The sequence below is a fragment of the Schistocerca gregaria genome, unplaced genomic scaffold (genome assembly GCF_023897955.1).
Source record: "Schistocerca gregaria isolate iqSchGreg1 unplaced genomic scaffold, iqSchGreg1.2 ptg000797l, whole genome shotgun sequence".
Classification (NCBI taxonomy): Eukaryota; Metazoa; Arthropoda; class Insecta; order Orthoptera; family Acrididae; genus Schistocerca; species Schistocerca gregaria.
In genome coordinates, this window is record NW_026062165.1 from 117,804 (window position 1) to 261,982 (window position 144,179).

Genomic DNA, 144,179 nt, shown 5'->3' on the forward strand with positions numbered 1-144,179 from the left:
GCCCATTCTGCCATTGCCACTTCTCTGCTGACAAAGCAGTACCATCTGCCATGTAGGGTCCACCTCTTGGTAGGTCTAGTGGTAAATTCTGCATTATATAAGGCTGTCCAGGTACTTTGATCACATAATATATTGATAATTCTCATTTGTGTGATTTCTGTAACCCTTAGTCATTCAAACACATTCAGACAAATTAGAATCCACAAATTACAATATATTTTACAACAGTGATGTTCGTGAATATTGAGAGGTTCAATCTAGGGCAGGTAGATACTGACTTACAAAAACTGGGAGTTTGCATATATAACAGTGGAGTGATGCAAGTGGAGATAGGTGTGGCACATAGTCAGGGGAATGGGTGGAAGATGGGGGGACAGAATTACATACTATAGAAATGAAGAGGAGAAAAATGCAGGTGATAATCAGCCAAGAGATGGGAAGTGGACATGCCTGTAGCTCGAGATTGGAATACTGGAAGTCTAGGGGGGAGGCTTTGTCCAACAGTGTGGCTCCAATGACTGATGATTTGAGTAGAAAAATGGAGGATTTTAATTTGAAAAATGAACGTTTATGTACAGTCTATTAGGGTAGTAACTGAAATGAAATATTAGAGTGTCAACCTAGTTCATAACTAGCTATAGCTGATGAATTCAACAATGCCAAATGAAATACTTGGAACTAACATTTTCAGAGTTTCTATTAACCATTCTGTGAACAATTTAACATGAGGGTCCTGCCAACATGTTTGTTTTAGAGTCCCCACAACTGTCTGCAAGTCCAATTTTTGTGTGGTTCTGTGATGTGTTGTTGAGTTTTCATACTATTTGAACACAGAGGCTGACAGTTGGCACTAGAAATATATATTTCTCCTTTATTGGTACAGAAGTGAGTACAGTAAGTTTTGTAAAAGGAGTTCCAATCCTTTTCTTTCTAGAGGGTGGCAAAATAAGTGAAGATATTATATTACATCATTTGCTACATATATAGTCTTAACATGCATAAACACTGGTGCCTTATTCTTGCAGAGAACTGATATCACTATCTCATAACTAGTGTGTACATAAAAATTTACATTTTGATCATTTCTTTACATTCAAAACTCTGTTTCTATATTTATAATAACTACCACAGCTAACACTACGTGTCTGTGGTTGGACATGCATGGCATTGCAGTAATAGTCTATAAAACCCAACCTTGCTAATTAACCTGTGTATCTATTAATGAAAACCATGTGGAAATCCTGACTGTAGCTTTATATTAGCCCTCACAAATGGGCCAGCCATTGTGGATGAGCAATTCTAGGCACTTCAGTCTGGAACCGTGTGACTGCTGCTCTTGCAGGTTCAAATCCTGCCTGGGGCATGGATATGGGTGATACCCTTAGATTAGTTAGGTTTAAGTTGTTCTAAGTCCTAGGGCACTTATGACCTCAGATGTTGAGCCCCATAGTTCTCAGTCATTTGAACCTCACAAATGTACGGATACTGTTCACTGATGTACTATTTTTGTTCCGTCTTATGAGATGGTGTACTGGAGACAATGGTATTGTTTCTTTTATTATGTCTTGGATGTTTTGAAAGTTCATTGGAAATCGCTTGAGACTTGACAATCCTTTATGGAGCACTCTTTTGAATCAGTGGTGAGGGAGAGTTGTGAAGAATCCAGTCAGCAGAAATAAGATTTCTGAGATGTAATTTATGATACATGAGGGCTGTTAACCTCTGAAATGAAGATGTTGGGAGTAAATAGTATAGTGGTAACAACTGAATTACATGATAAATGTGTTGACACATGAGGAGAGAATGGCAGATAATAAGTATTCAAAGGTATTGTACATACTGTATGAATTCTTGTTCTCTTGCTGTATCTTGGGTGCCACTCCCTTTGCTCATAAAATTTTTCCCGTTAATTCTTTCACTAAAGTCTGTTCCCAGACCAATCTGTTTGTCTTTCTGCCTCACCTCTTTATAGGGAGTCTAACAGGGAACTCCCTTGTCCCACCTGCCAACCACTCTCATTGTCCTATGAACCACCTATTGTGGATAATACATGCACAAGAAGAGAAATGTGTCCAAGTAGCCTTGGACATGAGAACTTCATTGCAACACAGAAGGTACATGATAACACTGAGCAAGTGAACCTGCTTCCTAGTGAAAGTAATGTAAAAATAATCTTGATATGCTGTAGGGTTGTCACTAATATGATGATCATTCTTGAAGGTGCATGTTGAGAACCATAAGTTGCACTGGTAGTGTCGCAGGTACCAGTGTTGTGTGTTGCACTCGAAGGAAAAGTTGTGACTATAACAGCAGTGACTGGCACACGACAGAGGCAAGATAAAACAAGTAATACTGAAGCAAAGAATCACAGAACATGAGAAAAAAAGTGAAAAGTCATGTGCAACCTAAAGGGAACAGAAGCAATTGTTTTTTGAACATGGAGCAAAAGCCTGCAAACACTGTTTGGAAGCACATGAACAAAGATAGGAAGGCTACCTGATAGAACACAACACACTGGGAATAAGTTCCCAGTGACAAAAGTAATTAAAAATATACAAGAAGGGAGATTTTACTGAGTACCCAAAAAGAAGAGACCTTCATTGCAACACAGATTATACATGTTACCATGCAGCAAATGAAACACAGCACTACAGATTAGATTGTTGATGTTGAGTCTGGAACTTGGACTGCGTGGTGAGCTGCTGTGCAGTGACCCATAAAGGCTGACCAGTGGAGGAATACTGGAAAGTTGTCTAGTGTCACACGGCTCATGGATGGGAACTATGCAGCAGCCATCACAGGCAAGATGAGATGCACGGAGTTTGGGTTCCAGGCCTCTTAATATGGCAGCAACAGACAGCCCTGGGTAGTGTCGTATAAAACTGGATTTCAAGGCAGTGGCCAGATGCTACACTACCCACTGCCACATCATTCTTATTGTGTCTCCTACTCAACCCAGTTAACATATCCATCAGGTTTTCTTCCTGCCTCACCTCTACAATGAATCCAGGTGAGTAATACCCCACCCCATCTGCCATGCATTCTCCTGGCTAAATGTACCCATCTGTATACAAAGAAAGGAGTGTTACAATGTACGTGTTTGATGTGGCAGTGTTACTGCATGAACAGCAAAAATGTAATAAGTGACAAAAGTACTTCCTGTAATGTTGTGTGAGGTATACCTGAGAAAAATTCATGATAGTTGCTAGGAGGAAAACCTCACCCATAATTTCCAACTAAGTGCTCTCTTTGAGTAATATGGGATTAATATAGTGTGGGTATATTCCTGCAGTGAGTGAGGTTGTGTATACAGTCATACACAGCATTTGTAACTGTAAAACTTGCCACAGTTAGTTAACTATGTAACATAATATTGTATGTTTTAATAAGTAGATTACTACTGGATTTACAATTTTAAAACTTAATAAACAAATACGTGAAATGTTGGCAATAAATGTTTATTTGCCCCTGACAGTCTTTAGATAACTGGCCTACAACTGGAGTAAAGTTCTGGTTTTCTGGCTCTTGGTTAATAATGTTGATTCTCATACATAATCGAGCAGATTAGATGCTCAGTTGTTCACTGATGAGTAGGGATTCCAAAAGATTGAAATAATTGATTCTGTTCTTTTTCATTTCATGTTGAAACAATCTTAGGTTCTCATTTAGTTGTTTTAATTTTGCAGATAAAATGTTTGTTATATTAACTCAAAATTTCTTTTTTTTGTCAATCAGGATCTATTGAGGACAACGGCCCACCTCCTGCCGCTGACACCCCTGAGACTGGCAGTGCAAGTGTGAGTTTCAGCAGTAGCAAGAAAGTTACATTTTGTAGTGTATCGTTAACCCCACATTCCTTCCTGGCCTCTTTCCAAGGTGCTAACCAGTTTAATCAGCCCAGGGTTTCAGCCATTACATTACTTCCTCCTGTGTGCTGCCCTGCACACTTCCAACTTACTTGATAAAATAAACTCCTCTCTACACAACCTGTTTACCACAACTTCATTCTCATTATGTCCGCACCCCAGTTGGTTTCCTGACCCCACAACCTTTGCAACTTCTTCTGCACTGGTAACTGAAATGTTACCTTGAGTCCAAATTCTCTGTCAAACAATCCAAAATGTTTATCAAAGAATACTCACATACTAACTCTTCATTTAGAAGAGAATCACTCCTTAATAACTAAATGCTGCATGTGGGTTAGCAGGTAGTATACAGATCCCTAATGACAGTCAACTTCATCTTCATTCTCCTAATGTAATGGCAGTTCTCATAGTGCTCACAGATCTAAGGGCACGGCATATCAATGAACCAGAATGAGGTGGCATGCAATAAACGACTCAAATTGGCCAATACAGTGAAGCGTGATAAAGCAGCTATTGTTTTCCCACCCTGCAGAAATGCTTCATTCACGTGCGCCAGATTTCATGCACAAGAGAGAGAACTTCTAAAGCATATAAAATGTAAATCCTTCATTTGAACTAAAAAATAACTTTATGGTAGCCACCATCATCCATACATAATGTAGACATTGTGTAATACATAATGTTACCAAAGTAATAGGTCATATCACAGTTAGTATTCATTAAACATGCCAATTACCACTTAGAGCTGTCAAAAATATTTATGTGTATTGCAATTACACATCCAAGTACCTTTCTAAAATGATAGAAGAGCCATTCCTCTTGCTACAGTTGTGGCCGTATGAACTTCCTAAAATCTTCTTAACGTACTTCACTGGTTTTTAAATCTATATCACATAAACCTCATAGATAGGTCTCATTGTCTCTGGATATCAAGAGTTTCATACACACATTGATTAGTGATTCAATAAAACTGACTTCATGTTCTTAAGCTCATGTATCACAGCTTGTGCAGTGTAATGTAAAAGTAACTGTGTAGCTATTTCTGCTGTTTGGGATTTACTTCAAGTTATATTCAGATAGGTCTCTGGTAAATGAAACAGAATCAGATGATGATCCTTTTGACAATCCTCCATATCTTGTACTGACTTCTTTATGCTGACAGGTGTACCACCAGCAATGACTCTTATGATCAACACAATTGCTGTATGTCATACAAATTTCACTATATAGTGTCTGCCACATTGATTCACAATGATTCACATTTATTTTTGAGGAAAGCACAGACTCTTCAGATGACAGGGAGCTACTGGGACTCAGACTGGCTTCAGATTTTGTTCTTACAGACTGATCAACCTTTCCTTTCAGGAGCTGTGAAATAATATCTTGCTAGGATACATATAGTTGTAATGCCACCATTGCTTGCTGCAATGTTAAGCAGTGCATGAAGTTCACTTGGACATGCCCTTTCCATTGATGGGAGTGTTAAGTTTCTTCACATGTGTCGATAGTTACTTGACGGTTACTGTATCTGTTCCAAACCATATTAAAGGCCACATTAAAATAAGTGCTAGTCTGTAGAAGCTCAGCAGTTACATTGTGAGCTGCACATATTACATAGGTAAGCAAATGATAATACTTAGCAGTGCCCTGTAATTCATCATTATTTACAAGAAGACCCAAAAATCTCATAAAAATGCCTGAACTGTATTGCATCATCATTAAATGCAGCTCTGTGATGGGCAACTTGATGGAATTTTGTGATGCACTAAAGTCATATCCACCATCTAACAAAACGTTGTCACATGCATTTGTGTTCCTTTTTGCCTCCTTCACTTACTGCATTTTTATGTTTTCTCCTTTCATCAATTAAATTCACTATTTCTTCTGTTACCCAAGGTTTTCTACTAGCCCTAATGTTTTCACCTATTTGATCCTTTGCTGCCTTCACTACTTCATCTCTCAAAGCTACCCATTCTTCTTTTACTGTATTTCTTACCCCCATTCCTGTCAATTGTTCACTTATTCTCTCTCTGAAACTCTGTACAAGCCCTGATTTAGTCAGTTTATCCAGGTCCCATCTCCTTAAATTCCCACCTTTTTGCAGTTTCTTCAATTTTAAACTACAGTTCATAACCAATAGATTGTGGTCAGTCCACATCTGCCCTTGGAAAAGTCTTAAAATTTAAAACCTGGTTCCTAAATCTCTGTCTTACCATTATATAATCTATCTGAAACCTGTCAGTATCTCCAGGCTTCTTCCATGCATACAACCTTCTTTTATTTTTCTTGAACCAAGTGTTAGCTATGATGTATTTGTGCTCTGTGCAAAATTCTACCAGGTGGCTTCCTCTTTCATTTCTTAGCCGCAATCCATATTCACCTACTAAGGTTCCTTCTCTCCATTTTCCTACTACTGAATTTCAGTCACCCACGACTATTAAATTTTCATCTCCCTTCACTACCTGAATAATTTCTTTTATTTCATCATACATTTCTTCAATTTCTTCGTCATCTGCAGAGCTAGTTGGCATATAAACCTGTACTACTGTTGTAGGCCTGGGCTTCATGTCTATCTTGGCCACAATAATGCATTCACTATGCCGTTGGTAGTAGCTTACCCTCACTGCTATTTTTTTATTCTTTATTAAACCTCCTGCTGCATTACCCCTATTTGATCTTGTATTTAAAACCCTGTATTCACCTGACCAAAAGTCTTGTTCCTCCTGCCACCAAACTTCACTAATTCCTACTATATATAACTTTAACCTATCCATTTCCCTTTTTAGATTTGCTAACCTACCTGCTCAATTAAGTGATCAGACATTCCACCCTCCGATCCGTAGAACGCCAGTTTCCTTTCTACTGATAATGACATCCTCCTGACTAGTCCCCGCCCGGAGATCCAAATGGGGGACTATTTTACCTCCAGAATATTGTACCCAAGAGCACACCATCATCATTTAACCATACCATAAAGCTGCATGCCCTCAGGAAAATTATATGTATTAAAATTTCAGTTTCAAGTACAGCCCAGAGCTCAGTATCCTGGAAGCACGAGTGATAAATGAAAGGTCACCGGTTGTATTGAATATTCTGCTAGCATGTTTTTGATGGCACTAGTAATACATTTCAGCTGTGATTTGTCTCTGACACCCATTTTGAAGTAATAATGGATTAGAGTGCTACATTTGACCAGTCTCAGAGAATGTGACTTTCTTTTAGATATCTGAAATAATTTGAAGTGTATCTGTTATGTATGGCTCAAATGCTCATTTCTTTGTTATTAAATTGGCAAAATTGTTAGTGATGTGAAGATAGTGAGTAACTGATTGAAGAAAAGTAGGTCTCTAACAAGACCCCAGTGGTTCCTTTTTTCGTACATTTTTTGTTGTAATAAGAAGAGCTACATTTCATTTACTGAGGATCTCATGATACTGTGCTCTGCCATAATTAAATATTGATGTGTGAATGCTGGCACCTGTGAAAACCCTTTTGATTAGCAGGTTATTATAAGTAGAAATTATGAATTAAATTTATGTTAAACCTAAATTAAAGATTATTTGCTCCTCCTCTTGGGAAGAATTCATAGGTGATCATAAGAAAGCCAAATAGCATGAGTAGTGAGTACAAGAATTTTTAGGGAGGGCACTAGATGGGATCGTAGGTGGAATGAGTGTGATAACTGCTGAATTCTGAATACTTCAAAGTACTTTGTGCAAGCACAGTCAAAGTTTAAACTGTGAATGCAAAATGGGTAGACCCACCATATAATCTTCGGCTGCAGAACTCATCTTTTCGGCAGATTGTTTAGCTTTTGCTAATAACTTTTAAATACCCTTCAATACATAAATAAGCTGGCTTGCAGGACATGGTTGAGAATGTTTCTTACACTGATACTGCAAAACGTTGGCCCATGTTGCAAATTAAGTGGATTTCTGGGTAAACCCTAAAATACATGTAGTGTGGAAAAGGTGGATTGCCACAAGACTCTTTTTAACAGACAAGTAGAGTTTAGCCTATTGCCTGTGATCATGTTGAGAATCTAACAATAGTCAAATGTGGAAATGCTGTAATCAAAAGTATCCCACCCATGATTCTGTTCAGAAGAAAGATGTGTGAAGATGAAATACATTAAAATTTATGTGACGACACTTCTTTGGAAATAACAGAAATGGCTCACTAACAGCCAGTATCCGTGCAAAACCTTCCTCACCGTTGACACAACTAAATCACATCTGGATGGCTAGTATTTTTTCTGCTGCTTCAGAAAACAACAAAATATTCTATTGCCTACAAAGGAATTAAAAGTGAAGGTATTTCACTTGATAATAGAGCTTTGAAAACATTTGAATATTTTGGGATGTTGCTGACCTAATTACTGGACTAAACTGGAAGAGTTAGAACTGTCTCAGATGTGATATTTGTTACGTGCCTGGCTGAGAGAAATGACACAAGTGAGGCTGACTACTGTTTCTTTGAAACAGGAATCTTTGCTTCCAGTCCTTAAGGGATTCACAAGTCTAGATTTGCACCTTCAGTGTTCACTGAGCATGCTATTGAAACGACTTTCAGGTGTGATGCATCTAGCTTATCATGTGATGATTCAGCAATTGACAGTTCCCCCCAAGTTATTCATCTAATCTAGAGGCATTTATCAGGAACGTTCAGGGATCACAACCAAAGAATGACAGACAAACATCCTCACTGTGTAATACAAGTATTGTAGAATTTCTCGGTATTTTATCTACTAGACAACTACAGCAAAAACAAAAGAAAAAGAAGACTACTTCAGCACAGTGCTCAGAACACAGAGGACAAAATTATTTTGAAGTGATTATTACTAGTAAAATGAACATCAACAAACTCGTGGTTCACAGCAAAACCCAAAATAGGTGCCAAGCACAGAAGCAAAACTCCTCAACCTAATGAGAGAAACTGCTTGAAACACTAACCAGGACCAAATTGTACCCAAGGGAGATAAGCACCAAATTTCAAGATTTATTGTTTTATATTCTGAAAATACGGAAACTTCATTTGTGCTAGCCGGCTGAAGTGGCCGAGAAATTCTAGGCGCTATAGTCCAGAATCGCACGACAGCTACGGTCGCAGGTTCGAATCCTGCCTCGGGCTTGGATGTGTGTGATCTCCTAATGTTAGTTAGGTTTAAGTAGTTCTATGTTCTAGGTGACTGATGACCTCAGAAGTTAGGTCCCATAGTGCTCAGAGCCATTTGTCCTGATTATGTGGATGACCTGTAAAATTAAGTTGAACATTCCATTATCAACTTAACCTGAAAGTTTCGTTTGTTTTGTTTGCTTCATTATTTTTTTCTGAAAGTTTTAACTGAATTTTGTATTCATTAAATAAGGGCCACTTGATGAGTAACTCTTAGCCATTTACATCAGAAAAACTATGAAATTCGTAATCTACCATTTTTACCCATCTTAGAGAAATAAGTTGACTGTCTAGTACCATAGGATTGCCATGAATTTCTAAATTTAAGATTCAGGATGTACTGGCATCATGTTCCTTACTTCATAATGCCATCAGTTACAGAAAAGATTGATTGCTGCTCATTATAAACATGACATGTGGCCTACAGCAAAGTGGAGCACCCTGCACAACATGGAGATAAACATAACATGCCCAATTTCAGTGGTTGCTTCACTACCCAGGCCCTCTGCATTGTCTCATACACCACCAGCTTTTCTGAACTGTGAAGATTGGCATTATCCCAAAACTACTGTCGCCACATCATCTGCCAAACAGTCCCCTGCCATCCTCCCCCCACTCTCCTACCACCTCCTCCTCGAGCCACATCCCTGCATCCCCACTGTGCACAGCTCTCCGAAAGTGCACCAACAAGTCCCTTCTACTTTTCTGTGCTCCTCTCCTTTGTGCTCAGTTTCATTTTCCCCTCCACTTCCTCCCTCACAGTCTCCTGATGCTACATCAGATAGCCTTGTCAGCCACCTCCAGTCCCCGCACAAGTCACCAGATTGCACTGTTTCCCCCTCTTCCACCCGTGCTGGGCTGAACCTCTCCCTGCCCTGCTCCACTATTTATCGTTCCTCCTGTTCGACGTACCTCTGGCCTGAGCAGCCAGAGATAGTGTGTGTGTGTACGTGAAATGATTTAATAAGATCCTGCTATGGTGGTCACTGAAGACCCAACAATCCACGAACCGTGGACCGTGCCTAGCCGAGGTGGCTTAGATGATATAGGAATACATATATCTGTACCATATGTACCATCACAACATGGGTGTATCTCTGGAGATGTTAGACTAACCTGAAGTTCTCGAAGAATGAAGCTTCCTTTTCAGTAGTGGCAACTGCCTGTAAGACTTGTTTGTTCTGGTAACATATGCTAATACGGCCTCGATGTGCTGGTCCCACGAACAGCTGAAATCGTGGGGAAACTACAGCCATTCCTTTTTCTTGTGGCTGTGTAGCTCTACTGTGTAACTTAATCCATTAGCACCAAATTAATTTTTAGTTAACATATATTTTGTGTTTTTGGATAACAGTGCTTTGTAAAAAGGCAACAGTACCACTTTTTATCATGCACTGCATTGGTATTGTGGTTGTGGGAGGAGGGGCAGAACTAAGAGTAGAATACAAGTGGTTAGCTTTGAGAAGTGAAATAATGAAGGCAGCAGAGAGTCACATAGGTGAAAACAAGACTATGATGAAAGGAGAATGCATTAAAATGAAGCAGGTGAAATGAATAGAAATTTGTGGAAAATATTCACAAAAAGTGGAAAATGGCTATGCATGGCCAAAGGAGTGTGCATAATTATGGTAATGACAGAGACCTCCAGTAGTAAAATTAGAAATGTTGGGAGAAAAGAGGAGCACCTGAAAGAACATAGAGTTCTGATGGCAAGCGAGTAATAAGCAAAGAAGAGAAAGCTGGAAGGTTGGACGAAAAGAGAGGGTTATGTTATGGGGAGAGAGGGAAGCAGGTGAACATGAGATGAGGGATATGATGGTGCTAGAAGAGTCTGACAAAGCACTTAAAGACCTAAGTGGAAACAAAGTTCCTGGAGTAGATGACAGTCAATGCAAATTATTGAGACACATAGGAGAGCCAGCTACGTCAAAATTATTTCAAAAATTCCAATTCGAAGAAAGTTGTGTGCTCACACATGTGAATAATACTGAGCCGTTACTCTGCCACAGTTAGAAAGTAAGTCCATTATTATGTGCAGAAGAATCAAAAGCTGGCAGAACATTATCTCTGAGAAGGTTAGTTTTGGTTCTGGATAAATGTCAGTGCTGACCTTAGAACTTAACCAAGAAAGTGCCTTGAAGAAAAGCAAATCGACACTTTTATCATTTATCGATTTAGTGATAGCTTGGAAAAAAAATGTGGATTGGACTCGACTCTTTGAAATTTTGAATGTGGCATGCATAAAATACATTGAGCAAAAATTGATTTGCAATTTGGGAAACATACCATGGTTACAAGAGGACACAAAAAGGGACATTATACATCATAAGAGAGGGAGACAGGACTATAGCCTATCCTGAATGTCATTCAGTATACATCTACAGTTACACTAAATGCAAAAATGTGTAGTGCATGATAGAAGGTACTTTCCACTGTATCAGTTGTAGGGTTTTTTTCTTATTCTGTATGTGTATAGATCTTGTAAAGAATGATTGCTTAAATTCGGTGCATTTATTTGAACTAGTCTAACTTCGTCTTCATGATTCCTGTGGAAGTGGTATGTAAGGGGCTGTAACATTTTAAAAGGGTTTTTCTGGCCCTTCTAGGATGGACCACAATTTTTTTTTTTATGCAGTTTCTTTCGTGCACTGATTTCATTTCTGTTATTCTAGCAATGAACTGCATTATGCTGCCTGCTTCACCTCTGATGGGTTCTGTTTCATATCCATGAAAATGGTTACACCCAGGTGACCAGAAGAGTTGACAGATCACCACTTTGTCATTGATATATAGAATACCCTGCTTCTCCTGTTGGTTTTGTGCACAATTTTGAATTACCGAACATTCAAAATATGTTCCAAATGTTTCACCATTTTGAAAAAATTTCAGGGTATGACTATTTGTGCAGCTTCTTTCAGACTGTACTTAACTAAAAACAAATTCATGATCAGAGGTTATTAATATTAACAGCTGAAAGTTCATTAGGATACAACATTAACAGCAAATTTGTTAACATTCTTTCCTGGGACACACCTGAAGTTAGTTTCACATCTGTCAGTGACTCTCACCTGAGCTAACTTGGTGTGTCCTACCTGCCATAAAATCCCAGTACAGTTGTAAATTTTGCTCAGTTCCTCCCATGTTCATGCTTCGATATTAATTAAGCTTAGATGTGTTATCAAGTCAAACACCTTTCAGAAAATCCCAAATTCTGCACCTACCTGACTTTCTTGAGCCTTGGCTTTCAGTATCTTGATAGAGTAAATTGTGAGTCTGGTTTCATATGATTACTGTTTTTGGAATCTGTGCTGATTTTCATAAAGGAGATAATTCTGTTAGAAATACTTAATAATTATGTAAGTCACAACATGTTATAAGATTACGACAAATGAATTTACATTGAGGAAATTGTGAAGGAAACAAACCAGAAATTTGGAAAGGAAATTAAAGTTAAGAGGAAAGAAACAAGAAAATAAAAAAATAAAAATGGTGGATTGCACATGACACAGTTATTGTGTCAGAGATGGCACAGGACTTAAAGAAGCTGTTCAAGGGAATATATAGGTTCTTGAAAAAGAGATTGAGAGTTGAATATCAACAAAAGTTAAACAAGAGAAATGAGGTGATGTTGGGTGAATCAGATTGGAAAAAATATACTAAAAGTACTAGATTTGTTTAACTATTTTGACAGAAAAAAAATGACCATAGTAGAGAGGATATAAAATGCAGACTGGCAATTGCAAGGTAAGCATTTGTGAAAAAAATGGAATGTCTTCACAGCTGGTGTCAGCTTAGCTGTTAGGGACATTTGTGAAGGTACTATTCTGAAGTGAATGGAAATGTGGGTGATAAGCAGTTAAGACAAGAAGTGATCAGAAGTTTGTTAAATGTGGTCCTACATAAGCATGCTAAAAATTAGATGGATAGGACGAATAACAAATGAAGTACTGAATTGAATTGAATAAATGAAACTTGTGGTATAATTTGACTAAAAGAAGGGGTCAGTTGATAGGAAACATTGTGGGACATCAAAGGATTGTCAGATGGAAGTGAAGTGTGAGGGGATAAAAGTTACAGAGGGAGTCCAAGGCTTCGATGCAGTAAGCAGGTTCCACTGCTGTAGGTTTTGGAAGTTTCACAAAGATGAGGAGGAGTGCACTGGATAGAACATCACAGATAACTACATCAAACCAATCTTCAGACTAATGACAATAAGTGATTGCATATTTCATGTGTTGCCCTTTTGAGAGCTAGATGTGCTCCCATCACAATCTCTCTGTCTACAATACTGTTTTATTTTACATCTATTATTCAGTAGTCATTTTTCTATCAAAGTTTCCTTACAGTGTTCATCCTATCATTAACTGTTAAAAGATTTCAAGTACAAATATCTTGAACTGAAAAGAAAGTGTGTAAAAAAAAAAAAAAAACGGTGACATACATGTTGTGTGTTATGACAGTTTACACGACATCAAAAAGTAGCAAAGATGTATTCACTGTGTAACCGTGGCTATTTCAGGTAAAAAGATTCACAATTGCAGTGGCGTAGCATGGATTTAAAGGTTGGGGAGGCCTTACAGTTATTATAGGGAGACAAAATAGTACAGTAAACAATAATTTAAAGAAAAGAAACAAAATGCTTCAATTAAAACAACAAAAACTACTACTACTCTTACTACTACTACTCTTACTACTACTACTACTACTACTACTGCTACCACTACCACCACCACCACCACCACCACCACCACCACCACTGATGATGATGATGATGATGATGATGATGATGATGATGATGACATTCGGGTGTTGGACATTGAATTTCTTAAATAATTCATCACTCATTTAAGAGTACTCGTGCTTCTTTCTATGCTTGCTATAATTGTGGGTAGGGTCAAAACTAAAAGCAGGAACTTCATGGTTTCTTCATACACAGAGTTTAAATCATTGTTGACAATGTACTTTCAGAGAATTCTTGGAGGTAAGTGTTCTTTCTCAGCAGCGTATATGTTACACAGCTCATGCTCAAGTTGTTCTTGTTAGTAAAAAGGATACTGTTCTAATAACTGAAGCAGTTTCAATTTTGGAAATTCTTTTTCATAGTTAGGGAAACACTTTTCATTCAGAAGTTCAACAAACTGAATTTGCGATAAAGTCTTTAAATCTTCTTACCATCTGAACAATATGCAAATCCATTATCTCGTAAGTTAATGCCATGAGAGGTGTCTTTTGACAGTCACAGGATGATAAGATGCCATTCAAACACAAGCTGCATTTAATGCATTCATGAACGAATGTTTCTGTTCTTAATTGTCATAAGTTTCTCACAACAGTTCTTATTTCATTGTGGGAAGCAATTATGCTGACAGATTTTGACTGATGAACATTAAAGAGATGATCTACATCAACAAAGCACCCTTGGTAGAAGCAAAGCAAGTAGACAAACGTAGGATCATTCATTCGTCATTTCTTTCCAGCAGCACAGCTCAAAGATTTTGGGTCCCATTGACAGTCTGTATCATCAATTATATAATTAAAAGTACCATATAACTCTGAGAAATGAATAGATATTGTTGAAACTGCCCTGGAATGAAAGTTCCAGCGATTGTTGCTCATGTATGGCAGTTTAAATCCTTTCTCAGTTAGCAATACAGTTCATTTTGATGATTTGCTGAAGAAGTGTGGAATTTAGTACTAACAAACATGTGTATTTGTCATATGATTTTGGAGGTACCAAATTCAGGTGATGTGTGTAACAATGAATAAACAGTGCATGGAGTCAGAACTACTTACCAATTGTTGTAGTCACCTTCCTCTGCCCTCCATTACTGATGCGCCATCATCTGTTTGACTAACCACTTTTCCTTCCACATTCCATTCTTTCAATACTGCATGAATAATGTTTGATACACCTTCAGCAGTTTTATCTCCATAAACATTGTAAGAAACAATGAATCTTTCCTCAGTTTTGTCTACAATACGGTACCTGAATATTATAATCATTTGACTCTTGCATAATGTGTTTCTAATGTTTCATAACCCTGAATCCAAATGAAATTGCAGTTCTGAATTTCAGATCTTGTTTTCTCATTAAGTGCCAAACTTATCATTTCTATTACATCATTCTGTATATCTGGATAAGTTCCCTTAAAGGATGAAGATAATGAAAGGTGGTCTCAGGTTAACTGCTCTCCTTAAGCTAGTAAATCCAACAATCCAGACAGTTACCGTTGTCTTCTCCATGGCTGCAAAAGCCTAGATCTTGTTTACAAAAAAATAAAATATTCTGAATAAGACGTGCCAATACTCTCCTGTTGGATGCAAGTAGTTAATTTTATTTCGTTGCCGGCAGACGAGCAGCTTCAGAAAGGGCATGGTCAATTCTACTTTTGTCCAATAACTGAAATGATTCTTTGTTCTGCAGGTCACATTTTAATATCTGATGCTTTTGTTCTCTACTGTCTAAGTTCTTTTTTGTACAAATGCCCTCACTGCACCATTCCTTTTCACCACCGAGCAGAAGACATACTTAACAATATAATCAGTTGTTAACTGCATTCACAGTCAGCCAAGTATACTTTTCATACCAGGCTGTATGAAAAGTGCGTTTTTGTTTGGCTTCACTTAAAACTACACTGAGTATAGGAGTAGGTAATTTGTTCTCCAATTCACACTCTATTTCATACATAAGTGTAGAAAAAGGCATTCTTAATAAAAATTCTCTAAGGTGTTCAGTTGCTGGCTCACTCATGTTGGCGACACAACGAAAACATGCACTGAAATCACACAAGAATGACGAAGAACACAAACCGCATGACTGTTCACTTTCATGTTAAAAGCCAGCATAGAAGCGCCAGAGACTAGTCTCGATGCCTGCTAGCAAGTGCAACGCACCGGCCTTTGTGGAAGGGCAACAGGAGGGCAGTGGAGAATGCTCAGGCGCACACAGCCACGTAAGGGAAGGGACGTAGAGACTGGGAGCAGCAGAGTCTCAAGCAGGCAAATACACCAATACTCGAGGTGTGGCACGGGCTACAAAACTGATGTCTTTGCACATTTAGAGCTCTTAGTAGAAAATTATTTATATTTTTGTTGTGAATTACTATTGCATATTTTTAAATCATGAATACAGGGGAGACTAAGTCTGTTTTCCCCTCACGCTAAGCCACTGCACAATTGTAAGCCAGTTCAATGTTCCTAAAATTGCCATTTAATGGATGTTGATGGGAAGGAACCTATTGTAATGGGAGAGGAGAGAAAGTGTCATATAGTACTGACATTTCATTTCACCAAAGAGCAAGAAATCTCCAAGAAATAGAAGACATGTTTATGAAGTTGGTCAATAATAAATTGTTGCCAAAATGTTGTAAGCTTTGTTACAATGGTCTGAGTTGTACGGATACAGTAATATCATTGAAAATTATTTTTTGGTCAATATTATTACAGTGATAGTGTCTTGTAATAACAACACTTTGTATAGTACCTACATTGAAACAGGTCTCATTGATTAAAAGACAGTCGCACAAACAATGGTCAGCAAACTACAAAGGGCAACAAAAACAGATAGAATATTTTTTCAGAGAGTGGAAATCCAGGACTGGGTAATGACGATATTATAAAAAGTAAAAATTGCTACTCACCATACAGTTGTGATATTGAGTCACAGTAATGCACAATAAAAAACTACAAAATGCAGAAGCTTCTGGCCAGAAGGCCATCTTATGAAGTAGCGTGCACACATGCATGCGTGGATGTGCACGCGTACATGCATTAGATTTGGTGTATCTGTTGTCTCTATCACATGATGTAGCAAGGCTCTCTGAGAAAATACAGAAGTGGCTGCCAGTCAACAATAGCATGCTGGGATGGCTATGCCAAGAATTAGATTATTGTATTGATGTCTGCTCAGTCACTCATGGTTTGCGTATCAAATGTCTGTAATTTTTTTTTTTTAAATCATAGTTTCTCTCCAAAATGCAGTATGTATGACAACTGTGCAATGTTTAGTTCTCCTGCAATAAATAATTAAATGTGTTCCCAGATGTTATGTACACCTAGTGAGATGGTTACATGGCCGCTGACACTGCAAGTTCTCAATAGTCAATCTGCTGGCAACATTTTTGGCCTGGATACTTTGTTGCTGTTTGTATTCTACATCGCAAATGAAGTTCAGATTTTCTCTGACACAACCTCCATTTTTTCCAAATTTTCCCAAAGAGCAAGCCAATAGAAGAAGGGCACCTTATCTGGTGCATCATGTGCTTTCATCATTCCTCATCATCACAGCTTTGCAGTTGTGCTCACACTCAATCTTTTGGGTGAGGATACCTTCCTGTGTGCAATTTCCTCCATCCACTATGCAGTGCCGGTTTCTGTACGGATGATGACGGTGGACTTCTTTGCACCTCATATCAAGCAAGGTAGCCAGTTAATTGTGGTGGGACCACCATGTATCCTGTTGGTTGTAGCCTCCTAACTACATAGGGATTGCTCAGCTGCTGCCTGTGCTGTTAACTCCCCATGTAGACCAAGAAGTAGATGAACCTCTACCTGGGGCATTATCGGGACTCCCGGGACTCCCGACAATGGCCATCCTGCAGCTGGGTGGTTTCCTTGGGGAGGGCCCTGGCCGGAGTGGGTGGTGTCAGGGCAGATGACGTGCCGTGAAGTGTACCATGTCATCACTTCGTGGTGATGAAACACCAGCAGTGTCTAAGCACTCCAGGTCTCAATTTAATGCAAGGAAGTGTGACCCAAACTTGTTCCCCTCCCTGTCCACACCTTGGGAGGAATGCTAGGCTAAGGATGGCAGTGAACCTAACTGACACTGGTACCTCATATATATGAGAGCTGATGGGGAATCCTTCATGTTGACAAAGCTTGTTTTTTGTAGAGCATTTAGAGAACAATTTTAGGGAGGTGGAGGGCTTGTCAAAAATGTGATCTGGGTCAGTCTCAATAAAACCAGCATCATTTTCCCAGTCACAGGCATTACTCACCTGTGACAAGCTGGGGATGTTTCTATTACCATTGGGCCCCATAAGAGCTTAAATATGGTGCAGGGTATTACGTTGCTCAGGGACTTTCTTTTGCAGTCTAATGTTTGGCTGTGCACCAATTTAGAGTAGTAAAGTGTCAACTTCATGTGGTGGGTCCATTGGGGTCTGAGGGATAATTAGGTTGCCACCGGTGCCTTCACCTCAACCTTCAAGGGTGACACATTACCTGAGAAGGTTGAGGTGATGGTCTATCACTATGATGTCAAGCCATATACCTACCCCAATGCAGTGCTCTAAGTGCAGGAGGTTTGAGCATGTCTTCCCACTGTACTTCCCACATCACCTGTCAACATTGTAGACATCCTTCACATCCCTACACTCCGTGTGCCCCACCTTCCATTTGTGTCGGCTGAAGAGAGCACTGTGCTCCTAGCTCGGCAGACTACAGGATTTTACAGAAAGAAAGGAAAATTGTGGAATACGAGACACTGAACCAATTGACCTACACTGAAGCTAAGATGAAATTTGAATGCCTGCATTCTGTGCATATGACATCCCCTTATGCCACCGCTATGAGAACAGTTCTAGCCCCATTAGTTCTGCCAATTCCTGTTAGCTCCCAGAGCCATAAGACTACACCTGCTCCCTTGCTGGTTGGGGGGGGGGGGGGGGGGGGTTAGGGGGGGAGGCGGCCTGTGGTCCCTGGCATTAACATCAATGTCATTGCTGAGCATCTTTCTGTGCACTATGCCCGAGCCTCTGCGACAGAGAACTACCCCCCAGCCTTTGGCACCGTCAAACGATAGATAGAGGGGAATGTCCTGTCATTCACTGAACGTCACAGTGAACCCTATAATGCTCCATTTACAGAGTGGAAGCTTCTCAGCGCCCTTGCACATTGCCCTGACTCAGCTGCTGGGCCAGATTGGATCCACAGTCAGATGATAACACCTCCCTCATCGGATTGCATGGGACATCTAGTCATTTACAACCAGATCTGTTGCGATGGCATCTTTCCATCTCAATGGCAGGAGAGGACCATTATTCTGGTGCTCATATTGGGTAAAAACCCATTAGATGTGGATAGCTATCAGCCTCACCAATGTTTTTTTGTAAGCTGTTAGAATGCGTGGTAAGTCGGCACTTGTGTTGGCTCCTGGAGTCATGGGGCCTACTGGCTCCATTCCAGGGCTGTTTCCACCAGTGTTACTCTACCACTGATAATCTTGAGTCCCTAGTCTGCCAAATGAACAGCCTTTTCCAGATGGCAACACCTGATTGCCGTCTTTTTTGATTTACGAGAAGCATATGAAACGACCTGGTGACATCATATCTTTGCCACTTTATGCGAGGGGGGTCTCCAGGACCCACTCCAGATTTTTATCCACAACTTCCGGTCACTCCGTGCATTTGTGTGTCCAATAGATCTCTCTCTCCCCCCCCATATCGACAAGAACGTAGTCCCACAGGTCTTTGTATTGAATGTGTCTCTATTTTTAGTGGCCATTAACAGCCTAGCAACAGCTTTAGGTCCATCAGTCTCAACTTCTCTGCATTAAGACCACTTCTGCATTTTGTACTGCTCCTCCAGTACTGGTGCTGCTGAGTAGCATTGACAGGGAGCCATCCAAAAGGCGCAGTAATGGGTTCTAGATCAAAGCTTGTAGTTTTCAGCCATGAATTCCTGTGTCCTGCATGTCTGTTGGCATCGTACCATTCATCCTGAACCAGAACTTCTCCAAAATGAAGATCCACTCACAGTAGTGGAGGCATATCGATTCTTAGGACTGGTTTTCGACACCCAGTTGACTTTGCTCCCTCTTCTTCATCAACTCAAGTGGAAATGCTGGCAGCATCTCAATACCCCCCACTGCCTGAGCAACACCAACAGAGGTGCAGATCGTTCTACGCTGCTGCAGCTCTATAGATCCCTTGTTCAATCCTGCCTTGACTACAGGAGTGTGTTTTATTCTTTGGCCGCACCCTTAGCATTGTGTTTACTTGACCCGGTGCAGCGCTGCGGAATTAGACTATTGACAGTAGCTTTTAGGATGAGTCAAGTGACCAGTGTACTGGTGGAGGCTGGAGTCCCTCCATTTTAGATCAGACATGCACAACTGCTCGCCATTTACATTTCACATATTCCTAGCTCTCCTGAGCATTACAATTACCGTCTCCTTTTCCCAACCACTGTGATTCATCTCCCGCATCAGCAGCCCAGGTTGGCGGCTTAAGATTGCTGTTCATGTCCAATAACTTCTCTCTGAATTGGAGTCCTTCCCCTTACTACTTCTCCTTGTGGTACATTTGTGTACTTTTCCATGATGTAAACCTAGGCCTAAGCTTCGTCTGGAACTTATGTATGGCCCTAAGGGTTCAGTTAACCTCATGGCTCTCTGCTCCAACTTCCTTTTGATTCTTGACATGTCCTGGGGCTATGAAGTGGTTTACAGAGACAGCTTAATGGTGACAGTCATGTTGCCTTCGCCTGTGTTCACAGAGGATATATTGAACAGCACTTACTGCCAGATGGCTGCAGTGTTCTCACTGCAAAGCTGGTGGCCATATCTCATACTCTTGAGCACATCTGTTCTGGTCACGGTGAGTCATTTCCTCTCTGTACTGACTCCCTGAACAGCCCACAAGCTAAGTAGCAACCATCCAGGTGTCCATGTATACCCTGGAACAGTCCGTTCATTCAGTGGTGTATGTCTGGACCCTGGGACATGACGGAATCAGAGGTGACGAACCAGTCGACAGGCTGACCAAGTGGGCTGGCCAAGCAGGCTATGTGGAAATTGCTTATGGAGAAGGTATCTGTGAAACTGAAATGTGTTCAGCATTACACCACGAGGTTGTTGGGCTTTGAGACGAAATGACACAACCTCAGTACACATGACAAATTGTGTGCCACTAAGTAGACCACAAATGTTGGGAAGTCCTCCACGCGGTCCTCTCACAGGGACTCCGTGGTTCTCTGTTGGCTCCACATTGGCCATCATCAGTTGATCCATAGCTATATCCTGTGCCACACAGACCCACCTCAGTGTTGGTGCGGTGCCCGGTTAATAGTGGCCCATATGCTGTCGAGCTATCCTGCTTTGGCTACCTGCATCGTAATCTTTGTTTACCAGACTTGTTGTAGCTAATTTTAGCAGACAACACCTCATGGGCTGAGTTAGCTTTAAGTTTTATAAGTGAGGGGTTATTTATTGTTCTAAGTTTCAACACATCCTTTGTCCCTCTGTGTCCTCCACTCTGGTGTTTTTAGGCTGGAGGTCTTTCTGTGGTTCTTTTGGTTTTTCCTTCCTTGCAGTATTGTGCTGCTTATCTTGTGTGTTTTATACTTTCCTTTGTGGGATTGTTTTAACAGGAACAAGGGACCGATGACTGAGTAGTTCGGTCCCTTTCCCCACTTTTAAACCAACTGACTAACCCTTCCAGGAACTTCATGACCTCCGTGCTTTCACACCTGTTTGAGCCTGGCTTAGTGTGTGCCACAGATTTCTTTACATCCAGATGTAGTGCCCCGGTCCTGTTGTGCACATCATCTTCCAGTCTCCTAATGGATGCCTGTCAAGCTAGAACTCCATCACCTTAAAGATGATGGGATCCTAGAATTGGTCAAATCCAGTGCTTTGGCCACTCCTCTGGTTGTAGTCCAGAAGTCAAATGGTTCCCTCTGGCTGTGCGAAGATTTTACTTTGATAAACAATGCCCAAGATGTGATGGAAACCAACCCCATACTATGTCAAGCGGACCTCCTCTCAAAGCTTGTTGAAGGTGATTTTTTTTCTAAAATAGACCTTGCTGATCCTTGTTTACAGATTCTACTCGATGAGGAACCACAATACATTGTCATCAGTATTCCTCTTGGCTTATATGAATACAAGAGTTTGCCTATTGGTATCTCTTCTGCTCAAGTGATCTTCCAGAAATACCTGGTACAGTATACTGTGTCAATCCCAGCTTGTTCCAGTTACCTGGATAACTTAATTGTTATGGGTGCTACGCACCAAGACCACCTACATAACCTCTTTTCTACATTGCATGATGCAGGAGTCAACTGATGTTTACACAAATGCCAGTTTTTCCAGGAACACTTTCTCAGCAAGAACAGGATTCAGTTTGCTGATTCTAATGTTTCTGCTACTTATTCTGTCCTGTGTCCACAAAACTGTCAACCGTTACAGGCTTTTTTGGGAAAGTGAATTATTACTCAAAGTTCCTTCTGTAAGCAGCATACATCATTCATCTTCTCAACCAGTTGTGGAAGAAAAGGAATTCTGTTTCACTGTCAGCATCCTGTGAGCAGGCCTTAACACAGCTGAAGCATATGTTAAATTGGGCACTCTCCATTACAATCTTTTCTCTGTCATGCTCCCTTGTTTTGGCTGTGGACATTTCTCACAATGGCAGTGGTGCAGTGCAGCCACACCATAATGATGATGGTACAGAGCAATCCATCCCTCATGTATCCAAAACACTGATGCCTGCATAATGTAATTATTCCCGTACCTTTGAAACAGATGTTGGCAATCATCTTTGCTATACATTATGTCCTTACTTGTTACAGACCATAAACTTTTCACCTTGCACACAACTGGCTCACACACAGATTTTCTGGTACCTTTCCTGGGAAAATGTGGTTGATACTGTAGGACCTCCAGTCCTAATTCCCCTATATAGCATGGATGTCCACAACAACAGCACAAAACAGTGAGATCCACCAGCAAGAAGAGGGTGCACCAGCTATGCTACTCTGACACCCAAGGTTTGATGCATTCATTCACTGCGGTGGTATATAGCCCCTGGCCACCACTATCTTCCATCAAATATTGAACTCGGAGGTTGAGTGGAAAGTCAGGATATTTGAGACGCAAATGTGTAACGTTGTGCAAACAGTGACAGTAAATGATGATTTTCCACAATTCTTAGCCATGAACTGTGCCTATTGAGTAAATGAGTATAGTCAGATGGAATTTCTACACCGATGACAGCTCTGTATGTTGTCAGATCTTTTGCACCGCTAGCAGCCATGTTCTATGCCCAGTTTCCAGGTGTGTGTTCAGAGTGTAGCGGCAGTGGGGAGTCCGGTGCACCACGTGGTACACCCCAGGTGTTACATGGCTCACCCACTATCCCTGCTGTCGAGAGATATTTGTGGGTACTGGGTGCAGTTGGGCCACCCTCTCACCAAGGTAAATGGTGGGTTCAGCAGCATTCGCAGTACACGAGGCGGAGGGTCAATGTGGAGGCTGGCCATGTGGCATTTCCCACTCTGCCTGGGAGTGGACATGTGGCCGATCCTTCAGCAAGGTCCGAGGAGGCACAAGGGAGGAGGGATTTATTAGTGATTGGGAGCTCCAACGTTATGCGGGTGATGGAGCACCTTACGGAAATAGCGGAAAGTTCGGGGAAGAAGGCCAGTCTTCACACTGTCTGCTTGCCGGGGGGTCTCATCCGAGATGTGGAAGAGGCCCTGCCTGCGGTGATAGTGAGCACTGGGTTCATAGGTCATCCTCAGTTTGTACAGGAGTTGGTGAAGGCAGAAAGCCTCGCTCGCGGGGTGGAATCTGAGCTAATTATTTTTAGCATCGTTCCCAGAACTGAGCATGGTCCTCTGGTTTGGAGCCGAGTAGAAGGCTTAAACCAGAGGCTCAGACGATTCTGTGGAGATCTGAGGTTGCAAATTTCTCGACCTCTGCTATCGTGTGGAGAAATGTAGGGGCCCCCTGAATAGGTCAGGCACGCACTACATGCAGGAAGTGGCTACAAGGGTAGCGGAGTACGTGTGGAGTGCACAAGTGGGCTTTTTAGGTTACAGAATTCCCTCCCTAGGCCTGACAAGATGCCTTCTGAGACGCGGCATGGTAGGAGTAGGCAAAATGAAACAGGGAATAACAATATTAATGTGCTAATAGTAAACTGCAGGAGCATCTATAGAAAGGTCCCAGAACTGCTCTCACTAATAAACGGTCACAGTGCCCACATAGTACTAGGGACAGAAAGTAGGCTAAAATCAGATGTAAACAGTAATGAAATTCTAAACTCAGATTGGAATGTATACCACAGAGACAGGCTGGACAGTGAAGAAGGCATGTTTATAGGGATAAGAAGTGTGATAGTATCAAAGGAAATTGGAGATCTGAAATGTGAAATAATTTGGGTGAAGGTCACAGTTAAAGCGGGCTCAGCCAGGAAATTTGGATGTCTCTACACGCCCCCTGGCTCAGCAGCTGTTGTGGCTGAGCACCTGAAGAATATTATGGAAAATATTTCAAGCAGGTTTCCCCACCATGTTATAGTTTTGGGTGGAGATTTTAATTAGCCTGATATAGACTGGGAGACTCAAATGTTCATAATTGGTGGCAGGGACAAAGAATCCAGTGAATTTTTTTAAAGTGTTTTCTCTGAAAAGTACCTTGAGCAGTTAAACAGAGAACCAACTCGTGGCGATAACATATTAGACCTTCTGGTGACATAAAGATCTGAACTATTTGAAACAGTTAATGGAGAACAGAGAATCAGCTATCATAAAGCGCTTACTGCATCAATGATTTCAGCAGTAAATAGAAATATTAAAGAAGGTAGGAATATTTTTCTGTTTAGCAAAAGTGACAAAATGCAGATATCAGAGTACCTGATGGCTCAACACAAAAGTTTTATTTTAAGTATAGATAGTGTTGAGGATCAGTGAACAAAGTTCAAAACCATTGTACCATATGTGTTAGATGAGTATGTGCCAAGCAAGATGGTAAGAGATGGAAAAGAGTCACTGTCGTACAACCACCAAGTTAGAAAACTGCTGCGGAAGCAAAGGGAACTTCACAGCAAACATAAACATAGCCAATGCCGTGCAGATAAACAAAAATTATGCAAAGTGAAATTTAATGTGAGGGGGGGCTATGCAAGAGGCATTCAATGAATTTGGAAGTAAAGTTCTATGTACTGAAATGGCAGAAAATGGTAGTGAAAAGGAATATGAGAGACTAAAGGCCGAAATACTAAATGTCTTTTTCCAAAGCTGTTTCACAGAGGAAGATTGCACTGTGCTTCCTTCTCTAGATTTTCGCACAGATAACAAAATGGTAGGTATCAAAACAGATGAGAGAGGGATAGAGAAACAATTAAAATCACTCAAAAGAGGAAAGGTCACTGGACCTGATGGAATACCAGTTTGATTTTACACAGAGTACGCAAAGATAATGGCCCCCTTTCTTGCAGCGGTGTACCGTAGGTCTCTAGAAGAGCATAGCATTCCAAAGGATTGGAAAAGGGCACAGGTCATCCCCGTTTTCAAGAAGGGATGTCGAACAGATGTGTAAAACTATAACATAATACGTGTTCCAGAATTCTACAACTGATAGACGTTAGAGATACAGGTCTAGAGTATAATGACTATTCTGGAAACTAGAAATCTACTCGGTAGGAATCAGCATCGGTTTTGAAAAAGACAATCATATGAAACCCAGCTTGTGCTATTCATCCACGAGACTCAGAGGGCCATAGACACGGGTTCCCTGGCAGACGCCATGTTTCTTGACTTCTGCAAGGTGTTCGATACAGTTCCCCACAGTCGTTCAATGAACAAAGTAAGAGCATATGGACTATCAGACCAATTGTGTGATTGGATTGAGGAGTTCCTAGATAACAGAACGCAACATGTCATTCTCAATGGAGAGAAGTCTTCCGAAGTAAGAGTGATTTTACGTGTGCCGCAGGGGAGTGTCGTAGGACCGTTGCTATTCACAATATACATAAATGACCTTGTGGATGATATCAGATTCACTGAGGCTTTTTGCAGATGATACTGTGGTATACAATGGAAAATTGTACTGAAATGCAGGAGAGTCTGCAGCGAATTGATGCATGGTGTAGGGAATGGCAATTGAATCTCAATGTAGACAAGTGTAATGTGCTGCGAATACATAGAAAGAAAGATCCGTTACCACTTAGCTATGATATAGCAGGTCAGCAAATAGTTAATTCCATGAATTATCTGGGAGTATGCATTAGGAGTGATTTAAAATGGAATGATCATATAAAGTTGATCATCGGTAAAACAAATGCCAGACTGAGATTCATTGGAAGAATTCTAAGGAAATGCAATCCGGAAACAAATAAAGTAGGTTACAGTACGCATGTTCGCCCACTGCTTAAATACTGCCTACCAGTGTGGGATCCATACCAGATAGGGTTGATAGAAGAGATAGAAAAGATCCAACGGAGAGCAGCGCACTTCATTACAGGATCATTCATTAAACGTGAAAGCATTATGGACATGATAGATGAACTCCAGTGGAAGACCCTGCAGGAGAGATGCTCAGTATCTTGGTGTGGGCTTTTGTTGAAGTTTCGAGAACATACCATCACTGAGGAGTCAAGCAGTATATTGCTCCCTCCTACGTATATCTCGTGAAGAGATAAAATCGGAGAGATTGGAGCCCACACAGAGGCATGCCGACAATCCTTATTTCCACGAACAATACGATACTGGAATAGAAGGGAGAACCGATATAGGTACTCAAGGTACCCTCCGCAACACACTATCAAGTGCCTTGCTGAGTATGGATGTAGATGTAGAAGTGTGTGTAGATGTGTCTTCCCATGCCAACCAGAAAGGCTCCAAGAAATCAAAGAAAGGCAAATGATACGCTTCTTTATCTGCTCGGAGATCCTCCGTGATGGTGTCAGTACAAGATATCTATCACTGGCTGGCCAACTTGTTGCCAATATGCACCACCAGCCATTTCTCTGCTTTGAATTCCACGGAGAGACCGAATGAGAATGCTGACACCTCTGTAGATCTCATGGAGGTGGAATCTTCAGCCTCTTTGCCCTGTTGCAGTGAACTGCCACTCGATATCCACTGAGATGACACCCCCTCCATTATTTCCCTTTCCCCTTTTCTAATCATTGCACTCTTCCAGTGGAATGTTTGTGGCCTTTGATCCAACAAAGAGGATTTATTGCTGCTCTTGGAGTTACAGCCTCTACTGGGTTTCTGCTTCCAGGAAACAAAATTGCATGCTCACGACCTGCTTTGAACTCTCTCATTTATTTCCAGTCTGCTTTGACATGCCCCCAACCTCACACGATCACCCAGGGAAAGATTCCATTCATGCAGTGGAGTTATGCTGCTCATTCAGGATGACGTTCATAGTCTTCCTGACAACCCATCTTCAAGCTATTCCTGTCTGCCTTTTACTTCCTCTGCTGGACTTTTCCATTTCTACTGTTTACATCCCTGTCACTGGACAGTCTACATCCATTTGCTGTCCATTTTCTGTCTCATCCCCACCTACATGCAAATGGCAGCATTGCAAGGATGACTAGAGATTTTATGGTCCATGGCACCTGCTGAGAAACATTATTTCTGCAGTTAGAAATGTATTCATTACTGCCAACAAAGTTCACTTCATCTTTACCATTCCATGTCACAGTCACTCGATTGACTGAGTCATGTTAGGATTGAACTCGCATGCAGAGATGTGCTCTCCATGTTTTTAATCATCATTCTGTGATTGCAAACAACATTCATTATAAACAGTTGCACACACAGTGTCGTCGCACCGTTCAGGATGGAAAAAAGGCCAGATTTAATTTACTAGTTCTTTTAACAGTTCTGCTCCATTTTCTGTTGTGTGGCTCAACATCAGATTGCTCTCTGGGACCATGATCCATTCACAAAGTCCTGGCCTGATAGCAGCAGGTGGAGTGATGATGGATTTAATCACTCTTTCTATGATCCGTGATTTTTATGCCAGACGTAGTGGCCGAGTGATTCTAGGCGATACAGTCAGGAACCGCACAACCGCTACGGTCGCAGGTTCGAATCCTGCCATGGGAATGGATCTGTGTGATGTCCTTATGTTAGTTAGGTTTAATTAGTTCTAAGCTCTAGGGAACTGATGCCCTCAGCAGTTACGTCCCATAGTGCTCAGAGCCATTTGTATTATTTTGACATTTTATAATGGTATGTTACTCATTTCCTCTTCCATGATCCTTTGGACTACTACACCAGGTCATAGCTGAGGCATGTTTGATTCAGCAAACTATGCTGTACTTCTATTTTGATCACTGGCAGTATCCTTATACCAGCCTTCAAACATCCAGCAGCTATGGTTTGCATTCCCACCGTGCTGACATGCATTTTGTGGGCACCTTTGTCCTATTCTGCAACAGTGGCTGTATGTGGCAGCTGGCAGCTCTAGTGAATTCACACCGTTAAGCACAATTAAAATTAAAATATTTTGTGTTTCTTAACTTGGATTGTTATGCTGTTTTCATCAGTCTCACATCAATAATTTTCCTTATCTATCTACTCGTCACTGCACCTGATTCCTAATCGATATCAACATTTAATTTACCAACATATCAACACTTAGATGAACATGTGCAGTGAGATGACACACCACTGACACATTTCGAGGTGTTTGATTGACACTTAAATTAATTGATGTAAAATTATTCAGCTTTTTAATTTTTTTTTTGCAGGAGCCACTACAGGTGCAGGCAGAGGAGGTAGTAGCAGGTGAGAGTTTCACTTTCTTCAGTATCTTAAATATATGTTAAAGTTATCACTTTAATGTTGTCTTGTGTGGCACATCTTTTTCTTTGACATTAATTCTTCATTGGTCGTGTGCCAAAGTATATCAGTGAAACGGTTGTTCAGAATTTTATGCTTGAACCTGACACTGGATATTAATTACATAGTACATAATTCATACTGATAATTGGCACTGTCTTTGTAACTACAAGAGATTGGTCACAAATATGAAGTTGTGTTTCAAATGTGTACTTTGGTAGATTGTGTGGGAAATGTGTTAAAAAAGAATGAAGACAAATTTTTAGGTACCAAATTTACATTTAAAAATAAGTCATTGTATAGGTAAGTTAACATTAAAAATTGGCACACCACAGTAAGTACTAATGTTTAGATCAGTCCCCTTATTTCATAGTCATGGCTCATATTAAAATCATCATCCTTGGATGAATATAGTACTAACATGGTTCACATTTTCCATTGCATTTCACATAGAGTAGACTCGGAACTGTCTCCTAGGCATGCCTAATGTGAACTGACTGGGCACAGCCCGTGCTGCCTGAGTTGTTGTTGTTCCACCGGCAGAGGTCGCCGTCAAATTCTTGTGTGCCCTCTGATGGATGAGACTCTACTTGCAGCAACTACTGTCCATAACACGCCCGCAATCTTTTTGGTGGCTACTGCACACCTTCTCCTTCAGGGGGTGAAGCCACTGTGATGAAGGTGGAACGTTGTGCAGGAGTGATGACCTCCACATCCATCAGAAGGCTGGAGTCAAGGGGATATGCCAACCCTTGAGCTGGAACCTTCAAATGTGGCTGGAAGTGACCCACATGAAGAGGCCCCCGTCATCCCACCACCGGAACCCATGACAGAACTGGAGGCAAGCTGTCGTATTCCGGATCCTGGTCCACCTTGGGAGGGGCAAGACCCAGTGGCAGGGACGATGGGGAATGGACAACCACAGGTGGTCCATTGTCCTGAGAAACCAGGTCTGCGAGGGGGGCCGGCTCTCACTAGGGATCTCGAATGATGCCTGTGGTGGTGTTTGAGCTACTGGAGGCTGCCAAGGCTGAGAACCATCGCAGTGTGGAGGAGTCACAGGGGGGGAGGGGTGGTAGTGTCCACTGAGAAACCAACATGGCTGCCAGCAATGGGGAAGCCAGTGCATGAGGGGTCGTAGGGTGGGTGCCCAAACGTGGACGTAGCTGATGTCAAATCCTCCTCCGCAGGAAATTTGCACACATACTTTTTCATCTGTGTCTTAAATGTGCACACCATGCACTCGGCTTCCCCATTCGATTGTGGATGAAACGGGGGAGAGCAAACGTGCCGAATACCAAAGTTCCTACAAAAATCCTGGAAGGTCTGCGAAATAAACTGAGGACCATTGTCAGAGACCAGGTTGACTGGCAGACCTTCCACAGAAAAGATTTTTGCCAGTGCCTGGATTGCAACTTCTTAAGTGGTTGAGGAGCAGCAAACCACATATGGAAATAGGGAATAAGCATCAATGACAATGAGCCAAAAGCCATTGAGAAACAGGCCCACGAAATTGATGTGAACACGTTCCCATTCCTGGGTTACAGGCGGCTATGAAGAGAACGCTGACCTGGGAGTTGCCTGTCGGCAGACCTTCGCAAACTTGCAGGAACAACCATGTGAGGAGCTGTATCACCAGTAGCTAGAAGGAGAAATCCTTCCAAGACAGAGGCAGTCTCATAGAACAAAATAATTACGAAGAGGGTCAGAGGCCCGGCCTGGAGATCGGGATGACCACCCCTGCTGAATGAAGTGAACTACTTGCTGGAGAACCGGGTCAGCTGCCGTTTCCCTGGCGACTCTAGAACCAGTGATTGGGAAGCCATCTACAGCTCAGAAGGAAGCCACATCCAAATGAAAACACATAATCTTCTCTCGTACGAACTTACGATCCGGGCCCACCAGAAGATGGGAAGGAGCGTCTGTGTTGGCATGCTGTCCAGTAGGTCGAAAATGAATGTCATAATGGTACTTACAGAGGAACAAGTCCCAGCGCTGTAGTGTGTGGGCTGCCCTATCCGGAATCTGAGATGCAGGGCCAAATAATGATATGAATGGTCAGTGATTAACTGAAACTTCATGCCATACAAAAAAAGGTGAAACTTGGTAACAGCATAGACAATGGCCAAAGCCCCTTTTTCCACCTGGAAGTAATGGGCCTGTGCGAGATTAAGAGTTTTAGATGCAAACGCTAGTGGCTGCTCGGAACCATCCGTGTTTCAATGGGCCAGGACCACCCCAACCCCATACTGTGAAGCATCTGTAGCAGGACCAATGGCTTATGGGGGTCAAAAATAGCCAAACACAGCGCTGACATGAGAAGGCCTTTCAATGCCGTGAATGCTCTCACATGCAAGTGACCAATCAAAATGAACACCCTTGTGCAGAATGCAGTACAGGGGGGAGGTTATGGTGGAAGCCCTGGGAATGAACCGGTGGTAATAGGCAGTCATGCCTAAAAATGCTTGTAACTCCTTCAGTGAAGCGGGCCTTGGAAGGTCGACGACAACTTGGACTAAACTTTGTATACGCTGGACACTGTGCCAAGAGATGGTGTAGCCCACATACTCAATGGACGGTTGGAAGAAGTTCGACTTACGCAAGGCCACGGACCTGAATTTGAGAAAGAGGTTAAGAAGGTTGTGCAGGTGTTCCCCCATGCTGCGGCCTGTGACAATTACATAATCCAGTTAATTAATACAATGAGGGATTTTTGACGGGACTTGCTCAAGATAACGCTGGAATATCGCCAGGGCACAGGATATTCCGAAGGCCAAACGGGGTGTTGACAACTGCCAGCCGTTTATAGTCCTCATCAAGTGGTATCTGATAAGCCTTCGAAAAATTGATTTTTCGAAAAATATTGGCCTCCGGCAACGGTGGAGAACAATTCATCAGCATGAGGCAAAGGATAGGTGTCCACCACCAATTGGGAATTAATGGTGACCTTGAAATCGCCACAAATACGTAATTTTCCTGAGGGTTTCCTGACAGTAACGAGGGGCGAAGCCCACTTACTAGAAGAAATGGGAACAACATCCCTGAGGGCTGTCAGCCAGTCTAGCTCTTCTTTTACCTGAGTGCGGAGAGCCAAGGGGATCTTCCTCGTGATTAGAAAATGTTAAGTGAGCTTCAAAGTCTGAAACACAATCCAGGCCCTCCTCAAAGATATCCAGAAAGTCCTACATCAAAGATCCCAATAATTGATAGGGAACGTCTTTGGAGACCAGCTGTATGCTGTCAGCGATAGTAAAACCGAAAGCTTGAAAGGCATCCAAACCAAAAAGGTTAGCGGAGATCGCATCACTGACAACAATAAAAGTAATAGGCCGAGTAACTGATTAGTAATTCACGTTGGTAGTGAATTGACCCAGTAGGGGAATGAACTGTTTACCATAACCGTGTAGACACTGGTAAACTGGTGCCAATGGAGGCGACCCAAGGTTGGAGTAAGTCTGTGCATTCAACATAGTAACTGCCGCCCCCATATCTACTTGCAGTTATAATGGGTGAGATCAAACCAACACCTCAAAAAAGAGTTGGTGTGCCGATGCATCGGGAGCCTGGCCTGATGAAACTACCTGAATGTCAACGTCCGTGTCCTCTGTACTCGCTTCTTTCAATTCTTTTGAGGCTGAGCGGCAAACTTTAGAAATTTTATTACATCTGTGACAAACGGCTTAATGCTGTGGGCTCTCTGACCGATAATAATGTATATATCGCGATGCACAGTACAGTAACAGGGGCCGGCGGCCAGAACTCTGTTCACGCGCTGTGTGGGAGCGGCCGTAACGGCTGGATTGTACCGCTCGCACGTCGCCATCCCAGACGCAGTGGACGTGTGCGCGCCATCCTGAACTGCTGCGACGCCGCATGACACTTCCAACTGTTGACCTGCAGTGTGAGAGGCTTCATACGATTGAGCAATGGACAGGACTTCCTCGAGGAAAAGGTCTTCTAACTGCAGGGCCCATTGCGGGACCTCCCTATCAGGGGCCGAATGAACAATGACGTCACGCACCATAATGTGGCATACAACTATGCAACAGCTCCATGACAAAATTACACTTGTGACTAAGACCGTGCAGGGTAGCGGCCCACGCCAGGTAAGACTGATGGGGCTGCTATTTAAGTATACAACTAACACTTAACATAGTTGAGCTTCTTAAATAGAAAAACTGCCAATGTTATTGGGGACTGGAACAAGTTAACCACACTCATGGCCAGTGATTTGAAACCTCATCATCATGTCTTGGAATGAAGAATATTGCACCTGTAATGCTTCTTCTCTCCCAAAGTCATATTTTGCTACCTGACTATTGTGTGAAATAGCCTGACACATCTGGGTGCCACAGTTATCCCTCGCCTGCCAAGAGGTTAATTGACTATCAAAAGACAACATGCTACGGAGTACAAGGTGACTGACTTGTTGGTAGCTCCACAATATGTATACTGCATTCTCAAGACCTGTTTTGGTTGAAAAGGAGAAAAGTGAAGACTGGAAGTGATGGTGAAATGAGGGCTGAGCAGTGCTGGAATAAGAAGGTATGGATGTATGAGGAAAGTGAATAACCAAGGTGGAGGGTAGAAGGAACATACAATATGTTTGCAGGGAGGGATCCCACCTTCACATTTCGGAAAAGCTGGTGTTTGTGGGCATGATCTGTATGTCTCAGGCAGTGAAGCAGTCTCTGAAATGAAGGATGTAGTGTTGGGCAGCCTGCCCAGCACCACGGTATTAACTTGTTTCTTGCTGCAAACTTGTTTCTTGCCCTGTTTATAGGTGGCCCTTTATATGGACAGACAGCTTGTTTGTTGTCATGCCAACATAGAATGTAGCACAATGGTTGCATCTCAGCTTATATATCACATGACTGGTATCACAGGTAGCCCTGCCTTTTATGGGATACGTGGTGAATGTGACCGGACTGGAGCAGTAGGTGGTGGTGGTGGTGGTATGTATGGGACAGGTCTTGCATCTACGTCTGTTACATGGATATGAATGATGAGGTAATGGTTTGAAAATAATTCCTAAACACTCGTCTCGTTCAGGTTCACTGAAGAGATCTTTGTGATCTGGATGGAGATTGAAGACACCCTATTCACATCCCACAGAACTTCAACAGCTTCTCTCCCTTTGCTTCACCTGGACCTTCTCAAGCCAACATGACACCTTCATAGAAGTTGACATCCACTTCAAAGATGGCTACATCACTGCTTCTGTCTATATCACATCTACTAACCACAAGTTATGCCTCCATTTTGACGACTGTCACCCATTCCATACCTAGAAGTTCCTTCCATACAGCCTATCCTACCACAGTTCTCACATCTACAGTGATCAGCATTACTCTGTGAAATATACTGTGTGTCTCAATAAAGCTTACAAAAACCAATCTCTTGTGCCTTATCTTTGCAGTCTCCCACAACCCCCCAAATCTGTCTGTCTGTCGACAAAGGAGCATTTCCCTCGTAACTCAGTACCATCCAGAATTGGAACAACTGAATTACAGTGTCCACCAAGGTTTTGACTACCTGTCATTGTGTTCTCCCAAAGTGGTTTTGGTCCATCCATCAACCTACATTATATAATTGGCCATCCAAACACAGCCCCTACTCCCAACCCCTTACATCATGGTTCATATCCCTACAACAGAACTAAAAGGGGACCTGTCCCATACATCCTTCCACCGTCACCTACTCCAATCAGGTTACATACATCACCTACCCACCAAAGGCATGGTTTCCTGTGAAACCAGTCATTTGATTTACTAAGTAAACTGCAACCACTGTGCACCTTTTTGCATGGGACTGACAAGCAAGAAGCTGCCTGAAACTTCCTTGAAGATTGAAACTATGTGCCCGATCGAGACTTGAACTCGGGACCTTTGCCTTTGCAGGGAAGTGCTCTACCATCTGAGCTACCAAAGCTCGACTCACACCCGGTTCTCATAGCCTTACTTCTGCCAGTACCTCATCTCCTACCTTCAAAACTTTACAGAAGCTATCCTGCGAACCAAGCAGAACTAGCACTCCTGAAAGAAAGGATACTGTGGAGACATGGCTTAGCCACATCCTGGGGGATGTTTCCAGAATGAGATTTTCACTCTGCAGGAGAGCTTCAGTAAAGTTTGGAAGGTAGGAGACGAGGTACTGTCAGAAGTAATGCTGTGAGAACCGGGCGTGAGTCGTGCTTCGGTAGCTCAGATGTTGGAGCACTTGCCCACGAAAGGCAAAAGTCCCGGGTTTGAGTCTCAGTTGGGCACACGGTTTTAATCTTCCAGGAAGTTTCATATCAGCGCACACTCCGCTGCAGAGTCAAAATCTCATTCTGGAAACAAGTTTTCTGTCTGCAGGAAAGGCCACTTACAAACTGTTGCCAGTAAACAAGTGGACCACCATGTTGCTGCGCATGTGCCCAACATTACATCATTCACTTCAATGACTGCTTGAGAGCCTGTGCCATTATGGATCCTTCTCACCAACCCCAGCTTTTCTGAAATGTAAAAGTGGGAACCCTGCCTGCGGTACATCCTTCGTCCCCATAACACTCCTGGCCTCAACCTTGTGTAGTCAGTTTCCTCACCCATTCTGACCCTTCCCTGTCTCCACAGAAGAAATGTTTTCACACATGTGGAGAGAATGGCTGATAATAAGTATCCAACAATAATGTAAGTACAGTATCACCATCCCTTTGTTCATAAAATATTTGCCATTAAGAGTTTTGCTACAGTTTGTTCCCAGACCAATCTGTTTTTGTTTTATTTACTTAGTCTGGGTGATCTGATGGTACACAGTGTGTTGCAGATGTCGGAAAATGTGAGTTAACATTGTTAACATATATTAACATGGGCCCATAGTATCCTAATGTATTATATTGCTCAATGTTTTCAATTTAATAGAAATAGCAAGATTACTGTTGTAAGTATTCATTTACAGAGTAAAAACAGTGACACAACAAATATGACTTCACAGCTTTGCTAAATTTTATGTTGTCTTCGATGAACTTAACACTTATGAGAAGATTGTTGAACAGTTGGAGGTCCATGTGGAAATCTCCCTTTTTACACAGTTAAGTGTTTGTACGTATAACATGCAGATTTGCATTTTTCCCGGTGTTGTGTTCATGTATTTCATTATTTTTTACGACTCTGGGGTCAGTTGGCACTATGTGGTTTCTGAAAAATTTTAGTCTCGAGAATGTAGAGGCAAGGCAGTGTAAGGATTTCCAACTTTCTGAAGTTGGGTTTGCAGGAGTCTCTGGGTTTGCTCCCAGTAATAATCTTCATTGCTCTCTTCTGGATTCTGAATGTGCTCCAAGCAGTTGGAGAATTTCCCCAGAATATTACACCATATTTTAGGTGGGCTCGTATGTAATCACAGTACGTGCTGGTTAATGTTTTCAGGCTCGCACATTTTCAGTACACTCAATGCAAAACAGCCGGTACAAATCCTGGCATTTACCTCTCCTGTATGTGTATTCCATTTCAGGTTATCTTGAACCCACAGACCCAGGAATCTGAAAACAGTGTTGGTATATATTTGTTGGTTATTTACAGTGACAAATTTCTGAGAGGAATTTGTGCTTTGTGTTGTGTGAAAGTTCATGGAATCTGTCTTTTTGGTATTAATAGTTAATCTGTTGATTTTAGCCCATATGCTGAGTTGTTCAGTGGCCAAGTTCTCAGCTTTTTGCACAGCCTCTGTATTCTCCCCTTTGAGGAATACAGTTGTGTCATCAGCAAATATTATTGTTCTGTGTGCGTCAACATTCAGGCTCAAGTCATTAATATACAGGAGGAAAACTAGAGGTCCCAATACTGAGACCTGTGGAACATCTTGCTTTACAGTTTTATTACTTGATAGTATTTCGGTTATTGAGTTGCTTTGTCTATTAGTGTATTTCATGCTGACTCTCTGCATCTGATTGGTTAGGAATGTAGCAATCCAGTTGTTCGCAATTCCTCTGATACCATAGTGTTCTATTTTATCCAGTAATACTTTGTGATCAACAGTGCCAAAAGCCTATGGAATATCCAGAAATCTGCCTGTTATGGGTTGTTTTCTATCTAACAGTTCTAATAGCGTATTCATGCAATCACATACTGCAATTTCAGTAGATTTGTTGCTTCAGAACCCATGTTGAGCTAAACTTAATAAACTTTTTGTTTCTTTGTTTGTTTTTCAATGAAGTTCATCTTTTTTTTGTACATTCTTTTTTCAAAAACGATAGAAAAGCAGTATGAGACTGAGATAAGCCTGTAGTTATTCATGTATTTATCACCACCTTTTTTGAAGACAGGAATTACTGTAGAAAATTTCAAAGCTTCAGGGAAGATACCTGCCTGGAAAGAAAAGCCACAGAGGTGAGTTAATGGTCCAGCAATTGTGGGTTCACAATTTTTTATTACAGCTGCTGGGATACCATCAATTCCAGCTGAATATGAATTTTTTAACTCTCTGGGGGCTTTAGCAACATCATTTTCAGTGACTTTGGTAATTAAAGTTGACTCTGCACATGTGTGATATTTTTGGTTTGCTGGTTGGTAATTTGTGTTAGGATTATTTTCAACAATTTTTCAGCTATGCTCGTAAAGAAATTGTTGAGAGTTCACCACAATGTTGGGATTAGATACAGATTCATTGTCGACTTTAATTTCTATGTTAGTGTGTGAAGCTTTCATTTCCCCTCTTCACCTTTTTATGATATTCCACATTGCTTTCACTTTATTGCTGGATTTGTCATTGTTCTCATCATTTTGCACCTTTTTTGCTTGTCCTATCACTCTTCTTAGAATAAATGTGTAGCTTTTATAATAGTCTGTTAGTTCGGGAGTCACTACTTTGTTTCATAACATATGGAGTATTCTTTTATGTTTGCAAGAGATTGTTATAGCCGGTGTAAACCAACTCTTGTTTCTATTATTATTATTATTATTATTATTATTATTATTACTATTTACTCTTACTGGTTTTTGTTGAAAGGCCTCTTCAAAGTGGTGGATAATTTTGTCAAGAAATATGTTGAATTTCATGTTGACATTATTGGCTGTCTACCTATCTGTCCACTTTTCTTTACTAAGGAGGGCATTTAGTTTGTTGAAGTTCTCTTGGGTGAAAAACTTTAAAGTTTTAGGTGGGACTGGGTATGAGGTATGTTTGCTCTCATCAACCTATAGAATGACAGCTTGGTGGTTGCTGAATCCTGCACTGTATACTCGTAGAGTTGGGTTAAGTTTATTTCTATTTGCAAAAATTTGATCTAGAGCTGTCTTGGATGTTGGTGTTATTCTAGTGGGCTCATTTACAAGGCCATGCATTTTAAAAGTTTTTGCACTGTTAATCAATGTTTCCCTGTGTCTGTTGTGAGTGCGGAAGTCTATATTAAAGTCACCACATATAATCACATCTTGTTTCCACTGACTTATTTTGGACAGAAACAAGTCCATTTGTAACAGAAAATCAATAATACTACTGGAAGGGGGATGGTAAATTGTAGCTACAATTATATTTAGATTTGTAAGCATTATGGCTGCACATTCAAAGATCTTGTCTGTTCCTATTTCCTTTAAAGTAGGAAGTGGGCTATATTCAATGTGTCGATTGATGGAGATGCCAACACCACCATGTCCTTCATTTGATCTGGAGTAGTGTTAAGCTAATTTGAAGTATGGTAGTGAGATTAACTTAACTACATGAGTTCAGAGCCAGTGTTCTGCTAGGCATACTACTGAGATATCACTGAGTTCACTGGACAGCAAAATGCTTAAGTCATCAGTTTTGTTGCTCAAAGATTGTGCATTGTGATAACAGATTTTCAGGTCTGAGTGGGTTTTACTCAGAGGGGCTCGAAGTCATATTTACTGTGTCACTGACCTTTAGTTTAAATTGTGCTGTATTCCAGGTATGTTGACATCTGAGCAGCTATGCTGGTTCTGTTGGTTGTCCTTGGCAGCCGACTCATCTTCCAGGTGGGCCTGAAAAGTGTCCACATGCACTTCACACTGCTGAGGCATCGCATTGACATTTTGGAGGGACGTAATTCATAATATTCACTATCACATTATTGATCCTTTTTGAGGCATCAGGGGGTTTTGTGTTTCGTCTCTGTGACTTCATGACCCATTTGTCTAGTGCAGTTTGCACATTATGGTCGCTATTACTCTTTTTTATTTCCCATCTTGTTTGTCTTTATCCAATTGCATATAAGCATCTGTTTATGGTTTCTGAATTTTGGTTTCTTATTGTCCCCCAAAGTTGTCAGGAAGGCCAATCTACTGCAGGTAATCTCCTTGCCACATTTGTTTAGGTGTAAACCATGTGTTGTGAAGTGGTTTCTGGCTATTCTCTCTATTTCAAAGTTTGCAACAGTTCTTCTTTTGTATGCATGTTTTTCTAAAGTCAGGTGGAGGTTTGCAGTATCAACTTTACTACTTAAATTTTGAACATCATATGTCCTGGGTATAGAATGGATAATGATATTCATTTTGTGACTTAGAGTGAGTATTGGTGCCAATGGTTCTACCACATGTTTCAACATTAGATTCAGAGGTTTGTCTATGTCGTTAGAACCCACTATTATGTTCAAAGTACGAGGGCTATCCACAAAGTACATTACGTTTTGGAATTAAATACAAATAAAGTACTGGAAAAGTTTTTTATTATATACAGATGAAAGCCACACTTAAATACTACTTCTCTACATAGTTGACATTTAAATTAAGGTACTTATCATAGCGAGGGACGAGCTTGGAAATTCCTTAGTCGTAAAATTCGGCCACCTGCGCCTTCTACCACGTGGTTACCTCATTTAGGACAGAAAAGGTGTGATTTTTGTGGATTTCCCAGAAAGAGGCACTACAATAAACTCTCAAAAGTATTGCAAATTCTACACAACCTCAGAAAGAGCAATACAAAAGAAGCGCAGGGGAAAGTTGGGCTCAAAGATCTTGCTGATTCATGAGAACACCAAGGCCCACACGGCAAATGTCGCTCATGAAGTTCTCGAATCTTTTCACTGGGACTTGTTTCCTCCTCCACCTGACAGTCCCAACCTGGCACCGAGCCAGCAATGAAGAACTGGTTGGCTATGCAGTGTTTTGATGACGACGCACAGCTTCAAGAAGAGGTAACCTCGTGTTTGAAGGTGCAGGCGGCCAAATTTTATGACGAGGGAATGTCAAAGTTTGTCCATCGCTACAAGTTCCTTAATTTAAATGGCAACTAAGTAGAATAGTAGTATTTAAGTGTGGCTTTCATCTGTATATAATAAAAAATTTCCAATGCTTTATTTTTAATTGCAAATCATAACGTACTTTGGGGATAGACCTCGTATATACATCTACATGACTACTCTGCAATTCACATTTAAATGCTTGGCAGAGGGTTCATCGAACCACAATCCTACTATGTCTCTACTATTCCACTCCCGAACAGCGAGCGGGAAAAACGAACACCTAAACCTTTCTGTTCGAGCTCTGATTTCTCTTATTTTATTTTGATGATCATTCCTACCTATGTAGGTTGGGCTCAACAAAATATTTTCGCATTCGGAAGAGAAAGTTGGTGACGGAAATTTCGTAAAAAGGTCTCGCCACAACGAAAAACGTCTATGCTGTAATGACTTCCATCCTAACTCGTGTATCATATCTGCCACACTCTCTCCCCTATAACGTGATAATACAAAACGAGCTGCCCTTTTTTGCACCCTTTCGATGTCCTCCGTCAAACCCACCTGGTAAAGATCCCACACCGCGCAGCAATATTATAACAGTGGACGAACGAGTGTAGTGTAAGCTGTCTCTTTAGTGGACTTCTTGCATCTTCTAAGTGTCCTGCCAATGAAACGCAACTTTTGGCTCGCCTTCCCGACAATATTATCTGTGTGGTCCTTCCAACTGAAGTTGTTCGTAATTTTAACACCCAGGTACTTAGTTGAATTGACAGCCTTGAGAATTGTACTATTTATCGAGTAATCGAATTCCAACGGATTTCTTTTGGAACTCACGTGGATCATCTCACACTTTTCGTTATTTAGCGTCAACTGCCACCTGACACACCATACAGCAATCTTTTCTAAATCGCTTTGCAACTGATACTGGTCTTCGGATGACCTTACTAGATGGTAAATTACAGCATCGAAGTACGTGCCAAATTTCATGCGTCTGTAAGTTTTAGCCCATCTTCGAGATTTCACGTTCTTCTGAACTTCGCATGCTTTTTCCGTTGCCTCTGCAACAGCGTTCGGACCTTTTTTGTGTATCACGGGGGATCCGTTCCATCTCTTACCAATTCATGACGTATGAATATCTCAATTACTGTTGCTACTATATCTTTGAATTTGAGCCACATCTCGTCTACATTCGCATAGTCAGTTCGGAAGAAATGGAAATTGTCTTTTAGGAAGGCTTCTAGTGACACTTTATCCGCTTTTTTAAATAAAATTATTTTGTGTTTGTTTCTGATGGATTTGGAAGAAATGGTATTGAGCCTAGCTACAACGACCTTGTGATCACTAATCCCTCTATCAGTCATGATGCTCTCTATCAGCTCTGGATTGTTTGTGGCTAAGAGGTCAAGTGTGTTTTCGCAACCATTTACAATTCGCGTGGGTTCGTGGACTAACTGCTCGAAATAATTTTCGGAGAAAGCATTTAGGACAATCTCGGAAGACGTTTTCTGCCTACCACCGGTTTTGAACAAGTATTTTTGCCAATATACCGAGGGTAGGTTGAAGTCCCCCACCAACAATAACCGTTGAGTGGGGTATTTATTTGTTACGAGACTCAAACTTTCTCTGAACTGTTCAGCAACTGTATCATCGGAGTCTGGGGGTCGGTGGAAGGAGCCAATTATTAACTTAATTCGAATGTTAAGTATAACCTCCACCCATACCAATTCGCACGGAGTATCTACTTCGACGTCACTACAAGATAAACCACTACTGACAGACACAAACACTCCACCACCAATTTGGCCTAATCTATCTTTCCTGAACACCGTCTGAGACTTTGTAAAAATTTCTGCAGAACTTATTTCAGGCTTTATCCAGCTTTCTGTACCTATAACGATATCAGCTTCTGTGCTTTCTATTAGCGCTTGAAGCTCAGGGACTTTTCCAGCGCAACTACAACAATTTACATCTATAATTCCGACTGTTCCTTGATCCAAGCACGTCCTGTAATTGACATGCACCCTTTGACACTGCAGCCCACCCCGTAATTTCCCGAGGCCTTTTAACCTAAAAAACTGCCCAGTCCATGCCACACAGCCTCCGCTACCCGTGTAGCCGCCAGCTTAGTGTAGTGAGCTCCTGACCTATTCAGCGGAGCCCGAAACCCCACCACCCCATGGTGCAAGTCAAGGAATTTGCGGCCAACACGGTCGCAAAACTGTCTGAGCCTCTGATTCAGACCCTCCACCCGGCTCTGCACCAAAGGTCAGCAGTCGGTTCTGTCAATGATGCTGCAGGTGGTGAGATCTGCCTTCATCTCGTAAGCAAGACAAGCAGCCTTCACCAAATCAGATAGCCGCTGGAATCCAGAGAGAATTTCCTCAGATCAAAAGTTACACACGTCATTAGTGCCGAAATGTGCAACCACCTGCAGCTGGCTGCACCCTGTGCTCTTCATGGCATCCGGAAGGACCCTTTCCACATCAGGAATGACTCCTCCCGGAATGCACACGAAGTGCACACTGGATTTCTTCCCCTCCTTAGTCGCCGTATCCCTAAGGGGCCCCATTACGCGCCTAACATTGGAGCTGCCAACTACCAGTAAGCCCACCCTCTGCGATTGCACGGACCTTGAAGGCTGAGAATGATCCTCGGAAACAGGGCAGGCAGCTGCATCTGGCTCAGCCAGAGACAGTGCCTGAAACCGGTTTGTCAGACGCACCGCGGAGGCTTTCTGATCAGCCTCCGGGGACGCCTTTCGCTCCCTGCCACGCCTTGGAACGACCTCCCAATCAACCACAGGCGAGGGCTCAGCCCCACTGCGGGCAGCAACCGGGGCAACCACAGCGGCAGACCGATCTGGGGACAGACGGGACGAGGTTGACATTCCCGTGATACCCAAGTCCGGCTCCCCACAGTGGTGCCCATTGGCAACAGCCTCAAGCTGCGCGACTGAAGTCAGCGCCGATTGCAGCTGTGAGCGAAGGGATGCCAAGTCAGCCCTCATCCGAACACAGCAATCGCAGTCCCTGTCCATTCTAATCGATGCTGAACAACAGTTGCTGAAACAAGAGTCCATGCCTAGATAACGCAAATGAAACACGGAAAGAATGTATCAACTAACCTGTACAAATGCCTAACGACTGTGCGACAATCTGCTGAATTTACGATTACAGTAACTAAAACTCGAAATTGCACCTCCTATACGAAACTCTTACGCAATTTAAATACGAATCTACCAAGTAAACAATAAAGCGCGATGCTACCACTGTCAAATACTATAATACGCCTGAAATATATGAATTAAACAATGCAAGTACCCAAAAACACGCAAAGAAGCTAATTAAACTATCTAACAAGTAAGCAAGCTAGGGTTATACGACTTGCTGCTGCAGCTGCTTATCCAACGGCGGTAGGGAGCACGTGTACTGAAGTTTCTTTGTCAAATTTTCTGCGTTTTTATCGCCTTTTTAGTGGGGCACCAGGTTTACTATGCTTTTTACCTGATACAAGGGCCCTAGTTTGTCTTACAGTATTTGAGCACAGGCCCCTCCATCACTGTCACTTAATGTTATTACTTTCACTTTTTCCGATATTTTCTTGCTCTGTAACATTCCGGAATTTCTTTCACTTTTGTCCTGCACATACATTGGTGCTTGAGAAACTGTTCATCAGTGATTACTCGTACACTTTGTGGCAGATTGTTCACTTTGGGTTAATTTTTGTGTAAGATATTGTGCAACGTTAGACTGTAAATTGATCTTGCTAGCATCTTGCACCAGGTGGTTATCAGAAGTTACACTTTTAAAATCACTTTCTGGAACCATTTCGCATAGGTCTATCCCACATTAGCTTCGTTTTCATTGCAGTTTGTTCACATGCAGACTTTACAGAGCTATGATTACATGTGGTGCTAGACAACGCATGATTTCTGAGCATTGCATTCTGAGCATGATTTACAGCTTGACTATTTCTTGTACTACGCTGTCCTGTCAAACGCCAGTTTTTGTTACCGATATTTACATTCAAGGTGCGGATAAAGAGTTCATTGTTAGTTTTTTTACTGGTTACTGCCACTTCAAATTCATTACACTTCACTAATAGTTCATGATACTTAACCAGTAGGCTTTTATCCTTGTGGTTGAGGTCAATTGTTTCTTGTTTCAGCGACGTAATTATATGATCCTGCATTTTTAGAGTATTGTTTACTTTGGATTCAGTTGCTAGTATGATGCACTGGTGGCATGTCCACTGTTCTTGTCTGTTAAAGTATTTCAGGTTAACTTTAATGCACTTTTTGTGGTACCAGTAATTACAGTTAATACACAGAATACCTCGTATAACTCTTTTTGAACATGTTTTGCACTTACTACGGTCGAAATTCGTTAGAGCTGTTTGTATTCCTGCTTCACCTCTCTACAGGGAGTGCAGCAGGGAGCCGCTATTGGCCACCCAAACCCATGGTCATTTGTCCCACCTAATGTGGATGATCCATGCACAAGGGGAGAAATGTTGCTCAGGTAGCAATAACGTTAGTACTTCGTTGCAACACAAAAGGCACATGATAATGTTGTGCAAATGAATCAGCTTCCTAGTGCAAGCAACGTAAAAATGGTTCTTATATGATCTAAGGTTGTCACTAATATGAGAATCATTCTTTAAGGTGTCAGGTGAGCCCTGCAAATTGGACTGGTGATGTCCTCGATTCCAATGTTGTTGATGTGCTCAGTGGAAAAGTTGTCTATATAGCAGCAAAAAATATGGCAGTGCCATCCAGGAGGCACAGACCTGGAAGAATAATACAGTAATAAGGCCACATCATCATTGAAGAAGGATGGTGAGATGGAATGACCCTGGTAATAAGTTTCCAAAAACAAAGAAGTAATGAAAATAACACAAGAACAGAGATGTTCCTGAGCAGTCAAATTTAATAGTGTTTCTTTGCCACACAGATTGTGAGTAACAACATGCATCTAATGAAACACACTTCTAGTGAAGGCAAGATAGAGAATGCCTTGTTCCACTGGAATTTATTTGCTACAATGAGAACTATTCTTGAATCTCCAGTTCAGTCCTCAGTTGGTAACAACTGAGAAGCACTGCTGTAGGCACCTAAAGTGTAGGTTGCACTGGTGACGCCAATATAGAGGGCTGCATTCTTATTAAAACAGCCATGGCACACCGAAGTAGATAGTTGATATAGAGTTTGTGACCTGGGTTGGCTGGTAAGCTACTGTGCAGTGATCTATGAAGGGTGTACAGTGCAGGAATACTGGAAAATTGTCCAGTGTTATCGGCATCTGTACAGAAACTATACAGAGCCTGTCATGGACAAGATGAGTTGCACTGAGTTTGTTTCAGGCCCCCTAACATGCCAGCAACAAAGCACTTTGTTGAATTCCACAAGAAGGCATTGTAAGGTACCATCCAGATGGTACACCACACACTTCCTTCTCATTCCTATTATGTCTCCTACTCCATCCTGTTCCCATACCCATCAAAGCACTTCCTGCCTCACCTCTATGAAGAAAGAACCTGAGAAATACCCCACATCATCTGCCATGCCTGCTTGTGGCTGTATGTACCCATCTGTAAGTAAAGAATGAAGGGTTGCATTGTATTTGTTTCATGTGGCAGTTTGACTGCATGAACAGCAAAAATGTGGTAAGTGATAAACATTTCTTCTGTTACTTTGTGTGAGGTATTGCTGAGAAATATTCATAATAATTTGAAATTGGGGATGAAGTTTTCTGCAAGTAACTAAGTGCTCTCGTTATAAAATACTTGATGAATATAATATTTGCATATGCCTAAAGTGAGTGATGCTTTGTATACAGCCATACACACAGTTCCTAACTTGCCACAGTGAATTAATCCTGTAACATAAAGTTGTATTTTTCAATAAGCACGTTACTACAGGATTGTAAAATTTGGTCAATAATTATGTGAAATGTTGACTAAAAATTTATTTGCTCCTGGAAGTCTTCAGATAGCAGCCACGAACTGGAATAAAGTTTTGGCTTTATGGAACTTGGTTAGTAATGTTCACTGCTGTACATAATTGAGTGGATCAGATGCTCAGTCATTCACTGATCAGTAGGCACATTAAAAGATTGAAATTATTCTTTTCTTTATCATGCTATATAGTAACATTCTTAGTGAATCACCTGTTCGTTTTACCTTTGGAGACAAGGTTGTTTTTATATTAACACGCAATTTCTTTTCTTGTCAATCAGGCCCTGTCGAGGAGCAAAGTCCACCTCCTATTGCTCAGGTGAGTGAAACTATAGGGTAGCACCTGTGAGACTGGCAGAGCATGGGTGAGTTTCACCAGTAGCAAAACAAGTCTGGTTTTGTGGCATGTAATGAACATCACACTGTTTCCTGGCCTCCTCCTAGGGTGCTCACTAATTTCATCAGCCAAGGGTTTTCATCTCTTGTGTGTGCCGCCCTACACAACGTCATTGTAATTAATCAACTCCTATCTATGTATCCTATTCATCTCCACTTTCTTTCTCATTGTTTTCTGCACTCCACACCTTCCTGGCCCCTGCAACATATGCAACTTCGTTTACACTGGTTACCAAAATCCATTATCACAATAAAATTGTATACTGAACAATCCAAAAACTTTCTCAGACAATACTTTCATACTGGCTAATAACAGCTCAACTTCATGTTTTTCTCCTGATACAATGACAGTTGCCACTGTGCTTACAGATCTATGGGCTAGGCACATCACTGAACAAGAATGACGTAGCAAGGAATAAACCAAAAATGAGCAGGTACGGTGAAGCCTAATAATGCAACTATCGTTTTCCCATTCTGTAGAAATTCTTCATAAATTTGCAACAGAATTCATCCACAAGAGAAAAAATTTCTGAAGTGAAGAAAAGTTTAAATCAACTGTTTGAACTAAAATATGACTCTATTATTGCAGCCATTGTTTATTGGTAACATAGACATTGTGAAATATGTAATTTTACCCAAGTTTTAGGTTACACAGCAGTAGATATAACAACTAATTTGTCTAAAATATTTAGTTATTGCAACTACACAAGACGTACCTTCCTACATTAATAGCAGAGTCACTCTTCTTGCTATTATCATAGCCAGACAAACTTAAAAAAGTCTTCTTTGGATATTCTTGTGGCTATTTAATAGATATCTTGTGATTTTCATAGAGAGATCATCTTGGCTCTGGGTGTGAAGATTTTAACACATGTAGCTTAGTAATTCAATAAAACTAACTTCATGTTTGGTAGCTCATGTATCACAGATTGTGCTGAGTGAAGTAAAAGTAAGGGTGTAGCTACTTTTGTTTTTTGGGATTTGCTTCCAGTAATATTCAGATAGGTCTCTGATACATGAAATAGAATCACGTGATAAATATTTGGATGATCATCCAAATCTTGTACTGATTTCTGTTTGCTAATAGGTGTCCCTCCTGCAGTGATTATACGATGAATGTGCATGCTGTCTGTCATATAAATTTGACTATATAGTGTCTGCCACAAGGAGTGAAACTCTGAGGGCAAGGGCCCAATTCACATTAACCTATGCTACCATAGATATTGCAAACATATCTCAGAACTGATGACAATGTGTCTAATAATCCAAAGGGATCAAAAATGTTTGATGTGTCACACAGTAGTGTGTGTTTTGTGAATCTGTAGATATTAGGTGCTGCTTTGATATTGTTTACAATTTTGAAAATGATCATCAGCTGGGTGCTAGAATAAATCTGAAGTTCTAATATCCTCATCATTTTCAAGCAGAAAAAAAAAGTTGTCGCTTGCACCACTGAGGGAATACTTTTAAATAGTGTGGCACTGTTTCTGTACCATTTCCATAGTGAAAATCCACTTCTGATCAATATGTTCACGAGATCTTCCTGGAGCTCAATTTCAGCCCTTACTGTATCACAACCTGAGATAAAGTGGTCCATACTGAAATAAGTGAGAATCTTTGCTGCCTCACTCTGCTCACTCTCTTCGTGAGCTAATCGTATCAGACACTGTGCTGCAAGGAAGGGGGCACAAGTCATTGTGTATGTGCTGGTCCTTCATTGGTATTCGTGAGGTGGTGCAGATCTATCACACCTCCACAATATTCATTGGAAAGTGTAATCTTCAATTAGAACCAGAACTTGTCGATACATGTTCTCCATGTCTACTGTGAAGTCAATGCGTTCCATGTGGAAGTATAACCATACAGACTACAGATAATATTTCGTGGTTGTTCTACATCTTCATCTACATCCATACTCCGCAAGCCACCTGACGGTGTGTGGCGGAGGGTACCCTGAGTACCTCTATCATTTCTCCCTTCTATTCCACTCTCATATTGTTCGTAGAAAGGAGGATTGTCGGTATGCTTCTGTGTGGGTTCTAATCTCTCACATTTTATCCTCATGGTCTCTTATCGAGATATACATAGGAGGCAGCAATATACTGTTTGACACTTCGGTCAAGGTATGTCCTCGAAACTTTAACATAAGCCCATACCAAGCTACTGAGCGTCTCTTCTGCAGAGTCTTCCACTGGAGTTTATCTATCATCTTAGTAATGCTTTCGCGATTACTAAATGATCCTGTAAAGAAGCGCGCTGCTCTCCGCTGGATCTTCTCTATCTCTTCTATCAACCATATCTGGTGTGGATCCCACACTGCTGAGCAGTATTCAAGCAGTGGGTGAACAAGCGTACTGTAACCTACTTCCTTTGTTGTTGTATTGCATTTCCTTAGCATTCTTATAATGAATCTCAGTCTGGCATTTGTTTTACCGATGATAAACTTTATATGATCATTCCATTTTAAATCACTCCTAATGCGTACTCCCAGATAATTTATGGAATTAACTGCTACCAGTTGCTGACCTGCTATTTTGTAGCTAAATGATAAGGGATCTATCTTTCTATGTATTTGCAGCACATTCCACTTGTCTACATTGAGATTCAATTGCCATTCCGTGCACCATGCGTCAATTCGCTGCAGATCCTCCTGCATTTCAATACAATTTTTCATTGTTGCAACCTCTCGATACACCTCAGCATCATCTGCAAAAAGCCTCAGGGAACTTCCGATATCATCCACCAGGTCATTTATGTATATTTTGAATAGCAACGGTCCTATGACACTCCCCTGCAGCACACCTGAAATCACTCTTACTTCGGAAGGCTTCTCTCCATTGAGAATGACATGTTGCGTTCTGTTATCTAGGAAATCCTCAATCCAATCACACAATTGGTCTGATAGTCCATATGCTCTTACTTTGTTCATTAAACGACTGTGAGGAACTGTGTCAAACGCAATGCGGAAGTCAAGAAACACGGCATCTACCTGTGAACCCGTGTCTATGGCCCTCTGAGTCTCGTGGATGAATAGTGCGAGCTGGGTTTCACATGACCGTCTTTTTCAAAACCCATGCTGGTTCCTACTGAATACTTTTCTAGTCTCCATAAAAGTCATTATACTTGAAGATAATACATGTTCCAAAATTCTACAACTGATCAACGTTAGAGATATAGGTCTATAGTTCTGCACATCTGCTCGACGTCCCTTCTTGAAAACGGGGATGACCTGTGCCCTTTTCCAATCCTTTGGAACGCTTCGCTCTTCTGGAGAACTATAGTATTCCACTGCAATAAGGGGGGCAAGTTCCTTCGCGTACTCTGTGTAAAATCGAACTGGTATCCCATCAGGAACAACGGCCTTTCCTCTCTTGAGCAATTTTGTTTCTCTATCCCTCTGTCATCTATTTTGATATCTACCATTTTGTCAACTGTGTGACATCTAGAGAAGGAAGTACAGTGCAGTCTTTCTCTGTGAAACAGCTTTGGAAGAAGACATTAAGTATTTTGGCCTTTAGTCTGTCATCCTCTGTTTCAGTACCATTTTCTGCCATTTCAGTACATAGAACTTTACTTTCAAATTCATTGAATGCCTCTTGCATGGCCCCCCTCATATTAAATTTTGCTTCACGTAATTTTTGTTTGTCTGGAAGCCTTTGGCTATGTTCATGTTTGCTGTGAAGTTCCCTTTGCTTCTGCAGCAGTTTTCTAAATCCGTTGTTGTACCTAGGTGGCTGTTTTCCATCTCTTATGATCTTGCTTGGCACATACTCATGTAACGCATATTAGATGATGGTCTTGAACTTCGTTCACTGATCCTCAAAATTATCTGTACTTGAGACAAAACTTATGTGTTGAGCTGTCAGGTACTCTGAAATCTGCTTTTTGTCAGTTTCACTGAACAGAAAATTCTTCTTACCTTATTTAATATTTCTATTTACAGCTGAAATTATCGATGCAGAAACCACTTTATAATCGCTGATTCCCTGTTCTGTGTTAACCTTTGTCACCAAAGGTCTAATATGTTGTTGCCACAAGTTGGTTCTCTGTTTATCTGAAAACTACCGGGAGCAGTTTAAGCACTTTAAAGAATTTCACTGTATTCTTTGTCCCAGCCACCCGTTATGAACCTTTGAGACTCCCTGTCTATATTGGGCAAATTAAAATCTCCACCCAGAACTATAACATGGTGGGGAAATCTACTCGAAACATTTTCCAAATTATTCTTGAGGTGCTGAGCCACAACAGCTGCTGAGCCCGGGGGCCTACAGAGACAACCAATTACCATCTCTGAGCCTGCTTTAACTGTGACCTTCACCCAGATCATTTCACAGTTCGAATCTCCGTCAATTTCTTTCGATACTATCGCACTTCTTATCGCTATAAACACGCCTCCCCCTTCACTTTCTGTTTCTGTGGTATACATTCCAATCTGAGTTTAGGATTTCATTACTGTTTACATGTGGTTTCAGCCAACTTTCTTTCCCTAGTACTATATGGGCGTTGTGACCGTTTATTAATGAAAGCAGTTCTATGTACTTTCTATAGACTCTCCTGCAGTTTACTATTAGCACATGAATAATGTTATTCCCTGTTGCATTTTGCCTACTCCTGCCATGCCGTGTCTCAGGTGGTGTCTTGTCGGGAATTCTCTAACATAGAAAAACCCCATGTGCACTCCAAACGTACTCCGCTTCCGGCGTGTAGTGCACGCCTGACGTATTCATGGGGACCCTACATTTCTTCACCCGATAGCGGAGGTCGAGAAATTTGCACCCCAGCTCTCCGCAGAATCGTCTGAGCCTCTGGTTTAAGCCTTCCACTCGGCTCCAAACCAGAGGACCGTGATCGGTTCTGGGAACGATACTACAAATAGTTAGCTGTGATTCCGCCCCATGAGCAAGGCTTTCCACCTTCACCAACTCCGCCAACCGCCTGTATGAACTGAGGATGACCTCTGAACCCAGACAGCAGGAGTCATTGGTGCCGACATGAGCAACAATTTGCAATCGGGTGCACCCAATGCTCTCTATCGCTGCTGGTAGGGCCTCCTCCACATCTCAAATGAGACCCCCAGCAAGCAGACAGAGTGAACACCGACCTCCTTCCCCGACCTTTCCGCTATTTCCCTAAGGGGCTCCATCACCCGCCTAATGTTGGAGCTCCCAATAACTAATAAACTCCTCCACCCGTGTGCCTGCTCGGACCTTGCTAAAGGAGCAGCCACATGTCCACTCACAGGCTGTGTGGGCAATGCCACGTGGCCAGCCTCCACATTGACCCTCCGCCTCGTGCTCTGTGAACGCCGCTGAACCCGCCACTCCCCTTAGGGAGAGGGTTACCCAACCGCGCCCGGTACCCACGGAGATGTCTCGACAGCAGGGACAGTGGGTGAAGCATGTAACACCTGGGGTGTACATTGCGACTCACCAGACTCCCCACTGCCGCTACACTCTGAGGCAGCAGCCTGAAAACGGCTGACCGCGGCCATCAACATGCCCACCTGTTCTTGAAAAGTGGCCAGCTCCTCCTGTGTCCGTACACAGCAGTCACACATCATATTCATCCTAAGGAATCAATTTACTGAAGAGAGTTAATCAACTTTTAACGAGACTGCTAATTCACTAAAGGCAGCTGATTATTGACTAAACTATGATTGCTAGACACTTCTTGTAGAAAACAATGAAAATAGCACTACCTCTCTCTGACCTGTATTGAAAACAAACACTAACACTACTCTCACTATAGCTGACTAAACGGACTCTCTCTGACTGTATTAAAAACAAACACAAAATCTATGGAACACTATTACTAGCACTAGACAATTGAAAAGCTTCTTAAAACCAAAAACACACCAAAGAAGAAGTGACAAGTAAGAAAAATACAGTTATTACTTATATTAAGGTAGCTAGCTGCACAGCAGACGTGAAGCAGATGGCGGTTAGGGCGACACTGTTCCTACCATTGGAAGACTGTTCCCACCATTGGAAGGCTGTTCCCACCATTGGAAGGCTGTTCCCACCATTGGAAGGCTGTTCCCACCATTGGAAGGCTGTTCCCACCATTGGAAGGCTGTTCCCACCATTGGAAGGCTGTTCCCACCACTGGAAGGCTGTTCCCACCACTGGAAGGCTGTTCACACCACTGGAACTCTGTTCCCACCACTGGAAGGCTGTTCCCACCACTGGAAGGCTGTTCCCACCACTGGAAGGCTGTTCCCACCACTGGAAGGCTGTTCCCACCACTGGAAGGCTGTTCCCACCACTGGAAGGCTGTTCCCACCACTGGAAGGCTGTTCCCACCACTGGAAGGCTGTTCCCACCATCGGACGACTGTTGAGTGACAAATTCGTATTCCATTTGGCAAGACAATCAAACATTACTCTTGCTTTAGTAGCTAAGCTAGTTTTTTAAAGATATCTGATGTGGCATGTAATATGAAATGGCATCTGTTATGATTACTATTACCATATGTCTTAAATCTTCATACATCCCCATGAACTCTGTGTAGCTTTCGACAAACTTTGATTGTCTTGCTAGTTCCTGTTCAGTTTAAGAGAAGCATTTTGATTCATTGTGGAAAGACTTGCATAACAAACTCAGCTCTTCCTGAAATGGAAGATGAACAATGAATCTATCTTTTGAATCTTCAGTTTTTTTTTTCCTTTTTTTTTTTTTTTTTTTTTTTTTTCTCCAGGAAATGTGAATCACATTGCTGCTCTTCTTCTGTTATAAAGACATTGATACCTCATAACTTGGGTTGAAACAGCTTTAAGGAAAAGAAATTGAATGTCAACTCGCATATTTTGTCAATTACTTTATGTGATTCACTTTATTACATACCGAAATTATTATTATTATTATTATTATTATTATTATTATTATTATTATTATTACAATTTACTAACTTTTTTAAAAATCACAATACTCACAGTTGAAACTTGAACAGGATTAATTAATTAGAAACCATATTTTGTCAATTGTACCATTTTGCAAAGGACTTGAAATTGGAAGTACACAGATTACAAAACTAGGAAACGTCACACCAATTGGGCAGGTTCAACAAAAAATTTTATCAGTCAAATGAACTACAATTACAGGCAGAAAATGAGCTAACAACTTGCAGCTTTTGTACCTGTTACACAATTGAATAACATTCATCCAAATACAGGAAGATTCACAAGTCACACAACTGATTGTAGCTCTTGGACAGCTGCTTAGTATTGTATAACACTTAAGAGAAAGAAACAAAAGCCCATAAGAAGTAACCCATGAATTGCAGACAAACATTAAAAAATGACCTTTATAAATATACAATCTACCAAAATTCAGAGCACGCTGAGAGCTACAGCAGAGAGCCATCAGAGTCAACAAGAAACAAGCAGCCAAATTCCCCAAGTGGAGTTAGGTAATGACTATTCACCGAGGTAACAATTGACAGTTTATACTTTTATGTCAAATGAGCAACTTCACTTCCCTTGAGCCACAACAGGGTGACTAGTAGGGCAGTAGACAGCCGTTCAATCTGGGTGCCACATGAAGAAGGAAGTGCCACCATGGCAAAGTGCAAACATATTTCTGCTCTATGCCAAGGGAACTGAAAATCATGATTTTCTGCTGACACATATCAATGGAATCAGTAATCTGCACAAATAAAGATTCACACAAAAAGGGCCAGGAAGTAGAAAATATGAAAGACTGGCAGAACTGGCTAGCAATATAAATTAACACTCTTTAAAATTTGTATTATTCAGAAGCAAATGTTTCAACAAGTTTTGATACATTAGCTCAAGCAAAAACATGTACCGAGATTGCTTTGCCTCTGACACAGGTAGTGTTGGAGTAGATTTCCTTCATGAGACTTAAAACATGGAATACTCTCGCACTTGCATGATGCATGACGCAGAACACAAAGTGCAATTCATAATATTGACAGATGATCAAGCACTGAATCACTCATAGGTGCATTATTATTGCAGACACAATTCTAAACAACACGGACAGGAACTTACTCAAATATAACAAAACAACTCAAAATGTGACTCAGTTGTGAAGGAGCAGAGCCTTGCAGGATACCAGCCAGGGTATTATTGTATCAGCGGCATCTTGGGACACACATGCACACATGAACAATTGCACATGTGCATCAATCAAAGATTTTCACTTGTGACACTCAATCGAATCAATATCAACAGTCTAAGTAGTTAGTGATGCCAGTGGAATGCTGTGCCCTGAGATTAGAGATATTGTGGCTCAGACATGATTTGACCCTTCTGACCTTCACAGTTTCTTCAAGAAACACGGCCTAAGTTTTCACAGAACACAACACAAATGGCTACCTTGACAAAATTTTTTGTTCTACCAATTGATACTGCTTTGACATACATAACCCAAAAAAGTTCTGTCTTTTGAAGCGCATGATGATCAGTTCCTATGGAGAGTGCTTGCCTTCTGAATGTACAGACAAACTTCTGCTCCCAACATCATATTGATCTTGCAAGGTGACCAAAATTCTGGATAAACAATTTTTATACTCACCAAATCTGAGACATTGGGATTGAGATGAGATGTCAGTTATCTCCAGCATCATTAAACAGACAGAAGGTAAAATGAAGACGCTTATACAGGAGTCTACTTGAACAGATATCCACTGTTTTGTTTCTGGTATGTTTCCATCTGTTCCCTGAATGGGTGCTCTACTTTGCCATTTGTGAAGTCAGAGGCACTGTGCACGTGCTTCAGATATAAATCGTGCCTGCAAGTATGAACTGAGAGAGCATAAGTTTTTCATGTGCCACTGCTATCTTTTAACCATATTGCCACTGTTGTAAGCAGCAATTGTTTTTGCCAGGGATGACTTAAGTGAGCAATAACACAATGTACTTGATGGATGTATACCATTGTGTTTGTGTTTTATGTCACTTGGACAGTCGTACCTTGTTCCACTTTGTGTGTTTTGTTTCTGTGTGGTGTCATTTTTGACAAGCATGACAGCATGCAGATGTGCAACTAGAAGTCCTATGGACACCCTTCAGGCAATTGGGCAAAACACTTTGTTGAGCATCATAATAGGTTTGTATTCACTACACATGGCTTGTCTGAATTTTCTGTATTTCAGCAAAGTATCAGGCAAGTGGCACATGACAAATGCAGCACTAACAGGTACTATATTCATCTCAAATGGGCAAAGTGCTTGGCATTGCAAGTGGTCTGATGTTTATTCCCATATGTGCTGTGCCATATCGGTCTGTAGCCTTCACGATTTCAGATTTGCTTTTATTTTAGAGAAAAGCTTATCTCTCTCCTAATGTCAGAAAGCTTTTGAAACTCCAGTGGGATTTAAATTCTGTTCTTACAGACTGGTCAACAATTTCTGCAAATAGATGAGATACAATTATGTCTTGCAAGGATACAATTAGTTGTAATACCATCAGCACATGAGTATTGTTTGAAGTAGTCCATGAAATTTACTTGCACCGTTCCCGTTTACTAAAGGAAGCACCAACAGGTTTTCCAGATGTGCTCCCACAATCAATCTCGGATTATTCTATGTATTGCAAACCGTGTCAAAAGCTGGATTAAAATTAATGCTAGTCACCAGAAAATGGGTGTTTATATTGCGAGCAGCACATATTACTGAATTAAGAAAATGGTTATTTTAGCAGTGATTTATGAATCCTCATTATTTACCACAAGACTCACGAAAGTCACAAAAATGCCTGCACTGCTTTATATAACCTTTGAATGATGGCAATTTCATGATGGGAAACTTGATGGTACATTATGATGCACTAAAGTCAGATCCCTCGCTGGGATCTCACAGTTGTTTAGTGACTTCACACGTGGCGCAGATGGGGCAATACAGCCAGTTCTTCTTCACTGCCTGCATTTGTCAACCTCCACTCCCTCTCTATCCTTGCTCATTCTCCAATGCCCTCTCCTTCTCCTTTCTCAGTGTTCAGATTCAAATTGACATGGCTATCCACCTGCTTTCCTGTATTGTTCACAATTTTGTTCCTTTTGCCTGTTCATTCATACTTTTTGGTGTTTAGGTCCCCACTTTAGGTTTGACCTCCACTTCAAAATTTCCTGTTTTTCAGTGTGAGCCACTTACGGAACAACTCCCTCCCTGGCATCTGTGATGCGGCTGTTATGTACCCATATGGGTGAGCCCCCTGACAACACAGGGATCACACTCCTAATTCTTCAGTTGTTCTTTCCACATGTATGGCAAGTAGTGTTTTATCTCCCTCTCGGAGGATTGGAAACCCTGGCAGCAGCTGTTGTCAGACGGCCCTTCTTGTGGGTGGGTGACACTCCTGTGGAGAGCCCATGGTCAGAGTGGCTGCTATTGGGGGGGGGGGGGGGGATGCTTGACGCACGAAGCATATTGAGTTACCAAGTTCTTTCTGATCTCAGAAGGAAGTTTCTATGAATTGTGAACAATCATTGAATGCAACTTCATATTAGACAGCAACTTTTCCTTTTCTGTCTACACCATTGGAGTAGGGCCTGGCTACCCTACCTTTTCTCACATTTGATAGAGAGATGCTACTGTCAAAGATCAGCAAAACAACACATTCTGAACACACTGCACTGTTACCAGTGTGATCATTTTGACCACACTGTAATGTCCTGGTGACACCCAGCCAACTGTGTAACCTGGCTGCCTCTTCCTCCCTGCTTCAAAAGTTGTAATGGTGACCATGCCATCTCCTCCTTCCATGTACCTTGATGATAGAGCATCCGTGAAATCTGGGTTAAGGAAAGAGGTGCCCTTCCAGGTCATTTGAAAATTGTCGGCTTCTCAGTAATCCTGTGTTCTACCATCAGGCAGTTCCAGTATTTCTTGCTATGTCTCAGTTCATGAAGGACATGGACATCCAGACATGTGATGAGAAATACAGCACTTTGGTTGTAAAAACACCCAGTGTCATAGTAGCAGCCCATCTCTGTCTCCTTCTGCTCCTCCGTCTCCTCCTTCTGCTCTTCCCCCGTCTCCTCCTTCTGCTCTTCCCCCGTCTCCTCCTCCTGCTCTTCCCCCGTCTCCTCCTCCTGCTCTTCCCCCGTCTCCTCCTTCTGCTCTTCCCCCGTCTCCTCCTTCTGCTCCTCCCCCGTCTCCTCCTTCTGCTCCTCCCCCGTCTCCTCCTTCTGCTCCTCCCCCGTCTCCTCCTTCTGCTCCTCCCCCGTCTCCTCCTTCTGCTCCTCCCCCGTCTCCTCCTTCTGCTCCTCCCCCGTCTCCTCCTTCTGCTCCTCCCCCGTCTCCTCCTTCTGCTCCTCCCCCGTCTCCTCCTTCTGCTCCTCCCCCGTCTCCTCCTCCTGCTCCTCCCCCGTCTCCTCCTTCTGCTCCTCCCCCGTCTCCTCCTTCTGCTCCTCCCCCGTCTCCTCCTTCTGCTCCTCCCCCGTCTCCTCCTTCTTCCCCCCCCCTCCGTCTCCTCCTTCTTCCCCCCCCCTCCGTCTCCTCCTTCTGCTCCTCCCCCGTCTCCTCCTTCTGCTCCTCCCCCGTCTCCTCCTTCTGCTCCTCCCCCGTCTCCTCCTTCTGCTCCTCCCCCGTCTCCTCCTTCTGCTCCTCCCCCGTCTCCTCCTTCTGCTCCTCCCCCGTCTCCTCCTTCTGCTCCTCCCCCGTCTCCTCCTTCTGCTCCTCCCCCGTCTCCTCACTCTGCTCCTCCCCCGTCTCCTCCTGTGCAAACAAGCCAAAAACTTTTGCCTCACAGGAAAAAATCATCTGCTACACAATTGACATTCCAGGAAGGATAGAAGGAACACTACCATGAAAACTTTCCATGTTCCTAAAGCCAACAAATATTTGAGTCTTCCTCTGCCAAACAGAAAGGCAAATGATCTGCTTATTTATTTGCTTGGAGATCCTCCTTGGTGGTGTTGTGACAAGATATCCTTGGCTGACTGACCTCCTTGTTGCTGGTATGCATCTCCAGACATTTTTCTGCTGTGGATTCCAAGGATGGACGGAATAGACAGAATGAGGATGCCAACACCTCTGTAGACCTCATAGAGGTGGATTCTCCAGCCTCTGTGACCTGCGCCAGTGAGCCTTCGAAAGCTGCCACTCGATAGCCACTGAGGTGACACACCTCCATTTTCTCCGTTTTCCCTTTCCTAATCATGGCACTCTTTTGGTGGCATGTTTGTGGCCTTTGAATCAACAAAGAGGATTTATGGCTGCTTTTGGAATCATAGCCTCTACTTGTTTTCTGCTTTCAGGAAACAAAATTGCATGCTCATGACCTGCTTTGAACTCTTATTTATTTCCAGTCTGCTTTGACATCCCCCCCAGACTCACACAATCACCCAGGGAAAGTTTCCATGTAATGCAGTGGAGTCATGTTTTTTATTAAGGATGAAGTTCATAGTCTTCCTGACTACTCAGCTTCTAGCTATTCCTGTCTGCCTTTTACTTCCTCACCTTGACTTTTCCATTTCTACTGTTTACATCCCTAAGTCACTGGACAGTCTGCTTCCAGCTTACTGGCCAACTCCCTCACCTGTTTCTCCTGCTCCCCTTGGGGCTCTCACAAAACCTGTCAGAAAGGTGCCCTCTTCGTTGACCTCCTGTCACCCCAACCTCATTTAGCTTCCTGTGGGAATACCCACATTTATTTCACACTCCATACACTCCTACCCCCATCTGGACCTCTCCTGCACTGCTGAATTTGCCCTGATGATTTCATATCATACACAATGATGAGATCATCAAGTTACCATTTCCCATTTGCCATCCATTTTCTGACTCCTACCCCACCTAAGTGCCCACACAAATGGCAGATTTCTAAGGATGATTAGAGATTTAATGCTCCCTATCACCCTTTGAGAAACATTATTTCCCCACTTACAAACGTAATCATCAGTGCCAACAATGTTCCATTCTTGCACTTCAACTTTACTGGGCAATGTCACAGTCCCTCATTTGACTGAGCCATGTTGGGGCTCTTCCCACATGAAGAGATGTGCTCTCTATGTTTTTAACCACCATTCTATGATGGCGAACAACATTCATTGTAAACAGTCGCATACTTTGTCTCGTCACACCCTTAAGGATAGCAAAAAAACTGGCTGGATTAAATTTACTTGTTCCTTTAACAGTTCGATTTCCACTTCTGTTGTGTGGCCCAACCTCAGATAGCTCTGTGAGACCAAGATACATTCACAAATTCCTGGCCCGATAGCAGCAGATGTAGCCATGATGGACCTAATCACTATCTCTACGATCTGTGATTTTATGTTGTCTGTTATTTTATGATGTCTGTTATTTTATGATGTCTGTTATTTTATGATGTCTGTTATTCATTTCCCCTTCCGTGATCCTTTTGACTACTACACCAGGTCATAGTTGAGGAGTGTTCAATCCAGAAAACTATGCTGTACCTTTGTTTTGGTCACTGGCAGTATCCTTAAACCAGCCTTCAAACATCCATAAGCTATGATCTGAATTCCCAACCTGCCTCCTTGCGTTTAGTAGGCATCTTTGCCCTGCTCTGCGACAGTTGCTGTATGTGGCAGCTGGCAGCTCTAGTGAATTCATACTGTTAAGCTCAATTAAAATTGAAATATTTTGTGGTTCTTAACTTGTATCAATATCCTGTTTTCATCAATCTCACATTTATAAAATTCCATATCTATCTACCTGTCACAGCACCTGATTCCTAATTGCTATAAATATTTAATTTACCAACTTATTAACACTTAGATGAGCATGTGCAGTGAGATGACATACCACTGCCACGTTTCAAGGTTTTTGATTTGCACTTAAATTAAGTCTATGTAAAGTTATTCAGCTTTTAAAATTTTTTTGCAGGTGCCAGAACAAGTGCAGGCAGAGGAGGAATTAGCAGGTGAGATTTTCGCTTTCCTCAGTAGCTTAATTACATGTTAAAGTTATCACTTTAATGTTGTCTTGTGTGGCACATATATTTTCATCTTTTTCTTTGACATAAGTTCTTCATTGGTGGTGAGGTAAAATATAAATTTTACCAGTGAAACGGTTGTTCAGAATGAGAAAAGTGAAGACTGGCTACGATGGTGGAATGAGGGCTGAGCACTGAGCAGTGCTGGAATAGGAAGGTATGGATGTATGAGAAAAGTGAATAACTGAGGTGGAGAGTCGTAGGAGCATAGAATATATTGCCTGGAGGGTTCCCACCTTCACATTTAGGAAAAGATGGTGTTTGTGGGCATCATCTGTATGTCTCAGGCAGTGAAACAGTAATTGAAATGAAGGATGTTTTGTTGAGGTCCCGCAAACTTGTTTCTTGCCCTGTTGGTAGGTGGCCCTTTATGTGGACAGGCAGCTTGTTTGTTGTCCTGCCACCATAGAATGCAGCACAATGGTTGCAACTTAGGTTATTTATAAAATGACTGGTTTCACAGTTACTCCTGCCCTTGATGGGACAGCTGGTGAATGGGACCAGAGTGGAGCAGTAGGTGGTGGTGGTGGTGGTGGTGGTGGTGGTGGTGGTGGTGGTGGTAGGATGTATGGGACAGGTCTTGTAGCTAGGTCTGTTGGATGGATATGAGTGATGAGGTAATGGATTGAAAATCCTTCCTAAACACTCAGAATCCTAAAGCCGTCCTTTCGTTCAGGTTCACTGAGCACATCTTGAGAGTTGGATTGAGATTCAAGACACCCTATCCACATCCCACTGAACCTCAACAGCTTCTCCCCCTTTGCTTCCCCTGGACCTTCACAAGCCATCAAGCCACCTTCATAGTAGTTGACATCCACTTCAAAGGTGGCTTCTTCACTGCTTCTGTCCATATTAAACCTACTAAACACAAGTGATGCCTCCATTTTGACAACTGCCAGCCATTCCATTCCTAGAAGTTCCTTCCATACAGCTTATCCACCTGCAGTTCTCACATCTACAGTCATGAGCATTACTCCTCGAAGTTACTGGGGGACTGAATAAAGCTTACAATAACGAATCTCCTGTGCCTTATATTTGCAGTCTCCCCCCAAGTCTCTCTGTCTGGCCACAGAGGAGCATTCCCCTCATAACTAAGTACCAACCACAACTGGAACAACTGAATTACATTCTCCACCAAAGTTTTGAATACCCGTCATTGTGTTCTGAAATTTGAAATGCCATGCCTACTATCCTTCCCACCCTTCCCACCCTTCCCACAGTGCTATTGCTCTGTCCACCAAACTTACAAAATATAATTGGCCATCTGAACACAAACCCTGCTCCCAACCCATTACATCATGGCTCATATCCCTGTAACAGAACTAAATGCAAGGCCTGTCCCATACATCCTTCCACTGTCACCTCCTCCCGTCAGTTCACAAATATCACATACCCACCAAACCAGTCATGTGATTCACAAGCTAATCTGCACCCACTGTGCTGCTATCTGCATGGGACTGACAAGCAACAAGCTGTCTGCAGGAAAGGCCACTTACAAACTGTGGCCAGTAAACAAGTGGACCACCCTGTTGCTGAACAAGATGCCAACATCACATCATGCACTTCAATGATTGCTTGACAGCCTGTGCCATTATGGATCCTTCTGAACTGCACAAGTGGGAATCCTGCCTGCAGTATATCCTTTGTTCCCATAACACTCCCAGCCTCAACCTTGCGTAGTCAGTTTGCTCACCCATTCTGACCTTTCCACGTCTCCATAGAAGAAATGTTTTCATGTACGTGGAGAGAATGACTGATAATAAGTATCCAAAGATAATGTATGTAAAGTTTCTCTGTCCCTTTGTTGGCAAAATATTTCCCATTAAGATATTTGCTACAGTCTGTTCCCAAACCAATCTGTATGTATTCGTGCCTCACCTTTGTACTGGGAGTCCAGCATGGAACTGCCATCTACCACCCATACTCGTGGTCATATGGCTATCTGAGCAATATTTCTCTCCTTGTGCATAACGTTAGAACTTTGTTGTGATACATAAGGCACATGTTAATGATGTGCAAGTGAAGCAGATTCCTAGTGCAAGCAACATAAAAATACTTCATATATGCACTAAGCTTGTCACTAATATGAGAATCATTCTTTGAAGTGTTAGGTGAACACTGCAAAGTTGCACTGGTGATATCCCAGATTCCAATGTTGTTGTTGTGCTTGGAGGAAAAGTTTTCTATGCAGCAGCATAAAATATATCAACTGTCACCCTCATGGAGGCAGTGGCAGTGGCATACAGGAGGCACAGACCTGGAAGAATAATATAGGAATCGGGCCACATGATTAGTGAAGGAGGATGGTGAGGTGGAATGACACAGATCAAGGCTACGCAATGGAACACAAGGCATAGGTATAATTTTCCAGAGACAAAGAAGTAATGAAAACAGCACAAAAAGAGAGATGTTCCTGAGTAGCCAAGTGGAATAGAGCTTCATTGCAGCACAGATTGTGTGTAACAACATGCAGCTAATGAAACAGATTTCTAGTGAATGCAAGATAGAGAATGCCCCATTCCACTGAAAGATATTTGCTACTATGAGAACTATTCTTGAATCTCCAGTTCAGCCCTCAGTCGGTAACAACTGAGGAGGACTGCTGTAGGCACCTGGAGTGTAGGTTGCACTGGTAACCTCAATATTGAGGACTGCATTCTTATTAAAATAGCCATGGCACCCCGAAGTAGATAGTTGATATAGAGTTTGTGACCTACTGCGCAGTGATCTATGAAGGCTCTGCAGTGCAGGAATACTGGAAAATTGTCCAGCGTTATGGGCCCTTGTATGGAAACTATACAGTGTCTGTCATAGGGAAGATGAGCTATACTGAGTTTGTTTCAGGCCACTTAATACACCAGCAACAGAGAGTCATTTGTTGAATTCCACAAGTTAGCATTGTAAGGTTCCAACCAGATGGTACACCACCCAGTTTCACCTCACCCTATTATGTTTCCTACGCCATCCTTTTGCCATACCCATCAAAGATCTTACTGCCTCACCTCTATGAAGAAAACACCTGAGAAATACCCCACTTTATTTGTCATGCCCTCTTGTGGCTGTATGTACCCATCTTTAAGTAAAGAATGAAGGGTTGCATTCTATTTATTTGATGTGGCACTTTGACTGCATGAACAGCAAAAGTGGTAAGTGATAACCATTTTTCCTATTACTTTGTGTGGTTTATCCCTGAGAAAAATTCACGATAATTTGAAATTTGGGGTGAAGTTCCTGCAAGTCACTAAGTGCTCTCATTGTAAAATACTTGATAAATATAATGTTTGCATATGCCTGCAGTGAGTGAGGCTGCATATGCAGTCATACACACAATTCCTAACTATTCCTCTTGCCACAGTGAATTAATCCTGTAACATAAATTTGTATGTTTCAATAAGCACATTACTACAGGATTGTAAAATTTGGTCCTTAATTATGTGAAATGTTGACTAAACATTTATTTGCCCTTGTGCATTCTTCAGATAGCACCCTCCAAATGGAATAAAATTTTGGCTTTCTTGGAATCGGTTAGTAATGTTCATTGTTGAACATAATTAAGTGGATCAGATGCTCAGTTATTCACTGATCAGTAGGCACATTAAAAGATGGAAATAATTCTTTTCTTTATCATGTCATATTGTAACATTGTTAGTGAATCATCTGTTTATTTTACCTTTGCAGGTAATGTAATTTTTATATTAACACGCAATTTCTTTTCTTGTCAATCAGGCCCTGTTGAGGAGCAAGGTCCACGTCCTATTGCTCAGGTGAGTGAAACTAGAGGGTAGCACCTGTGAGACTGTCAGAGCATGGGTGAGTTTCACCAGTAGCGAAACAAGTTTGGTTTTGTGGCATGTAATGAACACCACACAGTTTCCTGGCCTCCTCCTCAGGGTGCTCACAAATTTTGTCAGCCCAGTGTTTTCAGCATTTCTGTGCACTGCCCTTCATAAACCCCATTTTAATTAATCAGCTCCTTTCTACATATCCTATTCATCTCCACTTCATTCTGATGGTTTTTTGCACTCCAATCCTTCCTTGCCCCACAACCTTTGCAACTTCGTCCACACTGTTAACCGAAATGTTATCTCAAGTCCATTATCACACTAAAATGGTCTAGTGTACAAGCCAAAAAATATCTCAAACAATACTTTCATACTGGCTAATAACTGCTTCACTGCATGTTCGTGTCCAGATGTAATGACAGTTGTCACTGTGCTCATTGATCTAGAGGTTAGGTACATCACTGAACCAGAATGAGGTAGTAAGGAATAAACCAAAAATCAGCAGGTACGGTGAAGCCTCATAATGCAACTTTTGTTGTCCCACTCGGTAGAAATTCTTCATTCATATGCAACAGAGTTCATCCACAAGAGAAAAAACATTTCTAAAGTGAATAAAAGTTTGAACTCACTGACTGGCCTTATTGCTACAGCCATCATTCATAGATACTATAGACATTGCGAAATATGTAACTTTACGCTACAGAAGAATGCTGAAGATTAAATGGGTAGATCACATAACTAATGGGGAGGTATTTGAATAGGATTGGGGAGAAGAGGAATTTGTGGCACAAATTGACCAGAAGAAGGGATCAGTTGGTAGAATATGTTCTGAGGCATCATGGGATCACAAATTTTCTTACTGGAGGGCAGCATGGAGTGTAAAAATCGTAGAGGGAGATTAAGAGATGAATACACTAAGCAGATTCAGAAGGATGTAGGCCGCAGTAGGTACTGGGAGATGATGAAGCTTGCACAGGATAGAGTGGCATGGAGAGCTGCATCAAACCAGTCGCAGGACTGAACACGACAACAACAACACCCAAGTGATATGTTACACCTCTGTAGATGTGATAGCTACAGTTGTCAAATATATTGAAACTACAAAACAAGTACCTTTCCAAAATGATAGCAAGAGTCACGATTCTTGCTATTATCATATCGAGACACACTTCAATAAATCTTTGTAGAATATTTTCGTGGCTGTTAAACAGATATCTTGTGTTTTTGATAGAGAGGTCGTCATGTCTCTGTTTGTGAAGATTTTAACACATGTAGCTTAATAATTCAAGAAAACTAATTTCGTGTTTGGTAGCTCATGTTCACAGATTGTGCTGAGTGAAGTAAAAGTACGTGTGTAGCTACTTCTGCTTTTTGGGATTTGCTTCCAGTAATATTCAGATAGGTCTCTGAATCAGGAAACAGAATCAAATAATAAATCTTTTGTAAATCATACAGATCTTGTACTTACTTCTGTATGCTGATAGGTGTCCCTCCTGCAATGACTATATGAACAATGTGCCTGGTGCCTGTCATAAGAATTCAACTATATAGTGCCTGCCACAAGGAATGCAACTCTGAGGGCAACGGCTCATTCCACATTAACTTATGCTGCCGTAGACATTGCAAAAATATCCTTAATGTAATAACAATGGGACTAATTAATCCAAAAGGATACAAATGTCTGCTGTGGCACACAATAGTAAGTGTTTTGTGAAACTGTAGATATTAGGTTTGATATTGTTTGCAATTTTAAAATGATCATCACCTGGATGCTAGAATAAACCTGAAGTTCTAATATCCTCAACATTATCAAGCAGTGAAAGTAGTTGGGTTTCCTGCTCCACTGAGGGCATACTTTTGAATAGTGTGGCACTGTTTCTGTACAATTTCTGTAGTGAATATCCACTTCTGATCAATGTCTTCAGGATCTTGCTGGAGCTCGATTTCTGCCCTTACTGTATCACAACATGAGATACAGTGGTCCATATTGAAATGATTAGTGAGAATTTTTGCTGCCTCAGTCTGCTCACTCTCTTCGTGAGCTAATCGTAATAGACACGGTGCTGGAGGGAAGGGGCCACAAGTAATTGTGCATTTCTGAAGTGAAGCAGATCTATCGCTCGTCCACAATATTCACTGGAAAGTGACCCACCTGTGGGTCCGGGGTTAGAATAGGCCTGAGGTATTCCTGCCTGTCATAAGAGGAGTGTCGCCCCCCTTCTCCGTGCCGCCCCCCTTCTCCGTGCCAGTCTGTCCTTTCTTTCCCCCTGTCCTTGCCTGAAGGCTGAACCACACATTCGCACGCATTGCTGGTGACAGGTTATGCGTAATTCTCCATCCTGGGTAGACAAGTAAGGCATGCACGTACCCTCTGGTAAAGTCCAGGCCCAGGGAGGGGAGATTGACGGAGCTGATATCTTCAATGTCAATTGGTTCCTCCGTCTGTTTCTCGGAAGGTGTGACCTGAGGTGTGAACAATAACCTAAGGTGGGAGTGCCCTCTGATTGGGTCCCCACAAGAAAGGAAAGCGCCATTGGATATGCTGGCAATCATAGGGGATTACTCTGCAATGGATATCTCTTCTTTTCTCTCTTGACTTCCGCCCACAAAGGGAAACTTGACCAGGCACCAGTGACAAAAGTACTACCGCCTGCCCCACAGTTCCTCGTAGTTTCTTGATCTGAGGATGGAATGGATTTTTTCTCTGTCAACCCTTTCGTTATCCAGAAGGGCTTAAATGACATAGCAGGATCAGTCAAGCCTTGTACGAGGTTGCGTAATGGTACCTTGTTACTAGAAACTGAGAGCACCTTTCAGCTACAAAAATTGCTTCGGGCCACACCCCTGTACACATTCCCTCTCCGGCTGGAGGCTCACCGCACTTTAAATTCGTCTCATGGTGTGGTATACACTAGATCACTCAATGGATTGACTGACAAGAAAATTGTCTTTCGTCGCTGAGCAGGGCGTGATGGCTGTCCATAGGTTCATGAAAAAGGTCAACAATGACCTTGTACCACCCCGGACACTTTTCTTGACCTCTGATAGTGTTCAGCTGCTGTCGCACATCAAAGCAGGCTACGAGGTTATTTCTGTTCCCCCATATGTCCCGACACCTACGTGCTGCTACCAGTGTCACTGTTTTAATCGCACGCGCCAGTATTGTTCCAATGTGGCTAAATGTCACTTGTGGCTGGGCTGCCCATGAGGGTGAATGTCCACCTCCATCTCCTCGTTGTGTGAACTGTCAGGCTGACCATGCAGCTTCCTCCCGCGACTGTCCCATCTACAACGAAGAACGCTGTATCGAAGAAATTTGGGTCAAAGAGAAAGTCTCCACCTCGGCTGCTCGCAAGCTATTTGCAAGTAGGAATCCCACGCTGCTCCCAGCGGGGAAATAAAGTACTGTCCTCGCCTCTCCTTGGACTACAAGGAGGTGGCGATGCAGACTTGCGATCTGACCTTCAGCACTACGGTCGTCCGTTCAGCCAGTGCTAAGATCGCCCGGTTGACATCTCCTCTTCCTCCCATTACCCCTAAGACACAAGCACCTTCATCAGCTTCTGCCAAGACGAAGACCCAGAAGTCTGATAAATGGGCCTTCAAGAAGGAAGTCTCGTGCAGACTTCCTATGTACCTCGAATTCCCAGCCATCAACCAATACTTCCACAAAACGGCCTTCCAAGAAGGCTCATAGGAGACACAGTTCTCCTTCCCTGCCACGGCGCACTTCTTGTCCTGTGCCACCCAGCGGTTGCAGCCCCAGGCTGTCATCCGTTTCGCCTGGCTGCACCGCAGGTAGCTGAACATCTGTCTGTTCACCAGCAGAGGAAGCTTCCCCTGCCGGCCATCTTAACAAGATGGCCGATGAACCTATAGAACAAATGGACGATGACTGTCCGCCTACTGTTAGCGGCGGCAGTGCTCGCTCAACGCCGGGCCCTCAGCGGCCTTCGAGGTGAACCCTTCTTGCATCTTCATCTTCTCACGATGGCATTTATTCACAGGAATATTCGCAGCTTTATCTCCAACTGATAGGACTTGAAATTGCTGCTCCGCTTGCACCGTCCGCTCATCATAGCCCTCCAGGAAACGAAGCTATGCCCATGCAATCACATTGCGTTGGCACACTACACCTATGTGCGTTTTGACCTACCCTCTGTGGCAGGTATTCCGGCTCATGGAAGGATTATGTTGCTGGTCCGGGATGATATCTACTATGATCCCATGACATTGCACACCGGCCTGCAGGCAGTTGCCATCTGCATTACTCTCCCCAGTTTTACATTTTCCATTTGTACCGTTTACATTCCATCGTCGTCTGCTGTTACCAGGGCAGACATGCTGCAAATTATTGCTCAGCTCCCTGCACCATTTTTGTGAACTGGACAGCAACAATGCTCACCATCCTCTTTGTTGCTCTCCAGCATTCTGTCCGAGGGCTCCCTGTTAGCAGAAGTTTTCAACCAGCTCAATCTTATCTGCCTCAATACTGGCGCCCCTATTTTCCTTTCAGACACCTCTCACACCTATTCCCATTTAGACCTCTCTGTATGTACTACCCAACTTGCACGACGGTATAAGCGGTATGTGGTTTCTGATACATATTCGAGCAACCACTTCCCATGTGTTATCCATCTCCTGCATCATACCCCCCCTCCGTGCTCAACTAGTTGGAACATCTCCAAAGAAAAGTGGGGGCTCTTCTCTTCTAGGACGACCTTTCAGGATCAAACCTTCACAAACTGCGATAGTCCAATTTACTTTCTTTGTATCTGTTGATGTTATGTGATCTAAAGTGTTGTAGAAGTGGTTATGAAATTGCAGTGGTGTAGCCGATGTATTTATATGAGTGACTGCTTTGTGTATTTTGCTAGTTTATGCTCATTCTAGAAAGAATTTTCTTAAATTGTCTACCTTTCCATAATGAGGTTTCTTATGTCTATAAATCCCCTTCCTCCTCCCATTCTGCTTAATGTGAATCTTTCTGTTGCTGAATGTATGTGATGTATTTTATATTTGTGGTATTGTGATCGTGTAAGTGTATTGAGTGCTTCTAGGTCTGTATTACTCCATTTCACTACACCAAATGAGTAGGTCAACATTGGTATAGCGTAATTATTTATAGCTTTTGTCTTCTTTCTTGCTATCAATTCTGTTTTCAGTATTTTTGTTAGTTTTTGTCTATATTTTTCTTTTAGGTCTTCTTTAACATTTGCATTATCTATTCCTATTTTTGTCTGTATCATAGATATTTATAGGCATTTGTTTTTTCTATCATTGGTGAATACTTCTGTTATCTTTAGTAATTGGTCGAGTTGTTGATTTGTTGCTGCCAGTAGTTTTAGCTCACCCATGTATAGCAAATGTGTGATTTTGTGTGGGTATGTTCCAGTAATATTGTATCCATAATTTGTATTATTTAGCATGTTGGATAGTGGGTTCAGAGCAAGGCAGAACCAGAAAGGACATAATGAGTCTCCTTGGTATATTCCACGCTTAATCTGTATTGGCTGTGATGTGATGTTATTTGAATTTGTTTGGATATTAAGTGTGGTTTTCCAATTTTTCATTACTATGTTTAGGAACTGTACCAATTTATGATCAACTTTGTATATTTCCAATATTTGTAGTAATCATGAGTGGGGTACAGTATCAAAAGCTTTTACGTAATCAATGTATGCATAGTGTAGTGACCTTTGATAATAGATGAGGAGGTGACACATCAAGCTAAAACTAAACAGTTGCTCTTTACATCCTCATGCTCCTTTGCAACAACCTTTTTGTTCTTCATTTATAATTTTGTTCTTTGTTGTATGTGTCATTAATTTCTGTGTAATGACTGAAGTTAATACATTGTATATTGTTGGTAGGCATGTTATGGGGCGATATTTTAATGGGTTTGCTGTGTCTGCTTGATCTTTAGGTTTCATATAAGTTATTGCATGTGTAAGTGTATCAGGGAATCTGTATGTGCCTGCAATGTAACTGTTAACTGACTGTAACTGACCAGCAACAAACTGTCCATTCACATGAATGGACACAGGCAGACAGTGTTTGTTGGTAATGAGGATCACTCTGTGGCTAAACATGCCTTGGTGCACGGCCAGCACTTCTTGGCACAGTGTTACGCCGTCCAAGTTATCTGGATACTTCCCACCAACACCAACCTATCCAAACTCCGGAGATGGGAACTCGCCCTTCAGTATATACTCTCTTCTCGATATCCGCTAGGCCTCAACCTCCACTAATTTCAAGTTGCCGCCACTCATACCTCACCTGTCTTTCAACAACTTCTTTGCCTCTGTACTTCTGCCTCGACTGACATCTCTGTCCTTACTCTTCGCCCTTAAATGTGTGTGTTTCCCCCTAAGAGAAGTCTTTCCACTCCCGGGATGGAATGACTCCTAACCTTCTCCCTTAAAACCCACATCCTTTCGTCTTTCCCTCTTTCCCTCTCCTTCCTGAAGAAGCAACCATCGGTTGCGAAAGCTAGGAATTGTGTGTGTGTGTTTGTGTGTTTTGTTCATTGTGCCTGTCTGCCGGCGCTTTCCCGCTTGGTAAGTCTTGGAATCTTTGTTTTTGAATATGTTAAATAATTTAGTTCGATGAGAATGTGTTGAGGTGAACTCATTTAGCCATAAATTTGCTATTTTATCTTTTCCAGGGTCTTTCCAATTGTGAGTAGAGTTAATTGTTTTTGGTGACTTCATGTTGCAAAATTATCACTTCAGGCATTTGTGGTATCACATTGTATGTGTGTGTTTCTGCTTCTATGCACCGTGCGTGCCTGTTATGTTGTACCGGGTTTGACCATATGTTGCTGCAAAAGTGTTCCATTTCTGTTATGTTTGATGGATTATCTTTTACAATGTGTGTGTTACCTATTGTCTTGTAAAATTTCTTTTGGTTTGTGTTGAATGTTTGGTTTTGTTTCCTTCTATTTCCACATTTTTGTATCTTCTAAGTCATTTGGCCAATGCTTGTAATTTCTGCTTCTTTTCATCTAATTGCTCTATCGCTTCTTGTTGTGAGATTTTACCTAACCTTTTCCGTTTTTTTCTGACATTTGATGTCTTATACGTTGTTACCTGTCCGATGACTTTTCTGAGTTTTCTATTCTGATCTGTAGCCTGTGTTGTCATGCTGGGTTGTGCGTTTCTTCTGTGTGTTGGTTCGTTCTGATCTCTGCCTAGTGTGTATATTTAGTGTAGTGAGTGCTCCTATATAAACCACTAGTTGTAACTCTTCCATAGTTGTGTTTTCATTTATTTTGTTGTGTATGATTGTGTTGATAGTTTTTATTGTTGTTTCGACTTGTGGGTTATTTGGCGGTCTATGCAAGAATGGTCTAATCTCTGTATTTGTGTCTTTGTATTCTATATATATGTGTGTGCGCGCGAGTGTACATCTGTCCTTTTTTTCCCCTAAGGGAAGTCTTTCCGCTCCCGGGATTGGAATGACTCCTTACCCTCTCCCTTAAAACCTACATCCTTTCGTCTTTCCCTCTCCTTCCTGAAGAAGCAACCATCGGTTGCGAAAGCTAGCAATTCTGTGTGTGTGTTTGTGTGTTTTGTTCATGTGCCTGTCTGCCGGCGCTTTCCCGCTTGGTAAGTCTTGGAATCTTTGTTTTTTTATATATATATATATATATATATATATATATATATATATATATATATATATATATATATATATATATCAGCTGAAATTTTTCTTCTATATCTAACATGTGTGTCACTTCATGTTCTATTTGTACTTGTTCTGGTGACAGTCTTAAGATTTCGTTTTCCTCTGATTGTTTAATTGATGTGTGTTTTTCAATGTTTGTTTGCTCTGGGATGTGTGAGGCCATTACTGAATTTTCTTCTTCTTCTAATTGCACATTATTTTGTTCCAGTATTTGTTTTACTTCTTGTTTGATGTTTTCTAATTCTGACTGTGGTATCCTGTTATTTTTGATCATTACATGAATCTGAACAACTAGTCGTTGTTCTGTTAAGAATTGTAATTTAGGATATCTGGTAATAAATGTTGTTTATACTTGTGATCTGTATCCAGTTGTGTTTGTTCCTATGTTTGTTGTGTGGTAATAACAGAACATGAGGTGTCGATTAACTTCATCTGACCATCTCATCCTCTGTCTTTGTTTTCCTTCGAGGGTGGTTGCAGGAAGCATATCCTGCAAAACAGCTCTATTTGGATTTAAATCATTTTCCAGTTGGCTTGCAGTGTCGTTTCCATTTTGGGTGGGCATAGGGTTCAAGCGTCGTCCTCGACCATGACGGCACTTGTCTGAGGCTTCTTTAGTTGTGTACAGAACCAACTAATCACACTAAAAGGGAGGTTAGCCCTATTAGTGGATTGTTCTTTTCGATGCCTTTGACTGGCAGACCATACCAGAGGCCAATTCTTTTTGCGGTCCTCCACGGGTATTATTATTATTATTATTATTATTATTATTATTACTATTACTACTACTACTACTACAAATTAATAAACTACTTACAGTCATAATACTCACAGTCAAAACTTGAACAGGCTTAATTAATTGGAAGCCGTATTTTGTCAATTGTACCATATTGCACAGGGCATGAAATTGGAAGTACACAGGTCACAAAACAAGGAAAGGTCACACTGATTGGGCAGGTTCAACAAAAACATTTCAGTCCAATGAACTACAATGATAGACAGAAAATGAGCTAACAACTTGCAGCTTTTGCAACTGTTAGACAATTGAATAACATTATTCCAAACACAGGAAGATTCACAAGTCACACCACTGAAGCGGAAGCAAGGGCTCTTAGTAATGTATAACACTTCAGAAAAAGAAAGAAAAGCCCTTAAGTAGTAATTCATACATTGCAAAGAAACATTAAAAATTACCTTTTATAAATATACCATCATCCAAAATTCAGAGCAAGCTGAGAGCTACAGCAGAGAGCTATCACAGTCAACAAGAAACAAGCAGCCAAATTCCCAAGTGGAGTTAGCTAATGACTATTCACTGAGGTAACAATTGACAGATTATACTGATGGCTAACAGGGTTTAAACTTAATTTGTTGAAAATTAGTATTAAATATACAAGGTTTAATCAAGTAGTTAAAGGTATAATAAGGAGAAACCTGGGGCTTGGTAAATATGCCTTAATCTGCTGACCTCAATAAATTCACCAAAAAGAGCAAACTACTGGTTCCTGCCCAGAGGCGACACTCCACCACGGCACATGTCAAATGAGCAACTTCACTTCCCTCGAGCCACCACAGTGCAACCAGTAGGGGCAGCAGACTGCCCGTCAATTTGGACGCCAAGGGATGATGGAAGTGCCACCATGGCAAAATCCAAACATAGCTCTGCTCTAGGCCCAGGGAACTGGAACACCCATTTCCTGCTGCCACACGTCAATGGGAACAATAATCTGCGCAAATATAGCTTCATACAATAAGGGCCAGGAAGTAGAAAATATCAGCACCTGTTGATACATTAGCTCAAGTGTACACATGTACCAAGATTGCTTTGCCTCCAACACAGATCGTGTTAGAGTAGGTTCCCTTCATGAGACTTAAAACATGGAATACTCTTACACTTACACTTCCATGACGCATGACCCAGAACACAAAGTGAAATTAATAACATTGACTATTGGTCATGAACTGAATCACTCATAGATGCATTATTATTACAGACGCAATTCTATATAACACAGACAGGACCTTACTTAAATGTAACAAAACAACTCAAAACTTGACTCAGTTGTGAAGGAGCAGTGCCTTGCAGGATTCCAGCCAGGGTATTATTGCATCCTATCTCCACAGGTGATTGTCGAGGAGGCATAAAATTTAAGTTTGTAGAGTAGGCCTTTAACTTGCCAATCAGTTTGCATGCAATGTCTGTATGTCTTCACGCAGGTCACCACTATTGGTCCTCATGAGATCCAGCTCAGTTTGCCCTGACCAATGCAAACTTCAGCGGCATCTTGGGACACACATGCACAATTGCATGTGTGCATCAATCAAAGATCTTAGCTTGTGGCAACCGATCGGATCAATATCAGCAACCTAAGTAGTTCATGATACCAGAGGAATGCTGTTCCACCAAGATTAGAGATACTGTGGTTCAGACATTGCCCTTCAGTTTCTTCAAGAAAGACAGCCTAAGTTTTCACAGAACACAAGACGAGTGAATACCTTGACAAAATTTTGTGTTCTACCAATTCATACTGCTTTGACATACATAACCCAACACAGTTCTGTCCTTTGAAGCACATGATGATCAGTTCCTATGGAGAGAGTCCTTGCCTTCTGAATGTACAGACAAACTTCTGCTCCCAACATCATGTTGATCTTGCAAGGTGACCAAATTTCTGGATCAATAATTTTTATACTCATCAAATCCGACACATTGGGATCGAGATGAGATGCCAGTTATCTCCAGCAACATTAAACAGACAGAAGGTAAAATGAAGACATTTATTCATGAGTCTACTTGAACAGAGATGCATTGTTTTGTTTCTTGTATGTTTCCATCTGTTCCCTGAATGGGTGCTCTACTTTGCCATTTGTGAATTCAGAGGCACTGTGCACATGCTTCAGATATAAATCATCCCTGTGAGTCTGAACTGAGAGAGCATAAGTTTTTCATGTGCCGCTGCTACCTTTTAACCAAATTGCCACTGTTGTAAGCAGCAATTGTTTTTGCCAGGGATGACTTAAGTGAGCAATAACACAATGTACTTGATGGATGTATACCATTGTGTTTGTGTTTTATGTCTCTTGGACAGTCGTACCTTGTTCCACTTTTTGTGTTTTATTTCTGTACGGTGTCATTTTTGAAAAGCATGACAGCATGCAGATGTGCAACTAGAAGCCCTATGGACACCATTCAGGCAATTGGGCAAACACTTTGTTGGGCATCATAATAGGTTTGTTTTCACTACACATGGCTTGCCTGAATTTTCTGCACTTCTGCAAAGCATCAGGCAAGTGGCACATGACAAATGCAGCACTAGAAGGTACTAGATTCATCTCAAATGCTCTATGTGGCAGACGGCCCTTGCTTTGGCTTGGTGATGCCCTTGTGGAGAGCCCCTGGACAGAATGACTGGTATTGGGGTGGTAGCTTGACGCATGAAATATATTGAGCTGCAAAATTTTGGACGATCTCAAACAGTGGTTTCTATGAATGGTGAACAATCATTGAATGCAACTTCATATTATCCAGCAACCTTTCATTCCCTAGCTACACTGTTGTGTGAGGGCCAGGTTTGTCTTCCTTTCTTTTTTTCATATTTGATAGTGATGCTTCCATCAAAGATCAGTAAGACAAGACATTCTGAACAAAATGCACTGCAACCAGTGTCTTCATTATGACCATCAGTCAAATGTAATGGCCAACTGTGTAACCTGGCTGCCTCCTCCTCCCTGCTTCATAAGTTGTAATGGTGACCATGCCACCTTCTCCCCAGATTGTTTCATGTACCTTGATGGTCGGGCATCCAGGAAATCTAGGTCAAGGAAAAAGATGCCTTACCAGGTCACTCACAAATTGTCACCTTGTCAATAACCCACGGCCTCTCCTCTTGCCCCATCCTTTCCAATCAAGCCACAAACTTTTGTCTCACAGGAGAAAGTCACCTGCTACACAACTGATAGGCCAGGAAGGGTAGAAGTAATACTCCCACAAAAACTTTCCATATTCCTCCAGCCAACAAACATCTGAGTCTTCCTCTGCCAACCAGAAAGGCTCCAAGAAATCAAAGAAAGGCAAACGATCATCTTTATTGGCTTGGAGATCCTCCTTGATGGTGTCAGCACACGATGTGCTTGGCTGGCTGACCACCTTGTTGCCGGAATGCACCTCCAGCCATTTTTCTGCTCTGGACTTAAAGGACGGTTAGAATGAAAATACCGACACCTCTGTAGATCTCGTAGGGGCGGAATCTCCAGCCTCTTTGCCCTATAGCTGTGAGCTGCCACTCGATAGCCACTGAGGTGAGACCCTTCCATTTTTTCCCCTTTTCCCCTTGTTGCACTCTTCCAGTGGAATGTTTGTGGCTTGTGATACAACAAAGAGGATTTATGGCTGCTCTTGGTATCACAGCCTCTACTTTTTCTCTGCTTCCAGGAAACAAAATTGCATGCTCACGGCCTGCTTTGAACACTCTCATTTGTTTCCAGTCTGCTTTCACATGCCCCCCACCTCTCACCATCACCCAGGGGACAGATTACATGTCATGCAGTGGAGTTGGGCTGCTTAAGGAGGATGATGTTCATAGTCTTCCTGACAACCCATCTTAAAGCTATTCCTGTCTGCCGTTAACTTCCTCACCTCGACTTTTCCATTTGTACTGTTTACCTTCCTCAGTCACTGGACAGTCTGCTTCCAGCTTACTGGCCAACTCCCTCACCCATTTCTGCTGCTCCCCTTGGGGCTCTCCCTGAACCTGTCAGAGAGCTTCCCTCTTAGCTGACCTCCTCAGTCACCTTAACCTCATTTGACTTACTGTGGGAGTACCCACATTTCTTTCACACTCCATGCACTCCTACCCCCATCTGGACCTCTCCTGCACCGCCAAATTTGCCCTGATGATGATCTCATTATTATGTGTGGTAAAAAATCAAGTGACCATTTCCCGTTTGCTATCCATTATTGCCTCCTACCACACATACATGCACACCCAAATGGATGACTGGAGATTTACTGCTCCCTGACAATGTTCAAGAAACATTATTTCCCCATTTTTGATGACCAGGCAGAATATCTTACAAATGTTACCCTTACCACCACCAGTGTTGCATTCTCGAACTTCTTTTGCATGCCGTGTTCTGGTCCCTTGGTAGACTGAGGTGTTTCGTGACCCGACTTTTGTACAGAGATGTGCTCTCCATGTTTTTACCTCTAATTCTGCATTGGCAAACTGTCTTCATTATAAACAGTCTCATATTCAATCTTGTCACAGCTTTCAGAATAGCAAAAAATTGGCTGTATTTTATTTGCTAATTGTTTTAAGAGTTCCATTCCCTCTTCTGTTGTGTGGGCCAACGTCTGATGGCTTAATGGGACCAAGATGGATTCCCAAGTTTCTGTCCTGACAGCAGAAGGTTCACTATCTCCAATACATTGGACTCCTATTTTGCAGAGATTTTGATCTCCACCCACTATCACTTTGCTTTCTTGCATCAGAAACAAGTGACGGAATCTCAGGCAATAACCTTCTTTTGCCAGATTCGTGAGTGCTACAAGCTCTTGCACTCATTTTCTTACCTATCCTCCACCCCATTGCTGGGTGATGTTCCCATTCAGATGTTGCAAAACCTTTTCGTTGTGTGCAAGCACTTGCTGCTTCATATGTACAATCACATCTGGACAGAAAGCATGTTTCCCAGATGCTAGCATGAATCCACTGTCATACCCATACCCAAGCATGATAAGAACGAACAACTTCCTTCTAGTTACTGTCCCGTTTCTCTCATGAGCTGTGTTTGCAAAGTCATATAATTCATGCTTGGCTGGTGTAGTGGCTAGAGTCTGGCAATTTACCGCTCACTACACAGTGTGGATTTCGAGCAGGCTGTTCTGCATTTGGCCATCACGTCACTTCATCAATCTGTGTCATGAAAGGTTTTCTGTGGAAATAGCAACTGTGGCAGTGTTTCTCAATTTGGATAAAGCCTAAAACACCTCTTGAAGGATTGGTATCCTCAATGCTCTTTACATGTGGGGATTCACAGGCCACGTGTTCCATTTCCTTCAGGAATTTTTAATATACGGAGTTTCTAAGGTACGTGTGGGGTCTGTCTTGTTTGGACACCTGTATCAGGAAGACAGTGTTCCTAAGGGTACTGCCCTGAGCGTTGCCCTCATTACTATTGCCTTTAATCCTATTATGTTCTGTCTCCCCCATGTCATCTCTAGCAGTTTACTGTCCCCACCCCTACACTGGTATCCCTCACCCTCCCTGTCCCAGCCTCTTCCTTACCCTGCTTGGTTGCCTGTCCCATCACATGCAGTTTCTCCCAGTCTGGCTTCAGCTGCCAGAGACTGTGGTCACGCGTGTGCGTGTGCATTACCTATTTCTAAAGAAGGCCTTGTTGACTGAAAGCTCACTTTCTGACAGTTTTTTTGTTGTGTGTCTGTGACTCAGCATCTCTGCTTTATGGTGAGTAGCAGTTACCCTTTTCATAATATTGTTGAATTTGTTTTTGAAGGATTGTGATGGCTTGAGGCATTGAGGTGCAGAGGTATGGGCCAGTGTACACTCATCAGCAAACAAAAAATTGTGCCTCAGCAGACAAAAGGCAGGAAACATCAGATCATTTGGCAATAGTGCCATAACAACTGGACCAGAGAGTGATTTTGTAGAAATGAAGAGGGTCATCAGTTCTGTAAATGTGAGCTGTCTCATACTAACTCAGTTTTCACTTCTGCCCCCATGTGCTAGTGATTGCTTACTTAACTCCATGGATTATGGACCTGACTGTCAGAAGTTTCATGTCAGTGACTGTCATGAATGATAATAAATATGCTACATGGAGGTCCTGAAAGGCTAAGAGTGTGCTTGTAAGTGCTCACTCTGTACCATTCAGTTGATTAAGAATGGAAGACCAATTTTACCAACACGTTTTTTATATTTTGCAGTGACTCATATTCATCTCTTGCAACTTGAAAATATATCTTTCCATGTTTTGGAACAAAGGTTAGGGCAACAAAATTACCTTCTGTGAGCATGTGGAGTCTGTCTCACATCCATTCTTCAAAGTGTAATGACAGAAGCGTTGCTTGGTAACCTGAGGTTGCAGAGTACAATGCTACAGGTTTCCATTTCTTTAATTTTTGTACAAATTCAATAGAGAGAGAGAGAGAGAGAGAGAGAGAGAGAGAGAGAGAGAGAGAGAGAGAGAGAGAGAGAGAGAGAGTTATTTTGGGCAACATTTATGCAAATTATGGAATTGAGTGTGAGAGAAATAAAATTTCTGCCCTTTTTGCAAATGGGCTTCACTCTTCCAGATTATTTTCTTAACGTACCTGTAGCTAAAGTCATGAAAGTTAAAATGTCTTGTGATAGAGAAAATAACCAATCACAAAAGAAACATTTGAAGAGCTCTTTTCAAAATATATAATTGAACATGAAACCATTACCAATTTGTCATAAGAAATGTTACAGATTAGTACAGTTGCACATAATACTTAAAATACTTACATATTTAAATCTGTGGTTAAATTTTCTCAATAAATTAATGACTGAATGCTTTGAGAAAGTGTGATCAATTAACAATGTACTTGTGCACCTACATGCAGCCATTAAAGCTCTATTGGATGTGTAACATCATAAAATTACTTAAGCAACATTGCTGGGTCACCTACTTGCCAGAGAATATTAACTATGTAATATATTACATGTATTATAAACCACTAGACAAAATGAAAGTCAGCAGCAAAAGCTTTCAGATGCATACGATCTTGGATGCTCACCTCTTAAGCACTGACTTGCGTGCATTTGCTCATTTAAATGTGGAATTTGCTTTAAGTTTGATGTAGCTTGTTCAATGCAAAGCAAACATAAATGTAAGGAATAAAAACAGTAAAACTAATAATTAACAGTATCATCCAGTTCCTGGCCTAGGTAAGCAAAGTGTTCCAACAAGATACTTGATCACATTCCAACACATATCATCTGTCACATTTGCCAAAATATAATTTCACTTCCCATTGCTGTGCTTGTGTATGATCTAGCACAATGTTGACACTGTGAAGTGCACTTCCATAAACATTTCTACAGCAAAAAGAAGGTTCAATTACTTCTCGGGATTTACGATATTATGCAGGTTATCGTTGTATGATGTGTGTTTTGAATGGGAGTCCTAGTGCACTGTATATCCTTTGGATGCACCTACAGTTATTTACAAGCTGTTTGACAACAGACTAATTGTTCGAGAAACAGTGAGAAGGGTGGTGGTGGTGGTGGTGGTGGTGGTGGTGGTGGTGGTGAGCTGCAGTCTTCTGATAGACCATCATAGCAACAATAGTTAGGGACACAGAGCAGTGGAAGGTGTGATGGGAGGCCTTTGAACACAAGTGAGACCCTAGTTACTAGTAACAAATAAACATAAATAAATAAATGAATACACCTTTGGTTGTTATTACCCATGCCCTCGGCCCATCTCAAATCATTGATGTCTGCTTGACTGTGATATTCTTGTGTTTCTGATTGTGAAAGGATGTCTGTAACTGAGGTATTGTCAAAAGTGTTTGTCTTATATGTTAGAAATGCCAAATTAATCCAATGTTGATTTCTCTCTCGTCATGCTGATAATGGTGAAAGTGGTAAAGGAACTTTCCTTCGACCACATGGACTGTCCTCCAGTGTAAGCATTATGCAGATAATTTGACTTTCCATCTGTTCATATCGCATATCTGGCAGATTCATGAATTTCTAGGTATCCTGTGTTGTTGTTGATGTTGTTGTTGTTGTTGTTATTGTTGTTATCTTCAGTCCTGAGACGGGTTTGATGCAGCTCTCCATGCTATTCTCTGCTGTGCAAGCTTCATCTCCCAGTACCTACTGCAGCCTACATCGTTCTGAATCTGCTTAGTGTATTCATCTCTTGGTCTCCCTCTCTGATTTTTACCCCCCACACTGCCCTCCAATACAAAATTGGTGATCCCTTGATGCCTCTGAACATGTCAAACTAACCAATCCCTTCTTCTAGTCAAGTTGTGCCACAAATTCCTCTTATCCCCAATCCTATTCAATACCTCCTTGTTAGTTATGTCATCTACCCACCTAAACTTTAGCGTTCTTCTGTAGCACCACATTTCAGAAGCTTCTATTCTCTTCTTGTCCGAACTAGTTACTGTCCATGTTTCACTTCCATACATGGCTACACTCCATACAAATACTTTCAGAAATGACTTCCTGACATTTAAATATTTACTCGATGTTACCAAATTTTTCTTCTTCAGAAATGCTTTCCTTGCCTTTGCCAATCTACATTTTATATCCTCTCTACTTGGACCATCATGAGTTATTTTGCTCCCCAAATAGCAAAACTCCTTTACTACTTGAAGTGTCTCATTTCCTAATCTAATTCCCTCAGCATCACCCAACTTAATTAGACTACATTCCATTATCCTTGTTTTGCTTTTGTTGATGTCCATCATATACCCTCCTTTAATGACACTGCCCATTCTTGTGTTCATATGGCAACTATTCAGTGGTAGTAATATGTATTTTTAAAGCTATACAAATTCACCTCAAGGGCGACTATGGGAATGGAAGTTGCCTTAGTACTGGGAACTTTGGATTAAATATCAACCATGTGATGGATGAATCTTTGGAATGTCAGAAGTCTAACCCTAAACTTGATATCTGGATCCAGTAAATGAATGGTGTTCGGGACAAACAAACAAACAGCCGGACACACATCACCTAAAGTGTCTGCTGTAGCTACACTATGGGATCAAAACTATCTAGAGACCCCCAAAAACATATGTTTTTCATATTAGGTGCATTGTGCTGTCACTTACTGCTAGGTACTCGATATCAGCAACCTCAGTAGTCATTAGAGATTGTGAGAGAGCAGAATGGGGCTCTCTGTGGACTTTAAGTGTGGTCAGATAATTGGATGTCACTTGTCGTACGTCTGTATGCAAAATTTCCACACACCTAGACTTCCCTAGATCCACTCTTTCAGTTGTGATAGTGACATGGAAATGTGAAGGGACATGTGCAGCACAAATGTGTACAGGCTGGCCTCACCTGTTTACTGAGAGGGACTGCAGACATTTGGAGAGGGTTGTGAAGTGTAACAGGCAGACAGCTATCCAGACGATCACACAGGAATTCCAAACTGCAGCAGGATCCACTGCAAGTACTATGCAGTTAGGTGAAATGTGACAAAACTTGGATTTCATGGTTGAGTGGCAGCTCATAAGCCACACATCACATCAGTAAATGCTAAATGCTGCCGCACTTGGTGTAAGGAGCATAAACATTGGACAACTGAACAGTGGAAAAATGTTGTACAGAGTCACAAATCATGGTATACAATGTGGCGATCTGATGGCAGGGTGTAGGTATGGCAAATGCCTGGTGAACATCATCTGCTAGCGTGTCTAGTGCCAACAGTAAAATTTATAAATCCTGGTATTATGGTGTGGTTGTGTTTTTCATGGAGGGGGTTTGCCCCCTTTGTTGTTTTTCATGCCACTTCCACAGCACAGGCCCACATTGGTGTTTCAAGAACTTTCTTGCTTCCCACCATTGAAAAGAAATTGGGGTATGGACATGCATCTTTGAACACAATTGAGCACGTGTTCATATTGCATAGCCTGTGGCAGAGTGTTTACATGACAATAACATCCCTTTAATGGACGTGCTTGCACAGTCCTGACCTGAATCCTATAGAAAACCTATGGGACGTTTTGGAACGCCAACTCCATGCCAGGCCTCACCAACTGACATAGATACATCTTCTGAGTGCAGCAGTCCACAAAGAATGGGCTGCCATTCCCCAAGGAAACTCCCAGTAAGTGACTGACGATATGCGTGCGAGAGGGAAAGCTATCATCGAGGCTACGGGTGGGTCAACACCATATTGAATTCCATCATTACTAATGGAGGGTGCCATGAACATGTCATTTTCAGCCAGGTGTCCAGATGCTTCTACTGACATAGTGTATTTCTATTCTTCTTCCTTTTGCTTAAGAATTCAAGATGGGATACATGCATATTAAATAGTTCATCCCTGGACCAAATTCAAACTAACAACCTCTGTCTTTTCACCTTAGTTCCCTCTGCAATAAGAGGTCAACCAGACAAACTTTTTCCCTTTATCTATATATCTTTCAAAGACATTAGACTTCGACATGTCTGCTATGGCCACTGGCATTCAGCAACTGCACAGTACAGTTATCAATTATTTGTTCAAATTTGACTAAGTTTGTTAAGAACTAGCAAACAAATTTTTGTTTGGGGAAAAACACAGGTATGCACAGATGAGCATAATCTCAAGGTAACATCATACATGCAATATGTGGGATTCGAATCTATGACCCTAAAATGTCTCACCCTACACCTCCACAGGCTGGAGCTGCGTAGGTTTATGTTGAGACTTAGTTATACATCTGTCGCCACTGCCACACCTGATGGCAAAATGTATACTTCCTCCCCAGGCATCAGCACAACACCAAGAGGAAATAATGTCAGGAGCAGTCAGTTGTGATAGGTCACCAGAAGCATTCAACATTCTGATTGAAGGAGACAAGTTTTTGACTGGAGATGAATATAGGACGTATGGCATGCCATTCACTACTGTAAAGAGATGTTGGAACAGTTATGTTGAAAGAGGCATATTGGCAGAATTCCTGGTTTGAGCAGGAAGAGACTGAGCACACAGCAGGACAACACAGAGGTTGCATGTAAGAGCTAACAACTCCCTCTCCTAGATATGAAGCAGTTGTAGTGAGTGACCAACTTGCCAGTTCTGATGAGACAGTTCACTGAAGGCTGAGGAAAGCTGTACAGCATGTACTAATATCCACTATGATACAGGAACTGAGTGAGAAAAATGTGTTGTGCTGAGTGGCAGTCACAGAGCTCAACCTGAACGAGGTGTGGGAAAATGTACTTTTGACTGATACGGTGTTTTACAATGGTCCAAGAGTAGTTTAATGGCCCTGAGGGTTGAGACATCATGAAGAAAAAGGGGTGATAACATGCAGTACTAGCAGATAGTCAGTTTCCTGGAGGGATTGGATTTCTGTGAGAGGAGCAGGAATGCTTCCTCAATAGCAGGCAGTATGCCAACATTTTGAAGAAAGTAGTACTGCCTGTAGTGTGAATGCTATATTGATGGGAAGAATTAATGCTACAGAAAGTACATTCACTTGTGTACAAGTCTACTTCATTAAACAGCAGCTGTCCGACATGGACATAAATGTAATGGACTGGCTGTGACTGACTGCTTACATGAATGCAATGTAAAATGTGTGTTTGGAGGTAGCAGGAACTCTGTCAGAGAACTGGCTGTGAAATGAACCATTTATAGCTGATGCTCTTTGGTGCTGCTTTATTGAAGCTGTGGAGGGAATTGGCTCTTCTGACATTTATGGCCAGTGCTTCACAGATTCAGTGTCAGAGTACATGACTGAAGTTAGAAATAATGGGGTATTCTGAATAAAAAATAAAGCCCTAAAAATAATTTACTTTCTTTGTTCTGCTGCTCAGTTTCCTGTTAGTGAGAGCTAGCACAAAAACCCTTGGCAATGAAAAATACTGAACATGAGGTAAGAAAACTTGAGCTAGTTCTATTTAACATTCTTCTTGAAACTGAAATAAATTTCTTGCAATTTTATGTTTTGAATAGTACATCCTCTTCACTTGCTCCCTGCCTATATACATAAGACAAATAAATCCAGATTTCCATTTTTAAGGCTATTTCACATTACATCAAAATCATCTCTCAGTTCCCTTTCATTGCCACCCATTGGACTCGACTAGAAATGTGCAAAATATACCTTCTAATATTATATTCTCTCTCTCTCTCTCTCTCTCTCTCTCTCTCTCTCTCTATATATATATATATATATATATATATATATATATATATATATATCCCTCAAATGGCAATGTCTCTGATGACCATATAAGAAAACAGGACATTGTGATAATTTGTAGTTTCTAATCATGTTTAAATATTGAAATTTCTCTGTGTGCTGCATTTGTATGATGGAGCACACATGTGCTCTCATGGTTCACGTAGAATAAGAAACAATATGGCATTTTGTTTGTGTTGAGACAAGCAACAAACATATTTTGTCCAAAGCTGGACTACAGCATTAATCTGTTTCCAGACATCATTCTACCTATAATGGAGAAAAATTGCAACTGCAGACTCTGCATTATGTAATACCTACCATCCATCCTTCACACCATGTTGTGAATGCCATTGGGACCCTAATTTGCAATGACCTCTTTATTGAACATGTTCACATTAGTCACATTGTGTTTCTGCTATCATAATGTCAGCTTCTATCTCAGACAGCAATGACTACAGAGATACACCTGGCCAAAATACAAAGAAGCTTAAAAATTGTCCACAGCCACTGCTCTGACAGTTACCCAATTAAATGCTCGACTGCACCAAAAATGGAGTACAGATGAATTGTCTGTAGTTCTATCAAACTGTACCCTTATTGATTATTTTAAAGCCTTAAGTTTCAACATTTCCTTTCCTCTCCATGTGATGTAAGACTCACCATTTGCCTGTCACAGAATCCAAATTGACATTGCAGTTGGATTTAGTATAAATGTTTTATTAGATTCTTGCAAAAGTTGTAACAGCAGTACCTGTAAGGATTGCCACACTTATGCATGATAGTTTTGCTGGTTATGCTGCACATCGAAATTGAAATATGGTTCCTTTAGTTGCTGGATATAAAAGTTTGGATGTGTTGGAACTCCCATGTGAGTATGTTGTTTCTTCACTCAGTCACTGTTCCTCTCTGCAGTGTTGCTATGGATATGTGTTAAGCTGTCATAGTATTTTTGCTTTATATGTCACTGATACCAATGTTACGCAGTCCACTTCAAGACAGCTAGACTACCTTCTTTGTAAATTAGACATACATTTCTGCATAGAACCTTAACACTTTCCACAGTGTGAAGTGGCTTCCGCCAATTTGTTCACTATGAAACACACCAGCCTCACTTGTTCTGTGTGTACAGCTACAATTCAGTGAGGCTCATACACTGTTGCCAGTAGTGTCAGACACATTTTTTACAGGACACTGCCAGTGATAGCTATTTGGATGTCTACAGTGCCATATTTCAATCAAGTTTGCAGTCTGCTGTAGCGATGTGAACTGCAGTAGTTATTGACTGCAGTTTTGGGCTAACTGACCATGTGCTAATCAACACACATTATGTAGATTCACATAGAGAGAAAATGGCTATCCAAGACCTAACCAACAATGTACCTTGAACAACCTACCTGCATAAGTAAGAAGCTGCCCAAGAGGGTTGCATGACTGAATAAAATTGAAAACGTGCTTGCTGGCCCTGCATCTTAAGTATCCGTGGGCACATCTTCAACATGTTAAATTTCCTTGATCTAACCTCCGGTGCAGCTATTACTGTGTTGGATTCCAAGATATGGACTCTGATGATGAATTATTCTAACGCAGCAATGTTGTGGGACAGTCTAGTACACCCGTAAATTGACAAATCTCATAAAATCATAGTGTATTGTTGAGGCCAGTGTCCTCCAGTTTTGTAGGTATACAGTCATTACAACAGTTGCAAGAAATTCAAAGTGCTTCAGTCAGCATTCCCACTGGTTGTGTGACCTCTACAGCATCCTATCAACATCACACTGCCAATACACAAGAAAGTGAGTCACCAATGAATTTAAAGTTGTAAGCTGCCACAACTTTGCTATACTACATGGCATATGATTCCGGATTTCTGCCACATTTAACTACAAACTACAATGGCTCAACATTTTGGGATCTGTTTGTGATCAGTAACCTGTAAACTTATAGAACACTGTTAGTATTATACATGACATAATTTCTCCTACCCCCTAACTGAGACAGTCTGTAATTTTATGTTTAAAAAAATTGGTGTTTCTTCACTTGGATCATTATTCACTTTTTGTCAATCTCACTTTAATAAAATTCCACATCCACCTACTTGTCACTGCACCTGATTCCTATCTCCATCATTTCAGTTTAGCAACTTATTAAAACTGAGGTGAGCATGTGCAGTGAGATGACATAGGACTGCCATGTTTCAAGGTGTTTGACTTACACTCAAATTCAGTTGATGTAAAGTTATTCATCTTTGTAAATTTTTTTTGCAGGGTCCGCAGAAGTTACCGATGGCACAGCTATTGGCAGGTGAGTTTTTAGCTTTCTTCAGTAGCATTATTACACTTTAAATTTGCAACTTCAATATTTTCTTATGTGGTAAATTATTTTTCATCATTTCCTTTGACATTAATTCTTCATTGATGATGTGCTACAGTATTTCAGTAAAACAGTTTTTTAAAATTGTATACTTTGACTTAACACTGGATGTTAATTATGTAGTACATACATCATACTGAAAATTGGCAGTGTTATCGTAAATACAAATGATTGGTTACAAATGTGTAGATGCTTTTAAAATGTGTAATGTGGTAGATTGTGAAGGAAATGTGGTCAAAGGGAAAGAAGACAAATTTTTAAGTACCAAATTAACATTTAAAAGTACTCCACTTTAAAGATCAGCAAACATTACAAATTAGCACAATATGTAAGTAGTAATATTTAATTCACAATTCCTTTATTCCATTAACATGGCACATATTGAAATTGTCACCTTGAGATAAATATATTTAAGTATACAACTATCACTCTTCATAGTTGAGCTTCTTAGAAAAACTTGCCTACGTTATTGGGAACTGGAACAAGTTAACCACATTCATGCGAAATGACAGAATGACAATATGAAAATCGAATAGCTACTGCGAACTAAAATACAAAATGACAATTTATAAATAAACCAATAGCAACCAGAATACCAACATGCAAAAAACCCTAGCTACTTGAGCTCCAACCTAATATTTTTAATTTTTTGTGGCTAGGTTTCATAGGGAAAATAAATTTACTTTTAAACGAATTTTTGCCACTTGCCATTGAAACCACTTATTGTAAGCACCATTGTTCTCATTTAGCCCATTTAGCCATTTTAAATTAAAATCTATTAATGCTTTGTGTCAACATAATATTCATAGGTTGACTATTAATCTAAAAGAATGTGTCCACATTAGGTGAGAATTAGGTAATGTACTCCATAAAAATTGTGAAAAAGCAGACTGTATCCTTTGGGTTCTAGGCATATCAACTTGTCTTAGATCACATGTAATGTCACTAACAACAAAAAGCACAAAGATGGGAAAGGCTGACTAAAGGCATGCATTGTTTGCTCACTGTTACCATTATTGGTATCAGCTGCTTAAAGATGTCTCTCATTTGTGCTCCTAACATCTAATGTACCAGCATCACAAAATGTTGATAGGTTCTTTCACTAAGATATGTACAAAAGAAATGAAACTAGTGACAAGGCTGAGGATATATCTATTGGTAGGACATTACATAGAATTACATAGAACATTGTAGAAGTAACTTAAGATGTTTTCCAAAGAAGTGTGTTGGGCCCTTGGTGTTGATGTTGTGTATTAATAATGTTGCAGATATAATTGTTCTTATTTTTTTGGTTTTTTGTTTTTGCCTTTGGGACATCTAATGACCACATGTTAATTTCAATGCTTACTCCTTTGTTCCTCTTTCTTCTTCTTCCAGGTTTCTTTCATCTTCTCACTACCTATCCTTTTTCTCTTCTCAGACCATTATGACCCTGCCCTCTTCTTCCTCCTGCCTTGGAATCCTTCCATTTGCAAAACTTGCTTCTTGAAAATCTGCCTTTCTACTGCACACGTTTCTTGTATTCCTTTTGAAATCTTTCGTAACTTCTTGTATCGATGCTATTGTTGACACTTTGACCCAAAGATACTTAACAATCTGTTTGGTTAACCTGTTGCTGTTCATTCTTCAAAAATGGCCAAAAAATAGCAGTCAACTCTCCTGTAGCAATTCAGTTGTGTTTCCTATGTTGCAGTATACTACTTCTTTACTCCTTAATATCTATACCTCTGGATTTCTTAGCAAACTGAGTGTTTTTCAAGTGATTCATCATTCTAGGACATAAAGTTTGTATAATTAGTAATTCAACAGAAAACATTAACCTTCATAGACTTTTTTCTCCATTTTTGTTAATCCAAATGCATTCTTCAGTGCTCTATTCATTTCTTTGGATAATTCTTCCATTTTCCTGATTTAGCTGTTTTCATTTCTTCTGAAAAATGTTTTACTGTCTCTTTTGTGTTGTTAAGCCTGTCTGTGCCACATTCAATGAATGTTTTCTGTATCTTTTTGTTTTTATTAGGGAGAAGATTCAGGTCAATTTTCGTTAGATAATGATCAGCTTTAATTTCCCATTTTCTTGTTACTATCAAATTTTTTAGTACAAGTTGACATTTACTTCAACTGAATTGTTCTACTAAGATTAATTATTCTTGACCTTCTTCTGGTTGGTTCCTTTATGGGCTAGATATTCTCTTAATATTCTCCACCATTATCACATTACGTGCTTTTGGAATTTTTTATATTGTATTTTCCAAAAGTTCCCAGAGTGCTTTTACTTCACTCATAGTTTTCTTATTGTCATCATTAATTGGAACTTGGCAATTAACAATGGTATCCTGTTTATTTTTCATGTCACTGTGTTAATCAGTTTGAATTGTCACATAATCTTCTAAATTTTTCTTTATATGGAAAACAGTACCAGGTAGTCCTATTTTTTCATAATTTTTAATCCTTTTTTAACCCTAAAATGCCTGTAGTTTTTAAATTCTGTAACATTTTTGACTAAAATACATATTTCTTGTACTGCCAAAAAAAAAATATATGTTACGTTTATGTAGTTGCATTGTCTGAGGTGCCTTGCCCCTTGCCACTGGTGGCGTGGGTCTGTTAGTGAGCTACGCTATCTGTAGTTCTGAATATCATTGTTCACATAGAACTAATAGAGATGCAAAAACAAACCTGAGACAGAACTGAGCAGCACTGAATGCAAGTTCGAAAGAGAAGAGTAAGATCAGCATTATGTTGCTAACAGCAAGTACTATTAATGAATGGAACAGGTTTGTTTCCCAGCAATACATAGCAGGTATAATTTATATTTGCAGTGTTGTGCTGATGAATTCAGTACATCTGAAATACTATGAAATTTTCACCTAGATCTATTTATTATTTGACTAGTTCTTTGAAACCTTCACCAGAAATAGCCTTAGGATGACTTGTGTCTTTGGCTCACATTGCAGCACACTTCCATGTTAGAGTTGTTTATTATATCCAGTATCCCTGAAAGAGCTGTGACAGTGTGGGTTTCCTTACAGATGGGTTGCTTTAAAGAAGTGTTTCCTGAAACACCATAAAGCAAAAGCAGTACATGCGCAATATGTACAGACTAGACATGTTGTTTCTATACACAACCAATCAAAATTAATTCTACACTTCACTGATAAGAAACACCCTACTCCCCCCCCCCCCCCCCCCCCCCAATTTACTTCCACAATGTGTATGCACTGGTTTGTGCCTTACTCCTCACTGAATTGGCTATCTCAAGCTGCAAGATTACTCAGCCATAAATGAGAAGACATTGCTGGATGTACCCAAGAACTATACACAAGTTGAAAGCCTTTGGACTGAAACATTATCTAGATCTATTGAATGAAATTTCTGGCTTCTACTTGAATAGGGCAATGAACAATTGAATAGTGGCAAATGAAAATTTCTTCAGTATTGAAATTCAAACAGTGTTTTCTCATTTTACACATTTGTCCTCCCCTCCCTCCCCTCCCCTCCCTCCCTCCCCTCCCCTCCCTCCCCTCCCTCCCCTCCCTCCCTGTACAAGAGCGACAGTTACAATGTTTCCAAGGCTCCTCTTCTATGTCTCAGAAAGTGTACCAGTTTTTAAAATAACTGCACTTTGGAAACCTATACAACTGCAGGGCAGTGTGGTGACCCACAGAACACCTATTCCCACAGCTGAGCATATAGTTTATCACGCAATGCTGCTGTGACAATGCATATTTTCTCCTGACGTAACTCACCATAAACAAAATGGAAATAAATCTAATAAATCAAATGAACGATATTCGTATGCATCGCAAGTTGTTTTGTGTTACTTTATTCATACTGTATTAGTGACATATTTTTTAAAAATGTCAGTCTTTGTTAAGAGACATCGGTATGTTCATCACTCCTTCAAAGTGGTTTATGTAAGCGTGGTCCATGAAAGTTGTTCCAATGGACACTGTCAAAAAATTTTCTTTTTACACACACCATGTATGTGGCTTTCTATTTCTTAGTAATTCCTTCTAAGATTAGCAGAAGGCTCAATATGGCACTGTGTATGTTAAAAGATGCACATATGCCAGTTGTTGCAGCTATAATTTCAAAATAGTAGAAGAAGCATTTCACTAGAGCAGTAAGTAAGGTTATTAAAAGATGCTTTCCTCTCTCTGTGTGTGTATAGCTGCAGCTGCTGAAAGACGGCGGCAGCTCGAGCAAGAGGACAAGGCTGGAGACGCCAAGCACTCAGTGGGTGAGTAGCAGTGAGAGCCCACAAGGGGAGGCTTGTGAATCAAATGTATCAGGTCACATATTAGTGAACATTAAGATGGTGTGTGCGTCCACCCGTCTCCTTTATAGTGGCATGAACTGTTCTGTTAACACCCAAACCTCTGTGAAGGAATGGCAGCCCATTCTTCCTTGAGAGCCGAACCCAAAGAAGGTAAAGATGTAGGACATTGGGTTTGGAGTGAAGTCACCATTATAACTTGTCCCTAAGATGATCCATTGCTTTCTGGTTGGAACATTGGTGGGCAAGCTCAATGCAGGAATATAACTGTCCACAAAATTTTGCCTCACGATGCTAGTTCATCACAGGGGGCATTGTTGAGCTGATTCAGTCAGTCATTGTGCCTGAACTCTTCCTCTGCTGTAGACAGTAAACTGCTGTCAAATACACATTTTCTAAAGTGTGATAAGGAGGGAACAAGTTAAGAGGAGCAATTGCATACTGTCACACTGCCTTCTTTGCACATCATTGTTGGCACTAATGATGATGGCACGTAAAGTTAACAGTGTTCAGCTAACACAACTCCTTCCATTACATTGGCATAGAGTACAGAATGATTTGTCACTTCGCTCCTAATCCCTTGCTTCCAAATGTCCACTGTGTAGTGGATATTGCTCATTACACGACATTCAGCATTGCTTAATGTTGAGACCAGGAATGTGTGGCTTTCAGAATCAGCCCAGCTTTTGTAACCAGGACTACTGAGTGAGAGTGAAACATAACATAGTCTGGGGAGTATTGATGATACAGAAAAAATACACACTGAGATGAAATCTAAAGTAAATATAATTTCTTATTAAACACACAGCTTATCTGTGTATTTGCAATTGATAAAGTACATACAGTGTCACTTCTTGGTCTCTTGGTTTATCTCTGGTGCCAGGCCCTTTACTCATAAATTATTCCCCATTAAGACTTTCACTACAGTCTGTTCAAGGACCAGTCTGTTTGTCTTCCTGCCTCACCTCCCTACAGGGAGCCCAGTAAGGAACTGCCTTGCCCCATCTGCCACCCACACTCATAGTAACACATCCAACCTATTGTGGATGATCCATGCCCAGGTAGCCATAACATTAGAACTTCATTGCAACACAGAAGTCACATGATAGCGTTGGGTAAGTGAACCAGCTTCCTATTGCAAGCAACATAAAAATAGTCCTGATGTGATGTAAGGTTGAAATTAGTATGAGAATCATTCTTCAAGGAGCAAGTTGAGCACTGCAAGTTGTACTGGTGATGTCCTAGAGTCCAATGTTGTTGTTGTGCCCAGAGGAAATGTTGTGACTGTAACAGCAGCCAATGAAGGGGTGGTACAGGCAGAATTACAACAGAATGAAGAAATGAAGAGGTACAAGACAGAGACAAGATAAAACAAGTAATAATAAGGTAATGAATCAAAGAACATGCAAGAACAAAAATGTAGAGTCATCTGCAACTCAGAGGAAATGGAAACTGTTTTGGTCATGAAGCAAAACCATACAAAAAGTGTGCAGAAGCACTAGAACTCAGAGGTGAAGGCTACCCAATGGAACAGAAGACACTGGAAGTAAGTTCCCAGGGACAAAGCAGTAATGAAAAAAGCACAAGAAGAGAGATGTTCCCGAGTATCCAAGAGGAATAGAGTTTCATTGCAGCACAGGTTGTATGTGACAACACACAGCAAATGAAACAGCTCTCTAGTGAAGGCAAGGTAGAGATTATCCTGATCCACTTTAAGATTGTCCCTAATATGAGTACTATTCTTGAAGCTTCCAGTTCAGCACTCTGTAACAACTGACAATCATTGTTTTAGGCACATTTGGTGTATGTTGCACTGGAAATGACAATATTGTGGGCTGCATTCTTAGTAATATAATCATGGCACTCAGAAGTAGATAATTGATGTCAAGTTTAGGACTTCGGTTGGCTGGTGAGCCACTGCACAGTGACATATGAACACTGTGCAGTGGTGGTATACTGGAAAGTTGTCCAGTATCACATGGCCCCTGTACAGAAACTGTGCAGTGGCTGTCTGGGCAAGATTAACAGCACTGAGTTTCAGGCCTCTTAACATGCCAGCAACAGACAGCCCTGCATTGTGTGACAGAAGGCAGGATAATAAGGCACCACAGAGATGCTACACAACCCACATCCACATCATTCTTATTATGTCTCCTACTCCATACTGTCATTGTATCCATCAGTTTTTCATCCTACATCACCACTACAAATACAGCACCTTATCTCATCTACCATTCATTCTCCTGACTTCGTGTACCCAGCTGTAAATAAGGAAAAGAGGGTCGCATTGTATGTGTTACGATGTGGCAATTTTACTGCATGAACAGCAAAAATATAGTATGTTATAAACAATTTTGCTATTACTTTGTGTTGGGTAACCCTGAGAGAAATTTATGATAATTTGAATGATGAGTGAAGTTATCTGCAAGTCACTAAGTGCTCTTAATGTCAAATACTGGCTAAATATAATTTTGGCGTATGCCTGCAGTTAGTGAGGCTGCATATACAGTCATACACACAGTTCCTAACTTTTACACATGCCACAGTGAGTTAATCCTGTAACATAAAGTTGTATGTTTTTGTAAGCATATTACTAAAGGATTTTACATATTAAAATTTTGTCAACTACTTAAATCGTTGACAGTAAAATTTTATTTGTCCCAGTCAGTCTTCAGATAGCCAGCCTGCAACTGAAATAAAGTTCTGGCTTTCTGGAACAAGGTTAGTAATTATCACTATTGTCCATAATTCAGTAGATTAGATGCTCAGTAATTTACTGATCAGTAGGCACTCTAATAAATTGAAATAATTGATTCTGTTCTTTATCCTGTAATGTTGAAACAATCTTTGTGTATCACTTGTTTGCTTTTTACTTATGCATTTAAGTATTTTTTTTATATTGACTCGAATTTTTTTCTGTCAATCATGTTCAGGTGTTCTCTCTCCTATTAATGAAGAGCGTGAAATTGAAGAGGGGACTCTAGAGACCAGTGGAACAAGGGTAAGTTTCACCACTGGCAGAAAGTTAATTTTGTGGCATGTAATTAACACCATCCTCCTTCCTGGACTCATTCCAGGGCGCTCACAACTTTCACCAGCTCAGGGCTTTGAGCAATTACAATACTTCCCACAGGTTACTGACTTAATTAATCAAGTAAACTCCTTTCTTCATATCCTATTCATCTCCATTCCATTCTAATTACATCTCCCATGCTGGTTTGTTTCCTGACCCCACAAACTCTTTAACCTCTATTGCACTGGTTACTGAAATGCTATCTCAAGTCTAAATTATCTGCTAAATGATCCAAAACATTTCTCAAAGACCAGTCACATACTGGCTATTAATTTACAACAAGCAACTCTCCTTAAAAATTAATGCTGTGTTGTGTGTGAGTGGTTATTAACCTGAATCTTAATGAGAGTTAAACTTCATCTTCATGTAATTGCATATTTCACAGTGATCACAGATGTAGGGGGAAGGCATATCACTGACCCAGAATGAGACAATATGGAATAAAAAGTATCAGGACTGGACCACGCAAAAATTGGGACTTTGAATGGATGCTGATAACCATGCAATTGAGTGCCTCCCTAACCAGATATCTTTATCATGGAATAAATCACTCAAATCATCACGTACTATGAAGGACAATAAAGCAACTATCATTATCCCACCTTGCAGAAATGCTGCATGAATCTGTACAAGATTTCATGTACAAGATGGGATGTTTCTAAAGTGATTAAAAGTTTAAATGCACCATTTCAACTAAAAAATGACTTTCTGGTGGTGACCATTGTTCATCAGTACTGTAGACATTAGACTGTGAGATCCATAATTTTACCAGAGTGATAGGTTACATCATAGTTGATACTCATTAAATACGACAAATGATCATCTTAGAAAATGGCACATACTGCTTACTGTTGTCTAACAAAGTGGGGGGGGGGGGGGGGGTGTAAGGTGTGAACTGACGACTCCAGAAATTATAGGGATAATTATACCAGTATCAGTGTGGCTTTAGACTATCTATGTATGCAGACAAAGCAAGCTCCTGGAAACTACTGAAATGTCTCAAGGTTGGTGGCTGCAAAAATGCATCCAGTTTGTCTTCAGAAAAGTGTATTTCATGACCTTCTGTGGACTTGATAAAGAAGGCATCAATAATCGTTAAAGAGACAGTTTTCCAAGGTCCTATTTTTATTAGAGGGAAAAATTAGATAAGTTCTAAGAAACCTTGGAAAAAATCTTCTCTTTGTCTCATTAGCTGATAGTAGAGGGAGCTGTGAAGGTCAAATACAGGTAAGGCTAAAAGTCTTAAATTTTATAGTCACTGTAATGTGTTAAATAACTTTGTCAAATCAGCAATTTCTCTTGATTTTTTTTTATCTGATGAGCCTAAATATCAAGCCCCTCTTGTCCTACGTTATAACTTGCTACTTTTCGCATATGCTGCAATTGCTCTCCTATTACTGTGCCATCCCCCCTTCCCCTCCCTCTCTCCCAAGAACCATGGACCTTGCCATTGCCTCAGCGATACAGATAGCCGTACCCTAGGTGCAACCACAATGGAGGGGTATCTGTTGAGAGGACTGACAAACATGTGGTTCCTGAAGAGGGGCAGCAGCCTTTTCAGTAGTTTCATGGTTAATAGTCTGGATGATTTTCAGATCTGGCCTTGCAACATTAATCAAAACAACCTTGCTGTGCTGGTACTGCGAATGGATGAAAGCAAGGGGAAACCACAGCTGTAATTTTTCCCAAGGGCATGCAGCTTTACTGTATGGTTAAATGATGATGGCGTCCTCTTGGGCAAAATATTCCAGAGGTAAAATAATCCCCCATTTGGATCTCCGGGCGGGGACTACTCAAGAGAATGATGTTTCAGGAAAAAGAAAACTGGCATTCTACGGATTGGAGTGTGGAATGTCAGATCTAGCAGATAGGTTAGAAAATCTAAAAAGGGAAATGGATAGATTGAAGTTCTATATAGTTGGGAATTAGTAATGATCGGTGTCAGGTGGAACAAGACTTTTGGTCAGGCGAATACAGAGTTATAAATTCAAAATCAACTACAGGTAATGCAGGAGTAGGTTTAATAATGAATTAAAAAAAATTAATAGTAATTTGTGACTGGAATTCGAGTGTAGGAAAAGGGAGAGAAGGAAACGTAGTAGGTGAATATGGATTGGGGCTAAGAAATGAAAGAGGGAGCCGTCTGGTAGAATTTTGTGCAGAGCACAACTTAATCATAGCTAACACTTGGTTCAAGAATCATAAAAGAAGGTTGTATACATGGAAGAAGCCTGGAGATACTAGAAGGTATCAGATAAATTATATCATGGTAAGACAGAGATTTAGGAACCAGTTTTTAAATTTTAAGACATTTCCAGGGGCAGATGTGGGCACTGACCACAATCTATTAGTTATGAGCTGTAGATTAAAACTGAAGAAACTGCAAATGTTGGGAATTTAAGGAGATGGGACCTGGATAATCTGACTAAACTTGAGGTCGTACAGAGTTTCAGGGAGAACATAAGGGAACAATTGACAGGAATGGGGGAAAGAAATACAGTAGAAGAAGAATGGGTAGCTTTGAGAGATGAAGTAGTGAAGGCAGCAGAGGATCAGATAGGTAAAAAGACAAGCGCTAGTATAAACACTTGGGTAACAGAAGAAATATTGAATTTAATTGATGATGGGGGAAAATATAAAAATGCAGTAAATGAAGCAGGCAAAAAGGAATACAAACGTCTCAAAAATGAGATAAACAGGAAGTGCAAAATGGCAAAGCAGGCATGGCTAGAGGACAAATGTATAGATGTAGAGGCTTATCTCACTAGGGGTAAGATAGATACTGCCTACAGGAAAATTAAAGAGACCTTTGGAGAAAATAGAACCACTTGTATGGGTATCAAGAGCTCAGATGGAATCCCAGTTCTAAGCAAGAAGGGAAAGAAGAAAGATGGAAGGAGTATGAAGAGGGTCTATAAAATGGTGATGTACTTGAAGACAATATTATGGAAATGGTAGAGGATGTAGATGAAGATGAAATAGGAGATACGATACTGCCTGAAGAGTTTGACAGAACACTGAAAGACCTGAATCGAAACAAGGCCCCCGGAGTAGACAACATTTCATAAGAACTACTGATGGCCTTCGGAGAGCCAGTCCTGACAGAATTCCACCATCTGGTGAGCAAGATTTATGAGACAGACGAAATACCCTCAGACTTCAAGAAGAATATAATAATTCCAATTCCTAAGAAAGCAGTTGCTGAGAGATGTGAAAATTACCAAACAATCAGTTTAATAAGTCACAGATGCAAAATACTAATGCAAATTCTTTACAGATGAATGGAAAAACTGGTAGAAGCTGACCTTGATGAAGATCAGTTTAGATTCCCTAGAAACGTTGGAACACTTGAGTCAATACTGACCCTATGACTTATCTTAGAGGAAAGAATAAGGAAAGGCAAACATAGGTTTCTAGCATTTGTAGACTTGGAGAAAGCTTTTGACAATTTTGAGTGGAATACTCTTTCAAATTCTGAAAGTGGCAGAGGTAAAATACAGTGCGTGAAACACTATTTACAATTTGAACAGGAACCAGATATCAATTATAATAGTTGAGGGTCATGAAAGTGGAGCAGTGGTTGGGAAGGTGTGTGAGAGGATTGTATCCTGTCCTCGATGTTATTTAATCTGTTTATTGAGCAAGCATTAATGGAAACAAAAGAAAAGTTGGGAATAGGTATTAAAATCCTTGGAGAAGAAATAAAAACTTCGAGGTTCACCGATGACATTGTAATTTGGTCAGACAGCAAAGGACTTGGAAGAGCAGTTGAATGGAATGGACAGTGTCTTGAAAGGAGGATATAAGATAAACATCAACAAAAGCAAAATGAGGATAAGGGAATGTAGTCGAATGAAGTCGGGTGATGCTGAGGGAATTAGATTAGGAAATGAGACACTTAAAGTACTAAAGGAGTTTTGCTGTTTGGGGAGCAAAATAACTGATTATGGTTGATGTAGAGGGGATAGAAAATGTAGACTGGCAATGGCAAGGAAAGCGTTTCTGAAGAAGAGAAGTTTGTTAACATCGAGTATTGATTTAAGTGTCTGGAAGTTGTTTCTGAAAGTATTTGTATGAAGCGTAGCCATGTATGGAAGTGAAACATGGACGATAACTAGTTTAGATAAGAATAGAATAGAAGCTTTCGAAATGTGGTGCTACAGAAGAATGCTGAAGATTAGATGGGTAGATCATACAACTAATGAGGAGGTATTGAATAGGATTGGGGAGAAGAGAAGTTTATGGCACAACTTGACTAGAAGAAGGGATCGGTTGGTAGGACATGTTCTGAGGCATCAAGGGATCACCAATTTGGTATTGGAGGGCTGCATGGAGGGTAAAAATTGTAGAGGGAGACCAAGAGATGAATACACAAAACACATACCGAAGGATGTAAGTTTCAGTAGGTACTAGGGAGATGAAGTAGCTTGCACAGGATAGAGTTGCATGGAGAGCTTCATCAAACCAGTCTCAGGACTGAAGACCACAGCAACAACATACTGTGCCCACAATGTTCCTTCTATGTAATTCCAAAATTGCACCCTCTTTGGCTTAGAGAATGTTTCTTCCTTCTTGGTCTATATCTACGTCTACACCCATACTCTGCAAGCCACCTGACGGTGTGTAGTGGAGGGAAGGTTTTGGCTGAATCTGCATGCTGCTTCATTCCAGTATGGCGCAGTACTGTCGTGGGAAAAATTTGTCACATATTAATCTGCAAAATTTCGTCTCAACTATAATCTTATTACTTTTGTCACTATTTGACTTTCTCAAATATGCATATAACATCTTGGGTCTGAAACAGGTTATTTGAAATACAAAGAAAACCGTATAGCACAGGTGCTGAATCTTGATAGTCACATTAAAAAGATACACACACTCATAGCTTTTGGCCAGTAAGGCCTTTGTCATATATTGTTATATTCCACCTGGATTTTCCATTGTTTAACAAAGAAAACAATGATTGACAAACAAAAAAAGGAACATTTGTATGAAGATCATGGATAACTTTTATTTTTTTCCCTGTGAATAGACCATTTCAGGACCATGTTTCAGTTTCAGCTAAATTTGAAATATTTTCTGTATTACAGTGTATATCAACATTAATTTGTAATTTCCAACCTTCTGCTGTGTTTTGTGGTCTTAATATTTTCGTTGTAACTCTCCTTTGTAATACTACTAATTTATCTAAATTGCAGTATATTGCTAGGCATTCACTTGAATATAATCATTGTGACTTCATTACTGTTGTTGTAATGCCTTATCTTTGCAATTTTTGTGAGGCACTTTTTATTCCATAGTTACTTAGTGATGATCTATGCTCTCCCCAATGTATTCAAATTTTTTTGTACTGCATAATTTTGTAAATCACATTCTTGTGTTATCTCCCCTACATATTTTAATTTTTCTTACCCTCTCTATTTGGACATCTCTTTTCAGGGATTTCTAGCTTTCTTACCATTTGTTAAATTGTTCTTGTCCTATATAAGTCTTTAAGCCAGTTCTACTGCCTATTTCTTACAGAAATTTGTGTTGTAGTAGATGCCACATTTTTATCTATAGTTTTTCTGTCAAGTTAATGAAAAGCCTTCTTGTTATCCACAAGATAACTACAGTGTCCTTTGAATTAAGTAACTGATGATGAATTATTGTCTTGGGATTAAATATTTGTTATGACCATGATCATCCCTTCCTAAAACAACCTTGATATTCACCTAAATGGTCATCTAGTGTTGTTGTTATTCTGCTTAATACAATTTTGGAAAATACCTAGATGCTACTGACAGTAAATAGATTACTATGTAGTTGTTTACATCCTGTTTATTATCTTCCGTGTGCAGTGGATGTATCAAGGCAAATCTCCATTCTCTGGAATTTTTTTTTCTTTTTTCCAGGTTTCATCAAAGAGTAAATCTAGCTCATTTGCTTTATTTGGCAAAGACCACTTCAAAAGTTCAGCTGTAATAGAATCTTCTCCACAAGCTGTGTTATTTTTGAGGGTGTTAAGTAATTCTTCAGATTCTTACATAGCTGGTGGTAAAACTTCAGAATTTTCATTAATATCTCATAATTCAGATGTATGACTTTGTTCAGAACAGTTCAGAAGCTGATAATGATATCTTGCCATTATATCATAATTTCCAGTATTGCTCAACCCAGTTTGGCCGTTTCCATTTTAGAAACACATTTGCAATTTGGTATCCATGTCATTTGTTTTTCAAAGTTTGTTAAAAATCATGGGAACGATTATTACAAAGTTTTGTCTATGTGCAAAAGTTTCTCATTTTCAAATGCTCATTGGTATTTCTGATTAATCTGGCTATTTTCTTTCTTTGTTGTTTAAATTGATCATAATCTTGAATTTTCTTTGAGCTTTTTCATGTTTCTTGCCTTTCAGGCCTCTCTGCTATGGTTTGTTTGCATATTTCATTCCCCCATATTTTCCTTTAATTTTCTATAGATTGAAATATTTTTTGTGCAGCATTATCGATCACTGTGGATATCTTTTTGCCAGGGGCCATGTTTAGTCAGTTTAATTTCATGCTAATAGCTTTTAACAGATTCTTTTGGTGTAGCGAGTCTGTCTGCATTATATTTTAGTGACCTTTGTGTCTCTCTTCATTCTTTATTATGTAGGAGTTGGACTTCAAGTTCACCATTCATTACTACTTTCAAATTCATAATTTCCATTGTACTTCTTTGTGGAATAAGCACAAGATCTACAGTTTTTTCCAGACATTGTGTTTTGAGATACCCATTTGGAGCTACCCTTGGGAGCTTTGTAAGGTAGGATGACATTAGTTTCAAATGATTGGCATCAATTGTGTTGGTTTTTCTGTAAGATGAGTAATGCCCTACTTCATTCATCAATTTATCTTCTTTTTCTTTATTTTCATTACTGTCATGATTTTGGCATCAAGCCCTTACCAAGTACATAAAAATATGTGTCCGACAGGTAACAAACCTGTTTTCATTGATCCACAGAATAGACAATACAGTCATTACATTTGCTGTTTCTCTGAACATGTTAACAAATCACTGTGAAGTTTGAGGTCAGTTAAGTTCCAACATTACAGTAATTACAAGAAAAGTATCTTCCTTTGTCTTTTGGAAAATGCTCATTTGGCTGAGGAGGACCACTAGCAGTTAGTATTATTTTCTTATTACTTTGTTACATTTTCTGGAAATTCTAAAAGCTCTTGAATTTGTATGCATGGTTCATCATTTACAGACCTTCATCAAGGTAGTGTGGCACACTTGGCAGAAGTTCCAAAGCTTAACCCCCTCCTCTTGTCCAGACCACGTACTTAAAGTGATGATGCAGTCTATTGCAGTGTCACAAATATAGTATGAAACATTGTGAATTTTACATAAGCATATCTTAGCACCTACTTGAAAATATCTAATGGGGAAGCCTTGTCAGTGTTTAATTCTGTGCTTCCAGGAGTCCTGCAGAGTTTTTAACATTTTATGCATAATATTTTGATGACATATTGAGCAGGCCCTTTCAGGTGCTGCATGTCTGGAGTTACATGAACTCAGTGCTAGGTATCCAACCCGACAAAGAAGCCTTTGTTATTGATAGTGGTACATGACCAACAACAAAGTTTGATTGCTCATATCCACTATGCCCTTTCATGTACTACTCCGATATTCCATGACATGCAACTATTGTGTGTTTATCTCAGCACTAGTGAATTTGGTTGGCAGTGAGAGCTTAATAAATTCAACACTGCACTCCAAGCCTTGTTAAATGGAAATGACTGTTTATGTTTATTAGATTTTCTGACATATTTATTTCAACACTCCTTAACCCTTGGCGGTTGTGCTGATTTTTGTAACTCGAGCAAGCTTGTGGCGTACTTTATACACATGTAAAGGGTGGCTGTCTTGTAACTGAGGTAAACACTTATGAGAAAAATGACAGTTTAATCTTAATTTAACCAAGCAATGATAAAATAAACCCCTGCTATATTGGCTGAGTCACTTTTTAACTAAACAATAACAAAATAATCTTGATTGTGTAACTCTGTTGCCGCTTAAGAGTGTTGTTGCACAATTATGACCTACTCAGTGTATCAAACATCACAGTTGCATCAGATCCCAGCCAGACATATATTCAAGTACTATTTATCTCATAGGCAATTGCCTCATTAAGGGGTTGTGCTGCTATCTCAGACTCTGGGTCTTCTCTTTCACAGGTTGTAATTTTTTCTCACCTGGTTCACTGTGTATTTTATGATACTGCTGCTCACTTGGACGTGTAACAACACAGCTTTCCAATGTGTTAGCTAAAGCAATAATGAAGAAAGAGAAGTGGACTCCCAAATGTAAAATAACAATCAAGTGATACAATAGAATGTTATTTGCAGTTGGTGCACTTTATACGTAGGTGCACCCACTAGAGCTTTAATGACTTTGTTCAAGCTATCTGAAGTGTCCAACATGAAAATGGTCTCACCACATTTCATTTCATGATTATATTCAGAGCAGACTTTGGTGACATTTGATTTACTTCTTTGTTTCACTTGGTTGTGTTGCTGGTGCTCTATCTAGTTCATCTTTGATGTTACAAAGGAGACTTCTTATCCTAGCTGAAAAGAAAAAAATACACAGGATGTTGTGTATCCATAGGAGTCTCCCAATCTTCTCATATATTGGGTCAACATAAGCTAAAAAAGTAGTTTTTGGATTCTCTTACACTCTCACTCTCAATTTCTTATTCAGCTGTTGTTGAATTTCACTGCAACACCCATTCAATTTGATCATGTGGCTACTCATTCTTTGTAACACTTTTCTTATGTGATGTAATTCTTTGGTGAGGATCTCTTTGTCTGAAAGTGTTAGACATCTGTGGACTAGACTGAAACACTAAATTTGTTTGCAATAATATTGTGAAAAGGATAGTTGCTACTCACCGTGTAGCCAAGATTCTGAGTCACAGATAGACACAACAAAGTTAGTCTTTGGATTAGAGCTTTCACCTAACAAGGCCTCTGTTAAAAAAAAAGCTGTGGGCACCCCGTGGCACCATCCTATGCCTACCTATTCGTGGGGCATCCAGAGGAGTCTTTCCTAAACACCTAGACCCTCAAACTGATCACCTGGTTCAGATTCCTTAATGACATCTTTGTGCTCTGGATTGAGGGTGAAGACACCCTATCTACATTCTTCCAGAACCACAGCACCTTCTCTCTCATTTGCTTCATGTGATCCTACTCTACCCAACTAGCCACCTTCCTCAATGTGACCTCCACCTGAAATATGACTTCATCAGTATGTCTGTCCATATCAAACCTACCAACCACTAGGAGTTCCTCCTCATAGGCACCTGCCACTCATTCCATACCAAGAAACCCCTTCCACAGAGCCTTAAAATATAAAGGGTGTCATTCATGTCTTTACAGACAGTAATTACCCTTCCAACATTGTGGCATTTATTTCCAGTCACCACCCACCTCACAAAGTCTGACTGTTCAGCCACAGAGGAGCATTCACTTGTGACTTGGTACCACCCAGAACTGAAGCAAGTGAACTACATTCTCCAGCAGGGTTCTCACTACCTTTCATTGTGTCCTGAAATGTGAAATTTCCTACCCACTATGCTTCCCACAACCCCCACAATGCTATTACAGTGCCCTAGTCCATCCCTACACAATATCTGCTTCCAACTCCCTTGCTTCATGTCTCATGCCCTTGTAATAGATCTAGAGGCAGGGCTTGGCCACACATCCTCCCATCACCACCACCTACTGAAGTCCAGTCATGAACGTAGCCTATCCCATTAAAGGTAGGCAACCTGGGAAACCAGTCATGTGATCCACAAGCTAGGCTGTAACCACTGTACTGCGTTCTACAAGGAGGTGATAAACAACAAGTTGCCTGTCTGCATGAATGGCCACTAATAAACTGTGACCAAGAAATGATTGTACCACCCTGTTGCTGAGCACACCACCAAATACAATGTTGTGACCCATATCCCAGCCCCAGGTCAACAGGTAAGGTTTGCACATAAATTCTAGGACAGGCAAGGCCCAAGGAGGGGTGATTGCCTCAGCTGCTACCTTCCCAAATTACAGATTGGTCCGTCCGTCCATCTGTCTGTCAAGTGTTCAGGAGGTGTGACTTGAGTTGTGAACAATCACACAAGGCAGATGCGCTCCCCACTGAGAGGGGCGCCTGTTGAAGTAGTGTGCCATTGTCCTCATCATATCATCATCATCATCATTCATGACAGTCTCCAGACTGGACTGTGTAAAAAAATTGGACTGTGTAAAAATTGGGACTTTGCATGGACACTGCTTATATTGTAGTTCAGTGCCCCGAAAACCAGTCATCATCATCAGAGGCATTCTTAGAGAAAACACACACTCTTTTTTCTCACTTTTATTAGAGTGGTGTTTCTGTCAAAGGCCGTGGCCTATTCTCTATCACAAGACATTATAAATTTCATGACTTTAGCTACAGGTACTTTAAGAATATAATCTGAGTGAAGCCCATATGCAAAAAGTGCAGAAATTTCATTTCTCTCACACTCAATTCCATAATTTGCATAAGTGTTGCCCGAAATATCTTAGTCAGACAATACATTCAGAACCCACTGCACTGCTATGAGTATAATCATTGCAACCACGATTGTAGGTCGTGTCTACACCCAGCCAACTGTGTAGCCTGTCTGCCTTCTCCTCTCTGCTGCATCAGTTTCAATAGTGACCGTGTCACCTCTTCTGCTTGTTCTCTGCTCTGGACTCTGAGGACAGACAGAAGGAGAGTGACAACAACTCTGTACAGGAGTATAATCCAGCCTCTGTGCCCTTTAGCAGTGATCCTTTGAAAGCTGCCACTCCATAGCTGCTGAGGTGACACCCCTCCATTTCTTCCCCCTCTTCCCTTCCCTAATCATGACACTCTTCCAATGGAATGTTTGTGGCCTTCGATCCAAAAAGAGGACTTCCGTCTGCTCTAGGAATCGCAACCTCTGCTTGTTCTGTGCCTGCACAAAACAAAACTGCGTCCTAATGACTGCTTCGAGTTCTCGCATTTCTTTCTAGTCAGCTTTGAGATCCACACCCATCCCCCAAACACTTCTTATACATAATGTAGTAGACAGATTTTGCTAATTGAGAATGATGATCATAGTCTCCCTGACACACAGCTTCAAGCTATTCCAGTGTTCATTTTACTTCCGTACCTGAACGTATCCATTTGTACTGTTTAAATCCCGCAGTCATTCAGTGTCATGGGCAGAGTTCATCCAGCTTATTAGGCATCTTCTTCACCCTGTCCTGCTGCTCATTGACTGTAATGCACACCATCCCCTTTTAGGCTCTCCACTAACCTTTCATAGATGCCGTCTTGGCTGACATCCTCAATTACCTTAACCTCATTTGCCTTACCATGGGAGCACCCACATTCCTTCCAGACTCTGTGCACTCCTACCTCCATCTATAGCTCTCTGGCACTGCCCAGTTTGCCCATCATCTCTAATGTTCCATTGTCTCTGATAAGTATTCAAGCAACCATTTCCCATTTGCTGGCTACATTCTGACTCCTACCCCACCCTCGAGAACACCCAAATGGCAGCTTTTTAAGGATGACTGGAGATTTACTGCTCCCTGGCACCCTTCAAGAAACATCATTTCCCCATCTGTGATGACCAGGTAGAATATCTTACAAATGTTATCCTTACCACCACAGTGTTACATTCTCACACAATTTTAGTGTGGTGTATTGTGGTCTCTTGGTGGACTGAGGTATGTCACGTGCCAACTCGCACAAAGAGATATGCTCTTCACTTTTTAACCATCATTCTGCAAAGGCAAACTATCTTCATTATAAACAGTTCCATACTAAGTGTTGTCACATCTTATCAGGATAGAAAAAAACTTACTGTATTTCGTTTGCTAGGTGTTTCAACAATTCCACCTAGTTTTCTGTTGTGTGGGCCAACCTCAGTTGGATCTCTGGGACTGAGAACCATTCTCCAATTTCTGGCCTGACAGACGTAGATGAAGTCAAAATGGACCTTATTTTGATCACTGTTTCTATAATTTGTGATTTTAAAATGGTGCATCATTCATTTCCCCTTCCATGATCCTTTGGACTACTCCACCAGGTAATAGTTGAGGGGAGTTCATTCCACCAAACTGTGCTGTCCTACTGTTTTGGCCACTGGCAGTATCCTTGTTAACTTGAATTTTTTGGGCACCTTTGTCCTGCTCTCTGTCGGAAGCTGTGTCGCAGATGTCAGCTGTAGCGAATTCAGACTGTTAAGCTCATTTAAAATTCAAATATTTTGTGCTTCTTCACTTAGATAATTATGCATTTTTAATAATTCTCACTTCAATAACATTTCATAACTATCAACTTGTCACTGTACATGATTCCTAATCTCCATCATTATTTTAGTTTACCAACCTATTAACACCGAGGTGAGTATGTGTAGTGAGGTGACATACCACTGCCATGTTTCAAGGTGTCTGACTTACACTTAAATTAAGTTGATGTAAAGTTATTCAGCTTTTTTAATTTCTTGCAGGGGCCACAAGAGGTACACCTAGAGGAACAGTCAGCAGGTGAGATTTTTCGCTTATGACAGTAGCTTAATTATACGTTAAAGTTGCCACTTTAATATTTTCTTATGTGGTACATTTTTTTCATCTTTTTCTTTGAAACTAATTCTTCATTGGTGGTATGCTAAAGTATTTCAGTCAAATAGTTGTTCAAAATTGTGTACATGAACTTGACACTGGACATTAATTATGTAGTACATAATTCACACTGAAAATTTTCATTGTCATCATAACTATGAAAGATTGGTTACAAATGTGCAATAGCAATTAAATGTTTATTGTCATAGATTGTGAGGGAAATATGATCAAAGAGGAAGAAGACAAATATTTAAGCTGCAAATTGACATTTCAAAATAAGTCATTGTAAAGGTCAGCAAAAATTACTAATTGTAGTTGTGTTTAGACCACAGTCCACTTATTCCATAGTTATGGCACATATTAAAATCAGCATCTTCAGATAAATATATATTTAAGTATACAACTATCACTCAGCGTAGTTGAGTTTCTTAAAGAGGAAAATATGCCAATGTTAATGGGGACTGGAACAAGTTAACCACATTCTTAGCAAGTGACCTGGAATCTCATCATGCTGTGAAATGGAGAATATTGTCTGTGTAATCCTTCTTTTCTCCCAAAGCGGTATTTATCGCTTGACGGACATATGAAATAGCCTGGCCCATCTGGGTGCCACAGTTAATTTGCATCCTTTGCCTGCCGAGAGCATACTAGACTACCTAATGACAACAAGTCACTCAGTACAAGGTGCCTGACTTGTTGGTAGCTCCACAACAGGTGTACAGCATCCTCGAGACCCATCTCCAGTCCTCTCACCACTCCCATACCAGCTTCACCAACTTAAACATATGGGATTTCCCATTAACTTGTTCTTAAGTTCCACAATCCTCCTCCCTCAGTAGTTGGTAGCCCCTACATCTACATCTAGATCCATACTCCGCAAGCCACCTGACTGTGTGTGGCGGAGAGTACCCTGAATACCTCTAGAGGTTCTCCCTTCTATTCCAGTCTTGTATTGTTCGTGGAAAGTAGGACTGTTGGTATGCTTCTTTGTGGACTCAAATCTCTCTTTTATCCTCATGGTCTCTTCACGAGATACACATAGAAGGGAGCAATATACTGCTTCACTCTTTGGTGAAGGTATGTTCTCAAAACTTTAACAAAAGCCCATACCGAGCTACTGAGCATCTCTCCTGCAGAGTCTTCCACTGGAGTTTATCTATCATCCCCGTAATGCTTTTGCGATTACTAAATTATCCTGTAACGAAGCGCGCTGCTCTCCATTGGATCTTCTCTATCTCTTCTATCAACCCTATCTGGTACGGATCCCACACTGCTGAGCAGTATTCAAGCAGTGGGCGAATAAGCATACTGTAACCTACTTCCTTTGTTTTCGTGTTGCATTTCCTTAGGATTCTTCCAATGAATCTGTCTGGCATCTGCTTTACCAACGATCAACTTTATATGATCATTCCATTTTAAATCACTCCTAATGCATACTCCCAGATAATTTGTGGAATTAACTCCTTCCAGTTGCTGACCTGCTATTTTGTAGCTAAATGATATGGGATCTATTTTTCTATATATTCGCAGCACATTACGCTTGTCTACATTGAGATTCAATTGCCATTTCCTGCACCATGTGTCAATACGCTGCAGATGCTCCTGCATTTCAGTACAATTTTCCATTGCTACAACCTCTCGATATACCACAGCATCATCCACAAAAAGCCTCAGTGAACTTCCGATGTCATCCACAAGGTCATTCATGTATATTTTAAATAGCAACGGTCCTGTGACACTCCCCTGCGGCACACCTGAAATCACTCTTACTTCGGAAGACTTCTCTCCATTGAGAATGACACGCTGCGTTCTGTTATCTAGGAACTCCTCAATCCAATCACATAATTGGTCTGATAGTCCATATGCTCTTACTTTGTTCATTAAACGACTGTGAGGAACTGTGTCAAACGCCTTGGGGAAGTCAAGAAACACGGCATCTACCTGTGAACCAGTGTCTGTGGCCCTCTGAGTCTCATGGACGAATAGCGCGAGCTGGGTTTCACACGACCGTCTTTTTCGAATCCCATGCTGATTCCTACAGAGTAGATTTCTAGTCTCCAGAAAAGACATTATACTCGAACATAATACGTGTTCCAAAATTCTACAACTGATCAACGTTAGAGATATAGGTCTATAGTTCCGCACATCTGTTAGATGCCCCTTCTTGAAAACAGGGATGACCTGTGCCCTTTTCCAATCCTTTGGAATGCTACCTTCTTCTAGAGACCTACGGTACACCACTGCAAGAAAGGGGCCAAGTTCCTTCGCGTACTCTGTGTAAAATCAAACTGCTATCCCAGCTGGTCCAGCGGCCTTTACTCTTTTGAGCGATTTTAATTGTTTCTGTGTCCCTCTGTCATCTATTTCGATATCTACCAATTTGTCATCTATGCGACATTCTAGAGAAGGAAGTACACTGCAGTCTTCCTCTGTGAAACAGATTTGGAAGAAGCCATTTAGTATTTCGGCCTTTAGTCTGTCATCATCTGTTTCAGTACAGTTTTGGTCACAGAGTGTCTGGACATTTTGTTTTGATCCACCTACCGCTTTGACGTAAGACCAAAATTTCTTAGAATTTTCTGCCAAGTCAGTACATAGAACTTTACTTTCGAATTCACTGAACGCCTCTCGCATAGCCCTCCTCACACCACATTTCGCTTTGTGTAATTTTTGTTTGTCTGCAAAGCTTTGGCTATGTTTATGTTTGCTGTGAAGTTCCCTTTGCTTCTGCAGCATTTTTCTAATTCAGTTGTTGTACCACGGTGACTCATTTCCATCTCTTGCCGTCTTGCTTGGCACATACTCATCTCATGCTGCCCTTTTGCATGCATAACTCTATCCCTGTCCCTGTGCCTCCTATATTATACCCTCTGTCATCCCATCCCCTCACTGACATTCTCACTCTGTCCACCACAACTCCTCATGCAGTTAGCCTGCTGGTTTAAGACAATTTATTTGATTGGCAGAGGGATTGACTGTGGCAAATGTTATTCCATACTTAGCCTTTTACTGTTTGTTTCCAGATTAACCCTTTCATGACCAATGGATCATCTTAGCCCAATAAATAAAGCTGTAGTGTTTACTATAAGCTCAAAAAACGCATATTATACATAATGGAGACTTAAGTCATCAAATAACGTAATCTGCTGCACTGTTCACTACCATATTCCAGTGTAGGGGTAACTTTCTCAATCCACAACTTTAGAATTCATTTAGTTTTGTAGCAAAGAACACACAGAGCCATGTTCAAACTGTATTTTCACTCCAAAAGGGAGTACGTGAAGATCGTCGAACAGAGAGCAGAAAAGATGAAACTGGAGTGTGCAATATCAGATGGAAAAAGGTGGGTGCAGAAAGGCATCTGCAAGATGTCTGTTTTGCAAGGAACTCATAGTACACCACATGGCCACTGTTTGACCAGATGCATAACATTATCTTATGTGGATGCAAATAAGTCTTTCTATGTGGCATTGCTGATTGTTTGGACTAAAGAATACCTTTCTATTCTTTCCCTTAGATTAACATAAAGAAAAATTTTCTAGTCAGCAGTAATGAAACAGGATAGGAATGATCAGTGGCGTTCACATACTAATTGAGGACAAGCAAGAGGATAATGCACATAAGGCCAACCAGTAATTTTTCTGACTTGGCTTGTGGTACTCATAAACTTCATTGTTGAACGTTCTCCATTGCATTCAAATGCTACACAATGGTGGAATGGACATGAGGGAACAAACGTGGGGAATTTTTTAGAACAAATTTCCATAAATTGACTTTAGAGTGTGCTTTTATTTTTCACAATAATGGCTTTATCTTTATAGCCATTCTTCAATGCATGTTGAAATGTTAATATGTCTGTCATGCTGTGTTGTTCTGTTATTGGAAAAAGGTATTTCTATCTTTATAGGCTAATTTGTGGTTTTCAACTGTGCACAATGACAGCCATTTTACATATCCTCCTCATGTACTCATATCCTGCAGTAGAACACATCATAAGACCAATAATACAATTTTTCTATGACTCACAGACATGAGCTTGAGAATGGGTATACAGCTGAAATCATGACTGTGTAAAACAAATGAACTATTAATAGTCAAATGATGGAAATTTCTTTAAAAAGAAAGGTAAGGAGATATTGGTGGGCAGTGGGACAGTGGTAGTAAAAGAGGAGGAAAGATATGTGAAAGAAAAGTGGGTGGAAAAGAGATAGGAGCCAGTGTAGACAAAAAGACTTGTGGACGCCATACATCAGTCTTGTTGTGTACTTGAAAACACAGGTGTGGGGGAGTGACAATTTTGGCCTGAGGTTTTACACTCTTGAATATAAGGGAAAAAAACCAAATTGGATACCCCAGAACTATTTTTGAGCTGTTAAGGAGTTGTGGAGACAGTGGGAGTAAAGGCAAATGCAAACAGTGTGATTGAGAGAGGTGACATTGGCAGTGGGATATACTGTAAATAGGTGGGGAAAAAATGAGACAGTGGGAGAAGAAAGAGAGAGTGGCAGAGAGCCATATACATACACAGGGACAGTGAGATGGAGATGCTGAGTATGAAGGTTTCACTGCAGAGAGAGACCAGGTAAATGATTTTAGATTCTTGTGTGTTAAATACAGTGGGAATATGTTCACATACAAAGATTTTGGGTGAGGAAGGCAAAATGTAGACTGGGGCAGCTGTTTCCCCACTCTAATGCAAGTATTTTGAAGAGGAATGTGTTCATCTTTCACGTGCCTTAACAGCAGCATTTTGCCGGTGGTTTGCCCTATGGTACTATTTGTTGCATGAGATACTGATGTACAGAGTAGAGCAAATTAATAGTTGTCTGTGGTGCAGTACATTGAATCAGAGAATGTGGTAGTCTAAAAAAGTGTATTGTCTAGCCACTGTTGACAGTACTACCTTTGGTTGCATGTTGCATGCAGTGTTATCCTGTATTGTGGAACATGTGGACACTGAAGTTCATAATCTTCTCATTGGATAGAGGACAGCGATGTAAGCATTACTAATCAATACTACATTGCCTCCTAATACTTCATTTTCTGTGCAAGAGAGAGTGCTCATCACTCTGATTTTTAGATGTTTTCCTTCAGCTGTATTTCTTCCCACAGAGACAAGGAATTACTGAAATTAGTGTTATATGTAAACTTTATTTACTTCATTTCAGGCATAAAAATACTTGAGTGTTTCCCTATGAAAGTATGGAAAGACAAAAGGGAAACAATGGAAAATCTGGGATGTAATGTAACAATATTATGAGAAGGAAAGTTGCTATTCGCCATATAGCAGAGATGCGGAGTCGTACATAGGCAGAACAAAAAGACACCCACATAAAAGGCCGTTAAGGCCTTCATCAACAATAGTCTCTCTGTTGTGCCTACCTGCAACTCAGCATCTCCGCTATGCGGTGTGCAACAGCTTTCCATTTCATAGTATGGAAAGACAGGAGACCTAATTACAGAACTGACAATGAAAGCTAAAATTGCTGCCTCCAATAAGTAATTTATTTATTTTACAAGCACATTTTCTGCATTCACACACATTTTCAGTCAGAATTAGATTTTGCTATGAACAAATTTAAATAACATTTAAAACTGTATTTGCAAATTTAATTGTATTTAATTATGATGATTTCATAGAAATAAAACAATAGTATATCCGTATGATGAGCGCTTGCTAAGTTGTTGCTCTAAATATCTCATTTGCTTTGCTGTGAAGTACTTCCAGCCCTTTCATTAAATCCCAGCATAAGTACAAAAAGAATGCAGTAATGGACATTTCATTATTAAGAAAAATGTTTAATTTATTGCCCTCTGTTATTTCACAAGACTAGTAATAGCTATTATGATAGATCTTGTATGAAATTTATTACAATTAAAATTATCTGGAACATAGCAAAACAAAAATGTAATCATGAACCCTAACTCCAGTTTCCCACTGTGGCTTGGAAAGGGCACAAACACTAGATAAATCATGGCAAGTGATAAAAAGTACTATCACCATGATGTCTTCATGGAGGAGGAGACAGAAATAATAGTAACATATGAGTTGGAAAAGTAATGATGGAAGACAGTTTTTCAGGAGCCCGAGACCACCACAGCTAGGTAACAGAATGATAGCTCAACCATGAGCTACATGATGAGGTAGAAAACAAATATTACTGCTAAACTTACAAGCTCACCTTCAGATGCTGCTCAGTAATGAATTATTGTAAAATGTATGTATGCTCCATTTCATTTAATTTTTAAAATTACTTTTACTACTTCAGTATAAAAACTACTAAATATTGTACTTACGTGTAAGATGATGAAATGCCTGGTGTGATATGGAGTATTGAGTCCCCGTTCTTTCCCCAACATGCCCACACATTTCAGTAAACAGTGCACTCTCATGTAAATCACCATTATTTGTGTAGTGGGTAGCATATTATAACCTTCTGACTGTTACACTGGCAATGACAATTAGTGGGCCTATCTTTCAGGAAATGTTTCATCTAAAGTTTTCACTGTTTCATATTGCCTTTAAAGTTAGATTGTCAATAAGATAAGATATATTTATCTTGAATAAATCTGTTCCTGGTTTCATCAAGGAACACCTAGTGAAATTCATGATTGATATTAACTTCACTGGCAGCAACTTTAGTCCAGGGGGAGTGGGGCCCCAATTTTCATAAAAATATTTTAAGTCACTTCATAAGCTCCGAGTGTCTTACCACAACATCAGTGGTAATATTTTGAGCTTGTAGTAATTCGCTTCTCTATTCAATTGATGCCAACAACTTTAGCTAAATGGACATCATGATTAAACACCTGAATAATTTCACATAATCCTAAATGCCCTACACCACAGAATGTGTTTTACCTGACAAATATAACAATTTGGTAGCCCTGCGCCTGCTATACAGACGTTTGAGTCACAGCTCCCATACAAGATAAGTAATTTTAGTAGTAATAAACGGTTTCTAACACTTTAAACTAATTTATTACGTTAATTATAGTGCTCTTCAAGTGTACCATTAAAAGTTTTTGTCTTACTTGCGTATTTTCATAGTAATCAAGCAACGTTCGTTTTGTTTACCTATTGGGGCCAGGCCAAACTTTTGAGCTTTCAGATTAAACTTCATACCGCAATTTTAAGTGCATTTACTGATAGTTTAGTGTGCCAAATACGTTTGCTGCTGCTTTATATCTGTAGAGTATCGTCGTCTCTAAAGTAATTTTCAGTAAGAAACTTCTGAACCATTGTTTACATTGTCGCGAGTAGGCCTAATTTTTTGTACACGTATTTTCATTGTTTTCCAGTAACTTAATTGTCTTTCTGTCACTAAAATCGATTTGTACCATGAGTGTAAAGTGCCTGACGTGCCATAGAATTGTTAGCTCTGGGGTCTGGTGTGATGGATGTAGTAACTCTTTTCATTGGGGAGATTGTAGTGGTTTGGGAATTGGGAAAATGAGCGAGACTCATCAGTGGTTCTGTAGGCTATGCAGTAGAGATAGAAAGATTGTGGAACAGGAGGGGAAAATTGCTGCCCTTCAGGCTGAGTTAAATGACGCTAGACGAGAACTGTGCAGGTTAAGGGGGGAGAAGGGTAAACAGGGGTGGGAAGTGGCAACAGGCGTAAGGAACCGGCCAAGAAATTCTTCTGACAGCTTTGTTATTAATGTACAATATAGGTTTGACCTGTTGCCTCAGTCGGAAACTGATGAGCCTCTCACAGAAGTAGATGTAGACAGGGCTCAACAAGCTTTCGGCAGCAAATTGAATAAGAAGGTAGGGAAGTGTGCAAAGAGAAAGAAAGTCTTGTTGCTAGGTAGTTCGCATGCTAGGGGTGTGGGCCAACTTCTGCAGGATGAATTAGGGTCAGAATACCAGGTCACAAATTTTATCAATCCTAGTGCTGGACTGGGGCAGGTTACAGAGGATTTAGGTTCACTATGGAGAGGCTTTACTAAGGAAGATACCGTGGTTATTGTGGTTGGGCCGGGCAACTGTATTGACAAAGATCCGGGGTACAGCATAGTGTGTGACCTGGCAAATATTGCATCGGCATCGAGTCATACCAGTGTTGGGTTTGTGTCAGTTCTGGAGCGCCACGACCGGCCTCATTTGAGCTCTTCTGTCAGGAGAGTTAATTTGGAGTTGGAACGGCTACTTGGCTCTTTTGCTGGATCACACATTGGTGTGGTTCCTGTTGATTCACTCTGTAGGTGGGACTATACTAGACATGGCCTTCACCTCAACAAGAAGGGGAAGGGTAAACTGTCTGGGCTGATAGCAGGAAATTTAAAGGGGGCAGGAACTACATCTCGTGGTGGTAACTCTCTTTTTAGTGTAAGATCAGTGTCCAGTGGGAAACTCAGCCAGGCCAGTACTAAAGATGTTAAAAAAGTTAAAGATACTCACAAAAGTAAAATGAAAAATGTTAGTATATTTCATCAAAATGTTGGGGGATTGAAGAATAAAATTGATGAGCTTCTGCTTTGTTTAGAAGATATAGAAACTGAGAATGTAATAGATGTACTATGCCTGTCTGAGCATCACATTGTCACTGATATGCAAAAGGTTAGCATCAATGGGTATAAATTAGCTGCACATGTAAATAGAGATAATATGATGAGAGGAGGAGTTGCCATATATGTCAAAAGCTTGCACAGTGCAAAACATTTAGAAACTAAAAATTTTTGTGTAGAGCAACATATGGAAGCATGTGCCACTGAACTAAAACTAAATGATGGCACTTTCATAATTGTAACAGTGTATAGGTCCCCCTCAGGGAATTTCCAGCTATTTCTAGAAAACTTGGATGCTTTGTTGTGCTATCTGTCAGACAGGGGGAAGCAAATTGTCATTTGTGGGGATTTCAATGTTGATTCCCTGAAAGAGTGTGATAGGAAGAATGACCTTGTAGTATTACTAAGTTCTTTCAATTTGAGCTCCGGCATTGATTTTCCTACTCGGATAACAAAGAACAGCAGGACATTGATAGATGACTTTTTTATAGACCAAGATAAGTTTAAGGACATAAATGTTTATCCTGTTGAGGATGGTCTTTCAGATCATGGTGCACAGCTAGTTACAGTACATGCCATAGCTCCATGCAGTATATCAAATAAGAATTTCAAAGCAGTGCGTTCAATTAACAATATAAATACTGCAAACTTTAGGGAAAGACTAAAGGAGCTAGACTGGGATGAAGTGTATGTGGAACCCGATGCAAACTTGAGATATAACATATTTCACGATACATTTTTAAGGGTATTTGAAAATTGTTTTCCCAAGAAAACAGTGAAACATAATTCCAAGAAAACATATAAAAACCTTGGCTAACTAAAGGAATAAGAATATCTTGCAACCATAGAAGAGAACTGTATCTAACAGCAAGAGGGAGTACTGACCCCCAAATTGTTCAATATTATAAAAACTTGTTTTAATATTTTATGTCAGTGATTGGTTATGAGCCATTACAATTTTATTTCTCTTTTCTGTTTCTGATGTACTGCAGCAAACTTGAGGTGAAACTCGAAAAACAAATTCAGGTTTTTATGATATCATAAGTTCATTACATTAATGGAAGGTGAGATCTAACATGTAACACAGTAATGTTTCTGGATATGCTTTGTAACATTTATTCGACATGGGAAATTACAGAAAATTGACAAGAAATTGAACCACATTATTCTAATGCACATCACTTTTTTGTCTTGTATAGTGAATCTTTCTTCTCTTGAATGATATCCCATGAATATTCTGCTAACATAGAAGGTACCCACTTCCCTCCTAACGCCTTTCTATGGTAGAAATGTCTTCATCAAATTTTCACCATGTTCATCCAATATGTCACTACAGCTCTCTATGTAGTAGTCCAGATGAGAGTCCATCAAACATACCTTGAAAGACATACTGCACCACAAATGTTGTTACTCTTTCATCATCTCATTCACCAGGGCTTTGTAGTTATTAGCTCTTTTCCTTCCGAGGAAGGTTTCTGACAGCGTCTTGGTACAGGACCAGGCTGTCTTTTCTTCGTCAGTTTAACACGCTTCAAAACTGGCATCTTTCTGCAGCTCCTTTATTTGTGGTTCCACAAATACACCTTGCTATACTTTTGCAGCTGGAAGATGGGGGAATCTAGTAGCTAGATATGCCAACCCACTGCCTGTTGGATCCATGGCCTTTACAAATAGTTTCATTAGGCCAAGTTTGATGTGAAGTGGTGGATGTAGTATACCTTAAGGAGCTACCAGACTTTAATGTTGCACATTCTTTTTGCCCACTTTCCATCTCCACCTAGGCCATTTCCTTTTCACATAGTGACAATTTCTTTCTCGACTATTCTACTCACAAAGGAAACGGACATATATCAGGTAGCCTTGTTGCATTCTCTGTACCGTAGCAATTACTTTGAACTCTGCAAATACTTTCCATTTGTATTCATGGTATAGTAATGAATTTAATACCCTTCCTATGAATTTGTAATTCTCTTGGGTGAATCTGGCATAAGCTACTGGAGCAGAGGTATCTTATTTCCGTTGTACAGCAAAACACCCTTGAGACTTGTTTTCGATGCAGCGATCGGCATTCACCAATAGAGATAATGAGCTATTGCAGGTGGTCTCAATGACTTACACATGGGGGGGGGGGGGAATATAACACAATGACATCGAATTCTTCTCACACGCTGTTGAACAGGCAACTGTCATATTCCATTATTACTGGATGCGGCAACATACTTGTTTCTCTGTAACGTCCATGTGTTTGAATCATGGATATATACATCGTTACATATTACATAAAAAGTATCCCACACAATGATATTTTGATTGCATATTTGAATTTCCTGTGGTAAACTGTGTTAGAAGCACACCCTTAAATATCAGAAATAGAACCTTCTTGAACAGTGTAATTTATTTGGATAGATAAATACATCTAATCACATATTACCTTGTTTCATGTGTATGTTCTGCTGCTGCATGGCAGGTAATTTTTTCTCTATCAAATTAAATTGCAAAGGAGAAATAGTTGATTAAACACAAAATGGGACTGTATGTAACTGGGGTGAATGACATAAAACTGAAGCACTGCACTGAAGTGAAAAGTGGAGGTACTAACGAGCCGTGTTTCGGGTGGGAGTGAAAGTGAAGTGCTGCTTGAAAGCTCCCAGAGATGAGGTGGGGAGAGAGTAGGGTGGATGGACGTAGTCACATGATGGGGGGCTGTGTGAATGGGGTGGGGGGGGGGGGGGGAGGAGAGGAGGAGGGTGTTGTGGACAGGTGGTTGGTGGTACCAGAAAAGGAGGGTGTTGTGGACAGGTGGGTGGTGGTACCAGAAAAGGAGAAAAGTGAGGACTGGGTGTGATTGTGGAATAAGGGATGAGCAGTGATGGAATAGGAAGATATGGATGGATAAGAAAAGTGACTAACGGAGGTGGAGGCCAGAGGGGCGCAGGAACATAAAATATGATGCAGGGAGGGTTCCCACCTATCACATTTCAGAAAAGATGGTGTTTGTGGGCATGATCTATATGGCTCAGGCTGTGAAGCAGTCATTGAAATGAAGGATGTTGAGTTGAGCAGCTTGCCCAGCAGCTGGGTATAAACTTGTTTCTTGCCCTGTTTGTAGGTGGCCATTTAAGTGGACAGGCAGCTTTTTAGTTGCCGTACCCACATAGAAAGCAGCACAATGGTTGCATCTTAGCTTATATATCCTAGGTAGCCTTGCTTTGATGGGATAGGTGGTGATTGTGCCCGAACTGGAGTATGAGTAGGCGGCGGCGGCGGCGGCGGCGGCGGGGGTGGTGGTGGTGGTGGTGGTGGTGGTGGTGGTGGTGGTGGTGGTGGTGGCTAAAGGACTCTTCTCGTTCAGGTTCACTGAAGACATCTTTGTGATCTGGATCGAGAGTGAAGTTACCCTATCCACATTCCACAGATCTGCAACTGCTTCTCCACCTTTGCTTCACATGGACCTTCTAAAGCCAACAAGCCACCTTCATAGATATCGTCATCCACTTCAAAGATGGCTACATCACTGCTTCTGTCTATATCATATCTACTAACCACAAGTTATGCCTCTATTTTGACAACTGCCACCCATTCCATACCTAGAGGTTCCTCCCATACAGCCTGTCCACCCACAGTTGTCAAATCTATAGTGATGAGTATTCCTTCTTGACACATACTGCAACAACTGAATTACATTCTCTGCCAAGGTTTTGACTGGACTTCGTCATATCTCCCACCTATTGTGGATGATCCATGCACAAGGGGAGAAATGTGCTCAATTAGCCATAATGTTAGAAATTCATTGCAACACAGAAGGCAAATTAAAATGTTGTGCAAGTGAAGCAGCTTCTTAGTGCAAGCAACATAAAAATAGTTCTGATATGCTCTAAGGTTGTCACCAATATAAGGATCATTCTTTAAGGTGTTAGGTGAGCACTGCAAGTTGCACTGGTAGTGTCCTAGATTCCAATGTTGTTGTTGTGCTCAGAGGAAAACTAGTCTGTAACAGCAGTAAAAAATGACGACTGTCACCCTCATGGAGGCGATGGCAGTGCCATCCAGGAGGCACAGACCTCGAAAAATAATACAGGAATCGGGCCACATGATCATTGAAGGAGGATGGTGAGGTGGAATGACACAGAGATGAAGGCTACCCAATGCAACACAAGACACTGGTAATAAGTTTCCAGGGACAAAGAAGTAATGAAAATAGCAAAAGAAGAGAGATGTTCCTCAGTAGCCAAGGGGAATAGGTCTTCATTGCAACACAGATTGTGTGTAACAACATGCAGCTACTGAAACAAATTTCTACGAAAGGCGAGGTAGAACATGTGCTGATCCACTGAAAGATATTTACTAAATGAGTCTTATTCTTGAATCTCCATTTCAGCACTCCGTCTGTACCAACTGAGAACCACTGCTGTAGGCACCTAAAGTGTAGGTTGCACTGGTGATGCCAATATTGAGGGCTGCATCCTAATTAATATAGCCATGGCACTCCGAAGTAGATAGTTGATGCAGATTTAGTGACTTGGGTTGGCTGGTAAGTAAAGAAAGGAGGGTTGCATTCTATTTATTTGATGTGGCACTTTGACTGCATGAACTGCAAAAATGTGGTAAGTGATAACCATTTCTGCTATTACTTTGTGTGGGGTATCCCTGAGAGAAATTCATAATTTGAAATTGGGGGTGAAGTTCCTGCAAGTCAATAAGTGCTCTTATTGTCAACTTCTTGATGAATATAATGTTGGCAATGCCTGCAATGAGTGAGGCTGCATATACAGTCATACACACTGTTCCTAACTGTTCCACTTGCCACAGTGAATTACTCCTGTAACATAAAGTTGTATGTTTCAATAAGCACGTTACTACAGGATTGTAAAATTTGGTCCTTAATTATGTGAAATATTGACTAAAAATTTATTTGCCACTGGCAGTCTTCAGGTAGCACCCTCCAAATGGAATAAAGTTTTGGCTTTCTTGGAATCGGTTAGTAATGTTCATTGTTGTACATAATTGAGTGGATCAATGGTCAGTTATTCACTGATCAGTAGGCACGTTAAAAGACTGAAATAATTCTGTTCTTTATCACGTCATATTGTAACATTCTTAGTTAATCACCTGTTTCTTTTACCTTTGCAGATAAAGTAGTTTTTATATTAACACGCAATTTCTTTTCTCGCAATCAGGCCCTGTCGAGGAGCAAGTTCCATCTCCTATTGCTCAGGTGAGTGAAACTAGAGGGTAGCACCTGTGATACTGGCAGAGCATGGGTGAGTTTCACCAGTAGCGAAACAAGTTTCGTTTTGTGGCATGTAATGAACACCACACAGTTTCCTGGCCTCTTCCTAGAGTGCTCACTAATTTCATCAGCCAAGGGTTTTCATCCCTTGTGTGTGCTGCCCTTCACAACCTCATTTTAATTAATCAACTCCTTTCTATGTATCCTATTCATCTCCACTTCAATCTCATTGTTTTTTGTACACCACTCCTTCCTGTCCCCACAACCTATTCAACTTCATTTACACCGGTGACTGAAATGTTATATCAAGTCCATTATCACAATAAATTTGTCTACAGTAAAAATCCAAAAAATTTCTCAAACAATATTTACATACTAATGACAGCTCAACTTCATGTTTGTGTCCTGATGTAATGACAGTTGTCACTGTGCTCACAGATCTAGGGACTAGGCTCATCACGGAACCAGATTGAGGTAGCGTGGAATAAACCAAAAATCAGCAGGTACGGTGAAGTTTCATAAAGCAACTATCATTGTCCCACTCTGTGGAAATTCTTCATACATCTCTAAAGAAGTTCATTCACAAGAGAAAAAAATTCCTGAAGCAAATAAAAGTTTAAACGCACTGTTTGAACTAAAATATGACTTTATTGCTGCAGCCATCATTCATCGGTACTATAAACACTGCGAAATATGAAACTTTAACCAAGTGATTGGTTACACCACAGTAGATATGATAAATACAGTTGTCTAAAATATTTAGTTATTGCAATTACCCATCAAGTACCTTTCTAAATGATAGCAGAGTCACGCTTCTTGCTATTATCATAGCCAGACAAACTTCAATAAATCTTCTTAGGATATTTTCGTGGCTGTTAAATAGATATCTTTTGTTTTTGATAGAGAGGTCGTCTTGTCTCTGCTTGTGAGGATTTTAACACATGTAACTTAGTAATTCAATAAAACTAACTTCATGTTTTGTAGCTCATGTATCAAAGATTGTGCTGAGTGAAGTAAAAGTAAGGGTGTAGCTGCTTTTGCTTTTTGGGATTTGCTTCCAGTAATATTAAGATAGGTCTCTGATACATGAAATAGAATCAAATGATAAATCTTTGGATAGTCTTCCAAATCTTGTACTGACTTCTGTATGCTGATAGGTGTCCCTCCTGCAATTACTATACGATCAACGTGCATGCTGTCTGTCATATGAATTTGACTGTATAAAGTCTGCCACAAGGAATGCAACTCCGAGGGCAAGAGCTCATTCCACACTAACTTACGCTGCCATAGACATTGCAAAAATGTTTTAAGTTTTATCACAGTTGAACTAATTCATCAAAAGGACCAAAGATATTTGACGTGTCACACAGTAATGTGTGTTTTGTGAAGCTGTAGATATTAGGTGCTGGTTTGACATTGTTTACAATTTTAAAATGATCATTAGCTGGATGCTAGAATAAACCAGGTGTTCTAATATCCTCATCATTACCAAGCAGTAAAAGTAGTTGTTTTTCTTGCTCCACTGAGGGGATATTTTTGAATAGTTTGGCACTGTTATTGTACAATTTCCATAGTGAAGATCCACTTCTGATCAATACCTTCAGAAGTTCTTGCTGGAGATCGATTTCAGCCCTTACTGTATCACAACCTGAGATACAGTAGTCCATATTGAAATGATTAGTGAAAATGTTTGCTGCCTCACTCTGCTCATTCTCTTTGTGAGCTATTGACAGACACACGTCTGCAAGTAAGGGGGCCCAAGTCATTGTGTATGTGTTTATCCTTCATTGGTATTCCTGAAGTGGTGCAGATCTATCACTCCTCCACAACATTCATCGGAAAGTGTGCTCTTCATCTACTTCCAGAACTTGTCGAAACATATTCTCCTTGCCTACTGTGAAGACAACGCGATGCATTTGGAAGCATAACGTTAAGGTGTACAAATAATATTTCATGGTTGGTCCCACCATTTGAAGACTGTTAAGTGACAGTTTCGTATTCCATTTGGCAAGACAATCAAACATTACTCTTGCTTTAGTAGTTGAGCTGGTTTTTTAAAGATAGCTGATGTGGCATGTAATATGAAATGGCATCTGTAATGATTACTATTACCATATGTCTTAAATCTTCATACTTCCTCATAAACTCTGTGTAGCTTACAACAAACTTTGATTGTCTTGCTAGTTTCTGTTCGGTTTAAGAGAATCATTTTGCTGCATTGTGGAAAGAATTGCATAACAAAATTGGCTCTTCCTGAAATGGAAAACGAACAATGAATTTGTCTGTTGAATCTTCAGTTGTGTGCTCAAGGAAGTGTGACTCACATCACTGCTCTTCTTCCATCATTAAGACATTGATACCTCACAACTAAGGTTGGAACAGCTTTAAGGAAAAGTAAAGGAATGTGGACTCGCATATTATGTCCCTTGTTGTTTTATGTAATACCCTTTATTACTTACCAACATTATTATTATTTCTTTCCTTTCTCAGACGTTATGTCTGGTTAAAAATGGAAAGTGATGTGGACCTTGAACAAGTGTGACTTCCTTTTATCTGTGTGGAATATGTTACATTGCATTTAGGAACTTTCGGGTAATTGAACATGATCAATAATTACAGATTTCTGTAGTTGTATATACAAGTTTGGATGTAGCTGTATGGCATTGATGTACTGGTGGATATTGTGTGGTATGACTGCTGTACTTGATAGTATAGTAGGTATAGCGTCAGCTTTATCCTGATGCCACATGTCCTTGCTTCCTCAGCTGGTTGGATGTATTTTTCATTTTTTTCTCCTGTTTTCTTTTGTATATTTGTTGTATTGGGTATGGATATTTCGATTAGTTGTGTTAATTTCTTCTTTTTATTGGTGAGTATGATGTCAGGTTTGTTAAGTGGTGGTGTTTTATCTGTTATTAGGGTTCTGTTCCAGTATAATTTTTATTCATCATTCTCCAGTATATTTTGTGGTGAATACTTGTATGTGGGAACGTGTTGTTTTATTAGTTTATGCTGTATGGCTTTTTGTTGATCTATTATTTTTGCTACATTGTCATGTCTTCTTGGGTGTTGTGTATATGCTAGTATTGTACATCCACTTGTGATGTGATCTACTGTTTCTATTTGTTGTTTGCAAAGTGTGCAATTATCTGTTGTGGTACTAGGATCTTCAATAATATGCTTGCTGCAATATCTGGTGTTTACTGTTTGATCCTGTATTGCAATCATGAATCCTTCCATCTCACTGCATGTATTGCCTCTTCTTAGCCATGTGTTGGATGCATCTTGATCAATGTGTGGCTGTGTTAGATGTTACGGATGCTTGCCATGTAGTGTTTTCTTTTTCCAATTTACTTTCTTTGTATCTGTTGATGTTATGTGATCTAAAGGGTTGTAGAAGTTGTTATGAAATTGCAGTGGTGTAGCCGATGCATTTATATGAGTGACTGCTTTGTGTATTTTTCTAGCCGGCCGCGGTGGTCTCGCGGTTTTAGGCGCGCAGTCTGGAACCGTGCGACTGCTACGTTCGCAGGTTCGAATCCTGCCTCGGGCATGGATGTGTGTGATGTCCTTAGGTTAGTTAGGTTTAAGTAGTTCTAAGTTCTAGGGGACTGATGACCACAGCTGTTAACTCCCATAGTGCTCAGAGACATTTGAACCTTTTGTATTTTTCTAGTTTATGCCAGTTTTAGAAATAATTTTCTTAAATTGTCTACCTGTCCATAATGTAGGATTTTTATGTCAATAAATCCACTTCCTCCTTCATTTCTGCTTAATGTGAATCTTTCTGTTGCTGATTGTATGTGATATATTCTATATTTGTGGTATTGTGATTATGTTAGTGTATTGAGTGCTTCTAGGTCTGTGTTACTCCATTTCACTACCCCAAATGTGTAGGTCAATATTGGTATAGCATAATTATTTATAGCTTTTGGTTTGTTTCGTGCTGTCAATTCTGTTTTCAGTATTTTTGTTAGGCTTTGTCTATATTTTTCTTTTAGTTATTTAATATTTTTATTATCTATTCCTATTTTTTGTCTGTATCCTAGATATTTATAGGCATCTGTCTTTTCTATCACTTCTATGCAGTCGCTGTGGTTATACAATATGTAATCTTTTTGTTTAGTGTGTTTCCCCTTGACTATGCTACGTTTCTTACATTTTTCTTCTCCGAAAACCATATTTATATCATTGCTGAATGCTTACTTTATCTTTAGTTATTGGTTGAGTTGTTGATTTGTTGCTGCCAGTAGTTTTAGATCATCCATGTATAGCAAATGTTTGATTTTGTGTGGGTATGTTGCAGTAATATTGTATCCATAATTTGTATTATTTAGCATGTTGGATAGTGGGTTCAGAGCAAGGCAGAACCAGAAAGGACATAATGAGTCTCCTTGGTATATTCCACGCTTAATCTGTATTGGCTGTGATGTGATGTTATTTGAATTTGTTTGGATATTAAGTGTGGTTTTCCAATTTTTCATTACTATGTTTAGGAACTGTACCAATTTATGATCAACTTTGTATATTTCCAATATTTGTAGTAATCATGAGTGGGGTACAGTATCAAAAGCTTTTACGTAATCAATGTATGCATAGTGTAGCAACCTTTGTTTGGTTTTAGCTTGATATGTTACCACTGCATCTATTATCAGTTGCTCTTTACATCCTCATGCTCCTTTGCAACAACCTTTTTGTTCTTCATTTATAATTTTGTTCTTTGTTGTACGTGTCATTAATTTCTGTGTAATGACTGAAGTTAATACTTTGTATATTGTTGGTAGGCATATTATGGGGCGGTATTTAAATGGGTTAGCTGTGTCTACTTGATCTTTAGGTTTCATATAAGTTATTGAATGTGTTATTATATCAGGGAATCTGTATGGGTCTGCAATGTAACTGTTAAATAATTTAGTTAGATGAGAATGTGTTGAGGTGAACTCATTTAGCCAGAAATTTGCTATTTTATTTTTTCCAGGGTCTTTCCAATTGTGAGTAGAGTTAATTGGTTTGGTGACTTCATGTTGCAAAATTATCACTTCAGGCATTTGTGGTATCATCTTGTATGTGTCTGTTTCTGCTTCTATGCACCGTGCGTGCCTGTTGTGTTGTACTGGGTTTGACCATATGTTGCTCGAGAAGTGTTCCATGTCTGTTATGTTTGGTGGATTGTCTATTTCAATGTGTGTTATCTATTGTCTGGTAAAATATCTTTTGGTTTGTGTTGAATGTTTGGTTTTGTTTCCTTCTATTTCCACATTTTTGTATCTTCTAAGTCATTTGGCCAATGCTTGTAATTTCTGCTTCTTTTCATCTAATTGCTCTATTGCTTCTTGTTGTGAGATTTTACCTAACCTTTTTCTTTTTTTCCTGACATTTGATGTCTTATAAATTGTGTTAGCTGTCCGATGTCTTTTCTCAGTTTTTCTATTCTGATCTGTAGCCTGTGTGGCCATGCTGGTTTTGTGCATTTCTTCTGTGTTTTGGTTGGTTCTGATCTCTGCCTGGTGTGTATATTTAGTGTAGTGAGTGTTCCTATATAAACCAGTTGTTGTAACTCTTCCATAGTTGTGTTTTCATTTATTTTGTTGTGTATGATTGTGTTGATAGTTTATATTGTTGTTTCAACTTGTGGGTTATTTTGCGGTCTATGCAAAAATTGTCTAATGTCTGTATTTGTGTCTTTGTATTCTATATATATCGGCTGAAATTTTTCTTCTATATCTAACATGTGCGTCTCTTCGTGTTCTATTTGTACTTGTTCTGGTGGCAGTCTTAAGATTTCGTTTTCCTCTGATTGTTTAATTGATGTGTGTTTTTCAATGTTTGTTTGCCCTGGGATGTGTGAGGCCATTACTGTATTTTCTTCTTCTTCTAATTGCACATTATTTTGTTCCAGTATATGTTTTACTTCTTGTTTGATGTTTTCTAATTCTGACTGTGGTATCCTGTTATTTTTGATCATTACACGAATCTCATCAGCTAGTTGTTGTTCTGTTAAGAATTGTAATATGGGGTATCTGGTAATAAATGTTGTGTATACATGTGATCTGTATCCATTTGTGTTTGTGCCTATGTTTGTTGCGTTGTAATAACAGAACGTGAGGTGTTGATTAACTTCATCTGACCATCTCATCCTCTGTCTTTGTTTTCCATCTAGTGTGGTTGCAGGAAAGATATCCTGGAAAACAGCTCTATTTGGATTTAAATCATTTTCCAGTTGGCTTGCAGTGTCGTTACCATTGTGGGCGGGCATAGGGTTCAAGCGTCGTCCCCGACCATGATGGCGCTTGTCCGAGGCTTCTTTAGTTGTGTCCTGAACCAACTAATCACACTAAAAGGGAGGTTAGCCCTGTTAGTGGTTTGTTCTGTTCGATGCCTTTGACTGGCAGAGCATAACAGAGGCCAATTCTTTTCCCGGTCCTCGACGGGTATTATTATTATTATTATTATTACTACTGCTACTAGTACTACTACTAGTACTACTACTACTACTACTACTACTAGTAGTAGTAGTACTACTTACAGCATAATACTCACAGTCAAAACTTGAACAGGCTTAATTAATTGGAAGCCGTATTTTGTCAATTGTACCATTTTGCACAGGGCATGAAATTGGAAGTACACAGGTCGCAAAACAAGGAAAGGTCACACTGATTGGGCAGGTTCAACAAAAAAATTTATCTGTCCAATGAACTACAATGACAGACAGAAAATGAGCTAACAACTTGCAGCTTTTGCAACTGTTAGACAATTGAATAACATTATTCCAAGTACAGGAAGATTCACAAGTCACACCACTGATTGAAGCTGTTGCAAGGGCTCTTAGTAATGTATAACACTTACGAAAAGAAAGGAAAGCCCTTAAGTAGTAATTCATAGATTGCAAACAAACATTAAAAATGACCTTTTACAAATATACCATCATCCAAAATTCATAGCAAGCTGAGAGCTACAGCAGAGAGCTATCACAGTCAACAAGAAACAAGCAGCCAAATTCCCAAGTGGAGTTAGTGTCTCACTGTGCATCAGGTTAACAATCGACAGTTTACACTTTTAACTAGCAGGGTTTAAACTTAATGTCTTGAGAATTAGTAGTAAGAGATCAAATTTTAAGCAATTAGTTAAAGGTACAATGAGGAAGAACCTCAGGCTTGGTAAATGTGCGTTAATCTCCCAATTTCAAGAGATGCTCCAAAAAGAGCACACTACTGGTTCCTGCCCAGAGGTGACACTCCACCATGGCACATGTCAAATTAGCAACTTCACTTCCCTTGAGCCACCACAGTGTGACTACTAAGGGCAGCAGACTACCAGTCAATCTGGGTGCCACGTGACGACGGAAGTGCCGCCATGGCAAAATGTAAACATACCTCTGCTCTGGGCCCAGGGAACTGGAACACACCATTTCCTGCTGACACACATCAATGGGAACAGTAATCTGCACAAATAAAGCTTCATACAATAAGGGCCAGGAAGTAGAAAATGTGAATGTCTGGCACAACTGACTAGAGATACAAGTTAATACTCTTTAAAATTTGTATTATTCAGAAGCAAAAATTTCAGCACCTGCTGATATATTAGCTCAAGTGTACACATGTACCAAGATTTCTTTGCCTCAAACACAGATAGTGTTAAAGTAGATTCCCTTCATGAGACTTAAAACTCAGAATAGTCTTACACTTGCATGATACATGGCCCATGAACACAAAGTGCAATTAATAACATCGACTGATGATCATTCACTGAATCACCCATAGGTGCATTAATATTACAGATGCAGTTTCAGGTAATGCAGAAATGACCTTACTCAAATATAACAAAACAACTCAAATCTCTACTCAGTTGTGAAGGAGCAGTGCCTTGCAGGATTCCAACCAAGGCATTATTGCATTGTACCCCCACATGTGATCATCAAGGAGCGATAAAATTTAAGCCTTTAGAATAAGCCAGTAACTTGCCAAGCATGTTGCACCCAATGTCCGTATGTCTTCATGCAGGTCACCGCTATCAGTCCTCATGTGATCCAGCCCAGTTTGCCCTCACCAAATCGACCTTCAGCAGCATCTAGGGACCTGCACTGGACAGTGGTATGTCTTAATGCAGGTCACCGCTATCAGTCCTCATGTGATCCAGCCCAGTTTGCCCTCACCAAATCGACCTTCAGCAGCATCTAGGGACCTGCACTGTACAGTGGAAGTCCCCCAAAAGCAACAACTTGCCAGCCACGTGCCCTTCAGCCAAATGTTTTCCAGGCTCCACCAAACTGACACACATGCACACATGCACGATCACACTTGTGCATCGATAAATTTGGAACATGAGATCAAATCAATATTGGCAACTTAAGTAGTTAGTGATGCCAGTGGAATGCTGTGCACTGAGATTAGAGATATTTTGGCTCAGACATGATTTGATCCTTCGGTCCTTCACAGTTACTTCAAGAAAGACAGCCTAAGTTTTCACAGAACACAACACGAATGATTACCTTGACAAAATTTTGTGGCTACCAATTGATACTGCTTTGACATACTTAACCCAAAAGAGTTCTGTCTCTTGAAGAGCATGATGATCAGTTCCTAAGGAGAGAGTCCTTGCCTTCAGAATGTACAGACAATCATCTGCTCCCAACATCATGTTAATCATGCAAGGTGACCATAATTCTGGATCAAAAATTTTTATACTCAACAAATCCGACACATTGGGATGGAGATAATACGTCAGTTATCTCCAGCAACATTAAACACACAGAAGGTAAAATGAAGATGTTTATACAGGAGTCAATTTGAATGAAGATGCAATCTAGGGTTATTGCATCTGTTGCAAACTGTAGCAAAAGCTGCATTGAAATTAGTGCTAGCCACCAGAAGATGGGCGATTACATTGTGAGAGGCACATGTTACTGATCTAAGTAAATGTTTATTTAGCAGTGTCTTATAACCCCTTATTATTTACCACAAGACTCACAAATGTCACAAAAATGCCTGAACTGCTTTACATAATCTCTGAATGATGGCAGTTTTATGATGGGCATATTGATGGAAAATTCTGATGCACTCGGGTCAGATCCCTCCCTGGGGTCTCACAGTTGTTTCCTTAGTTCAGATGTGGTGCACATGGGGCAATGCATCCATTTCTTCTTTATTGGCTGCATTTGACACCCTGCTTTTTCTGCATTGCCCCCCTCCTTCCGCTTTCTCAGTGTTCTGATTTAAATCGACATCACTATCCAATTGCTTTCTTGTATTGTTTGCAATTTTGTTTCTTCTGCCTTGTCATTCATCCTTTTTGGTGTTTAGTTCCCTACTTCAGGTTTAACCTCCACTTTAAAATTTCCTGTACTTTAGTGTGAGCCTATTGAGGAACAACTCCCTCCCTGGCATCTGTGGTGTGAATGCCTCTTTTCCCCCATTCCTTCCCTCGCCCTTTCTCCCTGTAGTCCCCTTCAACCCTGCTGAGCTACCAGGATCATGGGGCTGTTATGTACCCATATGGCTGAACCCCCTGACAACACAGGGATCACACTCCTGATTCCTGAGTTGTTCACTCCCCATGTATGGCAAATAGTTGTTGCTTGTTTTCTCAGAGCATCGGACTCGCAGCAGTGGCTGCCATTCCAGACAGCCATTGCTGTGGCATGGTGGTGTCCTTGTGGAGGGCTCCCTTGTCACAGTGGCTGGTATTGGTGGGATGCTTGATGCATGAAGCGTATTGAGCTGCAAAATTCTGGCCGATATCAAATGGGCATTCCTGTGAATGTTGAACAATCATAGAATGCTATTTCATATTACCCAGCAACTCTTCCTTCCCTGGCTACACTGTGGGAGGAGGTCCAGGCTTGCCTTCTTTTTTTCACTTTTGATAGAGTGATGCTTCTGTCAAACATCAGTAAGACAACACATTCTGAACAAAATTAACTGCTACCAGCATCATCATTATGACCACACTCGAATGTCCTGGTGACACACAGCCAACTGTGTAACCTGGCTCCTTCCTCCTCCAGCTGCAAAAGTTGTAAAGGTGACCATGCCACCTCTGCCTGAGGTTGTCTCTTGTACCTTAATGATGGGGGATCCAGGAAATCTTGGTCAAGGAGAATGATGCCTTACCAGGTCACTAGAAAATTGTCGGCTTGTCAGTAACCCTGTGTTCTACCATCAGGCAGTTACAGTACTGTACATGCTACATCTCAGTGCATGAAGGACATGGACATCTAGACATATGATATGGAATACAGCACTGTGGTTGTAAAATCACACAGTGTCAGAGTAGCAGCCCCATCTCCTCCTCCTCTTCTCCAGCTGTGCAAACAAGCCACAAACTTTTGCCTAATGGGTGAAAGTCACATGCTACTCAACTGACAGGGCAGGAAAGATAGGAGGAACACTCCCATGAAAACTTTTCATGTTCCTCCAGCCAACAAACATCTGAGTCTTCTTCTGCCAAACCAGAAGGCTCCCCCCAAACTCACACTATCACCCAGGGACAGATTCTATGTCATGCAATGGAGTCGTGCTGTTTATTAGGATGACATTCATAGTTTTCCTGACTAACCAGCTTCAAACTATTCCTGTCTGCCTTTTACTTCCTTGCCAGGACTTTTCCATTTGTACTGTTTACATCCCTAAGTCACTGAACAGTCTGCTTCCAGCTTACTGGCCAACTCAATCACCCCTTTCTGCTGATCCTCTTGGGGCTCTCACAGAACCTGTCAGAAAGGTGCCCTCTTCATTGACTTCTTGTCACCTTATATTTACTGTGCTAGTACCCACATACCTTTCATTCTCCATGCACTCCAATCCCCATCTGGACCTCACCTGCACTGCCCAATTTGCCCATCCTCTCATCATTATCTACAGAACAAAAACAAGTGAGCATTTCCCATTTGCAATCCATTTTCTTACTCCTACCCCACCCACGTGCACACATAAATAGCAGCTTTGTAAGGATGACTAGAGATTAAATGTTCCCTGGCACCCTCTGTGAAACATTATTTCCCCAGTTATAAATGTAATCATTACTGCCAACAATGTTCCATTCTTGCACTTCATCTTTACCATGCCATGTCATAGTCACTCGTCTGACACAGCAATGTTGTGACTCAACTCACGTGCAGAGATGTGCTCTCCATGTTTTTCAACCATCATTCTATGATGGCAAACAACATATGTTACAAACAGTTGCACACACAGTGTTGTCACACCCATCAGGATAGCAAAAAATGTCTAATCGCTATCAATATTTAATTTGCCAACTCATTAACAATTACAAGGGCATGTGCAGTGAGATGACATACCACTGGCACATTTAAGGTATTTGATTTACACTTAAATTAAGTTGATGTAAAGTTATTCATATTATTATTATTATTTTTTCTTTTGCAGGATCCACAAGAGGTGCAAGCAGAAAAGGTAGTAGCAGGTGAGATTTTTACTTTCTTCAGTAGCTTAATTACATGTTAAAGTAATCACTTTAATGTTATCTTGTATGAAACAGTTTTTCATAATTTTCTTTGACATTAATTCTTCATTGATTGTGTGCTAAAGCATATCAGTGAAACAGTTGTTCAGATTTTTATGATAGAACCTGACACTGGATATTAATTATCTAGTACATAATTCATACTGAAAATTGACAGTGCCTTTGTAACTACAAGTGATTGTCACAAATGTGCAGTTGTGTTTCAAATGTGTACTGTGATAGATTATGAGGAAAACGTGATCAGAGAGGAAGAAGACAAATATTTAAGTAGGAAATTGACATTTAAAAAAAAGTCATTGTAAAGGTAAGCTCATATTACTAATTGGCACACTACAACAAGTAGTAATGTTTAGATCACAGCCCCCTTATTCTGTAGTCATGGCTCATACTAAAATCATCATCTTGAGAGAAATATTTTTAAGTATACAATTATTGCTCAGCATAGTTGAGCTTCTTAAAGAGGAAAATTGACAAAGTTATTGGGGACCGGAACAAGTTAACCACATTCACGGCCAGTGATTTAAAACCTCATCATCATCTCATGAAATGAAGACTACTGTCCTTGTAATCCTTCTTCTTTCCCAAAGCAGTATTTTACCATCTGTCTGATGTGTGAAATAGCCTGACACATCTGAGTGCCACAGTTACCCATCACCTGCAAAGAGGCTAATTGACTACCAAATGACAGCATGCTACAGAGTACAAGGTCCTTGATATGTTGGTAGCACCAAAACATGTGCACTGCATTCTCGAGGTCATCTCCAGTCCTACCCATTGCACACCCATACCAGCTTTCTTAATTTGAACATGTGTTATTTCCTCTTAACTCATCCTTAACTTCCACAAAACTCATTCAAGCTGGTAGTCGCTACTCCTATGCTGCCCTGCAGTAGCATGATGGTAACCTGGCTGTGTGTGAGCATGTGTTGTGTGGTAGGGTGAGGGGGGGGGGGGGGGGTGGTAGCAGTTAAGGAGAATATTGAAGACTCCGTGCAATGGCAGAATGGGGGCTGAGCAGTGCTGCAGTGCTGGAATAGGAAGATATGGATGAATGAGAAACATCACTAACTAAGTTGGAGTCCAGAAGGGTCACAGAAACATAGAATATGATGCAAGGAGGGTTCCCACCTTCACCTTCATTTGTCTGTTTCTCACCGATTCAGACCCTTTCCTGTCTCAATAGGAGAAATATTATCTCATATGTGGAGAGAATGGCTGATAATAAGTATCCAATGATAATGTATGTACAGTATCACTTTTCCTTTGTTTATAAAATATTTCCCATTAAGATTTTCCCTACAGTCTGTTCCTAAGCCAATCTATTTGTATTCCTGCTTCAACTCTCTACAGGGAATCCAGCAGGGAACTGCCATGTGCAACCCACACTCATAATCCCATGTCCCACCTATTTTGCTCAGGTAGCCATACCGTTGTAACTTCGTTGCAAAAAAGAAGGCACATGATAATGTTGTGCAAGTGAAGCAGCTTCCTAGTGCAAGCAACACAAAAATAGTTCTGATATGCTCTGAGGTTATAACTAATGTGGGAATCATTCTTCAAGGTGTTAGGTGAGCACTGCAAGTTGCACTAGTGGTGTCCCAGTATCCAATGTTCTTGTTGTGCTCAGAGGAAAAGTTGTCTATAACAGCACCAAAAATGTGACAACTGACATCCTCATGGAGTGCCATCCAGGAGGCACAGACCTGGAAGAATAATGCCGGAATCGGGCAACATCATCATTGAAGGAGGATAGTGATGTGGAATGACACAGAGATGAAGGCTACTGACGGGAACACAAGACACTGGTAATAAGTTTCCAGAAACAAAGAAGTAATGTAAATAGCACAAGAAGAGAGATGTTCCTTAGTAGACAAGGGGAATAGAGCTTCATTGCAACACATTTTGTGTGTAACAGCATGAAACAGGTTTCTAGTGAAGGCAAGGTAGAGAATGCCCTGATGCACTAAAAGATATTTGCTACTATGAGAACTATTCCTTTACTCTCCATTTTAGCACTCTGTCTGTAAAAACTGAGAAGCACTGCTGTAGGCACCTAAAGTGTAGGTTGCACTGGCGATGTCAATATTGAGGGCTGCATTCTTATTTGTATAGTCATGGCACTCTGAAGTTATAGTTGATGTAGAGTTTGTGACCTGGGTGGGCTGGTAAGCCCTTGTGCAGTGATCCATGAAGGCTGTGCATTGCAGGAGTACTGGAAAATTGTCCAGTGTTATGGGCCTCTGTACAGAAACTATGCAGTGTCTGTCATGGGAAAGATGAGCTATACTGAGTTCGTTTCAAGCCTCTTAATATGCCAGCAACAGAGAGCCCTCTGTTGAATTTCACAAGACAGAATTGTAAGGAACCATCCAGATGGTACACCGCCCACGTCCACCTAATTCCTGTTATGTCTCCTGCTCCATCCTGTTGCCATACCCATCAAAGCTCTTCCCACCTCACCCCTGTGAAGAAAGCACCTGAGAAGTACCCCACATCATCTTCCATGCCTTCTTGTGGCTATATCTACCCATCTGTAAATAAAGAAAGAAGGGTTGCATTGCATTTGTTTGATGTGGCAGTTTGACTGCACGAACATCAAAAATGTGGTAAGTGATCAAAATTTTTGGTATTACTTTGTGTGAGGTATTCCTGAGAAAAATTCATGATAATTTGAGATTGGGGGTGAAGTTTCCTGCAAGTCACTAAGTGCTCTTATTGTCAACTTCTTGATGAATATAATGTTGGCAATGCCTGCAATGAGTGCGGCTGCATATCCAGTCATATACACTGTTCCTACCTGTTACACTTGCCACAGTGAGTTAATCCTGCTAAATAAAGTTGTTTGTTTCAATAAGCACATTACTACAGGATTGTAAAATTTTGACCTTAATTATGTGAAATGTTGACAGTAAAATTTGTTTGCACTATGCAGTCTTCAGACAGTAGCCACCAACTGGAATAAAGTTTTGGCTTTATGGAACTCGGTTAGTAATGTTCACTGCTGTACATAATTATGTAGATCTGATGCTCAGTTATTCACTGATCAGTAAGCACTCTAAAAGATTGAAATAATTCTGTTCTTTATCATGTCATACTGTAACATTCTTAGTTAATCACCTATTTTTTTTTACCTTTGCAGATAAAGTAGTTTTTATATTAACACACAATTTCTTTTCTCGCAATCAGGGCCTGTCGAGGAGCAAGTTCCACCTCCTACTGCTCAGGTGAGTGAAACTGGAGGGTAGCACCTGTGAGACTGTCAGAGCATGGGTGAGTTTCACCAGTAGCGAAACAAGTTTGGTTTTGTGTCACACAGTTTCCTGCCCTCCTCCTAGGGTGCTCACTAATTTCATCAGCCAAGGGTTTTCATCCCTTGTGTGTGCTGCCCTTCACAACCTCATTTTAATTAATCAACTCCTTTCTATGTATCCTATTCATCTCCACTTTCTTTCTCATTGTTTTTTTGCACTCCACTCCACTCCTTCCTGGCCCCTACAACATATGCAACTTTGTTTACACTGATTACCAAAATGTTATCTCAAATAAATTGTCAAGATAAAATTGTGTACTGAAGAATCCAAAAACTTTCTCAAACAATACTTTCATACTGGCTAATGACAGCTCACCTTCAGGTTTTTCTCCTGATACAATGACAGTTGCCACTGTGCTTACAGATCTATGGGCTAGGTACATCACTGAACAGGAATGGGGTAGCAAGGAATAAACCAAAAATCAGCAGGTACGGTGAAGCCTAATAGTGCAACTATCGTTTTCCCACTCTGTAGAAATTCTTCATAAATTTGCAACAGAGTTCATCCACAAGAGAAAAAAATTCCTGAAGTAAATAAAAGTTTAAATCAACTGTATGAACTAAAATATAACTTTATTGCTGCAGCCATTGTTCATCGGTCCTATAGACATTGTGAAACATGTAACTTTCGCCAAGTTTTAGGTTACACAGCAGTAGATATGATAACTAATTTGTGTAAAATATTTAGTTATTGCAACTACACAAGACGTACATTCCTACATTGATAGTAGTCACACTTCTTGCTATTATCATAGCCAGACAAACTTAAAAAAAATCTTCTTTCGATATTTGTGTGGCTATTTAATAGATATCTTGTGATTTTCATAGAGAGATCATCTTGTCTCTGGGTGTGAAGATTTTAACACATGTAGCTTAGTAATTCAATAAAACTAACTTCATGTTTGGTAGCTCATGTATCACAGATTGTGCTGAGTGAAGTAAAAGTAAGGGTGTAGCTACTTTTGTTTTTTGGGATTTGCTTCCAGTAATATTCAGGTAGGTCTCTGATACATGAAATAGAATCAAGTGATAAATATTTGGATGATCATCCAAATCTTGTACTGATTTATGTTTGCTGATAGGTGTCCCTCCTGCAATGATTATACGATCAATGTGCATGCTGTATGTCATATGAATTTGACTATATAGTGTCTGCCACAAGGAGTGAAACTCTGAGGGCAAGGGCCCAATTCACATTAACCTATGCTGCCATAGATATTGCAAACATATCTCAAATGTGATGACAATGTGTCTAATTAATCCAAAGAAATTAAAAATGTTTTATGTGTCACAGAGTAGTGTGTGTTTAGTGAAGCTGCAGATACTAGGTGTTGCTTTGACATTGTTTACAATTTTTGAATGATCATAAGCTGGATGCTAGAATAAACCAGGTGTTCTAATATCCTCATCATTACCAAGCAGTAAAAGTAGTTGTGTTTCATGCTCCACAGAGGGGATATTTTTGAATAGTTTGGCACTGTTGTTGTACCATTTCCATAGTGAAGATCAACTTCTGATCAATATCATCATGAGATCTTGTTGGAGCTGAATTTCAACCCTTACTGTATCACAAACTGAGATAAAGTGGTCCATACTGAAGTGATTATTGAGAATGTTTGCTGCCTCACTCTGCTCACTCTCTTCATGAGCTAATTATAACAGACACAGTGCTGCAAGGAAGGGGGCACAAGTCATTTTTTATGTGATTGTCTTTCGTTGGTATTCCTGAAGTGGTGCAAATCTATCACTCCTCCACAATATTCATCGGCATGCAATATTAAATGGCATCTGTCATAACTACTATTACCATATGTCTTAAATCTTCATACTTCCTTATAAACTCTGTGTAGCTTTCCACAAACTTTGATTGTCTTGCAAGTTTCTGTTCAGTTTAATAGAGTAATCTTGCTGTATTGTGGAAAGAATTGAATAACAAACTCAGCTCTTCCTGAAATGGAAGATGAACAATGAATCTGTCTGTTGAATCTTCAGTTGTGTGTTCCAGGATGGGTGAGTCACATTGCTGCTCTTCTTACATAATTAAGACATTGATACCTCACAACTAGGTTTGGAACAGCTTTAAGTAAAAGAAATGGAATGTGGACTCGCATATTTTGTAACTTGTTATTTTATGTAATACACTTTCTTATTTACAACATTATTATTATTATTATTATTATTATTATTATTATTACAAATTAATAACTTACTTAAAGTCACGATATTCACAGTTGAAACTTGAACAGGCTTAATTAATTAGAAGCCATATTTTGTCAGTTGTACCATTCCAAACAGGGCATGAAATTTGAAGTACACGGGTCACAAAACAAGGAAACGTCGCAGCAGTTGGGCAGGTTAAACAAAAATATTATGAGTTAAATGATTTACAATGACAGACATTAAATGTGCTAAGAACTTGCTGCTTTTGTAACTATTACACAACTGAATAACATTCATACAAACACAGGAAGATTTGCAAGTCACATCACTTATTGTTGCTGTTGGAAGGTCCCTCAGCAATGTTTAACACACAACAAAAAGAAAGAATAACCCTTAAGCAGTAACCTGTACATTGCAGACAAACATGAAAAATTGCCTTTAATAAATAAACATTCGTCCCAAATTCAGAATAAGCTGAGAACTACAGCAGAGCTACCACAGTCAACAAGGAGCAAACAGCCAAATTCCCCAAGTGGGGTTAATGAATGACTATTCACTGAGGTAACGATTGACAGTTTATACTGATAGCTAACAGGGTTTAAACTAAACGTGTTGAGAATTAGGATTAAGAATGCTAGGTTTAAGCAAGTAGTTAAAGGCATAATGAGGAGGAACCTCAGGCTTAGGAAATATGCCTTAATCTCCTGATTTCAATAAATCAATAAAATAATAGCAGATTACTGGTTCCTGCCCCACTTCCTTCGAGGCCCCACAGTTTGACTGGTAGGGGCAGCATACTGCCAGTCAATCTGGGTGCCACGTGATGACAGAAGTGCTGCCATGGCCAAATGCAAACATACCTCTGCTCTGTGTTCAGGGAATAGCAACATGTCATTTCCCGCTGACACACATCAATGGGAACAGTGGTCTGCACAAATAAAGCTTCACACAATAAGGGCCAGGAAGTAGAAAATGTGAATGCTTGGCACAACTGACTAGAGATACAAATTAACACTCCTTAAAATTTGTATTATTCAGAAGCAAAAATTTAAGCACATCCTGATACATTAGCTCAAGTGTACACATGTACCGAGGTTGCTTTGCCTCTGACACAGATTGTGTTGGAGTAGATTCCCATCATGAGACTTAAAACACGGAATACTCTTACACTTGCATGATGCATGACCCAGAACACAAATTGCAATTAATAACATTTACTGATGATCATGCACTGAATCACTCATAGGTGCATTATTATTACAGATGCAATTCTAGATAACACAGATATGACCTTACTCAAATATAACAAAACAACTCAAAACTTGACTCAGTTGTGAAGGAGCAGTGACTATGCAGGATTTTAGCCAGGGTATTATTGCATCCTACCCCCACTTGTGATCATCAAGGAGCGATAAAATTTAAGCTTGTAGAGTAAGCCAGTAACTTGCGAAGCAGGTTGTGTGCAATGTCCGTATGTCTTCTTGCATGGCACCGCTGTTGGTCCTCATGTGATCTGGTCCATTTTTCTCTCACTGACTCGACCTTCAGTGGTATCTTTTGTCCTGCACTGGATAGTGGGAGTCCCCCAAAAGTAACAAATTGCCAGCCATATGCACTCCAGCCAACTGTTCTCCAGGCCCCACCAAACGGACACACATGCACAATCGCACGTGTGCTTTGATCAAAGATCTTAGCTTGCAACTTGCAATCTAATCAATATCAGCAACCTAAGTAGTTAGTGATGCCAGTGGAATACAGTACCACCAAGATTTGAGATACTGTGGCTCAGACTTGATTTCATCCTTCTGTCCTTCAGTTTCTTCAAGAAAGTCAGTGTAAGTCTTCACAGAGCATAACACAAATGGCTACCTTGACAAAGTTTTGTGTTCTACCATTTGATACTGCTTTGACACACACAACCCAACACAGTTCTCTCTCTTGAAGCACAGGATGATCAGTTCCTATGGAGAGAGTCCTTGCCTTATGAATGTACACACAAACTTGTGATCCCAGCAACATGTCCATCTTGACAGGTGACCAAATTTCTGGATCAACAAGTTATATACTCATCAAATCCAACACAATGTGATTGAGATGAGATGTCAGTTATCTTCAGCAACATTAAACACACAGAAGGTAAAATGAAGACTTTTATACACGAGTCAATTTGAATGAAGATGCACTGTTTTGTTTCTGGTTTGATTCCATCTGTTCCTTGAATGTGTGCTCTACTTTGCCATTTGTGAAGTCAGAGGCACTGTGCACATGGTTGAGATATAAATCATGTCTGCAAGTCAGAAACTGAGAGAGCATAAGTTTTTCATGTGCCACTGCTATCTTTTAACCATATTGTCACTGTTGTAAGCAATACTTGTTTGCCAGGGATGATTTAGGTGAGCAATAACACAATGCAGGTGATGAATGTATACCATTGTGTTTGTATTTTGTCACTAGGACAGTCCCCTACCTTTTTCCATTTTGTGTGTTTTATTTCTGTGTGGTGTGATTTTTGACAAGCATGACAGCATACAGATGTGCAACTAGAAGCCCTACAAACACGCTTTAAGCAATTAAGCAAACAATTTGTTGGGCATCAGAATAGGTTTGTGTTCACTACATGTGGCTTGCCTGAATTTTCTGCACTTCTGCAAAGTATGAGGCAAGTGGCACATGACAAATGCAGCACTATCAGGGACTAGATCAATTTCAAATGCGCAAAGTGCTTGGTATTGCAGGAAGTCTGCTGTTTGTTCCCATATGTGCTGTGCCATGTAGGTCTGTATCCTTCTTGATTTCAGATTTGCATTTATTTTACAGAAAAACCTACCTCTCTCCTAATGTCAGAAAGCTTTTGAACTCCGATGCAATTTAAATTCTGTTCCCACAGACTGGTCAACATTTTCTACAAATACGTGAGATATAGTCATGTCTTGCAAGGATTAATTTAGTTGTAATGCCATCAGCACATGAACATTGCTTGAAGTAGTCCAAGTATCTATGGTAAGAAACCAAGTGACCATTTGTCATTTGCTATCATCAGACTGCAAGAATAATTCGAATTATTCCAATCACAAAGAAAACAGGTTATGACAGGTGTGAAAAATTACTGAACTATCTTTTAAATAAGTCATGCTGGAAAATAATAATGCGAATTCTTTACAGACAAATGGAAAATCTGGTAGAAACAGACCTCAGGGAAGATCAGTTTCGATTCCGTACAAATATTGGAACACATGAGGTTATACTGATTCTATGGCTTACCTTAGAAGCTAGATTAAGGAAAGGCAAACCTACGTTTCTAGCATTTGTAGACTTATATGAAGCTTTTGACAATGTTGACTGGAATACTCTTTCAAATTCTGCAGTGTTACTCAATCTGTATTTTGAGCAAGCAGTAAAGGAAACAAAAGAAAGGTTTGGAGTAGGTATTAAAATCCATGGAGAAGAAATAAAAAATTTGAGGTCTGCTGATGACATTGTAGTTTATTCAGAGACAGCAAAGGACTTGGAAAAGCAGTTGAACGGAATGGACAGTGTGTTGAAAGGAGGATATAAGACAACCATCAACAAAAGCAAAACGAGGATAATGGAATGTAGTAGAATTAAGTCAGGTGACATTGAGGGAATTAGATTAGGAAATGAAATACTTAAAGTAGTAAAGGAGTTTTGCTATTTAGGGAGCAAAATAACTGATGATGGTCGAAGTAGAGAGGATACAAAATGTATACTGGCAATGGCAAGTAAAGTGTTTCTCAACAAGAGAAATTTGCTAACATCGAGTATAGATTTAAGTGTCAGGAAGTTGTTTCTGAAAGTATTTGTATGGAGTGTAGCCATGTAATGAAGTGGAACGTGGGTGATAAATAGTTCAGACAAGAGATTAGAAGCTTTCCAAATGTGGTGCTAAGAAGGATGCTGATGATTAGATGGGTAGATCACATAACTAATGAAGAGGTATTGAATAGAACTGGGGAGAAGAGGAGATTGTGGCACAACTTGACTAGAAGATGGGATTGGTTGGTAGGCATCTTCCGAGGCATCAAGAGATCACCAATTTAGTATTGGAAGGCAGTGTTAAGGGTAAAAATCGTAGAGGGAGACCAAGAGATGAATACATGAAGCAAATTCAGAAGGATGTAGGTTGCAGTAAGTACTGGGATATGAAGATTGCACAGGATAGAATAGGATGGAGAGCTGCATCAAACCAGTCTTAGGACTGAAGACAACAACAACAACATCCATTTTCTGATTCCTACGCCACCTTTGTGCACACCCACAAGGAAGCTTTCTAAGGATGACAAGAATTTCAGTGGTCCCTGGCACCCTTCGAGAAACATTATTTCCCCAGTTGTGGTGCCCAGGTAGAATATCTTACAAATGTAATCATTACTGTGACACAATGTTCCATTCTTGCACTTCATCTTTACTGCGCCATGTCACATTCACTCGATTGACTGAGCCATTTAGTGACTCGTCTCACATGCAGAGATGTGCTCTCCATGTTTTTAACCATCATTCTATGATGGTAAATTGCATTCATTATAAACAGTTGCACACACAGTGTCATCGAACTCTTAAGGATAGCAAAAAGCTGGCTTTATATAATGTAATAGTTCTTTTAACAATTTCACTCTCTCTTGTGTGTGTGAACCTCAAATGGCTCTCTGGGACCAAGATCAACTCACAAATTCCTGTCCGAGTAGCAGCAGATGTAGTCATGATGGACCCTATCACTATCTCTATGAGCTGTGATTTTATAATGGTCTGTTATACATTTCCCCTTCCACTATCCTTTGGACTACTACACCAGGCCATTGTGAGGGGTGTTTGATCCAGCAAACTATGCTGTACTTCTATTTTGGTCACTGGCAGTATCGTTACACCAGCCTTCAAACATCTAGCAACTATGGTCTGCTTTCCCATTCTGTTGACTTGCGTTTTGTGGGCACCTTGTCCTACTCTGTGACAGTGGCTGTATGTAGCAGCTGGAATTCAGACCGTTAAGCTCAATTAAAACTCAAATATTTTGTGATTCTTAACTTGGAGCATTATGCAGCTTTATCAGTCTCACATTAATAGAATTTCATATCCATATACTTGTCACTGCACCTGATTCCTAATCGCTATCAATATTTAATTTGCCAACTCATTAACAATTACAAGGGCATGTGCAGTGAGATGACATACCACTGGCACATTTAAGGTATTTGATTTACACTTAAATTAGGTTGATGTAAAGTTATTCATATTATTATTATTATTATTATTATTATTATTATTATTTTTTCTTTTGCAGGATCCACAAGAGGTGCAAGCAGAAGAGGTAGTAGCAGGTGAGATTTTCACTTTCTTCAGTAGCTTAATTATATGTTAAAGTAATCACTTTAATGTTATCTTGTGTGGCACAGTTTTTCATAATTTTCTTTGACATTAATTCTTCATTGATTGTGTGCTAAAGCATATCAGTGAAACAGTTGTTCAGAATTTTATGCTAGAACCTGACACTGGATATTAATTACCTAGTACATAATTCATACTGAAAATTGGCAGTGCCATTGTAACTACAAGTGATTGGTCACAAAGGTGCAGTTGTGTTTGAAAAGTGTACTGTGGTAGATTGTGAGGAAAACGTGATCAAAGAGGAAGAAGACAAATATTTAAGTAGTAAATTGACATTTAAAAAATAAGTCATTGTAAAGGTAAGCTCACATTACTAATTGGCACACTACAACAAGTAGTAATGTTTAGATCACAGTCCCCTTATTCTGTAGTCATGGCTCATACTAAAATCATCATCTTGAGAGAAATATTTTAAAGTATACAACGATTGCTCAGCATAGTTGAGCATCTTAAAGAGGAAAATTGACAAAGTTATTGGGGACCAGATCAAGTTAACCACATTCATGGCTAGTGATTTGAAACCTCATCATTATGTCTTGATATGAGGACTACTGTCCTTGTAATCCTTCTTCTTTCCCAAAGCAGTATTTTGCCATCTGTCTGATGTGTGAAATAGCCTGACACATCTGAGTGCCACAGTTACCCATCACCTGCAAAGAGGCTAATTGACTACCAAATGACAGCATGCTACAGAGTACAAGGTCCCTGATATGTTGGTAGCACCAAAACATGTGTACTGCATTCTCGAGGTCATCTCCAGTCCTACAAACTGCACACCCATACCAGCTTTCTTAATTTGAACATGTGTTATTCCCTCTTAACTCATCCTTAACTTCCACAAAACTCATTCAAGCTGGTAGTCGCTACTCCTATGCTGCCCTGCAGTAGCATGATGGTAACCTGGCTGTGTGTGAGCATGTGTTGTGTGGTAAGGTGAGGGGGGGGGGGGGGGGGGGGGGTTGGGGGGAGTGTTAGCAGTTAAGGAGAATATTGAAGACTCCGTGCAATGGCAGAATGGGGGCTGAGCAGTGCTGCAGTGCTGGAATAGGAAGATATGGATGAATGAGAAACATCACTAACTAAGTTGGAGTCCAGAAGGGTCACAGAAACATAGAATATGATGCAAGGAGGGTTCCCACCTTCACCTTCATTTGTCTGTTTCTCACCGATTCAGACCCTTTCCTGTCTCAATAGGAGAAATATTATCTCATATGTGGAGAGAATGGCTGATAATAAGTATCCAATGATAATGTAT

The 144,179-nt window shown here is 40.5% G+C and overlaps 1 protein-coding gene across 1 annotated transcript; it reads right to left on the minus strand.

Annotated features, from left to right (window-relative positions):
• Positions 1 to 52,113: 52,113 nt before the first annotated feature.
• On the minus strand, positions 52,114 to 118,710 carry LOC126322210 (cilia- and flagella-associated protein 251-like). Its single transcript, XM_049994266.1, has 5 exons — positions 118,584 to 118,710; positions 107,478 to 107,605; positions 57,674 to 57,834; positions 57,101 to 57,621; positions 52,114 to 52,487 (listed from the first exon to the last, which is right to left on the minus strand). Exons 1-5 carry the CDS (start codon positions 118,708 to 118,710, stop codon positions 52,114 to 52,116), a joined length of 1,311 nt encoding a protein of 436 aa, XP_049850223.1.
• Positions 118,711 to 144,179: the final 25,469 nt, after the last annotated feature.

Bases quoted from the DNA above. Each gene is read 5' to 3' on its own strand.
- LOC126322210 (XM_049994266.1), bottom strand. From the start codon at position 118,710: ATGTCTTCAGTGAACCTGAACGAGAAGAGTCCTTTAGCCACCACCACC. The intron at 107,606-118,583 runs GTTCGGGCACAA...CATATGTTTAAG, and splicing joins CGCCGCCTACTCATACTCCA to TTGGTGAAGCTGGTATGGGA. The intron at 57,622-57,673 runs GCAGAAGGAGGA...GGGGAGGAGCAG, and splicing joins AAGGAGGAGACGGGGGAGGA to AAGGAGGAGACGGAGGGGGG.